The 130,332-nt window shown below is 43.3% G+C and overlaps 1 protein-coding gene and 1 pseudogene across 2 annotated transcripts; one reads left to right on the top strand and one right to left on the bottom strand.

Moving 5' to 3' along the window:
- Window positions 1-36,776: 36,776 nt before the first annotated feature.
- PPP1R14C (protein phosphatase 1 regulatory inhibitor subunit 14C) lies at window positions 36,777-120,417 on the top strand. Its single transcript, XM_075924428.2, is given in 5 exon segments — window positions 36,777-37,132; window positions 37,135-37,319; window positions 107,192-107,275; window positions 108,813-108,845; window positions 118,687-120,417. Coding segments are annotated over 5 exon segments (471 nt in total). The 5' UTR covers window positions 36,777-37,038; the 3' UTR covers window positions 118,762-120,417.
- On the bottom strand, window positions 75,704-82,475 carry LOC149524712 (uncharacterized; annotated as a pseudogene). The gene is made up of 2 exons (XR_016349222.1): window positions 81,791-82,475; window positions 75,704-78,075 (listed from the first exon to the last, which is right to left on the bottom strand). The product of XR_016349222.1 is annotated as an uncharacterized LOC149524712 (transcript).
- Window positions 120,418-130,332: the final 9,915 nt, after the last annotated feature.

Genomic DNA, 130,332 nt, shown 5'->3' on the forward strand with positions numbered 1-130,332 from the left:
CCAAACTGGCTTCCTCCCCTGCAGAGTCATACTCTGCTCCTCCAGTTATGCAAGCTTCCTTCCTAAACAGTTCCAATTTAACTGAAACCCACATGCATCATTTTTGCAACCTTTGACTCCAATCTCAAGCTCTCCCCTACTCCCACCTCCACTTTGCTCTCTGCACACGATCTTTTTTATTTCTTCCTTGAGAAATTAGCAAAATATGATACGACTTTCCCCATCCTCTCATCTTGCCCTCCATTCTCTTTTCTTTTCCTACAACTTTGTCATCAACCTTTTTCCTCCGCTACAGAGACAGAAATTTCTTATCTGCTCTTCCTCTTTAACTCTGTTTCAGCGATCCCATTCCAATCCATCTTCTGAGCTCCCTCATGCCCACTCACATCCTCTTGCCTTGATCTTGTCTTAACCTCTCATTTTCCTGTAGCTCTTTCCCCTAAAAATACAAACATGCTTCAGTTTCTCCCATCCTAAAGAAATGCAGACTTGAGCAGAAGTGTAGTCCTAAATCTCAAGGTATAACAATGCCTGCCCCCGTCCATAAGGAATGTGGGGTATTGGTGCTATCTGCCTAGGCCAGTGCTCCTCAAACTTATTTGATCTGGCCCCTTCTTTGAGCCTGTAGTTGTTTATGCCCCATCCCCCAAAAGTACATATACTGCCACCCCGCTGTGAAGGCATTGTTGTGCCAGTAGCAGCACAAAGATAAGGGAGGCAATATGAAAAGTGACATTTCTCCATAATACTTTTCACAGCAGATTTATCACCCCATTGCCACCCTTACTTCTATGCTACTGCTGCCACCCAGAAGCAGACAGCCAAAGCCCCACCACCTCCAGGTGAGGACTGTGGGAGACTGGGGAGGAAAGCCTGAGCACAGACAGTGGCCTGGTGGGAGAGTGAGGGTTGGGGGAAGGAGAACTTGAGCAGTGGGGCTCTGGCTCCACCACCCCCATCCCTCAGATGTGTCCAGCCCTTCCACATGACCTCCAGCCACCCAGGGATGATTTTGCTCTTTAAAAAAAAGGCACACACATTCACTTGACACATTCATGCACCTCTCTTGCATATTTTTTTTGTGCCCAGTACAAATTTGTGCCGCCTCTCACATACATACCATAATATGTTTCCTGGGCCCAGTAAAGGGCACCCCAATCTGTCCACCCTATACTTTGAGAACTGCTGACCTAGGTCCATCAAAGGGCTCTCTGATGGCCTACAGGGATACCCCAATATAGGACTCTGCTGCTGTGACTGGTCTGCTGGGCCAGGCTAGCCAGGATGTGATTCATTCTGGGAGTATGTGCAATGTTTGGCTGTCTGATGTGAATATTTCAGAGGGGTAGCTGAGTTAGTCTGTAACTGGAAAAACTTAAAAAAACAATGAATAGTCTTGCAGCAGCTTAGACTAACAAAACATGTAGATGGTATCATGAACTTTTGTGAAGAAGTGGGTTGAGCCCTTGAAAGCTCATGATATCATCTACATGGTTTGCTAGTCTCTAAGGTGCTGCAAAACTATTTGTTGTTTTTTAAGTTTTTTGATGTAATTACTGTGGTTTTCAGCAGAGTTGGGAATGGCTACCACTGATTGACTGTTGGATTTGAAGGTAATGGTCACCTTTCTGATTTGGCCCTGGGGATTTATCGGCTATTCTCTTTGAAGTATGGTGGTTTGCTATATAACCTTATTTAACATTGTGAGGTGGTAACTAGCTCTTTAGAGATACTTAAGTCACATGATCAGTGTCCACACTGTTACCTCACTTTGGGGCCACTTTATGAATGGTGATTGATCTGTGAGACCAAGACTGGGCTCATCACTTTCCATTTAGGCTGAGAGCCCGGAGAAGGACTCTGTATAATGGCTTGGTCCTTCCTGGTTGTTGAGCTGGGCTGTGATTGGGTGAATTCAGCCAGGCTCATCTCATAACTGGATGCCCATCCCGCAACATCTTCAGGAGCTCTCAACTCCCTGTAATGGACATACGAATGTAAGAACGGCCATACTGGGTCAGACCACTGGTCCATCTAGCCCAGAATCCTGTCTGACGACAGTGGCCAATACCAGATGCCTCAGAGGGAGGGAACACAACAAGTAATCCTCACGTGATCCTTCCCCTGTCATATTGACACTGCTTCTCTCTGATTTTTCTCTCCTCAAAACTTCCCTCCCATCTCTGTGATTTTAGTTTGTTTATTATGCACATTTTGTCTCAACTACAATGTACAGCTGCAACAGCATTTTGGTTTTGACTGTGCCACTTGCCTCTCCAACTACTGCCTCATCTCCTTTCTCCCTTTCATCTCTAAGCTCACTGAATGCACTGTCTGAAATGGCTCCCTAGAGTTCCTCCCGTCCAATTTCATTTTAGTCTGTCTCCAAGCCAGCTTCCACCTGTTGTGCTCCAATAAGACTACTATAATCGAAGTCTCTAAAGAATTATTTCAAGACAAAGCTTAGAACCATCTTCTTTGATCTGTCAGGTGCCTTAAACAAATTTGATCATGCTCTTCTTCTTGGAATCATATCCTCCCTTGCCTTCTGTGATTCCATTAGCTTCCATGGGACTCTGTCTTTGGTCCTCTTCTCTTCTTCCTCTCATCCTCTCACTGGATAATTCAACTCTTATCTCTGTGCTGATGACTCACAGATCTTGCTATACTAGACCTCTCTCTTTCTGTCCAAACTAAATTCTCAGCTTGTATCTCTGACAAGTTCTCCTAGCTGTCACCTGCAGCTGAACATGGCTAAAACAGACCTCTAAATCTTTCCCTTTTCAGCTTCCTTCTTAATCATGTGAACAGCACCATCATCCCACCTGCCACTTTCAACTTAGAAGTTTTTTCAACTCAGACCTCTCTGTAGGGCAGGGGTGGACAATCATTTTTATGGGGAGGCACTCCAAGAGTTTGGTAAGTGGTCAATGGCCACGCTCTTCCATGATATTACGGGAGAATATGTGGGGTCTGGCATGGATGTTGGGTGCAGAAGAGAGCTTGAGTAAAGGATTAGGGTGTAGGAGGGTATGTCTACACTAGAAAGTTAGTTCGAACTAACGGACGTTAGTTCGAACTAACTTTCCTATGCGCTACACTAGCGCTCCGCTAGTTCGAATTTGAATCGAACTAGCGGAGCGCTTAGTTCGAACTAGGTAAACCTCATTTTACGAGGACTAACGCCTAGTTCGAACTAGCTAGTTCGAACTAAGGGCTGTGTAGCCCTTTAGTTCGAACTAGTGGGAGGCTAGCCCTCCCCAGGTTTCCCTGGTGGCCACTCTGGCCAACACCAGGGAAACTCTATGCCCCCCTCCCGGCCCCGGACCCCTTAAAGGGGCACGGGCTGGCTACGGTGCCCGTGCCAGGTGCAAGCCTGCCAGCACCCAGCTAGCAGACCCTGCACCTGGCACGGCACAGAGCCACCCACCCGATGCCCCCCAGCCCACCCCCTCTTGCCGGGACCAGGCTGGCGGCTCCCGGGAGCTTGCCCTGGACCGCAAGAGGCGGGCACCTTCCTGGGCTAGTGCGGACATCGTGGACCTCGTCCACGATCTCCGCACTAGGCACAGGAAAGTGGCCGTCTAGGGCAGGAGAGCTGCCAGCCTGGCCACCCAGGACCAGGTGTGCATGAAAATCAAGGGGGTCCACTGAGACCCCCGACACTGAGCCCTGAGCTTACAATGGCCGTACTGGGTCAGACCAAAGGTCCATCTAGCCCAGTAGCCTGTCTGCCAACAGCGGCCAACCCTAGGGACCCTGGAGGGGATGGACCGAAGACAATGACCAAGCCATTTGTCTCGTGCCATCCCTCTCCAGCCTTCCACAAACTTTGGGCAGGGACACCACTCCTACCCTCTGGCTAATAGGACTCCATGGACCCAACCTCCATCACTTTATCTCACTTCCCTTTCAACTCTGTTCTAGTTGTAGCCTTCACAGCCTCCTGCAGCAAGGAGTTCCACAGGTTAACTATTTGCTTTGTCAACAACAACAACAACTTTCTCTTACTAGTTTCAAGCCTGCTACCCATTCCTTTCCTTTGGTGTCCTCTAGTCCTTCTTTATGGGAACTCAGGAAGAACTTTTCTGAATGCACCCTCTCCACCCAACCCCTGCTTTTAGAGACCTCTATCCTGTCCCCCCTCCGTCTCCTCTTTTCTAAGCTGAACAGTCCCAGTCTCTGTAGCCTTTCTTCATCTGGGACCTGTTCCCAACCCCTGATCATGTTAGTTGCCCTCCCCTCTCCCAGCCTTTCTCTTCCCCTCTCCCACCTCCTTTTCCCAGTCTCCCCCAGTTTTGTTCAATAAAGACAGAGTCAATGTTGGAAGAAACGTTATCTTTATTTTGTACATCAATAAGAAGGGGGGCTAGGGAAGGGCAAGTGGAAGGAGGTGAGTGAGGAATGGGGTACGAGCCCCCGATGGGGAGGACTGGGCTGGCTCTGCGGGCTTCTGGGGGTGGAAGCTCTCCTGCAGCCCCCCAATTACTCCCTCTCCCCAGATGGCAGCCTGCGGCAAGTGCAGCGGGGCTGATGGCCGAGTGGTGTGATGTGCCCAGTGTGGGCACTCAGGGCAATCCAAGCCAGAACTTCTTTGCAAGCGGGGCACCCCTTAGAACTGTGTGTCCGGGGTGGGGGTCGGGACCCTTTAAGCGCAGCCCTCGGCTAGCCTGAGACAGCATCTCCATGCTCTAAGTCCTCCTTTTATGCCCTGCCGGCACTGCTTCCGGCCATCATTAAGCCCTGTTCAGAGTCCACTCAATGTGGACTTACTAGTTCGAACTAGCAAAACGCTAGTTCGAACTAGTTTTTAGTTCTAGATGCGTTAGTTCGAACTAGCTTAGTTCGAATTAACTAATTCGAACTAAGTTAGTTCGAACTAGCGCTGTAGTGTAGACGTACCCGGAGTGAGTATGAGATCTGTGAAGGAGTCTAAGTGAAGGAGGGGGTTGTAACCTGGGGCAGCAGGCTGGGGTTCAGGGTCTAGGAGGGGGTATGGGTGCTGGAGCAGGTGTGCAGAAAGTTTAAGTTATATATGGGTGCAAGAGGGGGTCAGAGAGTTGGTGGAGAGGGAGAGGCTGGGGTACCAGAAGCAACCTCTTACCAGGAGGTACTTACCTGGGCAACTAAGTGACAGGGGAGGGATCACGTGAGGATTACCTGTTGTGTTCCCTCTGGGGCATCTGGTATTGGCCACTGTCGGCAGACAGAATACTGGGCTAGATGGACCTTTGGTCTGACCCAGTATGGTCATTCTTATGTTCTTATGTACAAACTCCCAGCTAGCAGCCTAGCAGGTTCCTCAGCCAGGCTTTTTGCCTTCCATGCTACTGCAGACCACTCAAACCAGCCAGCTGTTGGGGTCATGCTTCTATAAAGCTGCAGTCCTTAGGGAAGGGGGAAATGGGAGCTTCAAGTTTGTGCTGCAGGTGGGGACAGTGTGCAAAGCCTCTCTCCACAGACTCGCAGCATTCAAAGATGCACATAGCCCTGCAGACAGCTTTTATGAGTGGCATCGAGGGTGTGGGGTAGGCAGAGAGCCTGGCTGAAGTTCCTACTGGAACGCAGTCCAAATCCAGCGGTTTGGTGGGCCAGATGTGGCCCATAGGCCTATTTTGCCCTCCCTTGCTTTAGGACCTCACATCTAGGCTACATCCACAGCTAGCAGATTCTTTTTGCACAGTATTTCTAAGATATGATCTTTCCTATCCCATCCATACAGATAAGACCGTTATCCAAGCTCTCATTACCATCTCACATCTTGATTACTGAAACATCCTTCTCTCTAACAAGATGGTTTATTAGATGATGAGCTTTCGTGGGCCAGACCCACTTCCTCAGATCAAATAGTGGAAGAAAGTAGTCACAACCATATATACCAAAGGATACAATTAAAAAAATGAACAAATATGAAAAGGACAAATCACATTGCAGAACAGGAGGGGGATGCGGGAAGGGGGGGGAAGGAAGGAAGGTAAGTGTCTGTGAATTGATGATTAATTGTATCCTTTGGTATATATGGTTGTGACTACTTTCTTCCACTATTTGATCTGAGGAAGTGGGTCTGGCCCACGAAAGCTCATCATCTAATAAACCATCTTGTTAGTCTTTAAAGTGCTACATTGTCCCGCATTTTGCTTCAACTACCCCAGACTAACACGGCTACATTTCTATCACTATCCTTCTCTCTGGCCTAGATAAATGCATCCCTCCTTCTAAATCACAGCAAACAAAAGCTGCTTGTCTTTACTTTTAAGGCTATGCCCACCATACCTGTCATCTCTGATTCATTCTTGAGATGTTGACTCCCATTTCCTATCACCTACTTGTTAAATTTTCAAACAAACACCTTCATGTTTTTTCCCCAGGTTTCTCCTCTCCCTTGGGAGTTACTCCCCATAAACATCTACAAAGCTGACTCCCTTCCTGAAAATATTTCTTTGCTGTACTGCCTACAAAAAAAGAAATCCCTTGACAATGATTAGGCTGCTATGTGCTCAGACCATCACCTATCATACAAAGCAAAAATTGTCTCATTGTTTCCTCGCACGCGCCTGTGGGACTGACTCTGTTGTCTCCAGACTTCAACTTAGATAGTAAGCTCCTTGGGGCAGGGTCCTTTTTTTTGTTCCATGTTTGTACAGTGTCTAGCACAGTGAACTCCTGGTTCATGACTAGGTCTCCTAGGTGCTATGATAATATAAATTAATCATAAGCATTATCATATTGAATTGATAGCACCTCCGTAATTAACCATCATGAGTCTCCTTATCAATAATATCAGCTGCAGCAGTGAAGGCATGGAGTGAATAGGCCACTAACCCTCATAAGTAGATCGGGGTTGATGGCTTGTCAGCAGGGCAATGTAGGGAAGCTTCTAAGTGCCCCTGCCCAGGCTGTATTTTCTTTTTCCTGTGAATAGATTATCAGTCTCTGGGTCTTTTGACAATAATAAAACAAGCACATGTTCTTTATAAAGTGGTTGGCCCCTAAGGGCCCACTGCAGCTGAATGCTTGCTAGAGCTGCCTCTGAGGCTGCTTGTGTCCTGTCTGGGACTCCGACAAGAAAGAATATGAGGGAGTAAAAAATGACTTAAAACCACTTTTGCCTTTTTCCAGAAGGGAGAATTGTCCCCTTGCCATGAAATCCTGATTCCTCTGATGGTTCCATTTAGGATGAATCTGAGTTTTATTCAGAAGGTGGCAGCAGTTTATTACTTATTAATATAGATTTTTTGGTCAATGCCTGTTTGAGTGTGGATGAACATTTTGTATGTTTCAATTCCCATCCTTTTTACTGCTTCAACATTGTGAGTATGACAGGGTTATTTTTCTAGGTAATAAAATTGTGTATTTTTAAAATGTAGTCAATTTAGTTGAAGATATCCTTTTCACTTCTGTCACTGACATAATTATAAAATTGTGTGTGCATCAAGCCATGATGTTCGAGCTTGATAAAGGTATTTGTATGGATTTCTTCTTTTTTGAATACTACTTGTATGCACCCCAGTTTATTGTTAGTGCAGGTGCTTCATGAGAAATTGGAGCAGTTGGAAAGAATGCTTGTTTATTTCCCATTTGGTCATATTTAAACTTCACAGGACAATATAAATATGGGAGCCATGAGTAGGATCTGAACACCTCTCTTCAGGACTAGCACTTCTATTTTTGTTTGAAAATGTATTCTAAAAATATGCCTTCTTTTTCAAGCTGTGTCCTCAAAATACTCTGTATATACACTGCATAATTCTTATGTGCATAAAATCTTTCATCTGCCTGATTCTGTGCTTAATTTTTCTCTTCTCTAACTTGTTTGTGAGTATCTGTCAACTTACAACGCACATGAAAAATTTAAATCTTTCTGCTTGCTGGAAGTGGCTGGGTGGTTGATGGGTGTGTTTGAGCAATTTGTCCAAGTATAAATTGCAGTGAGAACATTCTCTTTTGTAAAGTGGAGCTTCATTCCTGGTCTGCACTACTAAGTTGAATGCATTTGTTTCAAACATTCCTTTTAACTATATCTTCTCATTACAAAGTATATAACTCATTTTGTAACCAAAGCTACTTCTCTCTCACATACCTCTGCTGTCTAAGGGCAAAAGTCAAATTAACCTACGCAACTTCAGCTATATCAATTGCGTAGCTGAAGTTGCAATAGCTTAACTCAGCGTTTGGCATTGTCTACACAGCAGGAAGTTGAAGGAAGAATACTCTTCCTTTGACTTCCTTTACTCCTTGTGAAATGAGGGTTACAAGAGTTGCAGTAAAAAGTCTTCCAGCTCAACATTATTTTGAAATAATGGCTTACTGTGTAGCTGCACATTTTGTTATTTTGAAATAACATCAGTTATTCAAAAATAACACTGCTGTGTAGACCAGTGTTTCTCAACCTTTTTTTTATAAAGTTCTCCTTTAAAAAATTATAAGTATCCCCATAACCTACAGTTTTTAGACACAATTTTTTTTCTACAATTGCAACACATTTGTTTAAACAACTTAATCGTAGCCTGGTGGGCAATTATATTTTTGGGTGTAAAAAGGACAAATATAATAAAGCGCTGTAAAACCAGTTGCATGTGTGCCACTCATTTAAATGTTTTTATATTCTGATTAATTTATTCACCTTTATTGCAATTGTGATGCAGAGACCTACCGAGTTACAATACAGAGAAGTCTATAATTAATAGATATAACATCTATTTATTTATGCTGAAATTAAATAAGGTGCAAAATGCACGACTCCCAAATATGTTAGATTGGAAATGATGAAGAATGGCTTTTACCTATTCTCTAGGTTGGACTTCCACAGGATTTGTAAGCTCACTCCTATCTCTAAACTCTACATTTAGTCTAAGTGTCTCATGATGTTTCTTGGTGTCTCAGGATATTTCTGGATCCCTAGATCTATTAATGTCATCATATTGCATCATAAAGTTCTTGATGCAACAGCATCATTTTGTCACCTCTTGGTGACATTTTGTGCAACACAATGCAAAACGGTTACTGATGGAGAGCAGGCGACTTCACTTGACAATATGGAGTAGGAACACTAGAGGGCGCTTTGGTGTTAAGTGTACCATGGGAATTTACTTCTATAGGCAGCTTTGACTTTAAAGCTGAAATTTCCCTGTTCACTCATTGAACGGAGTGGAGGGTGTATACTCTTGCGACAAGTTTGCAAAAGACTGAGGAGAAATATATAGATGGAAGAGCAAGGATCCTTCCTTTAGTGGTTATGAAAGAGAGAGCTTTAGCCAAACCAGAGTAAAATCAGTATCCCTGGTGTGAAAATGCATGCTCATTTTCATCCATTTGCAAGGTTGTCTACCAACCTTATGAAGACTGAATCTCCTCATCTTACTCTCTCCTGCAGTTGAAAGTATTATTTACACTAGCATGCATTGCAGAATGTTAAGTAGCTGAGTTACAATGGAGAAGACTTCTTCACCTGATTACAGCAGAAATATGAAATTGAGAATTTGACTCTAAAACAATTGTTATCCCATGAAGACAGTATTTCCTTCTCTAGTCAAGCTGTACAGTTAAATAGGCAGTCTCCTGCTTAGTTTAAGTTAATGTAGAAAAAGTTACACTAGGGCTGAATTTGGACTATTTTATCTATAACAAATCACAGAGACATTTGTAAGCACATGGAGAACATATATATAATATTTACACACCCAACCTAGATGGTTGTTTCTCCAAATATCTGGAAGCACTGTTTTTATCTGAACACATATTGCATCTTCATGTCCCAGTTTTCTCTAACACACTTCTCAGTCAAACACTCACTTCTTCCTTCTATAATCAGCTCATTTATCATCTAAATCTGATTATTTAGATTTGTTATCCGTGAGTGCTCCTGATTAGGAGAGCAGAAATGGTCATTATCAGAGCATGTGTAACCGCAGCCACCAGGTGGATTTGAGCATGGGACTTCTGGGGCTTAATATAGGAGCTACTGCCCTTTGAAGCCAGCTGCCCCTCAGCCCATGCTGTAGAGATCTCTTGTTATTATCTGTTGCTGTGGTCTAGGTGCCACTGCATGGGACAGTGAATCACACTAGGTATGCGGGTTACACATGCACTAGTGTCGGCAAAGCAGAGAAATCTATACCCCTTGACACTACAGAAAATGTCCTTCCAGAGTGTAGCTCTGTCACCTAGCCCGCCATTTTAGTATTTTTATACTTTTATATGTCACTCTATAACTCCAATGTCACATAAGATACATACTTTATGTTAAGGATCAAGATGATATATATTTCATGTTTCCTATATGCTCTATACCAGTTTTTCTCCAAAGTGTGGGACATGCCTCCCACCTGAAGGCATGAGGAACTGAGTGGGGGCACAAAAGATGCATAAATAAAGATGGCTGGGTCTTTAACAACACATGTCAGCGGGCTGAAGGAGAATGGGTGCAAAGAAGTTTTATTTTCCCAAAGGTTGGCTTAGCTTTCTAAAGGCTGGAAAACAACCTAAGGGCACAATCCAAGCAGACAGGATTAATGGGACTGGAACATAACAGGTCAAATTCAGGCTGATGTAAGCAGGTGCAACTCTCATGGACATCTTTAGCCTAATGTCAGCAGTGACATACACAGGGCTGTAAGTTACACACAAATGCATTCAGTTGATATCAGAGTTATCTGATATGCATTCACTTTGTCCAGATTTATACTGCCATAACTAAGAGCAGAATTGAACGGAGAGAAGATGGAGAGGCTGCTTTATTTTGTACCTATCTAGTTAACTTCTTCTGTTACCCTGTCCTTCAACAGTTTTACACACCCACTTAATGCTGAAATGGTCCAAGTTAAATTGCTTACTCCTCCTTTCTGATTCATAGCCTTTCATGCCAGCATATATACCAGGGCTACATTTTCCCCATTAACTTAGACAAATGTTGGGCTTGCTTTTGCTCTCACATCAGTGTAATGCCACAGAGGTTAATAGCAGTGCTCCTGATTTATTCTGAGTTGGTGAGATTCAAATCACGGGGAAGCACCACTAAACTATGTTTTCTTTATTTAGCAGCTATGACAGTTTACAGGTGCTCAAGTTGTCTCATTGATAAAGAATGAAATAAATAATCTCAGTGGCAGGCAGGGGTGCTGGAACAATTTGTATGAGGCGGCGGGTTCTGAGAGCCATTAACCTGAGCTATAACTCCTGTATATAATGGAAACCACTTCAAATCAGGTGTGTTGCCACACCTTTCACAACTGTAGTTCCAGCACTTATGGTGGCAGGGCCATTCAACCCTTGGGTTTTCTGGTGGACTGCAGACAAAGGTTGCAAGTATGATAGTGATTTTGTGCAATTGGCTTCTAGCAGCTAGACTGAGACCAATGAAGAAATTTGTGTGGTTTGCAGGTTTGGTCTCCTAAAAAATAGGAATGGTAGGGTACTTTTACTAATGTGGCTTAGAGTCATTATTTTGATGCTCAGAGGAGGAGGAAAGCATATATCATGGTTGGACAATTGCTACAGTATGATTTTCAAAGAGGAGTTATGAGGAACAGACCTCTCTGGGAGAGGAGAAGGTGGAAATGGATAGACTGTTTATTTGTGCAGAACCTATATATCTTGGGCTAGCTCCTCTGCCCAGATATGTGAATGGATAACTTAGTGGTTAACTAGTGGGGCATTGTGTAGTGAGGACCAGTCAGGGACTGCTGGAGACACCTAAATGTGGATGAAATGGGGAGGGGGGAAAAGATATGCACTGATGCCTCACCTAGGGCATGTGGAAAAAGTTCCCTCATTTAAACCTACCAGGGCAGTGACTCTCCTATAGGACAAAATAGAAAACATGTCATCTTTACTAATATTCAGGTGCAAAATATTGTGTCACAAACACATCCGAGGGGAATTCTGATTCAAACTCAAGCTTGAAGTGCACATACATGCCCTTGTCACTTGACTTAGCAACAAAGTATATACCTGGTTGCTAAGACAAGCAATAGTGGCATCTATGTGTGAGTTTGAACTCCGCTGGGATGTGCTTGGCCACAGTGCAGTAGATAAACATAATTTGCAGTGCTTTGTGGAGCAGGCTTGTTGTTCAGAGTTGATGCCAGGGTGAAAGAGCATCTCTGGCCTGAAGACAGATGTGAGCATTGAAGTGTGAGGTAGGAAGACAACAGTGCAAGTCATTGGCAGCTTTGCAAACCCTAGAGAGAAACAATGACATTAGCCCTGGAGAAAGGGTGATGCAGCAAACTAGAAAGTGAGTGAAACATATCAACATGGAGTCTTGTGCTAGATACTCCAAAAATTAAAACCCACTTGTTACTTTCATATTAGGGACAATCAGAAATGAACAGGGCATGAACCAATCTGTAACTAATGGGGTCAGTAAGAAACTTTCTTTGGAGTTCGTTATAGATTGGTTTATGCACTAAAATATTTGGATTCAGCTTGCACAGATTTGTATTGAAGTGTGAGGTGGATGTTTCTCATGGAGGCTTTGAGTCAGTCTCTCTTGAGTCAAATGCAGTCTGATTTTCACTCCCTGCTGCAGGATGGCTCTGAGCTCTTATTTGTCATTTTTTTGTCTACTCACATTCAAGTATTATTAGTCTTCACTGATGGCTGAAAGGAGTCGAGAAGCAGATTTTCACAGTAGAAATTCAGCTAGCAAAATGGGACATAATCACACAGGAGAACACGGACTGAAAATATGCCTGTTCTGTGGATAAATGAGGGATTATAGAGTCAATTTCTCAGATAAGCCCAATAAGCCCTGGTCCCAGCTAAGGAGGGGAACCATAAATATGCTAAAAAATTTTAAAAAACAACAGTGGTCCTGTAGCACCTTAGGGTAGGTCCAGACTACAGGCTTTTGTTCACAGAGGCTTTGCCAACAGATACTGTCGACAAAGCTTCTGACGACAAAGAGCATCTAGACTACATCCAGTTCTGTCGACAAAGCAAGCCGCTTTGTTGACATGAGAGTGTAGATGCAAAGGACAGTGTAAATGCAATAATGCATTCTGTCGACAGAACTCTGTCAACAAAAGGCGTTATTCCTCATAGAATGAGGTTTACTGCCGTCGACAAAACTGCCGAGTTCTGTCAACGTTATGTTGACAGAACTCAGCAGCAGTGTAGACGCATGTATAGTTTTGTTGACAAAAGTCCACTTTTGTAGACAAAACCCTGTAGTCTAGACACACCCTTAGGGTATGTCTACACTACCACCCTAGTTCGAACTAGGATGGTAATGTAGGCAACCGGAGTTGCAAATGAAGCCCGGGATTTGAATTTCCCGGGCTTCATTCGCATAAAGCCGGGCGCCGCCATTTTTAAATGTCCGCTAGTGCGGACTCCGTGCCGTTCGGACTAGGAAGCCTAGTCCGAACTACCTAATCCGTGCCACATGTCATTCTGTATTAAGAATGGAAATCTTGATTGTGCTATGAATTATACTGATTATAATTCAAAGCCTACCACTGATCTGTGAGATGCCTTGAGGGTTTCTTACTCATTTTGAGAGGTGTACAAGCAGCTGCCATCAGCTCTTTTGCTCTCTTTGCTTGGAGATTGAAACTGCAGATGTGACCTTTTTTGTTATTTGTTTACGGATGACCAAAAATATAGGGCGAAATTCCTATATAACTACACATTATCCCCTTATTTCACAAGAAGTCTCATTGACTGTGATATTGAAGGAACTACTGAGGCAATGCAATTATCATAGAGAAAAGAGAAATATGACAGTCAAGTCTGAATGTTTTCCTAGATAGTGTTGACTGGCACTTGCACTACTGATGTTACAACCTAAAATTGATTTTTCAGCATTAGACAACCAGTATACTAGGGCAAGCCCTTCCGGTTGCAAGGCATAAGCAGATTTCATTTAACCTCAGATTTTGTATCTATTTTTAGTTCCTGTATTTTCAAGAGAAAAAAGAGTGTAAATAACACAGAACTTGCTAACACTAGTAATTGATGGAAATTAAAATTGAGAGCGATTCTTGTCGAAGTAAGGGCAGAGATTGTTGACACCATCTCCTGGTGAGATTATTAAATGATTTTTATTTAACTGTACGTTGTCTGCAATGTTTCTGTAGCCATGTTAATTACAGGATATTGAACAGACTGGATGGGTGACACGTATTTTTTCTAGACCTCAAGAAGAGCTCTGTGTAAGCCCAAGAGATTGTCTCTGTCACCAAGAAACATCGATCCAATAAAAAAAATTACCTCATCCATCTTGTCTCTCTGATTTGTATGTTAACTGAGATAAGCACATTGTAAAAATAACTAGCAGTTGATTTAAAATGTTAATTACCTGTGACAAAAAGCACCCACTGAGTGTCACTCTACAGACTATTGTAGTAATCTTTGGGCAAAATGTGCCTTGTGAGGTATCACTTATAAACTAACAACACTCCAATTGTCAATATTCTTGTGGAATGCATCTCTGAAATATATGTATTAAGAGCTACAGATATAAACTGAATTTATGAGTATACTGTGTTTACCAAACAGTTGTGGGTAAACTGGTTTTTCAGACATAAAGGACAAGATAATGCCTCTAGCCAGGTGTCTCCAAAGCTGATTGGCTATCACCTGTTCTTTGGGTAGAGATGGATTTGCCTTTTTTATGATTAAGAGGAACCCCTAACTATTGAACCTGAGTGTTGTTGCTGCCAACTCTACCTGGCAGAAAGGTCACATAAACAAAAGCTGAAATTCTTACATAATCATGACTCCTGGAGATTGGGTTTAGGCTGGTGAGGAGAGCTCGCCAGCCAGGTGTGAGAGGCTTGCATGGAATGCAAAGACTTTCCCCACTCTCTGATAGTCTGGGGAACTGGGTGAAAAACAAGCCGTATCTCAGCACTCACGGTTGCTGCCTGCCCTACCCTGCCAAAATGGTGCCCTTCAGTTTAGGCCAGAGGTGAAAGTAAGCTGGTGTGCCCTCATTGTGGCACTCCAGCAAGAACCCAGTAGGCTGGGGCACTTAGCTTCAGTGGGAGAAGTGGGGAGCTCCAAGCCCAGCTTCCAGCTTCCTGCAGGCTACCATGTTCAGCAGCAGGCAGCCAGGCAGGTTAGAGGGGCTGGCTGGAGGTGCCCCCCTCTGATACTGCCCCAGCCCTGAGACACCCCCCTACACTCCTGCCATTTTGGGGAGTAGAGGGTGGCAGTCACTCGTATCAGGTCCCCGTTGCTTTTTCTGCTTCCTGTGACTAGGAAGCAAGGGGAAAATGCAAAGCTTCCTGCATTCCTCCTCTGCCTCTCCCCTGGGCAGCCAGGAACAAGAGGCACAGCAGGCTCTGTACTTTCCCTCCTCCCTCGTCACAGGAAGCAGGAAAAGCATCAGGGCCATGAAATGGCATGCTTGCTCCCCCACTGACCCTTAGACACACACAATCCCCTGCCCTGAGCCCCCTGCTCTGAATCCTGCACCTCCATATCCTTCCTGCTTTGAGTCCCCACACGCCAATCCTCTGCCTTGAGCTGCTCAAACATCCCAATCCTGACTCCTGCACCCCCATATTTCCTGCCTCCAACCCTGACTCCTGCACCCCCTACACTAACCCTGTGCCCTGAACTCCCCACATCCCACCCCACACTTAAATATCTTACAAGTACCTTTGTTTGCAAAGCCCCCTCCACCCAAAGGAGGGCTGGTTGTGATAGGACAGTATCTGCAAGAAATTTAAGTTACTTAAACCCCTGGTTTTGGCATATGTTAGTACAGTGGTTTTCAAATTATGGATCACAATCCAGTATTGGGTCATGGAATGTCAGGCATTGGGTCTCATTTCTGCAGGGTGATCAGGTGATCAATGGGGTGCTAAGCCAGGCTACCTGCCTCTCCTGGCACCACAGACTGTGCTGCACCCCAGAAGTAGTCAGCAACAGGCCCAGCTCCTAATGGGAGGCTGGGGATGGGGGGAGCGCACAGGGCTCAGTGTATTACCCCTGCCCTGAGCACTAACTCCACACTCCCATTGTCTGGGAACATGCTTCTGGCTGCTTCTGGGGCACAAGATGGCCTGCAGTGCCAGGAGAGGCAGGAAGCCTGCCTTAGTACCCCTGCTGTGCTGACTGGGGGCCACTTGAGGTAAGCTCCTCCGGCTACTGCCCTGACCCACCCAAAGCCAGAGCTTCCTCCTAACACCCCAAAGCTGTCATCTTCAGCCCCACTCTGGAGTCCACGCTCTAGCCAAGTTATGTTGGGTTGCGGGCATCAACAATTTTCTTTGAAAACTGCTGTGCTACTAGGTCTACAGATGAAGCCCAGGAGTTGGGCCTTAATCCAGTCTTAGCTGGAAGGCTGCCTCTTGGTGCTGAATACCTTGCAAAGATTCCATTAAATCTAGAATTTGAAACCTGGGCTGTTAAACTGATCAAAAGGAAAGAAAGAAGTTTCTGTCTATTAGCTGCTGGTAAGATTTTAAAATTAAGGGTACTACTAAATTACACTGGGTTTTTTTCGGAAAAAGCTACGCAAAATGCGCTCCGCATTTTGCATAGCTTTTTCTGATTCTTTTGTCGGAAGAGACTTTTCCAACATTTGGTCCATCTAGACTGGGCCAAATGTTGGAAAAAGACCCTCTTTCAGAAGCCGCCTTATTCCTTGTGAAACGAGGAATACAGGGGCTTCTGAAAGAGTTCGTTTGCTCTTCCGCAGAAAAAGGGGAAGAGCAAACGCATTCCCTGGGTGCGGAACAGTTCTTCCGGGATACCTCCTGTATCCTGGAAAAACTGGGTAGTCTAGCCGTACCCTAAGTATTCCTATTGTAAATCTAGATTTAGAGGGTTAAAATATGAAGTGGGAAAAACTGCAGAGCTAATTCCATTTTCTACTACTTGCCCAATGTAAAACTACTCAGTGCAGGGAATTTTTCTCTGGGGGATCTAGCTCAAAGCTTGAATGGCTTAATTCCAAGAGGGATCCAGAGGTTTTTTTCCTTAGTTCCCTTAGTTCTTTTCATTGCCAGTTCCCAGGTGGGTTCAATGACAGTCAGAAAGATTGAAAGAGCACTGTAGTATATGCATGAAAAGAGAATGATCTTTACACTTGGACTTGTAAGTGTTCTTCTGAGTTCACTGTTGTTGCCAAACTGCAACCAATTTCCCATGTTACAGCTAGATATCTAACTCTTTGGTGACAAGGGAGTTCATGATGGATCTTACTAAAGCTTATTATACCTTCTTTGTATTTCACTCTCTCACAGATCAAGAATCCTCTCTTCTTTCATCGTAGCTGGATGTATTCCCCTTTGATTCACGTTCAAGTGATTAGATTTTTTCCTCCCCGATGTAGAGGCTTTGACTGCCGTCATGCTACATCTCGTTCTGGTTACTAGCTGGATGACCTCAGGCAAGAGTAAGTTGTATGATAAGTTGGCTTTGTTATTGGATGTCAGACTTGAATTTTCAGCCTGTCCCTAAAACCAGTCCTTTCAATTGCCCCAATAACTGGACAATGATTCGAGCTACTTTGTGTCTCAAGATCACTTTACAAGAGTTTGTGCAGGAATGTTTCTTTTGTGCCATGAAATCTGTGTAAAATAATGCACACACACTGTACAGTGGTCATGAAATGTAATATGTAATAATTTAATTGCTAAGAGTATCTACAGTATGACTAATGGTGTGAGTACAAATGCCATTTTGTTTCCCCCAGATATAAAAACTGACAGACTGCTAGTGTTATGATAATTAGCACAACTGAGCACCACCATGATGCTTCAGGCAAAATAATAAGGTTGCAGACACAGCAAGAACCAGCACAAGTCAGCAGCATCAGTTAATGTGTTCTGTTGCATTATTAGTAATACCTATGTGCAGATTATAGCAATAATCTTCAGGCTGTAATGTTTTCTGAATCCTTGCCATCTCGAGGTCTTACTCCTTCATTGAGGCTAATGTTTCAAAGCAATATCTAGGGACTATAAATTCCATTTCCTTTGAAAAAAAGTAAGGCTATAGGAAACTAGCCAGGCAGCTAGTTTTTCTTAAAGAGACTGCAGACTTTTGCTTCCTGATAGTCATTGAATTTTTGAGTAATTTATATGCCATTACTACTTCAGATGTATAAAATATAGACCCTATTTTTAGCACTGTAGTGTCCTGCTGCCTCCCAAATGCCTTCCCTGGAAAGCCTCTGGCAGCTCCGTCCTTCCAGAATATTTCCCTGATGCCTCCCACCAGTCAGAGCCTTTCACTGCTTCATGTAGTTACACGTCCCAGCCCTGCAGTGGATGCAGGCTGCTTTTCACTGCAGTGAGTAGCTAGATTTGTGTCTCTACATTGCTCCAAGTGTAGGAACAAACTACATTAAATAGGCATGTGTGGACCTGTAAAGTTTCATTTCCTAAAAGGCACTTTCAGCAATGACTCAAAACATGCAGATTTGGTCTTCAATAGGGTCACATAGTTTCTAGAAGTATCTAGAACTTAATTCCATTTCCAATTCAGTTCCAAAATGAAACTGGCCTCTTGCCTAGATCATTTTAACTTCCTCACACACTATGGTTTCTAGCTATCTCTTTTCAGCAAACAGTTATGCACACACTTAAATGTGTTGTTGCATTGGGATAGACTTGAGCATGTGCTTAAATACTCTGGTGAACTGAGGCTTGAATGTCTAGATACTGTAAACCTACTAGGCAGGTGAGTGCATTTAAATCTCTTCTCTTTTGACACTGTTTGTCAAAGGCCCTAGACTGACTCTCAGTACCAACTGGCAAAGAGTTCACTGTCATGTAACAGCAACCCCCACCAGTCCTGACAAACTCACTACACCTAACACATTGCTGAATTGCGTAGTAGTATTTATCTATAAAGAAAGATGGCTGAGGTATCAAGTGAAAGCTTGTATCATCGTAAGCCTTGGAAGATGCATGTGCTGGCATTGTTCAAGAAGTTGTACTTTTGTGCTAAAATATGGTTAATCTAGGCAGCGTTGATAAACAAGCTTTTCCCAGACAAAGGAATGTTAACTGATGTGCATGCCTAGATCTTCGATGTAAATTAAGCTGGACATGCCAAATACAAGTGAAATTCATTTGCATCGGAGGGAAACAGGAAGGACAAGTTAATAGTAGGATGAGAAAGCAAGAACCCCTTAGCACACCTGAGCACAAAGCAGCAGGGAAGAAGGTTCTTACCTGGCGATACACTTCAAAAGGATACATTTTAGAGATTTGCTGAACTCTAGGAAGAAGAGGAAAGAACCACTTTGTTATCTATCACTGTAGAAGCAAAAAGGACAGTGCTCAAGGCTAGGTTGGTTCTTGGCCTTGAGGGTGAGAAATGTACTTTAGATAAGTGTTTTAGTCTGTTGAAAGTTACCATTAGTTTAGAAGCATGTTATATTTTTGTTTTATTCACTGTTTTCATCCTTCTTAGTACCTGTCCTGTGAATCTGTGTTCTTAGTTAAAACATTTATTTTCCTTTTACAATGAAATCAACTCAATGCTGTGATATTAAGTAGAATGTATCTCTTCAGCTGAATCAAGCAAGCTGGTCAGTACACTGTCTGTTTGGAGGCAACAGACTTGGTAACTATTGTGAGTGTCCAGTGATGGGGCTAGAAACTATTGGGGGATGCTTCTGGCAGTTCCAGGAGCTAAAGTACACCAAGTAGTAACCTACAAGCCCAAGTCAGGGCTGGCAGAGTCCTGAGCAGTTGTCTGGGGTGTTTCACAGACTGGGAGCAGGGAGCTGTCACTCAGTTTAGCAACAGCAAGTTTCTCTCACTGAGATGGGAGGAGGGTATAACCGAGTGACCCATGATTCTGAGTGCCCTGAGCAAGTGTCACACTTAGGAACTGCTGAAATGTTGTATTACATAAGCTTACCAATTTTGCCTACTTGACTTTTGTAGGTACATGTAAGAATGCCTTCATTTTCTTTTGTTACCTCCGGACTTTCTTGGCTCATCTAGAACAGGAATGGGGAACATCCGGCCTGTGGGATATAGTTTGTCAGGGTTAGCCCCTGGCAGACCACCAAATGCTTTGTTTACCTGAGCGTCCAAAGGCATGACTGCTTGTAGCTCCCAGTGGCTGCGATTCACTGTTCCTGCCCAGTGGGCAATGTGAGAAGCAGCCATACCTGTGGACACTCATCAGGTAAACAAAGCATTTGGTGGCCTGCCTAGGAGCTAACCCTGGTGAACAATATCTGACCTATGCACTTTAGGTTCCCCACCTCTGAGCTAGACTCTCATGTAAAGGAGCCTGATCACACAACAGATACTGAATTCCAGCCTTGTCTAATTTAAATTAGATTTTTTAAATTAGTAGCCTGTCTTCTGCTTGTGAAGTATTTACAAGCAGTTAGCAACTTTACTTCCATGTATTTGTTGGAAAGTGTTCAACATATTTTTATCATGATTTTGAAGTCTGTGCATTGATAGCGAGCCATCTGTCATCTATCCATGCTGTTTCGAAAAGCTGTGATTATGCAGGTAAGTCACATGGCACTACTTTTCTCTCTGATGAGGGTCCCAATTCTTGAAACCAGCCTTGTTCAAGAAAGCACATAAGCAGGCGTGTCACTGAAGAAAGTCAGTGGGATTTAAGCAAATGCTTAATTGCTTTTCTGAAGCAGAGCCTAGATAAGTACACAAGCACTTCTGGCAAGAATAATTGGAAATGCAAATCTTAAATTAAGTTACCATGAATACAGGTTGAACCTCTCTAATCCAGTACCCTTCGGAGCTGACCGGTGCTGAACCTGAGAATTTTCCAAGCTACAGAGGTCAATATTGTCTAGCAGCATTGCCAACACTTCCACTGCTTACTAGACTCTTAGAAGACATTTAAGGATAAATAAGAGATAAATAACAACACAGAACAGTGAGCGCCAGGACTAGTGGCTGTAAACATACATTATGTGACCATGAGAAATGTGGCCACACCCACAATAAGTGGACATCTGGCTAACTAAAATCATGCTGGGCGATGGATGTTGTTGGACATCCAGAAAGTACTGGACTAGAGAGATTCAACCTGTCCTTCCATATATAGCTTTGCACCATACTTTTGTGAACAATATTGCCAGTAAAAAAGAAATAATTGCACAAAAGTTCATGGAAAGCTAACGCAAAATGGTGTAACCGTGCTGAAGCAAATTCACTGCAAAATATGAATACATAATTGTGAAATTTCTCCAATATTCATCCATCTCTGATATTTGATTTAAAAATGGAATTAGATCATTACTATAAATGCTTTTTCTATCATTGGCCTCCTAATAATAGAAACACTGACTGATGACTGAGCTTCCCACTGAGCTAGAGGAGTGCTATTTTTGTCTCCTGGGATAAAAATAAGTGACTGGTAGTACATAATGAGCTGTGATTCAGCAAGAACTAGCATAGAAACTCCTTTTTTATGATCAAGCTGCAGGATGACATTGGAGAAGTACACTGGTTAAATGAATGGTAGGACACTTTCAAAGCTATTTGGAGAAGCTCTCTCTCAAGCAATTTTATCCTCAGCGAAAAAGCACCCAAAGGAAGCCATCACTACTCAAGTGACAAACTATGGGATAGATCCTCAGCTGGAGCAAATGAGCATAACTTCACTGAAGTCAGTGGAGTATTAATGATTTAATCAAAGCAGAGGATCTGCACCCATAATTCAGACAGAGGAACTAATTGAAATTAAATTATGTTCTGGTCTTGCTAACTATTGGGAAATTAGGTGTATAACTATGTAGTATAAATATATACACATATGCCATTTTCCAACATGGTGAATGATGTACATGATGTTCAGGTGCTTGTTGATGTTGCCAAAGTGACAACAGATTTTCCCTCTTATATCTTAGCGTATGGAAGGACTGCTCTAGGCTTGACTCGTCAGCAGCAGTGACCTTCAAAAATTAGACATGCAAGATGTGTGGGTGAGGCATTGATCTACCTCTCTGAAAAACCACAGTCACCCTAGCCACTCAGAGGGGAGCTCTTGCTGCTTTCTTTCAAATGGTGTAATAGGCTATGTTTACACTACAAGGTTTTTGTGCAAAAACAGTTGTTTTTGCACAAAAACCTGGGGAGCATCCACACCTCAAATGAGCTCTAGTGCTATTAAATGGGCAGTTACACAGCAGAACAGAGGGCTTTTTCCATCCTAGGTAAACCTTCTTTTCTGAGGCATAACTGCATTTAGTGCGACAGCTATTGCACAAGAAGGCAAGTGTGGAGGCTCCAGAGGGGTTTCTTATGCAAGAAACCCCTATGGAAAAAAGCACAGGTGCTCTGATGGCCATTCTGTGAATGGCCATCAGAGCTTTCTTACACAAGAGCAGTGTGGATGTTTTCTTGCACAAAAGAGTCTTGCAAATGCGAGGTGCTTTGATGTGTGGATGTGGTCTTGCATAAGAAGCCTTTGCCCCAAAAAACTAGCGCTACAGACTTCTTGCGCTAGAACACTGCAGTGAAGATGTAGCCATAGTGTCCTCCTGTTTCCCCAGCTCTCCTCTGAAGACATTGTAGGAACTATTACTCCATGTCTATGTCTACACTGGCAGCTTCTTGCGCAAGAACAGCTGTTCTTCCGCAAAAACTTGCCGGCTGTCTACACTGCATGAGCGTTCTTCGAGAAGTAAATTTACAGTACAGCGTTGGAAAACAGGGCTTCTTCCGGAAGAGTTATTCCTCTCCGCACGAGGAAGAAGCCCTCTTGCACAAGAGCTCTTCCAGAAGAGGCCAGGGTAGACAGGCAACATGAATTTCTTGCGCAAGAAGCCCCTATGGTTAAAATGGCCATCCGAGCTTTCTTGTGCAAGAGAGCATCTACAGTGCCATGGATGCTCTTGCGCAAAAGCACATGGCAGTGTGGACGCACTCTTGTGGAAGAGTTCTTGCACAAGAACTCTTCCACAAGAGTTCTTGCGCAAGAAGCTGCCAGTGTAGACGTAGCCCAGGAATTCTTGCTGGGATGTGTACATCCACACTGTCTCCTGAAGGCTGCAGCTCTAAGCCACAGTTTATTCCTCAGTAAGTTAGACTTAATTGTACATGGTGCCCTTAAATAGGCCTGTAAGTAAGGTAACTTTGTTTTCTTTGCGACTTAGCTCTTTTGATCTCACTAAATTTGTAATCCTGGATTATATTTCCAGTAACTGCATGATGTGTTTTTAAATGCTGGACAGTAGTCACATTTTGAAAAAAATATAGATATACAGAGGCAAAAAGCAAGATTTTCAAATGAGAAAGATCAAAATCAGTAGGGAAAGGCTTTTCTATCAGAGCTGCTACACACCCTGGAAAAAATGGAAAGTTTTTTTTTTTTAAATAAATACTTAAGATGACATGGTATAAAAAGCCTTCTAAAATTATACACAAAAGCTTAGTATTCTGTTAATAAGCCTATGTGTAATGACCAAAATAGATATATCTAACTGGTGAGTGTGTGTGTTAATATATAAATATTGAGGCCAACAAGAACATAGAAGCTAAAATATTATTCCTGAGTCTTAATGTCTATACATCAAGCAACTCAGTACATTTCAAACTGATGAAGAACTGATCAATTAAAAATGAAGCAGCTATAGAAAAGAAACACTGAAGGAAAGTCACCGTGCTTAACTCTAATACTTTAGATGGCTATGCCCCATTAAGCAAGAATAGACAAAAGGATAGGCCTTGATGCTCCACTGGATTGAAAGACTTGCCCTTGTGGAGACTAGTGCAGATTAGGACCATAAATATTATGGTGCTGTGTGTTATACAGGTGACTACTATCAAATAAACATACAGAAAACACTGTAGTATCTTTAAAAAGAAATACCTGCCACTGCTTTAATATCTTGCTAATTGTAAATGGTTTGATGTGTCTCATTCAGAGCTGCCATTGTCCTATATTTCCCAGTAGGAAATTTCCCATTCTGGAAACAGGAGGCCTGGCAAGCAGTCCGTGATGTAGGCTGAGATCTCCTTGCCCATTTCTCTTTTTGGGCTAGGGCCATCCATACATCTCCCAAGTACATACAGCACTAGCAGCACAGTTAGTGTCCCTACTGTATTGCTCTTGGCTGGGTGCTTGTGCTCCTGCGCACTGTGTAAAAGCTGTGGGAATTACAGCCTCAGGGTATGTCTACACTACCACCCTAGTTCGAACTAGGGTGGTTAATGTAGTCAATCGAAGTTGCAAATGAAGCCCGGGATTTAAATATCCCGGGCTTCATTTGCATCTTGCCGGGCGCCGCCATTTTAAAATCCCCAGTAGTTCGGACTCCGTGCCCGCGGCTACATGGGCCTAATTTGAACTACCTACTCCATGCCGCGTGTAGCTGCGGGCACGGAGTCCGAACTACCGGGGATTTAAAAATGGTGGCACCCGGCAAGATGCAAATGAAGCCCGGGATATTTAAATCCTGGGTTTCATTTGCAAGTTCGATTGACTACATTAACCACCCTAGTTCGAACTAGGGTGGCAGTGTAGACATACCCACAGTGAGTCTTAGGAACATACCCTTTTTGCAGTGTAAGGTGCTGGAGATGAGAATATTATGTGCAAAGCTGATTCTTTTCCTCGGTAGTCAGTCTACAACCCTTTTTTGCCCCACACTGTGGATATGTCTACACTGTGGGGATATGTCTACACTAGCTGTTATAGTTCGAACTAGGGTGGCTAATGTAGTCATTCGAACTTGCAAATGAAGCCCGGGATTGAAATATCCTGGGCTTTATTTGCATGTTCCCGGGCGCCGCCATTTTTAAATGCCCGGTAATCCTTGCAGGAGTAGTAACGGTAGTTTGAATTAGGAGCTTTAATTCGAACTACCTAGCCTGTGCCGCATGTAGCTGTGGGCAGGGAGTTTGAACTACCAGGCATTTAAACATGGTGGCGCCTGGGAATGTGCAAATAAAGCCCGGGATATTTAAATCCCGGGCTTCATTTGCAAGTTTGAATGACTATATTAGCCACCCTAGTTCGAACTAGGGTGGCAGGGTGGCAGTGTAAACATACCCTGGGCTAAATTCAATTTAAGATACGCAACTTCAGCCTATACGTCTGCTCTTCTACTTTTTTTGCAGAAGAGCAGATGCACTCTTTCGGAAGCCCTGTCTTCCTCCTCCCACGAGGAAGAAGGGCTCTTCCGAAAGAGGGTTTTTTTTCCTGAAATTTGGCAATTTCAGAAAAGCCTCTTCCAAAAAAACTATTGGAAAAAGGTATGCAAATTTTTCCAGGAAAGCCCTGTAGTGTAGACATAGCCTGGAGAAAAATGTAGCAGTTTTTTAAATCTTCATTAGTTACGCAACTCAAAACTGAATTCCTGACTATTCACTGATTTCCTTCTGTTTCCTGATCCCCTCTCCCCATCTTAAATACAACTGGATTCATAGTCAGTGGAGTTGAAATATCGATGCATGTTCAAGATTTCATGTTCCTGCAATCCAGCTCATTTCAGCACCCACCAACTATAAGAAAAGATATTATACATACTTCATTATAAAAAAGGGAAAGCCCCATTTCAGCCAAACTTCCTTGCTTAAGTGCTTTTCTGAACTGGGGTTTGAAGTCTGCAACTCAACCCTGGTATCTACTGGGTATTCTCTACTTGGCTTGCCCATTGCTCCAGTTGCTGGATGCTCAAGCACTTCTGTACAAATGACTATTTCCAAAAATCCTACCCATAGAACACAGGAAGTAATTTGTAACAAGATCTAGACTTCTCTGATTTTTTTCTGTTTGCAAATAGATCACACCAAATGTATTAGTTCTTTACTATTATTTTATAGTTTCTTCACACTTTTTTTTCCCTTTGATGACTAGCTTTGGAAGAATTCATTGTAAATATACGCTTTGAAATTCACATTGTGTGGGTTTGTTATGTAACATGCATGGGATTGTTTCATTTCCCTGATGTGTCGACTTATATAATGAACCAAAACAACATCTACAGTAGACTACTGCATTCAAAATTACAATGTGAAATTCACTCACAGTGAATATCTGTGCATCTAAGCTTAAAGGGATATTCTCTTTTGTGTGCTAGCTCCTGTGTACGTCTGGCAGCTTAAAGAGGCTGAAGAGAGGTCAGAGCTTGCCAGCTAAGAATTACCCCCAACGTATAGGTGTGAGCTCTCATCTGTCTCAGTTCTGGCATATCTTTCCCTCTGCACTATCTCCAATTCAGCCTTTGAGGTTCAGGCAGACACGGAAGTAGGGCCTGGTAGGAGAACAGTCAGAAGAAGCTGTGTTGTGTTTATTTCAGATAGCACATGGCTCCTTGGAGACCATTGACAACTGCCATATATGTGCTTCAACGTATGCAGTGGTTTCATGCACTGGGGGTGTCCCCTATTCTGTTCCTGTGCCTAACAGAAATGTAGCACACTAGAGAGCCTGGGCCAAAATGTGTTTTGAGAGTGCTTGTGCTTGTAAAGCCTGCTCACTCAAATATCTGCAGAAGGAAATCACACCTGGGGTGTAAACACATCCACTTTTTCCAATTTGAAAAATAATTCAAGAGTATTCATGGGATACCTCAGCTTTCCCCATGCCTCCTCACCTCTGTTATATTCTCTATCAGCCTAAATTCCTTCAGGAGAATTTAACATTCTTCTTCAATAACAAAAGAACAGAAAGTGTGTGACACTTTGAGTAATTCCAAGGACAATGCTTGCAGCAGCATTTCCTCTTGTGGCACATCCCCTTACTCTAAAGGTATGTCTACACTACAGAGTTTGGCTTTTTTTTTTGGAAAAACGGCCATTTTTCTGAAAAAACTTCACTTATGTCCACACTGCAGTCATGTTCTTCTGAAAGAAAATCAAAAGGACAGAGGGGTTTTTCCAACACTGGTAATCCTCATTCTATGAGGGAGAAGCCTTTTTGGGAAAGAGCTCTTTCGGAAAAAGGCGAGTGTGGACAGGGAAGAGGGAGTTCTTTCAGAAGAAGAGGAAAAAGCAAAAAGCACAGGTGCCCTGGTGGCCATCCCATACATAGTAATCACAGCTGAAATGTTAGATAGTGTCCATTCAGTGTGGACGCTATCTGTCAAAAAAGCAGATCGCTTTTTTGATGCGCATTTGCTGTGTAGACACGTTCTTTTGGAAGAAGTTTTTCCAGGAGATCTCTTCCAGAAAAGCTTCTTCCGAAAGAAGGCTGCAGTCTAGACCTATAGCCCAAGAGACCAAAAAATAACTTATCAGGACAGAAAATCCCATGGCTTGGAGGAAAGGAGGGATGACACACACTTGAATCAACAGTCCATCATTTTGCCACAGAGTCAACACAGAAACTGCCAGACCTACAGTCATAGAAAACATTCAGTGTAAAAGACAAGTCATAGCAGCCCAGTTTAATTGCCTAATTAAAACCCTGCTGCTGAATAAAACAATGTCTGGTGCTTGAAAGCTTGTGAGTGTGACAGAGACAGAAAAAAATAGCCTGGGAATAATTGGGGGAAACCTACGGAATCATTGCTTTTCCCATTCAGAAGATAAAATGAAAAGGAACCTTCCAGGAACACAGAGTCAGATCCCCACCTTCCCTGGGGGCCCATGCAGGCTGTCATTTCCCCTGGGCCTGTTAAAACAGCAGATGCCAAAATATACAAAGTAAATAGCCTTAAATCAAATTGAAGTATCAAGCAGCATTTTTCTTAGTTTTCATATCTTCACATTTCAGTTATCAATGGAAATATTTTTCCTCACTTTGTGTTTACAGTGTAACGTGTTTATCAAGACAATTCTAATCCTTCCAAGTTTAGTTACAAGTGTGACTGAACTGTGCATTTTTTAAAAGCACATTTATAAGTCAATAATATAACTCTCTCTTTAATGTGAATGTATTTTTTGTTTGTTTCTAAATTAAGTCAAGACAAAATGGATCACCTCAGAGCAGGTCATCATCACAGCAGTGTATCATAGACATAAACTTGGAGGTCTCGAGATGCCAGAGCAGATGCATCACTGTCAAAGGTAATGGAAATTCCTATGGAGAGGTGGAGGGAGCAAAAACACAGCAAAATGTACTTCTAGTCATTCATGATGTGGTGGGGAAATTGCTAGGCATTCAGACCATGTGACAGCAGGCAGAAAGATATGTGTCATTGTTAATAGAGATGCTAATGGAAAAAACATTTAGACTGACATTGCAGATAATGCAGAGGATTCTGCTATCAGGAATGATGTTTAATAATGAAAGCACTGGTAGGAAACCAAAAAAACCCAAAACAGCTTAGCTGTAGTATTAGGAGACAGGCTTATTTGTGACCTCCTATTTTTTTTATGTACTTTGATATTTTTTTAAAAAGTGAAGTCATGTCACATTAATCTATGAACCTAGAAAACTCAAAGTCCATAACAGATTTACAAGGGAGAAAAAGGGATCTGTTGAAAAAATACACAACTAAATAATCAGCTGGTTACTGCTGAGTTACTACTTAGTAGAACAATTGGTGGCGTAATTGATGGTGATATGAATATCCTGTCCGATACAAGCCGTATTTTACAGACAGTCTGATCCACTTGAACAGATGGAGCAAAATGTAGTGCAATACTAATTCAGAACTAATATCTGCATCTCTGAGTCACTGTTGAGAATACTTTGCTTATATTATTTTAAAAAAGAAACTTTCAAATGCAACCTACCTGAACGTTTTCTGCTTTCCTCTGCAGGAATGTGCTTCTCTTAGCAGACATGTCAGGTTAGAGGTGAAGCCATCAGCCAGCACATTTTATTGATTTTTAAAGCATTATTTTCACCACTAAAAAATTGTGGGCCCAATTCCAACAAGCCTAATGGATAGACCCCCTTCTCCCAACTAGAAAAAGTGCACCCAGCAGTGGGAGATGAGGACAGGAGTTGAATGAACCTATTCTGGCTGCTCTTGAATCCTAAGAGGCTGCTTTGTGGTTTTTCCAAAATGAAGCTACATAGAAAGGTTTTTTTTAGAGTCTGATAAAATGGAATATCTATTGAAGAGACATGGTCTTTGTGCTAGAGTATGTATGCTTTAGTGAATAGCTCTGCAAGGCAGTTTATACTTGGTATAATCTACGTGGGTGAAACTATGCATAGCCTCCTTAGTCCCAGAATCTGGTTCATTCTTTTCCATAATTCTATCTCCGTAATCCTAATTCTCAATTCTCTGTTCCCACTTGACCACATTTCTTACTCAGAGAAAATAACAGATGTCAGGTCTCTTGAGCCTCAGAGTGCCACTGCTCTTTAGCAACCAGTTGTATTGCATCCCCTACTACAAGCTGGATAACAGCTTACTATTGTTGCCAATTACTGCTTTAACTCAAGTGGTACAAGGTAGAGTTGTAGGGTTCTAATCTAGGTTCAAACCCTACTGAGACAACTTTGATTTTGGAACATTTTAACTATTTTTGTTGGGAGGAGAGGTTTGGTATGTCAAAACTCATGCTTCACTTTGCTCATGATTGCATCAAAACGTTCATACTTCCATGTAAACATAACAGGGCTCAGGGGCACAACAGAAATCAAATAGGTTATGGCATTTTACTTGTCCATCACAGTAGATTTTCTTTTTTTATACCTTTTAGTTTATTGATTCCTTATCATCCTAACAAGCCCATTCGTAAAAAGGAAGCTCATCCATATCTTTATAAATGAAAAGCAACAGGATGTGTGATAACATGTGTACACATATCCTAAACACTCAGTTATAGGGCTTACTTGTGCCCACTGCAGAAGCAATATGGCCCAGCCGTATTTCAGAGGAAATCTTGAAGGAATTTTGGCCCCAGAATTCCTGCTGCTACAACTTTTCATCTGGCAGCAAACTTTCCCCTCTCCATCATGTTGGGTTAACTCTTTGGTTGGTGCACAGTGACCCCACCTGTTCCTTGCCACATATGAGGTGTCTTGCATTCCTGCGTGTACAAATAAGGATCTGTTCTTGTACTTTGGGGAATGAAGGAATTGCTAGTGTAAGCTTACCCCATTGCACTGTAGAGGTCTCTCTGTGTGTGTTTATTTGAACTCCCTTACCTTTTCACATTGTTATACCAGCTAGGCATAGCCTGGTTCTTATTGTTTGTAAATGTCTAGCCATCTTCTGCTGAGATGCAGTACCCTCTCGTATGTCAGTAAAGTGTCTCTTTAATCATACATATACTACATAAAACTGATAATCCTATATTAATAGTATTAGCATATTAGTTCATTATTAATAGCACTATTACCACAAAACTCCATTAAGCTGACCTGGCAGAGATAAAAATCCAGGGTGCCATGTTCTGTTAATCTCACATAGTCTCTCTCTCTCTCTTGTGACTTTGGAGCGGTCCCTTCCCACATTGCTTGAAGGGAAGGTGTTGAAAGACCTGTGTTAAATCTCTACAAAGGTTCCTGTTGAGCTGAATTACTATGGTACTCCATGAGGGTGCAGCAGTGATGCAGAATGGGATAGAGCAGAGGAAATGGGGAAAAGGGCAGACAATGAAATAGAAGGGACAGGATAATAAAAAGGAAAAATGATCGGAGTAACAAGGAACGAAAGGTAGGAGGTAAATAGAGGAACCGGACAACATGGACTAGGGGGAAGACAATAGTAAAGGTGGAAACGCTGGTCTGGATCTTCAGGTGCCTGGGAGCTTTGCTCAGAACACTTGAAGAGATGCATTGCAGAACTACTGGTATCCTCTGATCCGTGCAGCTGAATTGGTCTCTGGCACAACTTAAAGCAACTAAAAGGCTACATCTGTTTTTCAATGTATTTCTGGGGCAAGCTCCAGCAAATTTTCTTCATCTCTACTCACTCCAACTTATCTTTGGGATTGACAACCTGTGGAAAATTCAGCCCCTCAGTCAGTACAGCTCCATTCAATTTCCCATTTTTCAGTTTTATCGGAATCATCTGGTAGGGAGCTTTCAGATCTTATTGGGAAAGTACATTGGCTCCAACTTAATCTATTTTTTATTTTTTTGACGTTTCCTCCGAGAAGGTCGATATACTGGCATCGCTGATTCTAGACAAGGGTCTGAGCCTGACAGAAAGAGCATAGTATTCTAGGGATATAACATTCTGGCTACTTTTGGGTGCTATTGGATCAATAACCATCTTTAAACACAATTTTTGGGCTTAACATGGCTTCTAGAATACATTGTATATGACGCCTTGCTTCATAGTGACTGAATGTGTTTTTCTAGTCAGGTTTGAAATCTGGACTAGTAGAGGGGAGATGGGGAAGATTTCTTTATCAATTAAAGGTTCCATCATCAGTGGTTTTGAAAAGCCTCTGTAAGAAAACCTCTGTGGTTTCTTTCTCTAAAAAGGGTCATTGCTCATGTCTGACTTCAGGAGTAAACTCTCTAAACTCTGTCTATAGAACCATAGAATCATGGAAGATTAAGGTTGGAAGAGTTCTCGGGAGGTTATTGAGTCCAATCCCCTGCTAAAAGTAAGACTAATCCCAACTAAATCATCCCAGCCAGGACTTTGTAAAACCAGGATTTAAAAACCTGTAGGGATGGAGGTTCCACCACCTCCCTAGGTAACCCATTCCAGTGCTTCACCACCTCCTAGTGAAATAGTTTTTCCTAATACAGTAATTACTCATGTAATGCATGCCCGCTTGACATGTTTTCGAAATAGCACAATTTTTATTTAGGGAATGTTTTTTGAATAACATGACTGTCCCCAAAATAACATGAAAATAATCAAGTGGCGGACTACTTTGTGCAGTGGTATAAGTTGGTGAAAACAGTGGTAATATGCATGAGCAGATGAATACACATGGTCACAGCGTTCCGCCGCTCACTCACGTGTTTCTCTTTGTGTTTTAACAAACTGCGGTAACTTGTGTTGCTAGCTATCTAATGTTGATGTTGACGACCCAGCACCAACAAAAAACTGACTTTGCCACCACCACCTGAAACGCAGCCCCCAACTTTTCCATTATTTTTAATGGGAAAATTGACCTTGCATAGCATGTTTTCGCTTAGCATGGGGCAGCCCTAGACTAGCTGCTAGCAAGTGGCGCCCTAGGAGAACCATGCAATCGGCGCCCCCACCTCCAAACCCCTCATGGATATTGCGCCACCATTTGGCGCCCCATTTAACTTGGTGCCCTAGGCGACCGCCTAGTTCGCTTATATGGACGGGCCACCCTTGGCTTAGCATGAACATTTTCAGAAACACATCTATAGTGTTAAATGAGGAATTACTGTAGTCAACCTAGACCTCCCACACTGCAACTTGAGACCATTGTTCCTCATTCTTTCTTATGTCACCCTGAGAACAGCCTCTCTCTATCCTGTTTGGAATCCCTCTTCAGACAGTTGAAGGATGCTGTATGGTAGTATTGCTCGTTCCGAGGGTGTTAACAGTTGGTCTAAAAGTTTTTCCTTATGTTTGACTTTCAAGCTGATATTTTTCTTAACTGAAACAAAATTGTAATAAAAATTCTTTGCAGTAGTTTTGGTCTTGGCTTCCTGAGAGTGCATTTTCTTTAAAACATAATGAAAAACCAACTGTGCATGGAAACTGCTCTCTGAGAGACACTTACAACTCTACCAATTCCCCATTCACCAATCACTGCACATTATCTTAAAAATGTAATATTTTTATTGTCTTTGAAGCACGCCTCCGAGGAAATGAGTTCTCATCTTCCACTTTTTTTGGAGTGTTTATTTTGAACAGCAGGTGTCTCCTCTTTGGTGCCAGTAGTGATTCTGATGTCTGCTAATACACTGTCTAAAAGGTATTTAAGTTGCATCTCTTTGGAGTATCACGCTTAGACTAGATTATTTGCTATGGGGGGAATAAAAATCCAAGGCTGATTGTCTTGAGCCTTAAGCCCCAGGGGCTCGTCTACATTGGCCCCTTTTCCGGAAGGGGCATGTTAATTTCAGAGATCGTAATAGGGAAATCCGCGGGGGATTTAAATATCCCCCGCGGCATTTAAATAAAAATGTCCGCCGCTTTTTTCCGGTTTTTAGAAAAGCCGGAAAAGAGCGTCTACACTGGCCCCGATCCTCCGGAAAAAGCGCCCTTTTCCGGAGGATCTTATTCCTACTCCTTTGAAGTAGGAATAAGATCCTCCGGAAAAGGGCGCTTTTTCCGGAGGATCGGGGCCAGTGTAGACGCTCTTTTCCGGCTTTTCTAAAAGCCGGAAAAAAGCGGCGGACATTTTTATTTAAATGCCGCGGGGGATATTTAAATCCCCCGCGGATTTCCCTATTACGATCTCTGAAATTAACATGCCCCTTCCGGAAAAGGGGCCAATGTAGACGTAGCCCAGGTGTGGGGATATATGTGGAGTGTCTTAGAGCTCTACTGGTTTTTGAAAAATTCCTATTATGCAATTTGATGTGGGTCTTTGTGCACAACTAAAAGACAGAGGCTCAGATATTCAGAGTGGTTCACAGTAGAAGTTCTGGCCTAAAATACTTTTCCCTCTTCCTGAATAGCCTAGATTTTTCTCAGAAAACTATCAAACTATATCAAATTCTAGTAATCGAGGTCAGAATCTGTCTACAAGGATTTGATAAAGACTTGAAAATCTCCCTGCTCCCAGGAGAGAAGTTTGAAAACATATGATTAAGAAACTCTGGACGAGACTGTCCAAATTACATAGAAAGCTTAAAATCTAAATTACTAAGGCTATGTCTACACTACAGAGCTTAACTGTGCTGAGTCCAGGGAATGCATCTGCTTTTTCAGAACAGTTTCCGAAAAAGCGGGCATGTTATTTTGGAAGCTCTGTGTTCCTCATTTTATGAGGAATAAGGAATCTTCCGAAAGAGGAGGTTTTCTCCACATTTGACCTCATGTAGAGAAGCCAACTGTCAGAAAAGCCTTTCTGGAAAAAAAAAGCGGAAAAAGGTATGCAAATTGTGGTCCACATTTTGCATATCTTTTCCCAGAAAAAGAATGCAGCATAGACATAGCCTAACATCTCAAAACACAAACATTTAAAAGGGAGCCAATCCCCTCCTTCAACCCTCATCAGGTTTCCATAACTGTAAGAAGCAGTTGCTGATAATAACCCTTACTTAGTCTCCAGATCTATATTTCCAAAAGCTAAAAAGCATTATAAAGCTGGAACCTGTTACACTGTTGTCTACATTTGTGGGTGTAGAGGTAGTGAAAACTGCCACTTGGGCAGGAGAGAATAGTGACACTCTTCTCATATGCCTCTCATAAACACAGTATCTGGATGTTTCTGCTAAAATGATCAGAAATGAAACAGTTACCTGGTAAATATTGAAAATGTGTCATTTGGTTTCACTGCATGTGTAAGAGGGGGCAATATTGAAGTGGATACTCTTTCCTGCTCTGCTAATAAGCTTTGTGCACAAGAGGATTATGCATGACAGGTATAAATCATATAGGCTGTGTCTAGACTGGCAAGTTTTTCCGCAAAAGCAGCTGATTTTGCAGAAAAACTTACCAGCTGTCTACACTGACTGCTTGAATTTCCGCAAGAACACTGATGATCTCATGTAAGAAATCAGTGCTTCTTGCGGAAATACTATGCTGCTCCCATTCGGGCAAAAGTCCTTTTGCGCAAAAGGGCCAGTGTAGACAGCTCAGATTTGTTTTGTGCAAAAAAGCCCCAATCGCGAAAATGGGGATTGGGGCTTTTTTGTGCAAAAGCGCGTGTAGATTGGCACGGACACTTTTCCGCAAAAAGTGCTTTTGCAGAAAAGCATCCGTGCCAATCTAGACGCTCGTTTCCGCAAATGCTTTTAACAGAAAACTTTTCCTTTAAAAGCATTTGCGGAAAATCATGCCTGTATAGACGTAGCCATAGTGTTTGATTGTACCAGGCTAGTTGCTCTGGTGTAGCAACACTTGTGGCTGAAAATCCAGGGTAGATAAAACAATTATGAAGTTGCCAGTGTACCACCAGTACCATGTACCCCCAAATATATTAATGGCTTTACCCAGACCCTGGGCTATGGATAAACAAACTCTCCTTTTAAACTAGCATCCTTGCTAACTGTGACTTGGAGGTCCTTGCTAAACAGTTTTTGAATTATGTTGGCTGATTACTTATGGTCATAGCCAGGCTTCTATGTATATGAAATTAAATTTCTGGCTGTCAAACCTGGTTTTTATAATCCAGCAAAAGAACCTCCTGCAGTGGATGTTTCAAGGGGACCTTCCTAGAATGGAACTATCATAAATCAAAACACTAATCCTAAGTGGCTTGCAGTGATGTTGTTCTTTTAGACAAAATGTTTTGCTAATTATCAGAAAAATTGGTGTTAGATTGAAATATTTGCTGTGTATTTGATTTCACTACAATGAAAATATTCAGTCTCCCTCCAAAGATGATTATAATTAACATTTTCATGCTCCAGTATCTGGATATGAAATGATAACAAAAGCAGATTTTGTTTCATGGCAGAAATGCCTTTTAAAAAGCATAAAGGGAAAAACACTACCTTGTGTCTTGATTGCTGACTTCATATTTCACTAGATGAAAATGAAAAGCTAAATGAAATATTCACAGGAGAACAATATGCCTGGGAAAGATTTGGATTTCAGTGGTATGATGATCCAGATTGCAAAATTGCTTCATGCAGTCTCTTGTAAATGTATGTTGCAGATTTGTGATATGTTGCAAATTTGTGCAGATTTATGTTGCATGTACGTGTGAACCAGAATAAAAAAATGTTTGTTTTACTTCCAACTCTGCAAATATTTGTGAGAGATCCAGGTATACTGACCATCCAAGCAACGTTCATGTGTGCCCACTTTGCAGAGGTGAAAGTAGGTTAGTGCGTAAGAAAGTGGCTGGCTGGGGACAGGGCCTTAGCCCTGTCCCTCCCCACCCCACCCCTGCTCAAAGTTGAGGACAACAGCCAGGAAACTCCTGAGCACATGGGGCTGGTGGCACATAGGAAAGCCCTGGCATGTGTGGGACTGGAGGAAAGTAGGCAGCTGGGACTCTGAGGGAAGGCAGGGCTGGTGGAGCAGATAGCTAGGACTCCATGTGATGGGCCAGGACTCCACGTGATGGGCCAGGTTCCTGGAGTGTGCTGCAGCATCCCACCCACCCTTAACTCCCTTCCCATGCCTAATAATACTGACCCCATAGCCCTCATTTCCCTGGGAATGGGAGCAGTGCAGGGCAGGCTCATCAACCTGTACTACCCCAGCCCTGAGCCTTTCACCCGCACTCCACCCTAACCCATCCACTCCAGCCCCCTGCTTTGAGCCTTCCATACACACCTCCAGCCCCCTACCCTGAGCCCATCCCACACCCCGCTCCCTGCCCTGACTCGTGCAACCCCACACACCTCAACCCTCTGCCCTAAGCTCCTCATAAACCCCAACCTTGACTCCTGCATCACCACCCCCTGTCTCCCGCCCTGACTCCTGCACCTCCCCACACTCCAACCCAACTCTGAGCTCCCTGCACGCCACCCCCCACTTACATTTCTGACAGGTTGGGTCATATCACAACTCCCTCGCCTCCTGCCTCCCCCGGGCAGCGTCTGTGTATGAAACGTAAGTTACTTCCACCCCTGATGCTTTTGCTTACACAGTACACCACACTCCAGCCGTCACCCCCCTGCTGGCCATCCCCCCGGGCAGCAAACAGCCCCTCGTGTTCTTCCCAGCTAGGGCTGGCTGCTCGTCCAGAGCCCGCGCCACAGGAAACACGGATCCCAAATCCTGCTGTCCCCACTAAGGCCTCATACACCGCCCTTGAGGGCAATGGGAGATGTAGCTAAGCAGGACCCCGCAGCGTGCCCGAGGGGCTCGGAGCGTGCGGGCCCTTCCCGCCAGCTGGGACCAGCCCGAGCAGCGGGGGTGGGGAAGCCGGGCTCGGCGTGGGGCGGGCACACTCAGCCGGCCTCGGCTTGTATCTTTAAGGCGCCGTCCCCGCCTCCCTCCCCCCGCGCCGGCTCGGGGGCCCGCGCAGCCCTCCGCCCCTCCCCCAGCCGGGTGTGCGCTGCGCGGGCCGCCGTCACGCCGCAGGTGCGGAGCGGAGGCTGTTGCTGCTGCACCGGCCGGGAGGCAGCCCCCTGCTGCGGCCACAGCCCGAGCCCGGCCAGCGGGCAGCAGCAGCAGCAGCAGCAGCAGGAGCGGCGAGCGCCCGGGGCGGCAGCATGTCCGTGGCGACGGGGGGCAGCGAGCCGGGTGCCGCGGGGGGAGGCAGCGGGAGCCGCGTTTTCTTCCAGAGCCCCCGCGGCGGCGGCGGGGGGGAGGCGGCGGCGGCTCCTCCCGGGAGGACTCGGTCTCCGCCCCGGCGGCGGTGCAGGCTCAGCAGCAGCAGCGGCGCCACCAGCAAGGGAAAGTGACGGTGAAGTACGACCGCAAGGAGCTGCGGAAGCGGCTGGTGCTGGAGGAGTGGATCGTGGAGCAGCTGGGGCAGCTGTACGGCTGCGAGGTACCGCACCTGCCCGGGCCCCCGGCTCCTCCCTGGCCGCTGCGGGGCGCGAGCGGGGCCCGCGGAGAGCCCTGGCGACATGCACGCGGAGGCGTGGGGGCAGGCAGACCGGGGCTCTTGCCTTTGCTCCCCGTTCCTCCTCCGCGCGATGTGTGGCTGTTTCCTCTCTGTGCTGCGCCTCCCGTTCCTCCCCCCAAGCCTGCCTGGATACAATGGGGCTGATGAAACTTTTTCCTTTTGCGCGTGTCTGTGCTTTGATTAATTAGAAATTCTGGTTTTTTTTTAAAACCCACCTCTAAATGACATTGTCAGCTCTAGTGTCTTTCCCCCTCCTCCCCGTCCGTAAAGCGACAGGCATGGCCCTCTATTAAGCCCTTTGCTTGATCTCCTATCTAGTATATCTTTCAACGGGATCAGTCACTGCAGAGATGCCCAAGGCTGTTTTGCAAGTGGAGGGTTGCAGGGTGCCTGTGAGAGTGGTTAAAAACACATGGCTAGTGGCCGTGTGTAGTGCAAAGAGGATGAAGTCTGGTTTGCACTGTTCCTGAGCAGCGGCACTGATCTGTGTGAAGGTGATCCTTTATTTTTTGTTCTTTTCCCTATCCCCCACCGCCCTCCAGAAAGTGGGGGGGAGGCCAAGCATTCAGTTGAGACATGATTGATAATCATATACATAGCATGCAATAAACTGGCCTTGATCCTTTTGCCTCTAAACCTGTCTCTTACTGTATAAAGGAGCTATATGTACAAATTGGCTTAAGCGGTTTATAAAGATGTGACTGTGGCTTGCTGCCGGTCTTACATGTGTGCAGTGTTGCTGTAGACATGTTGATCATAGGCAAGGTATTAGAGAGATAAGGTGGGTGAGGTAATAGCTTTTATTGGACCAACTTCTGTTGGTGAGAGAGACAAGCTTTAGAGCTTTCATAGAGCTGGGGGGAGGGGGAGCTTGTTTTGATTGATTCAGTAAATAAATGTTGGATCAATAAAAGTTATTACCGCACACACCTTGCCTTATCTTATGCATGAGTGTGAATGGAATACTGTCATCCTATGAAGTAACATTATATAGAGCAGCAAGTTTGTTTACAGTTTGCCTAATATGTTGCTGAATGACTATAATTGATGCTTAGCTGAACATTTTAATTTTTTTTTAAAAAGTAGGGTAATTTCCAACCCATTTCTTTCTTTAACTACATGAAGGAAAGCTAGCAGAGACACAAGAAATGCTGGTGATAGGGGAATCTGACTTCAGTGACTTTGTGGGCAATGTTCTTTAAAGAGAATACTTTCTATTAAGTCTCTTTGTATGTATGGACCTTTTAAATGAGACTTTGGCTTATTCTGTTTTGTATTCGGTAGAAGAAATAGCAATGGTTGGATATTGACTGCTGCCTTTAACATTGTTCACTTTGCTGGAGACTAATAGGTTGTAGCTTGGGAACAAAAGAGAAGCATTCCAGAGGCTCATCATGTTAGTGAATAACTATTTATACACATTCTTCAGAATGACTGGAGAAACAAATCCTTAATTCCTACTGCATTAAACAAAGATTAAATTTGTGTTTAATTACGTTCTTTACTGTGTGTTTTCCCTCTTTTTTCCGTATTCACAGAGATAGAGTGAATGTATTAAATTGGGGGATGAGTCTTTGAGTTCAATAGAGGCTGTGCTAACTTGGTAAAATATATAGTGTATACCGGAGGATACGTCAGGCTTGTCAGAACATTATAGTTATTCTGAAGACTGCATTTGTGTGCTAATATGCTCAGTTCTAGACAATATTTTAAGAATAAGCCCTCGTTCTAGAGAGCTTGCCACGAAATAAAAGTAGTAAATATTACAGCATTTCTTCTTTCAGTGTGTGATTATAAAGTCACTAGGATTGATGAGTTCATCATATTGATCTTGAGGTGTTACTTCTAAGCGGTTAATAATGAAAGTTTATAGCACAACAAAACTGTAATAGGTCTTGAGTAGGTAAATGTGGGGAAAGTCTCTTCTGAAGACTATGCAGGACAACATATAGTTGTAGCATAGGTGAGTCCTTAGTTAAAAAGTCTTGCTAAAACATAGGTAAAATTAATAATAACCCCCAAAACTAATAATAACAAACTAATCCCCTCCCCCCAAAAGAGGCCCTCTATATCTTCAGGGTCATAGGTCCCCTTATTAAGAAATGTGTGTAACAACTTCAAAGATCTTAATTAATCTGACATATGGACTTGCATCATCAACTGGAGGAAAGGGGCAGGTGGGAATTTTAGTAAAAAACAAACTGTTAGAACTTTAACGCCTCAGACAGGGTGCCCCACTTCTTTCTCTTTCCCAGCACCAAATGGTAAAAAAAGCATTTACCTTTGGTCTAAGAGGAGTGTTACCTGTAAGCGGAGCGCTTGGGCAGCCACTCGAGAGATTCAGATACTGCCAGCTGATCAGTCCAGTGCCCACAGCCTCCCACACTGGCAGTTTGTATTTCTCTTTGTGGTGCACATCTCCACATGCCTTGGTTTACATACCAAAATGTATCCTCACATGGATGGAAAATTAGAGGAAACATTGTCCTCACATGGATGGAAAAATAGAAGGCAATCTCTTATAGAAAAATTTAAGAGTTAAATGGAAAGATGAGTGTAAAGATAAATGCTCTTGAAGTTTCTTGTTCTTTTGCAAACTCTCATGACTGGTTCATAATTTAATTAGATTTTTCTAAGAGAATGGTGTTAAGATTGTATTAGAACTATTAATTTAGATTAATGTCTTGTTTCCTACAGCTCTTGCTAGACTTGTTCCCTTATGGTACTATGTAGTGGCAGGGTACGTATACACCAACTAGACACCCATGGCTGTCCCATGCCATCTGACTCAGGCTCATGGTGCTTGAGCTGCAGGACTGCTTCATTGTTGTGTAGACTTGTGAACTCTAGGACCCTCCCACTTGGAGGGTCATAGGGCTCTGGGCTCCAGCCCAAAACCTGGAAGTCTCCACACAATGTAACAGCCCCCCAAGCTTGATTTGGCTGGGGCATGCGGCAGCTGTGTAATTGCTGTATAGACATAACTTCACAATTGATGTCCATAGTCAAAGTGCTGAATAATTACTAAGTTGTCAAAATATTAAATATCTATAATCTGGGGGCAAGTGTGATGAGTAATGTAATTTTTTTCTTTAAATTATTAAGTTTTGGCTTTCGTTCCCATATTGAAACTTAAACACTTGTACAAACTTATTAACTGTGAGCAAAAGCTGATTGGGAGGAATTGGTCAGTTTAGCTTCTATGAAAGATCTAGCACAGTTTCACAATATGGTGATGCTCAGATTCTAAAAAGATTTTAATCCTTTAGAGTGTCATACTTGCTGTAGAATGGATAATTTCAAATAGCAAATCCCTGGTAATGTTTCATATATAATCTGGTGAGGGACTCCTGCATTTGCAGTTTTCACTGATAGTGAAAGTGAGTAATAAGCATCCATTTTTGGTGAAAAGAAGAAGTAGGACATTGAGGAGTCCTTTGTACCTTAGTGCAGAGAGTGTGTGCGCAAAGAAAATCTTGGCCTCTCTAATATTGTGACCCGGTAAACTTGCTGTCTGCTTGCTGATTTCCATTTGTTTAGAAAGAAATGAGTTACAAAACCAGATGTGTCCCTTTATTTGAAACCTGAAATGTGGTCCTGTATCTGGTTTTCAGTGCTTGAGAGAATGTAGGATACAGAAGGATATAAGAACAGGATTTTTATAAGGAGTTAGACTTTGCAAACCTTTTAGCTTTTCATTATCCCGCTTAATTTCAGGTTTCAGAGTGTTTAAAAATTATCTTTAGAACACCATTTTTTCTTCAGAGGAGTCTTTATAAAAATACTTGCCATGATTTAAAACATACAAAACTTGAATTGCCTTCAGGAAGACTTCTCATATGTAAAAAGTCATTTGGAGTTATGTTAGGGAGGAAGGATGACTTGCATTGTCAAAGGCTGGCTATTTTGAAAGTGAACCTTGCAGAAACAAAGAAGTTGGAATAGGATTGACGTTGAAGCATTTCAGGTAAAGACACTCTGAAACAAGGTCTAAGAAATCCAACGTGATCCAACCAACTCACCAGTTTAGCTGAGCCAGATTCTCAGGATGACTGGCATTAAAAGCTCAAATATGAACACAACTTCAACTCCTGTTTGCATGAACTCAGGCATTTAAGCAAACTCCTCTATATTGAGGTTCTTATTTGTCCTAATGAGCCTCCCTAAGCTTAAAAAAACTCTCAAAACAATTGTGCCTCCTCCTAGTTTACGAAGGCGACACAAAGAATGAAAAATCCTATGCTTTGCAAGAGTAGGGGTATTAAAATAGATGTGCTTTGATCATTGTAGTTATAATAAGCGTATGTGTCAAAGATACTAATTTTATTTCATAAAGCACCTTTCATGTTACCTCACAGATCTGTTGAGAGAGAGTACAAATGACAGCAGCTAAAATAAAACTGTATACGCATTTTAAGAAATCATAATTCCAAACAACCTCTTAGTGCCCTGAGCCGCTTGGCACACAGTTTTAAAGATAGCTTCTTGGTCAAGTATATGCAGAATAAAGCATTAAAAAGAGGCATATAAGATCTCTACTAAGAGCCAGTAACCCATTGCTGGTCATAATCATTGCAAAATGCATCTGAGATATATTTAAGAAGGTACGTATCTGTACTGGCAAGATCCTTGAAGCTAAAGTATGTCCTTTGGAGATGACATGCCTTGGACATGCTCCTTTAAAGGCATAGGGTAATAGCTGCTTATTTTTGACCTGTCATTCTGTGTCTCACAATGTAAGCCTACTTGCATAAAGAGCCATCAGCTAATCTGTTATGAAATTGACAGATTATCACAAAAGCTGAGGAGGTTGGCCAGTTTATGAATAAAAAACAAAAGATTGTTTTTTATATATTTAGGGTTGCAAAGAGAGAGACAACATCTGTGGCTGAGGAGACAAGCTGACAGTATGGCTTGTCTCATAAAAAAGGGGTTGCAGCCTACCTGGCTAGAAAATGCTGGTGAACGATATTTTAAACGTGATGATATCTTTTATTAAAATCTAGGCTCTGGGATGCATGTTGTAAAATAAAAGTAACTGTTTTCAGTATTTCTATTTGTTGTTGTCTCTATCTTTATACAGTTTTAAACACACTTGTTTTTACTGTAAACAAATCTAAGAGCTCAGTTCTCAGAGGTGGAACTAGCAGGTTGGGTGCAGTGAATCTGTAAATGCTGCTCCCCCTCTCCCTCCCTCCCCCAACATAGGCATGCAAGCGATTGGTCATGGTGGGTCCAAGCTTGCCGCAAGCAGAGGCTTCTCCATGGGATGTAGAACAGCCCCTGTCCACTGGGGGTCCTGGAGAAGCCTGTGTTCGCAGCAGCCCCTGTCCATGGGAGGTGGGATCCCTGCTTCGCCCCATGGACAAAGGCTCCTGGACCTGGTGTGAGCTGGGACTGAGCAAGCTAAGCTCAGTCCCGGCATGTGCTGAGTCTGGGAGTTACCCCCGATGTGGTTCTGCATTTTAATGCAGAGCTGCACCAGTCCCTGACCCAGTGTGAGCTGGGCTTGCTCAGTCCTGGATTGCACCGTGTCCGGGACCTTCCCCCCGCGGCTGCTTTGCAGTTTGAATGTAGTAGGAGCCTCGCTGCCTGCTTACCTGGCTTCTACTACATTTAAACTGCAGAGCCTCAGTGGGGGTAGCTCCTGGACCTGGCGTGAGCTGGGACAGAGCACCTTCCCTTGTTGACTAATTGTGTAGTTGATAAAAATTGTATCAACTATATGATTAGCCAGTGACTTGCCTCTTAACATCCTTACCCCATCAGTGTTCCCTGTAAGCTGTGTGCTTGTACGGTCGCTCAGGAGAGAGTCCGTTGCCACTCAACTGATTAGCAGAGCAGCTATGGCTAGGTTTATGTTTCTTCTGGTGGTGCACATTGACACATTCCTTAGTGCACATAAAATGTATTCCACTCATGGATGGAAATTAATCTGTACATGGATGGAGAAGATTAGAGGGACCATTGTGTCCAGTAGATTGGGGCAGAGAGGCTGGACACTCTGGGGGGGTAGCGGCAGAGGCACATGGAGGGCTCGGGTGTTGAAATGAACCTACTGCTAACTTGCAGCTGCATGAAGGTGACGGAGTCCCTGGGCAGGAAGTGAAGAATTTTGGCATCCAAGGTTGCCAACACTTGGTGCTCCACAGAGGTCTGGCACAGCAAACTTCTTGCTTGTGTGATGAGCTAGTAGCTGGTGCGGCCCTCTCCTATAAGTGCTTTTGTTGTCCTGGGGCTGATGTGAAGTTGTAATGTAAGGTATAGTGGTGGCTACCTGCTTGTGTGATGAACACATATTGAGGGAATAATAGCACGTGAAACCTACAGTGGACCGTGAGGGAAAAAATGGTTTGTATTACCACAGGTCTATCAAAAATCTGTATGCATTATTTTGGGCCTTTATTATGGATGTGATTAATTTATTATGTACATGATTAATCCATGAGCCTGGGCTCATCATTTAACTTTCATGGTTACATGCAAGCCCCTCTCCCCTCAGCGAGGGTGAGAGCCGGTATGTGCAGAGCTGCCTGTCCCTATCCCCTTGCTGCTACCGATGATAGAGAGGGAAGGAATGGGAAGGCACACGGGAGCAGATGGTTTTTAAGCCAGCTTCCCATGAGTACCCTCACCCAGGAAGCTACCTCCCCCGAGTGTAGATGTGTAATTGCTAAAATGTCATCGGCTCCATGTTTATCTAAATAAACATATTTTAACATCCCTGGCCTTTGAGATTTGTGGATATTCCAACCAGTATAAGATTCAGGGTAAGTTAACTCCTAAAACGTGCTTTGCTTTGTATGGAATTTGAATAATGGAAAGTAGAGATAAGTAAGAGTACAGAAATATGTGATTGTGTGTGCCTACAATTGGCTTCCGCAAAATCTGTTCCAACACTCCCTTTAGAGATAATGAGTGGGAGGGAACCATAACTGACTGATGCAAATTGAGTTGCTTAATGGATTTCTGGAAGGTGCTTACACTGTGGGGATCAGAGGAATCTGGAAATTTGAGCAGAATAAGGGATTGGTTTTAACCGTACTAATAATTATAATCCTTTCCAAGAACAGTACCAATATACAGCAAGTTAAAGCTACCTCAGACTGTTCAAATTCCACCTATAGACTCTGCCCAAGAGATTGCAGCACACAGGTACAGGGAAGGACTTCTTGCTTTGGGGCAGGGGCTGTTCTTCCTGTGAGAATGCCCAGAAGTACTAGTGATGACAGCTTCATTGGTACGATAACAGCAAGCATCTAATGCAGGGGTGGGTAATAATTTTTGACGGGGGGGCCACTCCAAGATTTTTGGAAAGTGGTAGAGGGGCTGCATTCTTCCATGGTATCAATGGAGGAGATGCAGGGTCTGGGATGAAAGTTAGGTGCAGAAGGGAGCTTGGGGTAAGGGACTGGGGTACAGGAGGGAGAATGAGTCTGGGAGGGAGTTGGGATGAAGCAGGAGGTTGTAATTTAGGGCAGGGGACTAGAGTGCAGGGGTTTGGGATGTGACCTAGGTTAGGAAGGGATTATGATATGGGGCATGAGATTGAGGTGCCAGGGTATGGGTGTAAGGGGGGGATAGAGGGTCTGGGTATGTTGATTGGGAGGAACAGAGAGTTGGGGTAGGAAAGAGCTGGGGTGCCAGAAGCAGGCTGTGGCCAAGTACTTGCCAGCTGCCAAACAAGCTTGCCTGTCTGCAGAGCTTAAACGGTTTCCTACCTGCTTGCCTGGCCATGTGCTTCATGAATAACTGAGCCAAGGAGAGGGGGCGTGGTTATTCTTAGGTGTCTGTTGTTCTAACAAGCAACTCCCATTGACTGGTTTCTCCCAGAAACTGGCCAATGGAAATGTGCTGGGGGCGGGGCAGCTCTTAACCCCCGCCCTTCCAGTTTTAAAAGAAAAATGGAGCTCTGCAGCCGCATGGCATGTGGCTGAGCGCCCCCTCCGTGCTTTATGAAGTTTGGCTTTTGAATAAAAATATGCCTAACTCAAAGATGTTTTAAACAGAATGTCTCATGTAACCTATCAAGTTTAATTTTACAATCTGATGGATCTGTATATCCTATTTTGGTGCATGTATCATTATATTGTATGTAAAGTTAGAAATATGAAGCATGAGACTGCGGATAGTTTTAAATGTGGTAATGAGAGCTATTACTGAGCCCCCCCCTTCCCAGAAGCCTCAATGATATGGTTATTAACGTAATTTGTAAACAGCCTTGTTTATCCTATAAGTTTAAAGGTGATTGTACTAGCAAGACATGATCATACCACCAGTTTAAATCTCTGTAGTCCAGAACACTCTGGTCTGGAAACATTCATCATTGTCTAGAATGATTTTAGTTAGCCAGATGCTCACTTATCAGGAGTGGCCCGTGACTATAGGCTGACTTGGCCGTCGCCTAGGGTGCCACCTTCAACTGGGTGCTCGATGATGACGTCACTCCATTGATGGCCATGCAGGCGGGGGCGCCGATCGCATGTTCCGCCTGGGGTGCCAGCTGCCGCAGCCTGCCTCGGGCCACTCCTGCCACTTACGATAGGTGTGGCCAAGTTTCCCATGGTTCCATAACGTTTGTTTACAGCCACCAGTCCTACCTCTGTGTTCTGTACTGTTATTTAGCTTAATTTATCTCTAAATGTTTTCTAACAGCCCAGAAAGCAGTGGAAGTGTTGGTAATGCTGCTAGACAATATTGACCTCCCCTACCCATGAAAATTCTCTCGTTTGGAACTGGTCAGGTTCCAAGTGTGCTGGATTAGAGAGGCTCAACCTGTAGAGAGCTTCCATTTTGACTGTGGCAGTTTTCCATTAAAGGGGGGATGTAGAACAAAAGGTTTCCACCCTGGGGGAAAGACTATTTAAGCAATGGGAAGCTATCAGCCCTTTGCTCTAAGGATAAAAGAGAGAGTGCAAGAAATAAGAGCCGCTCTTTTAGGGTAAGAATCTACTTGCAATAAGCTTTTTAGTGAATTAGCACTAGCTTAGCATTTTTCTTTTCATTCCAGCTTCCTAACTTACTTAGATCTGTCTGTTTTCACTTTCAGCCACTTAAATCCTGCTGTTTGTACTTAATAAAAACATACTTGTTTACTATCAGGCCCAGTATAAATAATTGTTACCTGAGGGGGAACAACCAGTATGCATATTCTTCTTTTTTTGATATAAAGGCCAAACAGCCTCATGAGCTTTCCTTATGTAAAAGTTTTACACAGAGAAAGATGCATTTATTTGGGGTTTTGATCCCTTTTGGGGGTTGGATTCCTGGGTTCTATGCTGTCTCCCAGAGCTGAAGTGGTTCAGTGTCTGCATTGCTTTCCAGGGGGATAGTAACCCCAACTCTGCCCCTTGTCCGGGAGAGACCAGAAGATCTGTCTCAGCTGGAAAGGATGGTGGGGAAGCCTCAGAGAGCAAGAAGGTGGGTGTCAGTGGCATGATCAGCACATCAGGGGACAATCCCAAGGGGTCTTCTGTGACTGTGCTCCATCGCAGTTGTATCAATTTGTGTGCATTCGCATGCTAATGAGCCAAAGCTGCCTTTACATCTCTGGTTACCTCAGCTATTACAAGGTACCTGTCTGGGATTTCGAGGCTGCATTCCCATTCCCCTCTGATTTTCCACAATAGTACTGTCTGTCTGCTTCAGCCCCTACCATAACCTGACACTATGTCTGTGCTATGCAGACTGTAAATGTCTGAGGTGGTTGCTATGGTTACCAAAAATGTGCTTGTTCTGCATCTGCAGGAATAGTAAATGGAAGTATTTGCAACATCTAGCTAAAATATTAAATTATTGTATTTATCCCAGCCTTGTTATAGTCACTTGTACTGTTTATGTTGACAATTGAAAATTAGTGATACAGTTGTAATAGGCTTATGTGGTTTGGTGAACTCTTCATCCTGTTCTGAAGTAATATTTTGAAATATTCTTCATTTTTCTTGCAGAGGGGTGTGGTGTAGTGTTTTACTCCAAAGAGAATTGAACCCCTGTTGTGTAAAATATTGCTAAAGTCTAAAAATGTCATGCCTGCTACGTGCGTCTTTGAAGAGATTCCCTTTAATTTGGGTGGATCCCCATTTTCCCCAGGGTAATTGGTGTCAGTAATCATTTTTAAAAAGAGTAAAGATGGGTAAGATGTATTGGCAATGATTTGGGAAGTGAGGGAGAATAATTTCTTTACTCAAATATGAATTAGTAGCTAGGGTCTCTGAAAACTTTTCTTGAGGAATTTAGTATGGTAACCTTGTGCTTGAATAACCATAGCTCCACTTAACGGTTTTTTGGGAAACAGCTCTCAAAAAAGCTTAACTCACCACTAGTAATGAAGTAGTCTAAGGCCAGGTCTACGCTGGGGGGAGAAAATCAAACTAAAATATGCAACTCCAGCTACCTGAATAGCGTCGCTGGAGTCAGCATACCTTAGCTCTACTTACTGTGACGCCCCCATTGTGGGAGGTCGACAGGAGAAACTCTCCTGTCAACTTCCTTAGTCCTCATGAGCCCATGGAGTATCTGGGTTGACAGGGGCATTGTCAGTGGTTGATTTAGTGGGTTCTTACTAGACCTACTAAATAGAACCCAGAAGATTAATTTCCGGTAAGTACAGACAGGGCCAAAAATGAACTCCTTTTAGAAAACAACAGATAGTCTGGTAGCACTTTATAGACTGACAAAACATAGATGGTATCATGAGCTTTCATGGGCACAGCCCACTTCTTCAGATTAAGTGGGCTGTGCCCACGAAAGCTCATGATACCATCTATATGTTTTGTTAGTCTATAAAGTGCTACCAGACGATTTGTTGTTGTTGTGTGGTTTTTGTTTTTGTGTGTGTGAAAGTCTGTACACGATAAACTAACTTGGCTACCCCCTGAAGCTTCCTTTTAGAAAACTTGTCCAGAATGGTCTACATTTCATAGAATGTTGCTCCCACTTCCTACAGAACAGATCTGTGCTAGTGAATGGAATACCATGACATGGCTCTTTACAACGGTTAAATTCACAGGTTAACTCTTCTTTCTCTTACGGGATACAATTATTAAGCTCTCGTGAAGTTAAAGGTATGTATCATGGTTGGTCTTAAATGACCTAAGTAATACACATACTGTACAGGCAGTCCCCGAGTTACGCAGATCCGACTTACGTCAGATCCGCAGTTACAAACGGGGCTTTTCTCGCCCCGGAGGACGCGGGCGGCAGGACCGCCCAGACGCGCCGCAGTCCCGCCGTCCGTGTCCTCCGGGGCGAGAAAAGCTGCTCTGCGTCTCCCTGGTCTGCTGGGGGGGAAGGGGCAACTGGTGCGCACCCTCTCTCCCCCCAGCAGACTAGGTTTTTCTCGCCGACACCTGGGGTAGAGCAGCTGGGGCGCTGCCGGGTTGGTCAGTTTCAGCAGCGGCTGAATCAGGACGCCTGGGGCAGAGCAGCTGAGGTGCCGCTGAGTTGGTCCAGTAGCGCCGAGGAGAGGCGCTACTGGACCAATCCGGCAGCACCCCAGCTGCTCTGCCCCAGGCGTCCCCAAGTCAGCCGCTGCTGAAACTGACCAGCGGCTGACTACAGGAAGCCCGAGGCAGAGTTGTTCTGCCCCAGGCTTCCTGGAATCAGCCGCTGATCAGTTTTAGCAGCGGCTGACTTGGGGACACCTGGGATAGATCTGCTGGGGTGCTGCTGGGTTGGTTCCCGCAGCGCTGAGGTCCGGCGCTGTGGGGACCTACCCGGCAGCACCCCAGCTGCTCTGTCCCAAGCGTCCAGATTCAGCCGCTGTTGAAACTGATCAGCGGCTGATTACAGGAAGCCCAGGGCAGAGCAACTCTGCCTCGGGCTTCCTGTAGTCAGCCGCTGATCAGTTTCAGCAGCGGCTGAATCTGGACGCCAGTTCCGACTTACATACAAATTCAACGTAAGAACAAACCTACATTCCCTATCTTGTACGTAACACGGGGACTGCCTGTATTTTCCTTTTAGATGGAGAGGTGCTGAGATCACTCACTTATCATTGGGGGTCTCAGAAAATTTCAGGAATGGTTTCTTCAGTCTTCCTTTTTGATGATGTAAATGTGTTACCTAAACTTCTGTAAAATTTAGACTCGAATGCAACATTTAGCTTTTTCCTTTCTTCTTTCTTAAAAATTTTGTAACATAAGAAATGTTGCCCCTTCAAGGAACACAGGAAAAGGTTGTATTTTAAAACATATAAATATTGTATAAGTGTGTTGCCTTTTAAGTATCCTGATTATTACCATGATTTTTAAAATGTAGTAGTGCCAATGAGTTCTCCAGAGATTTTTAAAGTGAACTTTGAATTTCTTTAATCATCCCGTGCAGATGAAGTCCCTGTTTACTTACTACTGATTGTCCAGAGATGAACTAGTTAACTTGGTGAACTAATTTACTTCATTTTTTTTTTCTTTTCTCTCTCATACTGGAGGGTACAGGTCTTGCTCTTTGTGGTGGGGTGTGGCTGTCTTTTGAGAAAGAAAGGAACAGATGAGTCACTTATTAAAGTATATAATTGTACTTTTTAAAAAAAACAACAGCATCTGTAAGCAGTCATAGTTGAGTCTTTTTTTCTCCCTTTAGGTACATAGCTCGATTATCCAGTTATTTCTGTTATAAGACAGCAAATCAAATTTGTGCTGACATGCTTCCCATTTAAAAGGATGCAAGTCAGGGCAGAATCTGGTCCAGTCTTCTCACCTTGCCATATGAGCAATTCTAATCTCTGCTACTGAAACACATACTTGAAACAAATAACCTTCTTCAAATGACAAAAATGTTTGTTGCATGTCACACTCCAGTTAGGAGGCATGTGAAGTGTCTCTAAATAGACTGATATCTGGGTAAGAAGATGTGCTAATAAAAATAAAATCTCAATCTTCAAATAGGGAATTGTCAGGTTTGTCCTGTGAATAAACTGGTACTGGTACTATAGGGGTGTTAAATTTAGTTGATTTGATTAGTCGCTGTGGCTCTGCCTTTAAAATCTATTAAGAGCTGGGAGGAATCAGCTGTCCTGGCTCGCATCAGGTCCCCCCTGCTGAGCTTCTGCTTTTTAAATGTATTAAAAACCAGCATCTGGGAGCAGGTGCATACTGGGAATCAGATGATTCCCAGCTTGCGCCTAGTCCCCACTACCTCTCTGCCTCCCCTGACCCATATGGAGACGGTGCTGGGGGGAATTGGTTTTTAAGCAGGCTCCCCCCCCCCCCAGCACCTGCTCCTGTTCCCACCCCTTGCAGCAAGGGGGGGAAAGCATCTAGTTGAGGAACTATTCGACTAACCGATAAGCTTATGCTTATAGTTGCTTATATCCCTATTACACTAATTGTTTGTTGATATAGGCTTGAATTTCCTGTTTGTTGTCTGGCAGAGCTCACTGATGTTCCCTCCAACATTTTCAGTCCATGAGTGGAATACATTTTTTTGTGCACCAAGACATGTATAAATGTGCACCATCAATAGAAACAGATGCTGGTGGCTGTGGGTGCTGGGCAGTATCTGAATTTCTTCTGGGTGGCTGCCCATGCACCCAGCTTCAAGGGAATGCACTCACTATATATTCAGTGTGTCTCCTCACTTGAAAAGATGCTGCCCTTGGGCTCTGACCAGCTAATAAATCTCCAAACAATCTCACTATACACAAGGGATAATCTCACTTCCTGTGCTCTCAAAGAATTGCTTTGCATGTAGGTTTAAAAATGTACTCGTAACCTGAATCAAACTGAATAGCAGACTCATCTCTTGTCTGCAAATATGACACAGCAGCAGAAGTATCAATCCATTATTGCAGACTTACCTCTTGTTTAGCTACAGTGACAGTGCTTCTCTGTCTTTTTCTCTTTCTGTCTCCTTTGCCTGCCACCCACCCACTAAACTCCAGAAACTTTGGCTTGACGGCCTAAATTAAGTAGTTTAGTCATTACTATCCATCTGTCAGTTCAAGTGCTAGTTACATGTCTTAAAATGTTGGCTGTTTCTCAACCCCAGGATGACACGCAGAATGGAGTTACATAAGTGAAATTCTAGAGGTTATTGTCACTTGAGAAAAGGAGTAAAATTTTAAAATAGTATGTCTGCTTCATGTACTAGAGAGAATTTTTTTTTGTAAGCAATTATTACAAAGGGTAGCTAAACTACTATTAAAGATAATGGCATTCTTGGAACAAAAGAGTATTTGAGTCTAAGTACATAGTGGGGACAAATCTTCATTAGGTCAATTTGATCTATAATCATCCCCTTAAATTCTGGTAATTGATAAAATCTTTTATTTAAAAACCCATCATGTTATTCTAGGAACATGTTCAATACAGCATCCAAATTATTTCCAGGAAATAGGACAAAATCATTGTGTCTGTGACCTGTCTGTTGTCCATATGGTAGACTAGTTACCAGTAGAATAGTGTACTTAAACCTTGAGGGAAGTGTGTGGACTTCAATTGTTACAAAATTGGTAGCTTTGTTAATCCAGTAACACACAGCTTTCTGTCTCCAGCACAAAACATTTGTTATGCCTCATTAATGTTTCCTTATCTTTTATTCTTATTCAGAAGGCCCTAATTTATAGTTGTTTTTATCAGTCTATTAGAGTGTATTTTTTAATCTGAAATCAAGGCACTTTGCATTTCTGACTACATTGCTAATGTGAGGATTGTAAATTTAAGTTTTATATGCAGGACTTCTATAAATACAGAATTACAGCATGATCAGTGCTTCACAGTGAAAATCCTCTTATCTATCTGTCTTAACAGGATTACACTCTAGTAACTGTAAGGTTTTTGCATTTGATTCAAATGTCAGTAGGGTAATTGTGACATATGATATGCAAATAGGTTCAGCCTCATGATTCCTTTCGTGTTGTTCTGTACATTTCTATGTAGAATATAAATGCACGATTAAACTGTTTTTTGGTGTTGGTATCATCTCTAATGCACTTTCTACATGTACTGTATAATGGCACAAACATGGTACCTGATCTTATCAAGGTATGTAGCTAGGGATGTGAAGGACTAGTTGACTATTCGATAAGCAAATGCTTCTCGACTAGTTGACTGACTAGTTGCTTCCCTCCCCCCTTGCTGCCTCTGTCAGAAAGATGCAGCAAGGAGGGGAAAGAGGAGGGGTACTTCAAAGTAGCAGTGCTGCATGGAGCCAGGGGCAAGATCCTGGGCTCCATGTGGTGCCGCTGCTTTGAAACACTGCGTGGAGCCCAGCTGACCCCGGACGCTGTCGCTTTGGAATGCTGTGTTGATCCTGATGCTGAGCTCCCTGCAACATTTCTAAATGGCAGTGCAGCACAGAGCCCAGGGTCAGCGGGAGAATCTCCAGCTGATCCCTGGCTCCGCAGCATGCTGCCACTTTGAAATGCTTCAGTGAACCTGATGCCGGTCTTCCCGTGGCATTGCAAAGCAGCAGCATGGCATGGAGCCCAGGGTCAGCAGGGGAGTCCCCAGCCGACCATGGGCACCACACAGTGCTTTCACCTTTGAAGCGTAGCAACAGCCCTTGGGCTCAGTTACTCACAATTTAACATCCTTAGATGTAGATGCCTGCACCTTTATAAGGCAGTGAAATCCCACTGGTGTAAAAGGGTTTCCAATGCAAAAGTCTACCTTACACATGCACCTCTTCCTTTGTTTGGGGCCTTTTTGCCCTTAGTCGGAACATCATGGGCATGTTCTGTGGCTGGGGTCACATGATGATGGTCTTGATAGTGCTGTGCAAGTATAATCAAAAACGTAGTGAAAAGTGAGGTACAGTAGTAGATTACTCTTTTCATAGAAAAGTGTTGAGTTCTCTTGAGTGACCAAAGACTCTGGTCTTGATTGGAGCTCCATGGGAAACTTACCACCAAGATATCAGTGAACCATTTTGCCACACTTGAAAATAGACTGATGGCAAATCAAGTTCCTAACTTACTATTTAAAGAGTTGGCTGATAATTTACGTATCTACTGCAAAGACTACTACTTTAGAAGAATGCAAATAACATTATCGACTTAAACTGTCATTTGTATATACTGTATGCATACAGTGTATGGTTGTCGTCATATCCAATGATGTCACTGTATTGTGCATTCTCATGTGGCTGCAAAATCTGATTGAGATACAAGAACATAAAGATAGCACACCACTTGCTCTGAAAACTTGTCATGATGTTTAGCTCCTTTTTTTATCCTTTTTGCATCTGTCTTTCTCAAAGTGTTTATAACCTTATTGATCTGAATGGAGAGCATTTGTGGCATCGAAGCTATCCATGTTCATGCCACAAGAGATGAGAATTTTCTTAAGTGTCTTTGAAGCTTTTTTCGTTGACAACTACTGCACTTTTTTTTTCCAGCTTATTGTAGAAAACTTGTTTTGGAAGTTTTTATAATTACCCATTCTGATGATACAGAATCTTAGAACTGGAGGAACTCTCAAGAGGTCATGATATCTAGTCTCTTGAACTCATGGTAGGAACAAGCATAATCTAGACCATTCCTGACAGGTGTTTGTCTAACCTGCTCTTAAGTATCTCCAATCAGCGGCAGATTTAGGGCAGAGCGAGCAGGGCGGCTGTCCTGGGCCCTGCACTTCCTGAGGCCCCGCGCATGCGCCGTGGCGCCATGGCGCATGCACAGTGTCAAAGAAGGGGCCCTGCGAAATTTTGCTGCCTGGGGCCCCACGGCGCTGCCCTGGGCCCCGCGGCATTTTCATCTGCCCTTGTCTCCAATGATGGAGATTCCACAAACTTCCTTCTAAATGATCACCCCAAGTAGGTCCACCTGACCTTCTTAGTAGGTTTCCTCTTTCACCTGTCTATAGAGCATTCAATGAGGAGTTGGAAAAAAAAGGTTAACCAAAACTATATTTTATTAACTATAGGGTAGGAAAGGTAAAAAGGACAGGGGAAGGATGGAATGATTAGGTCTGGAAACTGAACTCTCACAACAGCGAAACACACACAAAGAGAAAGGGAGAACAGATGTTGAACTCCTACCTTGTCTTCTCTCGCTGCAGGGAAAGCCAGCTTGGGACTCCCATCCAGACAAGGATCAGGGATGAACAAACAGCAGGAGGAGCGCAGGCTGGATCCTAACTAGATTTCCACCCTAACGCCTTTGCGCTGTCATGCATGTAGGTCAGTCCTACCGAACTAGAGCGATCCATGCCTGCGGGTATGTTTCCCAATGAGTAGACACCCTTCTAGGTGTTACCTCCCAAAGGTGGTCAGTTGTCATGCCGAGCCAGTGATAACTCCTGAGGCAGCACTTGCCACACAGCCTCTTACAGAGAGGAGAGAAAGAGCACCCCCTATTTGATTCTCATTGCCTGGCAACATCTTCCTGCTCTTTCTCCTTTTTGTTCTGCCTTTTCCCTGAGTGGAGGCTCACCTGTCATTTTAACATAACCAAAATAGTGTACCCATTCCCTGGTTAACTATTTACAACAAGGAAACAAATATTAACACCCTCTGCAATGTATTCTAGTGGTTAACCACACTGTCAGGAAGATTTTCCTAATTTCCACTGTAAATCTCGCTTGCTTGAATTTAAGTCCATTTCTTCTTATCCTATCATCAGAGGTTAAGTGACATTTTTTTTCTCCCTCTTTGTAACAATCTTTTAAGTGCTAGAGAACTGCTGTGTCCCCTCTGAGTCTTCTTTTTCTGTACTAAACAACCCAGTTCTTTCAGTCTTCTCTCATGGGCCACCTTTTCTAGACATTTAATAATTTTTGTTGCTTTTCTCTGGACCTTCTTCAGTTTGTTCACATCTTTCCTGAAACATGGCACCCAGAACTGGATGCAATACTCCAGCTGAGGCCTAATCAATGTGGAATAGATCAGAAGAATCACTGATTGTGTCTTGCTTATAACACTGCTGTTTATGCATCTCAGAATTTTTTTTGCAGTGTTACACTGCTGACCTGTATTTAGCTGGCGGTCCATTATGACCCCTAGATCTGTTTCTGCAGTACTGCTTCCTAGAAAGTCACTTCTCATTTTGTATATGTGCAACTGATAGTTCCTTCCTAAGAGGAGTTCTTTGCATTTGTCATTGCTGAGTTTCATCCCTTTAACCTCACATCTCTGGTTTGTACAGCACTTATCCTCCAAAACACTTGCAACCTCTCCCAGCTTGGCGTTAGCAAAAAACTTCAAGTGTACTCGCTAAGCCATTATCTAAAACATTGAAGATATTGAACAGAACCAGACCCAGCACTAATTTCTATGGAATCCTACTCGTTATGCCCTTCCAGCAGGACTGTGTACCATTGATAACTACTCTCTGGGAATGGTTATTCAAACAGTTATGCACTGACCTCATAGTAGCTCCATCTACATTGTTTCTCTTAGTTTGTTAATGAGAAGGTCATGCGAGACTGAATCAAAAGCCTTATATAAAAGCCAAATCTACCACGTATCCTGTATGTTGAATCTGAGCTTTGATGATCATTGCCTCAATGCTGGTTGTTGTTGTTCTTTGACAGATGTTAATTTTGAGACTGTGTCTCAACTGTGGACCTTCAGAATATACTTACTGTAAGTGGGCAAACAGTGTCTATATTGTTGTATGAATTAGTTTTCTTTATATTTAAAAAAATAAGTGCAGTTCATAGAATACTTTGTTTTAAAACAGAAAGTGATGCAGAGTTCAGATGGTCTGAAATAGCCATATGCTTTGTTTTTGCAGATGAAGCCATTTTGTGTGTCTTGTTGCATTAGCCACTGCTGTTGTATTCTAAGGAAAATTTAATGCCAAAATGATTAATATCTTTCTTTCTATTAAAATTAACCGGGTTTCTTAAATCTGGAGTATGGCAGAGCTTTTTTTTGTTATTGGAGAAACTGGAAGAATTGTGCAAAGTCCTACTGTTGGTAAAATGTATATACAAACTTAATGACAATGTCATAGACACTTCTGCTCTTATTTCTGTCATTCTGCTATAGTACTACCTAACTTTTAGGTCAAAGATTAATCACTTGATAGCTACCCAGGTGTAGTGGTTCCTGCAGTTGCTGGTAACACATTTGTTTTTCATTCACCAAATGATTCTGTACTAGGATATGCGTCTCATGACCAAGCTCTTACTTGGAAATGCTGTACAAAAAAGTTGCTATCACTGAGATAAACCAGGGGTGTGTTTATGTATGGCAGCATGATTACTACAGAGATTATATTCCTGGCAAAGACATTTCTTGCAGGTTGTGAATTTTAAGAGCACTCCTACAAAAAAGCAAACCTCCTCAGTCTTCCCTTTTTCCTCCTCCTCTCCATTTCTGTTAATCTGAGAGCTAGGAATTGTTTAAAGTCTGATGTACATTTCAAAAACACTATGCCTGAAAGCTTAAACAATATGTATGGATTAAGTTTGATAGAGATGCATCCAGCTCTTGAGCTACCGTATTTTCCGGCGTATAAGACTACTTTTTATGCTAAAAAACATCCCCCAAAAATCGGGGGTCGTCTTATATGCCGGGTATACAGGCAGTCCGACTTGGAGGTACAAACGGGGCTTTTCTCGCCCCGGAGGACACAGACTGCGGGACCTCGCGGTCCTGCCGCCCGTGTACTCCGGGGCGAGAAAAGCTGCTCTGCGTCTCCCTGGTCTGCAGACCAGGAAGACGCGGAGCAAAGCCGCGGAGGGGCCCCGGCAGCAGGGCAGCCCAGGCGCACCTGGGCTGCCCCACTGCCCGAGCCCCTCCACGGCTTTGCGAAGCCTCGGGGGAAGCCGGCAGCTGCCAGCATCCTCAGAGGCTTTGCTCCCGGTGTCCCTGGTCTGCTGGAGACGGTCCCCAGCAGACCAGAGGCACCGGGAGCAAAGCCGAAGCGGCGGCGGGGTGCTGCGCTTCTGAGGCTTTGCTCTGGCAAAGCCTCAGAGGCACGGGACCCCGCCGCTGCTGCGGCTTTGCTCCCGGTGCCTCTGGTCTGCTGGGGACCGTCTCCAGCAGACCAGGGACACCGGGAACAAAGCCGGGGAGGCGGAGGGGTGCTGGGGCGCTGCCGGTTGGCCTCTTAAGGGGGGGTAGTCTTATACGGCGAGTATAAGACGAAAACCTATCTTTTAACTAGAAAATTAGGGGGTCGTCTTATACGCCCAGTCGCCTTATACGCCGGAAAATACGGTAGGTTAATAGTTTTAATAGGTGTCTATTGAAGATGGGAGTGGAGGTGGGAGGAGGAGAAGGAGCACTGTGTTATACACCCTTGAATACAATTTGGGGACTAATTGGTTGCTGCAAGTAAGGATGTAAAATATCAATTAATTGGCTAATTGAATAGTTGATGCAGTTTGCTACAGAGCTGTTGCTGTACTTCAAAGGTAAAAGCACTGTGGGGAGCACGGGGCCAGCAGGGGACTCAAGCAGTCTCCCTCTCGTCCTGTGTTCCGATGACGTTTCAAAGTGGCAGCATTGCACGGAGCCCAGGGTCAGTGGGGAAGTCCCCAGTTGACTCAGGCTCCACACAGCATTGCTGCTTTGAGATGCCATGTGTAGCTCAGGGACCTCCAGCTGCACGTGGCATTTCAAAGCAGCAGTTCTGGCCCTGGACTCCACATGGTGCTGCTGCTTTGAAGCATTCACTCTACTCCCTCATTTGCTGCCTCTTTTTGATAGAGGCAGCAAGGGTCGGGGGGAGCGACTTGTTGGCTAGCATGTCAACTATCCAAATAGGATCAAGGCCAAAGATTTTATTTAGCATCTTTTTTTCTTCTAGGGCTTTCTCTAACTCTGAAAGGGAGAGTGATAGCTGTCATGACACCTCCTCCTAGACATAGAGTGCTTGTAGAAAATACCGGAAAATTCTGTTCTGAGGGTGTTTACTATGCATATTTCCTGGAGGGGCCAGTTGACATTGGTGGACATATAAAACATCTGTCTGACTTTCACCAGAGTTCCCACCCGTATTTTTTGCCATACAAGTGGGCCTGGTAGAAAATTAATCTGCTGACACTAATTGGCTTGCCTTCTCCCAACAAAGTATTCATGAAATTGAAAGGGAAAGGCCATCATTAACAATAAACTAATAGTTTTCAAAGGAGGATTGATTAACCCAAACATTACAATGAGAAAACGTATGCCAAGGAAGATGAGAAGCTGTTATGTTTTCAGTAATTACACCTAATAAAAAAGGGAATGGAAACAAATTGCTTCCAGACTTGTCAGAAGGTAGATAATCTTGAAATAAAATTTGATGGCATAGTATAGATACTTATTCTCTGATTAGAGCCATATTTCTCATCACAAATCTGAAAGCACCTAACGTTTCTCATGCTTTGAGGATTTCTTGCATTTGACAATACACTCAAACTTTCTATTATTCCCTTTAACTAGGGAGCTCAATGATTGAAAAATCTAAAGCACTAATTCTTTTATTAGTCTCACAGACTGGACCTCTGAAAGAATATCCTAAGAACTGTAAATTGCTTACCCTCCTAGTCCTTGAGAGTAGGGTAATCTGGCCTAGTAGTCCCTGATGAGTTGAGGTCTGCCCACCAGCAATGTTAATTGCCAGGCAGAAGTTGGCAGATTGCAAGAGTCAGTATCCGAGTCAGAAACTGGAGATTAGAGGCACTACCGGGCTCAAATCAAGAGGCAGAAATCACTACCAGGCTGGAGTCAGAGTGCAGAGATCAGGAGATGAAGTATAATTTGATCTTGGCTCAAGCCAAAGTCTGCTTAGTTACTCGGACGGCTTTCTGGGGCAACCTATTGTATTAAATTTGACACATGGTCAATTAAAGGGCTGCAGAATTGTTAGGTGGACCGGCCTGTGGTACCTGGTCTCTCATAGTGCTTCCTGGGTGTTACCTTTTAAGGTCTCCTGGTGGCACAGTGGACACACAAGCTGTCCCAGGCTCTGCAGACCTAGGTTCAAGTCTATGGATCCTTACCTCTGTATAAGAACATCCATACTGGGTCAGACCAAAGGTCTGTCTAGCTCCGTATCTTATCTTCCAAAAGTGACCCCAGAGAGAAAGAAGAGAAAAGATCATCAAGTGATCCATTCCCAGCCCTGACTGAAGAGGCTTGGGACACCATTGCTGCCCATCTTAGCTAATATCCATTGAATTTATCTAACTCTCTTTTGAACTTTGTTTAAAGTCTCAGCCTTTTCAGCATCCTTTGGCAGGAAATTCCACAGGTTGACTGTGCATTGTTTGTTTTAAACCTGCTGCCTATTAATTTTATTTGAGGACACCCCCCCCCCCCAATTCTTGTATTATGGAAAGGAGTAAATAGCTTTTCCTTATTTTACTTTCTCCACATCAATCACAGTTTTATAGACCTCTATAATATCCCCTTAGTCATGTCTTTCTCCAAACTGAAAAATCCCAGTCTCTTCAGTGTCTCCTCATATGGCAGCCATACCCCTAATCATTTTTGTTGCCCTTCTTTGAACCTTTTCAGGTTCCAAAATCTCTCTTGCCTTTTTTAAACAACCAAGCAATGTGAAAGGCCAGCTGGTGGGGGCTTTAGCTGTTCCCTGCCTTCTGCAGCCCCTGTTCTGCATGGCCCCCTCACCCACCCTCTTCATTTGTCTAATGTTTAATTGGTTAACTAATTAAATGGGATTTTTACATCCCTAATTTGCACACAATATTCAAGATGTGGGTATACCATTGATTTATAAAGAGGAAATAAGATATATTCTGTCTTCTCTATCCTGTTGTTAATTATTTCCAACGTTGTTTACTTTTTTGACTGCTGCTGAATGTTGAGTGGATGTTTTCAGAGCACTAACCACAATGATTCCAAGGTCTCTCCTGAATAGTAACAACTAATTTAGACCCCATAATTTTACATGTGTAGTTGGGATTACGTTTTCCAATGTGCATTACTTTGCATTTATCTCCTCTGCCATTTTGTTGTCTAGTCACTCAGCTTTGTGAGATCCTTTTGAAGTTCTTCACAATCTGCTTGGGACTTAACTATCTCAAGTAGTTTTGTATCACCTGCAACTTTTGCCGCCTGACCGTTAAATCCTTTATTAGATCATTTATGAGCGTGTTGAATAGGACTGGTAGTATAGACTGCTGGGGGACACCACTGTTTACCTCTCTCCATTCAACTGACCATTTATTCCTACCCTTTTTTCCTATCTTTTAACCAGTTACCAATCCATGGGAGGACCTTTCTTCTTATCCCATGACAGGTTACTATACTTAAGAGCCTTTGGTGAGGGACTTTATCAAAGGCTTTCTGGAAATGTAAGTACATGATATTCACTGGATTGCCCCTTGTCCACATGTTTGTTGACACTCCTCAAAGAATTCTAGTGAAGCATGATTTCTCATTTATAAAAGCCATGTTGATTTTCCCTAACATATGTTCATCTATGTGTCTGATGGTTCTGTTCTTAACTATAGTTTCTACCATTTTGCCAGGTATCTACGTTATACTTACTAGCCTGTAACTGCCAGGATCACCACTAGAGCCCTTACAAAAAAATTCACATTATGGTAGTTATCCTCCAGTCACTAGTACAGAAGCTGATTTAAAGAACAGGTTTCAAACCATGCTAATTCTGCAGTAAGTTTCTTTAGAACTCCTGGATGAATGATATTGTCCTGGTGACTTATTACCGTTTAGTTCACAAGTGGCCATCCTTCATCTCGGTGAGCCTCAAAATGAAGGATGTGGCCCCCTACTGAGACACCTCACTCCCCTGGAGCTCCAGCCCCATGGTGGGAGGACAGGGAGAGCTGAGGGTCAGGCCAGGCTCCCCAAAGACCAGATTAACTCTTCTGGGGTTAGTGGATTTTGTGGGATGAGGGTTTAGGGTATGGACAGGAGGTGAGATGCAGGAGGAGATGAGAGTGCAAGTTCTGAGTGAGAGGTAGGGTGCAAGAACAGGCTGGAAGTAGGGTGTCGGGCTAGGGTGGAAGGTGCAGTAATGGGCTGGAAGTGCAGGGTTTCAGTGTGCATGCACACGCGGGCTGTGGGGAGCAGGGTCTGGGCATGAGGGCAAGGGGGGGCACTTACTTGTCTTTGCACCCCCCTGCTGCTCCCAGTTACCATGTAACATGGCCTCCTGCTGCTCCCATTGGCCAAAATCTGGTCAATGTGAGTAGAGGGGAAAGCCTGCAGGCAGCATGTCTATGCACTGCTGTTCCCCAAGCCTGGGAGGGGAGCAGCAGTGCATGGAGCAGCTTCTCCCCCGCAAACCAGATGGTACAGCAAGGCTCAGGGCTTTCTCTCCTCCCCTTCCCCCCCCCCCTCCCAGCAGGAAGCCAGTGCTGGCACTCTAACCTCATGGGGGTATGAAGTTGGAGAACCAGTGTGAGCTCTCTGCTGCAGGGGCGGGAGGGTGGATGAGATTAAAGGGGGGTTGAGCTCCAGCTGTGGACCACTTGTGGATCCCAGTTTGAGAACCACTGCTTTACTAATACTGGTGAGCAGTGGGTGGGAACTATGCTGACAGAAACCAGTGGAATCTGTCAACCCTCTGCTTAGGCAATATAAACAAAGTGTCTTGTGGGCCAACACAGAACTCTGGCTGCTTTTGGGTTGCAGGTTGCCCATTACTGTTCATCAGTTTGTTCCAGAATCTCCTCTTCGTCTCAATCTGGGACAGTCAGTCAGATTGTTCACCTCAAAGGAATGACTCAGGTTTGGGAGTCTCCCACATATCCTCAGCCATGAAGATGTATGTGAAGAATTCATTTGGTTTGTCTGCAATGACCTTATTGTCCTTGAGTGCTTCTTTATCAGTGGAGCCACTGAACAATCAAGATGCTAGTTTAGTAAGCTTCCTGCTTCTAATGTACTTAAAAATGTTTGCTATTACTTTTTGAATCTTTGGCTAGGAATTCTTCAAATTCTTTCTTGGCCTTATTATATTTTTACACTTTATTTGACAGAGTTTATGCTCCTTTCTTTTTTCCTCAATAGGATTTAACTTTAATGTTTTAAATGATGCCTTCTTTGTTTCTCACTGCTTCTTTTACTTCTTTGTTTAGCCACTGTGGCACTTGTTTGGTTTTCGTACTGTCTCTTCCCCCCCCCTCCCATAAGGGTTTACATTTAAGTTTCACCTCTATCATAGTGTCTTCAAAAAGTTTCCATCCAGCTTGCAGAAATTTCAATTTTGGCACTGTGCCTTTTAATTTCTGTTTCATTAACTTCCTCATTTTTGTGTAGTCCCCTTTTGTGAAATTAAATACTACAGCATTGGACTGCTGTGGTGTTTTCTCCACCGCAGAGATGTTAAATCTAATTATTATGGTTGCTATTATCAAGCTGTCTAGCAGTATTCACCTTTTGGACCAGACCCTGTGCTCCATTTAGGATTAAATCAAGAGTTGCCTTTCCTCTTGTGGGTTCAAAGATTAGTGGCTCCAAAAAGACATTTACAGGCTGAGAAGCAGAGGTAAACTTTCCTCAACCTGAGGTAACATGTAAACCAGTCTGTGGGGATAGTTGAAATCTCCAGTTATTATTGGGTTTGTATTTTAATAATCTTTCTAATCTCCCTGAGCAGTTAGGAAAAATTAGTTGAGAGACTACCAGTATAATCAGACTTCTAGAAATGAACAGAGTAAGGCAGACTGTTTAAAGACTCAAATTTAGCACTGTGCTTTTTTTTTCACATTCTTTCCAGTATCTCTGTTAGACTGTAATATGAAGTTTTCTGCTCCAACACTATGCCTGATTGTTCTGAAATCCACTTGACTGTACTCTGGTTGTTGGCTTTGTCTAATTTCCACAGCACAAATGGTCATTTAATTCTGTTATCTAAAAGCATTTTTTCTTCAATTTTCTGTGTTCCTCTGGAAATGCAGTCTCTCCAGAGTCTAGATTGTGTGTCCAGAATCTGGCAATGTTTGGCATAGCATGGACGGTCTTGATTTCCCTGGATGCTACAAGGCCCCTGGTGAAAAATTATTGCCCACCCATGATATGGAGTGTAGGATGCCCTTAATGAGTTTTGGAATCTAGGCAAATTGTTAGGTGCGCGAGACCCTGCATTTATCTATTTTATTACCTGAAGCATGAGGTTTAAGGACTTTTTGCTACTGTGATATGGAGTTTTTGCTTTTAATGTGCACCAGTGATGACCACACTAAATATGCTGGATTTACTTCTGTGATAACAATAATTGCTCATATCAGATGGCAAATTTTGGCCTTAATCCTCACAGGGCTGGGCTTTGTACTCTTTTTGTAGTTCCTGCTTCACCTACTTGTATGTTCGTGCTTCAGTTTCCATCCTTTGATCACTGCTTGCCCTTCTGCAGTAATATATCCCTCTAGAATTGAATGGGGAAGGACAGCCTCGTGGAACCTCACTCTGGAAAATTGTACTGCTTTAGGATTCAGTTGTTGTGCTTAAGACATTGCAACAAACGAACTGGGAAGTGAGCATTGAGGGTGGGAGTAGGGGGAGAAGCAAAGGGGAGGCAACTTAAGCTGTGTCTACACTACATGCTTCTTTTGGAGGGATAATGTGTGCATACTTGCGTAGCACCTCCTCTTCCCCCAGCATGTGTATAAATAGCAGTATAGATGGTGAGGCAGGGCTTAGGTAAATGAGGGGTGGGAGTGTGTACCATAGTACATACTTCACATAGCTCTCTCTACTTGCTTAAGCTGTGGCTTTCCATCTGCATGGCTGTTTTTAGAAATGTCATATCCTGCTGGAGCCCTTCTCCACCACAAGGAAGGGGTCTGGCATGGGTAAGCAGTGCAGGGGAAAGGTCAGCCATCCCGCTGCTAAATCTTTCCTTGCTGGGAAGAAAAGCTCCAGTGGAGGGGAGTTGCTAAAGCCTTTCCCCACTGTCTCCCCTCTGCCAGAGCCTTTCACTGACCCGTGTAGCTATGCACTGCAGCGTGGATGCAGTGTGCTTGTCTGTGTGGTGAGTAGCTACATTTTCGTAGGCACCACCACCAGTGGTGTGTTTAGTGTCGACGAAGCCCGATGGTATGACTGTAACATGCAAGGCATACCCATGTGAGCAGTCACACCCACTGACAGTGGGGGCAAGGGGAGCAATTGCCTTAGGGCCTGGAGCTCTGGCAACCAGAGCCTTAGGCCCTTTAGACTTGCCGTCAGAGCACCACCCAGCAAGCGCCAGAGCCCTGCATCACGTGCTCTGGCTGGCTCTGAGGACCAGTTGAGGGGAGCCCTGCCTCTTCTGTTGGAGGCCTCGCTCTTTCTGGGAGCAGGGACCCCCACACCCCTACATTGCCGGTGAGCCCAGCAATTTTGTCAGCTCCCACTAGTAACAGTGGTGTAGATCAGGAATGTGAACGTGTAACTGTGTAAATGGGCTCATTGATTAATCCTCACGGTTACATGCAGGCTCCTAGTAGGTATGGGGAGCCAACTGCTTCCTTGTGTGTAACAGCTGAAAGTTTCAATGATTACACGGTTATGTAAGAACATTTAAATATCCCTAGTGTAGATGCAGTGAAATGCGTTTCAGAGTGGGCTAGCAACCCGAACATAAGCCTGACAAGGACCAAAGATATGTATTCAGGGTGCTAGCTCACTCTGAAGCCTTTGGCACCATGTCTACACTGCTATTAATGGTTAACTCAATTAAAGCTAACACAGTTATACCTGAAATTGTTATGATCACCCCTTTACTTAGCAGTATAGATAGAATATTATTTTAATGGGGCTGGGAGGAGCTGAGCCCATATGATGTGTAAGCCTGTTGCATTCATTTTTCTTGCACCTCCATGCCATTCTTTACTGAAACAGAGTAGAGTTTTATCTTTTCAGGACTTTTCAGAAAGCATTACACAGAGTTAAAATTCTGTGCTATGTGAAACTTGATAAATGGACGATAATAGCTCCCATTCGGTTTCAGAGGGAACGCCAAGCATTTTCTGGGTACACCAAATATTAATGCATACAGAAAACATATTGGGAATACTATGAATAATTTTTATACAAAAACTATTAAACAGTAAATCTACTAGTGCTTGTTATACAGATCTCCCAGAAGCCTCAGGCATGTACATGCAGACCCTCCTGCCTTGTAGGTCACATGAATCAGATCATAGTCTTAAAAAAAGGTGATTTTATTAACAAAACAAAGATGATATCTTTGATAAAGCATATTTGGCTGCTACTTATTACAGAGCAACAAAAGAAAAGATTAAAGCACAGAGAATTGCTTCCCTGGGATTCAATTACAGTGTATAGGGAGAGAGTGGGGAAGGGAGGACACGTGAGCTCAGCACAGTGTTCACAAAGCAGAAGTAAAAGAACTGATTGCATTCTCTATCAACTCACATTTCTTGTTCCAAGGTTCCATCCTTTATAGACACGAATAGAATATTTCTGGACATTCCATGTCTGGCTCCCAAGATTTACTTCATCTCTGTGTCCAGCTTTTTCTCTCAAACTACACAAAAGAACACACATCACTGCTTTGAATTCTGATCTCACACTTTTTTTCAGTTGGCTCTCCTTGCTCCCTGCCAACACTTGCTGGATACTCACTGTTATGGATTTGACCTGTTGGTTACTGAATGCTGAGATGTCTAGAAAAGGGTAGCACCCCTCCAATCCATCACAATTTGAAATAAAATAGAGTTAACATTGCTAATGCTGCGTCTCTACTACAATTGCTTAGTTGGTTTCTACCAGAATATTATGTGAGTGAGAAGGATGTTGGCCTTTGCAATTAACAATGGGAGTGAAAGTGGTCTGTATAACATTTTATAACATGTGGTCCACACACCTGAAGAGCAGCTGTTCAAGAGAACCCAGTAAAACTATGTAGATAAGTTTCATTCCAAATATGGCAACATCTCAATGATGAAATGATCTTTGTCTGAATTTTCCCAAAGTTGTCTGTGATGAAAGGGGCTTTTTAAGAGATGTGATTGTTGTAAGGAGTCACGTGGAATAGAAATTATTTGGGTGCTTGAACTGTGGGCTTCTTGAGAAGATGGAATAGTTATAAGCCTCTGCTACTGTTATTGTTTTGGAGGAAAGATGCATGTCTGAGTTGAAGTTTTTTTATTTTGAGAACTTTAGCTTGCTCTGAAATGTTGTGCAAATAGTCAGTATTTGTTAGACAGATGTAGTCTTTCTCCATTAGACATTTAAAGTAAGGAAATTGGTGTATTTAGCTCTCCACATAATGTTGCAAATTCTTTTATCTCAAATTAGCTTATTACTTGGTCCAGCCCTCATTTATCACTATGTAGCTAATATTTAAGGCTTTGAGAGAGGCACAAACTAAGTGACTGAACTTAAGAATTTTTTCCTGGTATAGTGTAGGAAATTTGCTTACACACTGAAGCTGTAGACTTGTGAGTTCATCACTTGTGAAGCTACAACATTAGTAGTCATAAATGAATCCAGCCACTTTGTTTGATTCTACAGTTGCCATCTCCTAATACTCGTACTGTGCAATTGAGAGCTTCATTTTATAGGTTCTGAACTTAATGCTGTCTTAGTTACAGGTTTCTTCCCCTGTGATGGGACAAGGTAAAATGGGAGGATAGATCAGTTTTTTTTTATAGCTGAAAATAAAAAAGGGCATCTCAATCAAATAATTTCTGACTTCTTTTCCTTTGTCAAGCTAAATGTTTGTTAGTTTTGAAATATAACAGGAAATATGGTATAGGTAAGAAATAAAAGAAATCTGATACATCAATAGATGCTTGTTCAGTTGCTTGCTTCCTTTTGGAAAAGCACTTTGCTTACGATTACTTTAATATCACTTCTATAGATGTGCTAGAATTCAAGTTGTTTCCCTCTTGCCTGCTTATTACAGGGTTCAAGGGAATAAAAGACAAACAGATTTGGAAATCAATGAGTTAAGTATTTACGTACCTCTTAAAAATCTGACCCAACGTGATTGCGTTTTCCATTTACCAGAAGTTTGAAAAGGTAGACCTACTCTGCCACCAGGCATCATTAATATTTCAGGAATAAGGGTGGAAGCATAGAGTGGAGAGACAAGTTAAGGGGATTGTTGTGTCTTCGTCACATCTGCCTTCAAAAGAGAAACAATATTTAGGACCAGATCTTACAAACACTTAATAGTGAAGAATAATTCCTCTGAAGCCGATGTCTGATGCTCACAGAGCCTAGCTACGTTGTGCTGACTACATTTTAGCAGTAGCATCTGTGGCTGCTCTGATTTTTCCCAGGCTAGCAGACCAGCTTAGGGCTTCTAAAGAAAATGTGAGTGATAATGGTCTTGTGGTTAGTATTCTCATATTAAATGTGGAATATGCTTACGTCTTGAGGTTAGCTACAGAAGCATCTGCCAGTTACTTCCCAGGCAGAATACTTAACAAACAGCTGGCATCTAACTGTACATTCATATTTTCAGAAACTAATGTATTCTGTGGGTTTCTGGAGCCCAATGTTTAGGCTCATGTGAGCTCTGATCTCAATCTCATTTCATCCATTCCCTTTTTATACTTCAAGGCTTTTAGCATAACTTCTGAACCACAAAGGCTTTTCAGTGGAACTCTGTGAAATCCTATTTCTTTATTGACTTTGTATTTAATCAAATCCACAAAAAAATACAAGGAAACACTACCACAAGCTTAAAAAAAAAAGGCATTTAATTATTTCTTGTATTTGTTCATAATTTAATTTATGGTGCGCACAAGTTGTCAGTTTTCAGCATGCAGATTCATTGTGTTAATGAATGATCAAATTGTAGAGGAGTTGGAGGCTTTTCCAGGGGAATGATGATGCATGCTTGTTACCTGGGAAGGTCTGAGGTGATTTGATTTTCTGGTATGCAGGAAGTGGTTGAGACTTCTGGTGTTAGAGAAGGAATGTAGCCATAGACGACTCATTGTAGCACCCAGGAGGTGTGCTACTCCTGTGCCTCTGCCAAAATTTTGATTGTTAAATGGGGTGCTCTCTCACAGCCCCTCTGTCTCTCTCTCCTTATACCTGCTCTCCTTGGAGGCACCAGTCGCCTATGTTATGCAGTGTCTTTTCCTCATGAGTGGGATCAGGAATTATCTGGCAGAGAAATGGGGCATTCGAAGTACAGGTTGAACGTCTCTATTCCCGGCACCCATGGGACCTGACCAGTGCCAAACTAGAGAATTTGTTGAACCACGGGAGGTCAGTATTGTCTGGCAGCATTACCAACACTTCCACTGTTTACTGGGCTCTTAGAAGACATTTGGGGATAAATTAGAGCTAAATACCAGCACAGAACACTAACAGCCAGGATTGGTGGCTGTAAACAAACTTTCTGGGACTGGGAAACTTGACCACACCCATAATAAGTGGGCATCTGTCTAACTAAAACCATGTCAGACCACGGATGTTGGCAGACTAGAGAGGTTCAACCTGTATTAATTTTCTGTTAATTTCTTCTTTTCCTTATATTTTTCCTTTTCTTTTCTTCCTCTTTTTCCTTGGATTAAGCCAGTGGTTCTCAACCGTGGGTTACACCCTACCTCTAGGGGGCCACCTGGAAAAAATGGAACATTAGGTAAATTATGTACCTTTTTTTCCAACTAACAGCGGCTATGAGGGGGGCCCACAGAGGTAAACAAGGCTCAGACAGAGGCCATGAGCAAAAAAGGTTGAGAAATACTGCATTAAGCCATATCATTGCCCTCATGCCAATATTTACCCTACATTCATCCTTATAACAGCAAGGAGGGGAGAATTGAGGATATACAAATACCCAATTCTGTAACTTTAGGGTGTTCCTGTGGATTTGGTTTCACACTAAATATTATAGAAATACTATTTTGTGTCAGAAAAGATAAGCTTTTTTCTGATAGACAAGCTTTTGTCTTGGATTTGCCATCTGTTTCAATATGCTACTTCGGTGTTAAGATTGCCTTGGAAAAAAATTTCTGCTGTCAAACATCAGCAGTCAAAGTAGAAACTTATACTCTGCATTTCAGTCATGTCAATGAGGTTAGACTTCTAAATTCTAATGGTCCATTTAAATGCCAATATTAAACATGCATCTTTTCTGTCTTTAAAAACCAAAAGTCCATGTGTGAATTTACAAAAATACATAATAGTGCAGTCATTTTCAAACTGGGGGGCTCACCAGAGCTGGCTTAGATTTGTTGGGGCTCAGAGCTGGAACCCAAACCCTACTTCCTAGGGTTGAAGCCAAAGCCAGAGGGTTTCAGGGCCAAAGCTGGACTTCAGGTTGTAAGTCCCCCGCCTGGGGCTGAATTCTTCGAGCTTCAGCTTTGGCCCCCTTGCCCAAAGAAGCTCAGGCTTGACCTCCCCACCTGGGACAGTGGGGCTTGGGCAGGCTCAGGCTTCATTCCCCACTCCTGGGGTTGTGATAAGGGGGTCATGGTGCAATGAAGTGTGAGAACCCTTGTGTGAGTGGAACGTAAGTCTTACACCGTTAAGACCAATCAAGCAGTGTAAAGACAAGGTTCTGAAAACAATGTTAACTCTGCTCTTCTGGACATTGTTCCTATTCCTGTTTCTTAGGTACATGTGTGTTTTGTTACAAAGCATAGTCAATACAACGATTTCAAAATGGAAGCAAATGTTAATTCAGTAAACCTAAATAGCCCCGGGAGCTTCTCCTGTGTTACCTCCATTTTAGAGATGGAAAGACTAAGTGCAGGTCTATACTTAAAAAGCCGAGCTACTGTAGTGGTTTAGTGAAGACATGACTCTGCCAACTGGAAAGCTTCGCCAGTCTGTGTAGTTATTTCACCTCCATAGCAGGTAGTAGTTTGTTGATTGTAGAGATTCTCCCATCAACTTTAGCGCTGTCTGCACTGAGGGCTAGGTGGGGATAGCTGTGTGACTCGAGCATGCGTTTTTCACACCCCTGAGACATGTAGTTATATCCAGGTAAGTTTGCAGTGTGGAGCTAGGTTTAATTATGATGAGGTTGAGAGACTTGCTGAAGGTTGTTCAGATATTTCATGTAGATCCTGGTTACCAGACTCCCAACTCCCATTGCTCTGATTTAATCACCAGGTGGCTTTTCCTCACTACCTACTTCATATTTGAGAGAGTTTCTGTCTGTTCAAGATCTCCTCCTAAATGGCAAGAGCTCGGACCAACAAAGTTCGGCAGACAGCTTCCTCTTACCATAACTGAAAGCAACATAATGGTTTGTGCCTGGAATGGGATTGCTTCTCATAAAACCATACAGAAAAGAGACAGAATCACCAAGCAGGTGAAAGGGGCTGGCTGGGGGCACACTGTCCCAGCCCTGAGCCTCATACCCCTTAAGCATCCTCCTCTCCCTGATTTGTATGGGAATGTTGCTGGCTGTTCCCCTTTGTCAAGAAGCCAGGGGAAAGTGCACAGTTTGTTGCATTCCTCACTCTGACTGGAGAGTACAGGGGGCAGATGAACCTGGACCTGCCCTAGCCTGGGGACATGCATCCCTTCCCCAGCTGTACCTGCTGGAGCTGCAGTGGCCATGAAGAGGCGCTTCTCACCTGGTTCCAAGCTGCTGCGGTGAGAGAGGGTTGGGGTAGTCCACTTTCCCTGGGGTAGCTGGCAAAGTGAACCACTCATCCCCCCAGGTCCATCCCAAAGCAATGAATTAAATGAAGCATGTACATTTTCATTTTATTTTCCAAAAACCAAAAATTGAGGTAAGGGTAAAAACACTGGGTAAATATGTCTCTTGGTATATGTGTGCGTAGTGTCTTGTGGCTATTCTTCCCCTCTCTTCAAAACTATGTAATAATTCAGTGGCAGCTATTGAAAGTGCTTATAAGGAAAAGAGAACTTGGGTGTAATGTGTCTTTTTTACCTTCTCTTAATGCAATCTTGTAGCTAGAAATAAAGAAGCCTGTCATGTTTATATAACAAGCTAGCTCTTCATAGGTCACGAACCGTCAGCAGTCCACAGCTCACAGTATTTGAACTTCGGCATCTTGTATCTTTTGTTATTGGAATGTTCTATTTTAATACCCTAATAGGTTTTTGAATGCAAATGTATAACAATATTGTTCCCCACAACTTAATCATAATATCTGAGATCAATATGCGTTTGATGGGCTTGAAGAAGCTTTCCCAGACAAGTGTATTCTGGAAAATCATTTTAATTCTATAATTAGCTATTGAGAGGAAGTGCTGGTGGAAGCCTTGTGTATCAGTGGTGCTTATTAAGAATACTTGGTGTATTGTGCATATTGCTCTGTACATAAATTAAGGGTCTGTCTTCATTGACAAGTTAACTCCAGTGATGTTTAGATTTGAACGCTCCATTTGCCTTGCTCCTTTGTGAGCAGCCACAGTGCAAAGCCATCCCTCAAGTACTCTGTTCATGCATTGGTGTGGATTTCACCTGTGGTTCTAGGACTTCTGGGACCATAGCCCTTCGTGCTCTGTTTTTCAGTGACTTGTGGGAGAGCTTGTCTTTCTGGGTACATGTGGGGAATTGTGGGAAGACTGTGGAGGGCTGTAACTGATGGCTTATCCTGTGTTCTCATTGCAGCATGGGGTAGGGAGAAATTACCAGCTGGACTGTAAACAGGATTCAGGCTTTAGCCAGTCAGAGGGCAGGCCAGGTATAATACACTCAGCTGAGAAGTATTGTGAATAGATGAGCTAGGTTATACTTCAGTGCCAGAGTTACCACTTTTCTTCAATAAAGCCTAATAGGTGGTGGTCTTCTAACTTTCCTTTGGTGCCCCTCATTAAAGAACAGTCATACAAGAAAATGAACTAGACTTGTATAGCAGAGCAAAATTTCATGAGATGGTTCTGATGTGAGACTTTGGCTCAGTAAGTGAGATTGTACATACTAAGCCACAGTCCCAGACTAAATATACTTGTAACACTTACAGCTTGATAGCTGGTAGGTATACAGACAGCACTTGTTCTATGGAATGTTTTGTAACTCTAACTGGCCTTCCTTAAGTACTTCCTTAAGTAATTTATAGTAAGTGTAAGAGGGGTAGCCGTGTTAGTCTGAATCCGCAAAAGCGGCGAGGAGTCCTGTGGCACCTTATAGCCTAACCGAACTGTTGGAGCATAAGCTTTCGTGGGCAAAGACCCACTTCGTCAGATGTGTGTAGTGGAAATTTCCAGAGGCAGGTATAAATATGTAGGCCAGAATCAGGCTGGAGATGACCAGGTGGATCCAATCAGGGAGGATGAGGCCCACTTCTAGTAGCTGATCTGGAGCTGTGAATTCCAAGAGAGGAGAAGCTGCTTTTGTAGTTAGCTAGCCATTCAGTCTTTGTTTAATCCTGAGTTGGTTGTGTCAAACTTGAAGATGAACTGTAGCTCAGCAGTTTCTATTTGAAGTCTGGTCCTGAAGTTTTTTTTTGCTGCAGGATGGCTACCTTTAGATCCGCAATTGTGTGTCCAGGGAGATTGAAGTGTTCCCTTACACTTCAACAAAAAAGAGCTCTCCAATCTGGAGTCTCTCATAAAAAAACCAACCTTCCCCACAAATGGACTTTACTAAAATAAGACAGGAGATCTACATTGCACACTTCACTTCTCTACAGAGGAAAAAGGACTGTAAGCTATCTAAAATCCTACCTGCCACATGGGGCCACAACAGTGGTACCCCTAACTCACCCAGCAATATCGTCAATATTTTCAACTACACACTCAGCACGGCAGAAGAGTCTGTTCTATCTCAGGGACTCTTTTTGCCCCACCACCCCCACTAACATGATACAGTTCTGCAGTGATCTGGAAGCCTGCTTTCGCCGTCTCCGTCTCAAGGAATACTTCAACACAACACTGAACAGTGCACTGACACACAGATACCTTCCCACCAACAGCACAAGAAGAAGAACTCCACATGGACTCCTCCTGAGGGTTGAAATGACAGTCTAGACCTCTACATAGAATGCTTGCGCCAACTTGCACAGGCAGAAATTGTGGAAAAACAGCATCTCTTGCCTTGTAACCTCAGTCTTGCAGAATGCAATGCCATCCACATCCTCCAGAACAACTCTGACATTATAATCAAAGAGGCTGACAAAGGAGGTGCTGTTGTCATCCTGAACAGGCCTGACTACCTAAAGGAGGCTGCCAGACAACTCTCCAATACCAAATTCTACAGTCCTCTTTCCTCAGATCCCACTAAGGAATACACTAAGAAACTGCACCATCTGCTCAGGACAGTCCCTGCACAAGCACAGGAACAAATCGACACACCCTTCGAGCCACAACCAGGGTTGTTCTATCTATTACCCAAGATCCACAAACCTGGAAATCCCAGACGCCCCATCATCTCGGGCATTTGCACTCTCACTGAAGGACCGTCTGGATATGTGGACTCTCTACTCAGACCCTATGCCACCAGCACTCCCAGTTACCTCCATGACACTACTGATTTCCTGAGAAAACTACAGTGCATTGGTAAACTTCTAGAAAACACCATCCTAGCCACCATGGATGTAGAGGCTCTCTACACTAACATCCCACATGCAGATGGAATACAAGCTGTCAGGAACAGTATCCCTGATGATACCACAGCACAGCTGGTGGCTGAACTCTGCGAATTCATCCTCACACACATCTATTTCAGATTTGGTGACATTATATACCTCCAGACGAGTGGCACTGCTATGGGCACCCACATGGCCCCACAATACGCCAACATTTTTATGACTGACCCGGAACAACGCTTCCTCAGCTCTCGTCCACTCGTGCCCCTTCTCTGCCTATGCTACATTGATGACATCATCATCTGGACCCATGGGAAGGAGACTCTGGAAGAATTTCACCACGATTTCAACAGCTTCCACCCCACCATCAACCTCAGCATGGACCAGTCTACATGGGAGGTCCATTTCCTGGACACCACGGTGCAAATAAGTGATGGTCACATAAACACCACCCTATACCGAAAGCCTACCAACCACTATTCTTACCTGCATGCCTCCAGCTTCCATCCCGGACACACCACACGATCCATTGTTTACAGCCAAGCACTAAGGTACAACTGCATATGCTCCAACCCCTCAGTCAGAGACCTACAAGATCTTCAACAAGCATTCTGTAAACTATGATATCCACACGAGGAAGTGAGGAGACAGATTGACAGAGCCAGGCGTGAACCCAGAAGCTACGGGACAAGCCCAAGAAAGAAACCAACACAACACCACTGGCCATCACCTACAGTCCGCATCTGAAACCTCTCCAGCGCATCATTAGTGATCTACAACCCATCCTGGACAATGATCCCTCACTCTCACAGGCCTTGGGAGGCAGGCAAGTCCTTGCCCACAGACAAACCACCAAACTGAAGCATATTCTCACCAGCGGCTATACACCGCACCATAATAACTCTAACTCAGGAACCAATCCATGCAAGAAAGCTCGGTGCCAACTCTGCCCACATGTCTACACCAGTGACACCATCACAGGACCTAACCAGATCAGCCATACTGTCACTGGTTCATTCTCCTGCACATCTGCTATCGTAATATATGGCATCATGTGCCAACAATGGCCCCATCGGCCAAACTGGACAGTCCCTGCATAAAAGAATCAATGGACACAAATCAGATATTAGCAATGGCAAGATACAAAAACCTGTAGGGGAACACTTCAATCTCCCTGGACACACAATTGCGGATCTAAAGGTAGCCATCCTGCAGCAAAAAAACTTCAGGACCAGACTTCAAAGAGAAACTGCTGAGCTACAGTTCATCTTCAAGTTTGAACACTTCGGTTAGGCTATAAGGTGCTAAAGGACTCCTCGCCACTTTTATAGTAAGTATAGTATAGTAAAAGCTCTGTTACCTGGCATGTTGGGAGAATGGGGGGAGTTGGTTAATGAGATATTCTGGTTAACTGAGAGTTGTACTTTACCAATTGAGCACCAATTTTCAAAGATTTAGAATACAATAAAATAGCTTACTGATATTCACCAATCCAGTAGTAGTACTGCATTGCAGAGAGGTTGGTTTCTTGAAGCATTTAGGTAATGTTTTCTATACAGTATATCATGTTATGGCACTATATATCACTATGGGCAATGCATGACATACATCCAGATCACTAGAACTACACTGAACACATTTAATCTTTGATTCAGACGGCATTGCAGGATCTTGCAGTGCCTCAGGGTAGTCATTATCAGCATCAATTATCATTGTAGGCATAGGAGATTGGGCTGTATCTGTCCTGACCCTATGACGCCTTCTGGAAGCTGCTTTATTATTAATTATTATTATTATTATTATTATTAAGCCTCTATTTCAGCTTGCTTACTAGCCTTCTGCTTCCCCTGCCCCATGAAAGTGGAGTGCAGAATGTACAACGTCATAACGTGTTGGGCACTATGCAAGTCCTGATTACTAGATCAAAGATTTGTATTGGGAGAGACCAGAAATGCCAGTAAATTGAGTGCCGGATAACAGAGCTTTTTTGCTTTGTCAAAGTCAGACAGGACTCACAGATTTGGCAGACTGCTCTGTTTATTTCAGCAAAGCTTTGCTAAAATGCATGGAGAAAATGTGAGTACCCTACAAGGTTCAAACCCCTTGATTTTATACAGTCAAAAGGAAGCCAAAATTAACAGGATTAAAAGGGGGGCAAAACTTCACATAATTAGTGTGAGGCTACTCAAGTACTCTTCATTTCAATATTAAGCACACAGCAATCTCCTGGCTATATCTCCCTGATTATCTGGAATTGTTTCCTAACACTTAATGTTTCTTTTCCTGTTAAACTCAGGCCCAAATTGGCTAGCACCTTGATCTGCATACCTACAATCAACATTAACATACTTTTCTTCTTCCTCTTAAAAAGACAAACAGAATTCCTTCAACTTATTCCATTATTACAGCACAATTCATCTTTTTCTTACAGTATAATTCTTTCTACTTTCACAATCCCTCCTTTTGGTCAAGCCTCGCCTATGACCAACAATTACTGGGTTCCTTGCATTAACTGTTCTTTGTCTCTCTGTTCATCAGTGATATTTAAAACCATCAGATTAGCACTCTGGTGAGGGGTAGCTAGCTGTGTGATATGTTTTGCACAGTTTTGGATACAACAGGAGATTTACTGAAAACCTACAAAAATCATTAAGATCCCAAATAGGATAGCCAGGGTTCCCTGAAACAACCAGTTTCCTATGCCAGAGAAATTGAACAAGTTACTCAGCCATTTCCACAGGGAACTTGGCTCTTCGTGAGGAAGATATGCAATCTTTTCTAAGTAGCTAGCGCGATCTATTACATCATTGGTGTTGTCTGGTATATATATATATACACAACATTCTTTGCCAATGAGAGCACAGGTCCCTCCTTTTGCTGCCAGCACTATATCCAATGCCTGACAGTTTTGGAGGACCACTTGTCTGATCGCTCCCATTTCTTTGGCCAGGGCCCTTAAACTTTCTCCAGTTTCATTTGCCATGATTTCAACTACTGCTTGTAACCTCAGAAGCCTTTTTGCATGATGTATTACTCCCCCAAGTGGGATAAAGGAACCACCAATAGCCTCTTCCCAAGTTAAAGGGCTTATGTGATTCACATACCATTGGGCATCCGACAAGTCCCTTCTTTTTCGCCTAAAATTACGGAGACGTTCTCGTGGGAAGGACTCTAACACTCGGAATTGTGGGAAGAGTTGGGCGGGATAACAGATACCTGACCAGTTAACTGGTAATGTGGTATAGGCCTTTGTCCCACAGACCCAATGATGCCCTATCAAAGCCGGGAAGGGTCGGTTGCACCCCTTTGCCATATAGATGTCTATAAACGAGGAGTAATATCCCCCGAAGGGCACAAGGTGATTCTCCTTACGGGGAGTGGTGTTATTTGCATGGCATTGAAAGATTGTACTGTTCTCACTAGGGTGGCTGTAGCGGGAGCAGGAGAGTGATTTCCCTGTTTGATCCCAGGTTGAGAAAAAATTCATATCCCCATACCCGGTCCTCCATTTTTCAATCTTGTTTGAATAATCCCATACACCATTGGTTACAATATGCTGAAGACAACTGCTCCTCCCCAGATTCAGCCCCGTCCCATTACACACCCAACACCAGTGACCTTTTCCCTCCACCACGCTTATCCATTTAGATACATTTATTCCTACTGCTTCCCAAGTGTCATTACTGTTCCATGTCTTGTTAAATGGATGAGGTCCTCCGGTGAGGCCTGGGGAATTAAGTGGGATTGCCAAGACAGGAACACCAGCTTGTGAGTGGGCTGGGATGTGGCTGCAGACCCAGCAATTAGAGATATTAAGGGTCTGAGCGATCCATACTTGCTGGTGGATAAAAGAATTGTCATTGTCATTGTGGATTCCCCAGACCTTAAGACACCAGTAGCCGAGGAACAGGCCCCACCAGAGGCACATGCTGGAGGCAAGACCCTTTTTGGTTCTGACAACCTCAGCTGAGGGAACCGCAGTCACGGTTTTATGTCCACCGGGCAGCAGGCGCTAGGCTCACTGCTGCTTCTTCTTGGGCCTTGCTTTTGGTCCTCATCTGCTTCAGGCAACCCTTACGTGAACGTAGGTTGTAAGGTATTGCAGGCTGTTCCTCTACGTCTTCTTCTGGAGTCAAAATTGACTCTGCGTGGTCCTGAGGCGATGACTGGTCTGCTGGGGGTGGTGCCTTCTTACACTGAGAAGCATGTATCCATGCTGCTATGCCGGATAGCTTAACAGCCGTCTAGGTAGTGAGCAGCACCTGATGTGGGCCCTTCCACCAGGGTTCCAAGGCGTGTTTTCGTTGGTGGTGTTGTATGTAGACCCAATCACCTGTCTCAAGGGTGTGGCAGGCGTCAGAGGTGGGTTCGGTTGGCCAGGCGGCTCAAACCTGTGAATGGAAGTGACTTACAGCTTGCATTAGTCCCTTGCAGTACTGAAGGAGTATACTGTGAGTCAAGTTCAAGTCTGAGACTGGAGTAATGGTAGTCATTGTTCGCATAGGGCGCCCCATAACAATTTCAAAAGGACTTAATTTATGTCTTTGGGATGGGGTGGATCGAATTTCCATAAGGGCCAATGGTAAGGCCGCTGGCCAGCTTAACCCTGTAGAGTCACAAATTTTTGCAAGCTTATTTTTTTTTGCATGCCATTTCGTCTTTCAACTGCACCTGCGCTCTGTGGGTGGTAGGGACAGTGCAGCAAGTGCGTGACATGTAATACACGATCCAGGTGCTGAACAAGTTGTCCAGTAAAATGTGTACAAAGTGGCAGGAATTCCTTTGTCACTGGACAAAGTGGCAGGAATTCCTTTGGCAGGCATAATATGATTTAACAAACATTTGGCAACAGACAGTGAATCAGCTTTGCGACAAGGAAAGGCTTCAATCCAGCCCGAAAATAAGCATACCATAACCAGAATGAATTCATAGCGTTGACACTTAGGCATTTGTACAAAATCAAGCTGCCAATGCAAGAACGGTGCTTGGGGCAGGCCTCGGAACCCTTGAGCTACCTTTACAGGTTTGCCAACATTGTAGCTTTGGCAAGTGGTACAGGTGGCACAGTGGCGAGCTGGAAAAGAGCTGAAATGGGGGGCCCACCATCCTGCCTTAGTTACAGCAGAGATCATAAAAAGAGCTGAAATGGGGGGCCCACCATCCTGCCTTAGTTACAGCAGAGATCATACCCTCCTTTCCGACATGCGAAACGCCGTGTAGCAGGGCGGCCAGAGCTGGGTAGAGCGAAAAGGGGGCCACAAAGGCACCACTAGGCGAGCGTCAAAGGGAATCAGGGTGTAGAGAGCAACCCTGGGCGACCCAGGAGTCTTTTTCTGTTTCTGAGGCAGAGTCTTGGAGCAGGGTGACTTTAGAAAGGGACTGCGGTGGTACAGAAACAGAAAGGGAACCGAGAAACGCACCTGGGGAAGGTTCTATGGCAGCATTACCCTTAGCAACATCAGTATCTGCTGTGGAGTGACCAGGGCACTTAACAATAGCTAATGCAGATGGGAGTGCATACAGGAGAGCAGCAATGTAGGGGCCATTCTTGATAGGGGTACCAGCAGAGGTAAGGAAACCCCGAGCTTGCCAGAGGGTGCCAAAGTCATGTACAACCCCAAAAGCATATCGAGAATCAGTATAAATGGTGGTGGAGCGTCCCTCAGCCAGAAAGCAAGCGCGGGTTAGGGCAACTAGTTCAGCAACTTGTGCTGAAGTCACAGAAGGTAAAGGCGCAGCTTCTAGGGTTTCAGAGAGTGATACCACAGTGTTTCCTGCAAGGAGACGACCTTGGCTATCTCTAAAGCAGGAACCGTCATGAATAACACAAGGTCGGAGTTAGAGACAGGGACATCAGAAAGGTCGGGGCGCGGGACGGTGACAGCAGAGACAGTTGCAAGGCAGTCGTGGGGTTCACCGTCATTAGACAGAGGAAGGAGAGTGGCAGGGTTCAGTTGAGAACAGCGCTTTATGGTGATATGCGAAGCCGAAAGCAGTAAAAGTGAGGCGGGCGGAGGAAAGGTGAGCTGTATTACCTTGTAGCAGGAGAGTTTCTATAGAGTGAGGGACCATGAGAGAAACAGGAGAGCGGAAGACAAGGGACTCAGACATTTCAATTAGGCGTGCCGCGGCAGCCACAGCCCGCAGACGGGGGTAGACCTTGGGCAACAGGATCCAAGGTGGCAAAGAAATAAGCTACTGGACGATTTTTTTGCCACCATGCTCCTGAGTAAAAACCCCAAGTGCACAACCAGATTGCTCGTGGCAGAAAAGGGTAAAAGGCTTACAGCAGTTAGGTAACCCTAAGGTGGGGGGGGGGGGGGCAGTGAGAAGCGCTAAAGAGTCAGTTTCTGAGGCAGATAATGAAGGGGAACAGAGGAGTAGATCATTTACACATTGGACCAATGTGGACCCAGAGGGGAAGACCAGGTCAACAAGGTCTTTGGCTAATGCTTGGGAAAAGTAAGACGGGCTTTCTGTGTACCCCTTGGGAAGCATACTGCTGCTCCTTGTAAGAAAAGGCAAAAAGATACTGGGACTTAGGGTGAACCGGGACAGAAAAGAAAGCAGAACATAGATCAACATCAGTAAAATGAGTTGCATCTGGCAGGATAGAAGCCAGATTAGTTGCTGGGTTAGGGATTACAGGAAAGGTGGGTACAAAAATGCAGTTGTTAGCTTGAAGATCCTGAACAAACCGCCATGATTTACCATCAGCTTTTCGAACTGGGAGGAGGATAGGGGTGTTACAGGGGCTGGAACAGGGGACAATAATGCCTTGTTCCCACAGGGTGGATATGACCGGAGCTGAAACCTCTAAATCCCAAAAACTGGGTGCCACAACCCCTTCTCTGACCTTATCCCCATTCTTGGTACCCTCCCCATTCCCAGTACTGTCTGCCCTGCCCTGAATAATGCTGTATTTGCAGAGCTATCAACCTTTGTGAGGACTGCTTCTCTTTCCTTTTAGAGTGCAGTGGCAATGCTCTGCCACTGCTTGCAATTTGTCCATGGTCTTGGCCTCCCATCCAACACTTATTTGCTTTAACATACTGCTAATAGCAGATAAGAGGCTATTAACAAACGCATGCGCCAGGGCGCCCTGTCCATTTTTACCTGGTTGCTGTACCCCAAAAAAACCCCAAAAAACCAACCAACCAAACAAAAACCATCAGTCAGTCTGTGTGATAGTTGCCCGGGTTTTTTTTCTTTGTTGCTGTTTACGGGGTTATAAGTAGCTTACACAGTTGCAGCAGGTCTGCTTCAGAGGGTTCATAGGCATTGCACACTAGCAAAATTCCTCTGCAAATTTGGTAGGGTTTTCCTGGGGCTTTGGAAAACCTTTTAAAATCAAGTGGAGCTCCGTGTGGGTCCAGGGTTTATAGCTTCAAGTGGGACCGGTCTGAGTCTTCTTGGAGGACGGGGTAAAGGGAAGCGCTTGGTCTGGTGGTGGGAGAGGAGGTTTCCAATAAAGCTTTTTTTTTCTTATAATTAGAATTTTTAAGGGAGGTGAGCTTCGATTCAGTTCATTTAAGATGTGCCTCATCCCACCACTGCATGAAGCAATCTACCTCTCCTCTAGCCAATTTAGTTTTTGGGAAAGCCAAGTTTGTCTTTTAAGACGTCCACTTGGTCTTTGTTCCAAGATCCTAACAGTGGCCACTGAGTTTTGGGATCCCCCCAGAGTCAATCTAGATCATTTTTCCAGAAATTTACAGGAGTCCGGACCCTTTCTAAAATATATAAACTGAGCCAGGGTCCCTTTAGGGAACTGCCCTTGCTTAGACGTCTGGTTACCCATACAGGAGGACTTCACACACCAATCACACCAGGAGGAAATTCGGGTTCGTCAGAGCGGTGCCCGGTGCAACACACAAAAGAAGCCCACAGGCGACTGCCTCAATCGCCCTTGCGTTCACTCCAAGGATTTTATCCAAGGTGCGGTGCGGCTGCGATTGTGCAGATTCCAGTCACACAGACCGTGGGGACAGGAGCCCCTTGGTCGGCCAGTCCCTGGACAGGGATGGCTCCCAGACTCACTCACACCACAGGGAAGACGGATAGACACAGAGACAAGACAGTCCTCAGTCCGGACAAAATAATTACCTGACCAGAGTCCTGATGTTAGATCCCGGGATCCCTACCAGAACAGAGCAGGAACCAACAGGTTCGATGGCGTAGACTTCGCTGTGGCTGTGCACCTTTCCGTTCTGGCGGAGGACCGCTCGGGCTAAATGCCCAGGTGCCGGCTGCCACGGTAGTCCTGCAAGACAGTCAGGGATCACACAGCTTCAGCGAAGACGGTTGCCATCTCAGTAGAACCTCCAAATTGTCAAAGTCAGACAGGACTCACAGATTTGGCAGACTGCTCTGTTTATTTCAGCAAAGCTTTGCTAAAATGCATGGAGAAAATGTGAGTACCCTACAAGGTTCAAACCCCTTGATTTTATACAGTCAAAAGGAAGCCAAAATTAACAGGATTAAAAGGGGGGCAAAACTTCACATAATTAGTGTGAGGCTACTCAAGTACTCTTCATTTCAATATTAAGCACACAGCAATCTCCTGGCTATATCTCCCTGATTATCTGGAATTGTTTCCTAACACTTAATGTTTCTTTTCCTGTTAAACTCAGGCCCAAATTGGCTAGCACCTTGATCTGCATACCTACAATCAACATTAACATACTTTTCTTCTTCCTCTTAAAAAGACAAACAGAATTCCTTCAACTTATTCCATTATTACAGCACAATTCATCTTTTTCTTACAGTATAATTCTTTCTACTTTCACAGCTTCTATCACTATACTGCCATGATAGCCACTCTTCTGACTACAGTAAAACTCCAATTGTCCGGCATCCAGTGGTCCAGCACTCCTGATAGGCCAGCACCAACTGGAACCCGGAAGTGCTCTGGCCAGCTGGACAATTGGAGCTGTTCTGCGCCGCTTGCCCAATTTCGCTGCTGTTGCTGAAAATGATGAGCAGCGGACTTGGAGAAGAGCTGCGGAGCAGAGCAGCTGGGGTGCTGCGCAGTTGGTCCCGCAGCACCGCCCCTCACCCCCCTGCTTTGCGCCCAGCAGCACCCCAGCCGCTCTGCTCCGCAGCTTCCCCAAGACTGCTGCTGCCGCTGCTGAAACTGACGAGCGGCGGACTTGAGGAAGCTGCGGAGCAGAGCAGCTGGGGTGCTGCTGGGTGTGGAGCAGGGGGGTGAGGAGCAGTGCTGTGGGACCAACCGGGCAGCACCCCAGCTGCTCTGCCTTGCTGCTTCCCCAAGTCCGCCGCTGCCGCTTGCAGCCCCAGCTGGCCTGTTGCCAGTGGCTGCGCGGGGCTTCCCCCACCTGTCTGCAAAATGGCGGAGGGTTCACCCCACCCCACGCTGTGCTGTTCCCTGCCAACCCCTCCCCCCCCGACCCGTGTCAGTCCCCCTGCTGGAGTACCTACTGATACTACGGCATATCTGATAATCTGGCACCCCGTGGGTCCCAAAGGTGCCGGATTATCGGAAGTCTACTGTATATCTAAAAAGCATTTCAGGATGTTCATTGCCAAATCTGTATTTGCTATTAAATGTAGCCTTTTCAAAACTGAGCAAGTGGCTGACAGTGCCAATGTTTGAGGCACAGCACATAAGGTCTTGGTGAGGCAGTTCAGTTGCCTCACTAGCTGTTGTTGAATATTCAGCTATTGAAATCAGTTTCTGCTACTGTCAGAACAAAATGAGTTATTTATCTTTATAGAAATCTCAAGTGAATCTAATGCCTGGGTTTTTCTAATGAAATCTATGATCACTAATCTTAGTATTTTCGAAGCTAACTTCACAAGTTTGGGGTGTGTGTGTGTGTGTGTGTGTGTGTGTGTGTGTGTGTGTATATACACACACACACACACACACACACACACACACATATTAAAATAAAATAAAATATGGGATGTGAAGGTTTAACTTGTGAGGTCTGGGGAGGTGGGGTGGGCTGTTCGCCCCCCCCTTCCCTGCTCTCCTTCGTCATTTAATTGGTTAACCAGTTGAACAAACCAGATTTTACATCCCTAATATATATTAATATCTTGAATATCACTCATTTAGAAAGTCTTGTGTCCTGACTTACCTATCAAACCCATATGCATTTCAAACTCTTTCAAAGGGCAAAACACCCTTAACAGTGTGTCTTGTGTACCGTCTCACTTCCCACTTGCGATTACATCAGAACCCTGTGGCAGCTCCCTAATATTCTTTCAGAGTTGGCAGTTTTAATGCTTTTTAGCTGGCCTTTGAATATGACTTCAGCTGGTGGAAGTGAGGAGATGTAGAGATTATCACTGACGCAATGCCAACATTAGGTTCACCAAGATATAGATTCAAATGATTGTTTAGTTCCAATTGCTGTAAAGCTCCACAGGCATTGTGTTACGCTGCACAGAGATGACCAAATACTGGCAAAAGCTGCCTATAGTCTAGGGTGGTGTTTCGCCACCATCTCTTATAATGTACCCCTTTTTAAAAAAAATAAATAAATAAAATGAGAAGTACTCCGAGAACCTAAAGTTTTCAGACAAACGCAATTTTTTTCTACCATTACAACACATTTGTAGCTGGGCAGGCGATGAAATTTTTGGTATAAAAAGAACAAAAATAATAAAGTGCTGTAAAACTTACAACAAATTCAGTTTTCTCCAAATTTCAGATGTGTTCAAGTATCCCCAACTTCTCTTGAGTACCCTAAGGGTACTCGTACCACTGGTTGAGAAACACTGGTCTAAGGGGTCAAGCCTGTAAAAAACTTACCACTGACTGCAGTGTTTCCTTGAGAGAATGGTCTCACTGAATCCAGTTGGGCTACTTAAAGTAGTAAACACCATCTGTGTACACTTGTTTTCAAGCAATCAGAGTCTAAGTGCAATTATACGTAGCTCACAGGCAGATGCCTCCAGACAAGAGATTTACTCAGATAAAGCTAATGGGCGACTTATCACATAGGGTCATGTTCATTTTGTAATGTAATTGTAATATAATGGGTTCTGGGGGTACTGCTGAGAGGGTCAAATCAGGGCAAATTGCTTAGAAACAGGGCTACTTACAGCCCAAGACTTAGGGTCCTCTGCTATAAGGCACCATACCAGTCACAAAGAGCACTTCAGCTTGCCACGTTGACCAGCAAGAAGTCACATAGAAAAACCTGGAGTGTCTAAGGGGGTTGTTTATGCCACAACCAGCACTAGTCCCTACAAAGATGAGAGATTACGAAAACCAATCTCACCAAATCTCAACAGGTTCTTCCAATCCCAAAGCCCCACCACATTCCCATGTCAGTTTATACCTAAAATCTTATCCCCAAAAAAGCATGTGCTGTGCTGATCCTTTCGAATCTAAAAGTTTTTATTAATGAAAGAAGGAAAGCAAAGTGCAGCAAGTTACAGTGCTGTAAAGTGCCAGTGTGATCCAGGCTACAGTGCTGGGAACAGCACTGTTAGTTACTCCCCTGATGGAGATGGTTTACATAGTGTGCTGGGAGATATCTCTCCCAGTGCTCTTATTGTGGCCACACTTTCAGTTTAAAGCATTGCTGGGGCTACACAGTAAACTTTTAAGGGTAGGCTAGGCCTCAATTGAGTGTGCATTTAAATTCAGGTAGGAGAAAGTGTTCGAGTTGAAGGTGGCCAGGGGAAGTTGTGACTGTATTTTTGTGGAGTCCTTAAAACTGCTAGAATAATTCTTCAGCGTTTCATGTCAATAGTTGATCCAATACAGGTTGAATCTCTCTAGTTCAATACCTTTGGGACCTGACTGCTGCCAAACCAGAGAATTTGCTGGACCATGGGAGGTTATTGTCTAGCAGCATGGCCAACATTTCCACTGCTTACTGGGCTCTTAGAAGACATTTGGGGTAAATTAGAGCTAAACAGCAATACAGAACACTGAGAGCCAGGACTGGTGGCTGTAAACAAACTTTATGGGACTGCGGGAAACTTAGCCACACCTACGATAACTGGACATCTGGCTAACTAAAATCATGTGAGTCCGCGGATGTTGCCAGACCAGTATGCTGAACTGGAGAGGTTCAATCTGTAGTTTAAGCTGCCATTGATACGGTCGTGCATGACCTATAATCCTGAAAACTTCATTTCACCTGTCGGGTAAAGTTTAGACTTTGTTCCTCTAGTCAGTTCCATGACGAAGATGGCGAGCATCAAATGAAACTGATGACAAACAAATGAGTAATAGTCTAGCAAAAAGAACAGATTATGCCACCTTGACATGATATGCATGTTGCTTCAAATACTGTCATCAAACAAAGCACAGAAGTTCTACTAAGCGAGTTAGAAAGAATGCTTTTGTGTTATGTGGTTTTCTTTTTGTACGTTGGAATCTGGTTTCTTTTTGGAGGCTGCATACACGCAAAGCCCTGTGTTAAGGATGTAGAAAGTGTCTGTTGTGGTGGATGATCAGTGAAAGAGGAACTTAGAATCATAGAACTGTAGGGCTGAAAGAAGGCTGGGGAGGTCTATTCCACCCCCTGTACTGAGACTGGACCAGACCAAGCACATGTAGACTACATCCAGGGGAAGATTAAGGTCTCCGAGGGTCCTGGGCTAGAGCAAATGTCTGTGTGAGGGTTCCAGCACCATAACTGTGGCCCTACCTTCTGCTTCCAGACCTTCCTCCATGGTCTCGCCCCTTCTGACCATGGCCCTGCCCCTTTATGTCCCTTTCTCCATGGCTCCACTCACTCCTTTTCATATCCTCACCCAATGCTATGGCCTCAGGCTGGAGAATGTCTGGGATCCCCACCATGGGAACTCCTTCAGCCCTGGTGGCCTGGCTAGGGAAGATTTTTCTGAAGGCCTGAAATGGGTTGGGGTCCTTAGGCATGGGCCTGTGTGGTTATCCATCACTGATCATGTCTGACAGATGTTTAACCAGTTCTTAACATGCCACTTTGTGCTTATATTTTGGCATCTCTCTCTCTCTCTCTCTGGTTAGTATTTTATCAACAATAAGTGTTTCTTTAGTGTTTGAACATGTCAAAACTATTTGCCCTAAGTTTTAATTGGAAGCTGGGTATTCTATTAATATTATTCTAGGCCTGAAGGGTTTTTTTAAAATCCATCTGCCACTTTAATTATGCTGACTCTCTCCCTTCCATAGAAGTTCTCCACTGATAAAAAGAAGGTATTCTAAAAAGGTGGTCCCTTGCAGTTAACTAAAATGACCAGAAAATGAAGTATGTAGGGTAAGAATACTAAATCTGGGAGGGTCAGTGGGGGAGAGAGACTGTAACATTTCCACGACATCACAACTGACTCATTTTGTGGAGAAAAAGCAGTTGTAGAATCCCCTCAGGCACTGGGTCACTCATAACAATGATAAAAGTAAGCTCTGAAATTGTTGAGACCTCTTATACTGGTATTAGGCAATCCTTAAGGCCTCAGCAAGAAGGGATTTAATGTTTGTGGGTAAAAAACATTTTCCAGGTTCAGGCCAACAGATGGGTTTGCGAAACCATTTCAGATCGAAGGCTTGGAGGCTTTTGGTTTATCTGGTGCCAGTTTGTATTGCTATCAAAACATGACATGTGTGTTTTGGGGAAATAAATGACCTTGGATGCCATAATCCCTGATATAGTTAAATCGCTGTAGGAAAGAATATCTTCACAGGAAAGTAGCCTGCTTAGCACTAATGTCAGGGAACTTTATCCATTCCCACTTAAGTCAGAATTAAGCGTTACATTTTCCTAAGTAGGAAACTTCTTAAACTTCTACATTGCATCAGATATCAGTTTCACAGGCCTATCTTTAATTGCTTCCAGAAGCAGAACTAGTGTTGACAATCTTGAACCCAAGCATACAAATGGAGAAACGAGTTTCCTTTCTACTCTAACATAACAGCCTGAAATGCAGCATTGCACTGTAAATGGACACAAGGGTTCCAAACCTATGCACACTATAAAAGCGACAAGGTGTCCTGTGTCACCTTATAGATAAACAGATTTATTGGAGCATAAGCTTTTGTGGGCAGAAACCCCCTTTGTCAGATGCATGTAGTGGAAATTCCAGAGGCAGGTATAAATATACAGGCATAAGAAAAGAGTAACAATTGAGAGTAAGGCTAGAAATAGGGAGGTCAATTCAGTCAGGGAGGATGAGGCCTACTTCTAGCAGCTGATGTGGAGGTGTGAACACCAAGAGGAGAAACTGCTTTTGTAGTTTGCTAGCCATTCACAGTCTTTGTTTAATGCTAAAATGATGGTGTCAAATTTGCAGATGAACGGTAGCTCAGCAGTTTCTCTCTGAAGTCTGTTCTTGAAATTGTTGTTGTAGGATGGCTACATTTAAATCTGCTATTGTGTGTCCTCCTACAGGTTTTTGTATATTGCCTTTCCTGATATCTGATTTGTGTCCATTATTCTTTTACATAGGGACTGTCCAGCTTAGCCGATGTATATAGCAGAGGGGCATTGCTGGCACACAATGGCATATATTACCTTGGTAGATGTGCAGGTGAATGAGCCTGTGATTGTATGGCTGATGTGGTTAAGTTCTGTGATGGTGTCACTGGGGTAGATATGTGGGCAGAGTTGGCACTGAGGTTTCTTGCAGGGATTGGTTCCTGAGTTAGTGTGTATAGTTGCTGGTGAGAATTGGCTTCAGGTTGGTGGGCTGTCTGTGGGCAAGGACTGGCCTGCCTCCTAAGGCCTGTGAAAGTGAGGGATCATTGTTCAGCCAGGATGGGTTGTAGATCACTGATGATGTGTTGGAAAGATTTTTAGTTGAGGACTGTAGGTAATGGCCAGTGGTGTTCTGTTGGCTTCTTTCGTAGGCTTGTACCGTAGCAGGAGGCTTCTGGGTACACATCTGGCTCTGTCAATCTGTTTCCTCACTTCCTCGGGTGGGTATTGTCGTTTCAAGAATGCTTGGTGAAGATCTTGTAGGTGTTTGTCTCTGTCTGAAGGGTTGGAGCAAATGTGGTTGTACCTTAAGTGCTTGGCTGTAGACAGTGGATCGTGTGGTGTGTCCGGGATGGAAGCTGGAGGCATGAAGGTACGCATAGCGGTCAGTAGGCTTTTGATATAGGGTGGTGGTTATGTGACTGTCCCTTATTTGGACCATAGTGTCCAGGAAGTAGATCTCTTGTGTAGACTAGTCTAGGCTGAGGTTGATGGTGGAGTGGAAATTGTTGAAATCGCAGTGGAATTCTTCCAGAGCCTCCTTCCCATGGGTCCAGATGATGAAGATGTCATCAATGTAGCGTAGGTAGAAAGGGGCGCTAGTGGATGAGAGCTGAGGAAGCCTTGTGCCAGGTCAGCCATAAAAATGTTGGTATATTGTGGGGCCATGCGGGTGCCCATAATGTTGCCACTGGTTTGGAGGTATATATTGTCACCAAATCTAAAATAGTTGTGTGTGAGGATAAAATCATAGAGTTCAGCCACCAGTTGTGCTGTGGCATCATCAGGGATACTGTTCCTGACAGCTTGTATTCCATCTGCATGTGGGATGTTAGTGTAGAGAGCCTCTACATCCATGGTGGCTAGGATGGTGTTTTCTGGAAGATCACCAATACGTTGTTTTTTTCTCAGGATGTCTGTGGTGTCTCGGAGATAGCTGGGAGTGCTGGTGGGGTGGGGTCTGAGTAGAGAGTCCACATATTCAGACAGTCCTGCAGTGAGAGTTCCAATGCCTGAGATCATGGGGTGTCCAGGATTCCAAGGTCTGTGGGGAGTAGATGGAGCCCCGACTGAGGTTATTCTAAGGGTGTGTTTTTGTAGATTTGTTCCTGTGCTTGTGTAGGGAGTGTCTTGAGCAGATGGTGCAGTTTCTTAGTGTATTCCTCAGTGGGATCTGTTGAAAGTGGCCTGTAGAATGTATTGGAGAGTTGTTTGGCAGCCTCCTTTTGGTAGTCAGACCTATGCATGATGACAACAGCACCTCCTTCGTCAGCCTCTTTGATTATAATGTCAGAGTTGTTTCTGAGGCCGTGGATCGCATTGCATTCCGCATGACTGAGGTTATGGGGCAAGCGATGCTGTTTTTCCATAATTTCTGCCTGTGCACGTTGGCGGAAGCATTGTATGTATAGTTCCAGACTGTCATTTTGACACTATGTAACTCTCCTGGGTGCATCATCCCCTTTGATTCTGATAGCGATCTCACATGGGGTTGCCAGCTTTACATTTTGGTTACTCTTGTGTAGCTTGCCACAATACAATCTCATTGAATTGAACTGAAATCTTATTACCATTTCCTTCTTGGCTTAAGAGTACAATGTCCATTTTTTTAAAATAAATTTGCCTCCCTGAAATGTCAGTAATAAATCAGAGACTTCAATGTGACATGGGTTTTCAGACTAGATTTGTCATTATCTGCTTGTAAGCTTTTGTTTATTTTGAATGAGTGTGTGAGGCCCCCTGTTGGTCTGTGCAACAGCGTTGTTCCAGGTTAAGACATTTAAGATGATTTAAATGTGTTAAATTGCTGTAACTACATTGCTGTTAAAATGTATTTCAAATAGTGAGCAACAAGTATAAGAGGAAAGATTTAGCTTTCTCCTCTCCTTTTCTCTCTCAGGCATCCCAATTTAGCTCCTGTTCCTCTCTAGTTGTGTAAGTGTGCACGTTTACACTTTTTTTTTTAAACTGTTCTCACTGCACCATGGATCATCAGCTGTGATTGAACCCACAAATTTCAGATCCCGGACACAGACCTTTTCCGCTTTAATCAGATTTCCTGGATTCTCTTCCTGCCTCCCAGCACATTGTAGGATGTAGTGCCTACAGGCAGCATAGTCAAATGTAAGGTTGCCCTGTTCAGGTCACTGAGTCTGTGACCTGTGTGGATATAGTATGGGGGCACTTTCAGACTCATAAACCTCAGTATGTGGTCTCCCTACTGAGAATAATGTGGCCCCACAGGGTCAACTGTGAGAAATCTAGCACATCATTTGGCTTGCTCCATCTGAAAAGTGGGGTAGCAAAATGACAGACTGTTTATATTAGATCTCTGAATCCTAGCTTTTCCTCAAGTGATCTTCTGTAAGCTCTCAGTTGTTTTTCCTGCAAAATGATGAATAATACTAACTTCCCCCGAGAGAGATGCAAAGCATTTTTCACTAATATAGATGTTTTTATTTGCTAGGGAAGGGGAATGGCTCTTCGATCATGATAAAAATTGACAAGTGTTTTATCTTGCAATGTAAAAAGTCTCCTTTGTCTCTTGATGTATGGTTTTAAACTGGCTCTGCAGAGCCATAGGGTTGCACATAGATCATGTGTTACAATCACAATTGGTACTAGGGTTGTCATAACTGTGCTGTGCTCCAAAACTGCATAGTGATGGGCTGTCGCAGCATACTTTTTTTTCCCCCTGTGAAAACACTAACCTAGAAACTTGTAGCCCTGTAAAGGGAAACCTGTTATCATTGAAAGTGACAAGGGAGAGGAAGGAGTATTTGTGAAGATGCTGAAACAGAACAGAGACTGAGGAGTAAAGATGATATACCCGTAACCTGGTAGGCATCTCAAAATGGAGCCCTAATGTTATAGAATGCTTTTAAGTTAGTGGGATGCTTAGGAGGAGATGCTTTGACTGGAGCAGAAGGATCCTGGCATAACAAAACTGTGTAGCAGTATTTACAATTGGATTTTTGTGTTTGCATGAAGACATTTGTACATTCTTAATCAGGCTAAAATTTAATTGTTTTAAAACACTAAGTTCCTGCCTTTCCTTACATTGTGGAATGATGTACAGGATAGGGTTTCTGGATTTAATCATAGTGTTTTTATTTTTATGATGGAGAACAAAATATTTTCAAACTCATTCTTAAACTTTTATTGCAGCTAAGATTTGTGTCCTGGCCAATCCTCTTTGTAATAACAAAACTTTCTGACTTTAATCCTATTTCCAAATTACTTTTATCCAAATACTATGGTTCATTGTGTTTGATACAAAACAATTGACTTAAAGTTAGCTATTCTTTAGAGTGCTGCAGATTCCTGTGCTCCATTCTCGCATGCCTGGGACTTCAAATGAGTTTAAACTCCTGCTGGGATGGATACTGAAGTTGCTCAGTGAAATTTCAGGATTAGAGCTTCAAGAAAGCATTCACTTCAATTTTTTTTATCCTATCATTTCTGGAATGGAGCTTGATAAGATTTTTAAGCTCACAAATATGAGAACGTGTGGATTTATTTGACAATTTAATAGAGCTTATTGGCCATCTGCTCTGTCTAGTTTGCCACATGGCAGAGTATAATTAAGCCAGAATGCTGACTGAACAGTGCATTAGCCAAACAATTTGCTCTTGTACATTATAAAGGTATTAAGTTTGTTGATATTAATAAAATGTTTAGCTGGTCTGAGTTCCATTCATTCCCCAGCTAAGGTGCTTAACTAGGGTGGTGAGGGTACAATATAGGGGGATAGAAAAGGGTTGTCTGAATCCATTCCGGGCTCGTTTTTTTTTCCCTTATACTTGAATTATCTATTTCCTCAACAGATGGGCAACAGAGCCAATTACAATTGACATTCCCTGCTGCTACTGCCTTGCTGTAGTTCTCTGCCTCTTTCAAGGATGGGAGTAGTAGCAAAAGTTTCTTAACTTCTTTTCTTGCTTGAAGGGGAAAACTTTGAAAATAATGTGGGGGAAAGGAGAAACAAGGATTGGAAGCCATACTTGGTATACTTTTCTGCAGTTGACTCGGATGGGGTTGTCTACATACATTGCCAAAAGACTCCTTTTGTTCTGCATGAATAGAGTCTGAAGAATGAGGGATGCATTCACCTCTCTCAGAAGCTTTAGAGTCTCACTCAGAAAATAACTTTCCCTGCTGTATCTCGAAGCAGAAGCCCTAAGGCCCAGTTCCCTTCAATTAGCATAACTAACTTTGCTCAAGCCCCGGGCTTCTGACTGAAAACATTTCTGCCCTACAATTGCTATAGTGGCAGATACACATCATGTTCTCTGAAATGGACATTGAAATGTTTCGGCAACATCCAACAACTGCTTGATTGCTCAAGGTGTATTCTTTAGGCAGTTTCTTTATTCTGAAGCATTTAATTCTAGTCGGACGTACAACACAGAACAGGTGTTTCTGGTAATGTTGCTGTACAATTAACAGTGTTTCTCCATGACCCAACCATCTCACCTCTTCATTTAGTTACATGGAACTTGAAAATTAGCTCATGAATCTTCTGGTGATTTGGGTAATATTTAATTTCTGTTTATAGAAATTAAAAATAGTGTGGTATTAGCACAGACTTTAGACTTATTGAATACCTAGTATTACATGTTAAATGGCTTTTTTAATCCATATTACTCAAATATTAAACTTAACATTTATAGATTCATAAATCATTGCATTATATCATTGTTAGTAGAGAGACTATAGTCGTCTATGTTCTCCAGTTAATCTTGATTCTAGCAACAAGATGCTGTGTGTTCCCAGAGGCATTGTAAAGTCTACATACTATTTTTTGGTCTGGAGACAGAATACTAATTGTAAATTAGTGCAGTTTAGTCTTCTGAACTTTATGTAATTTGAAAGGAATCTTTTGATTACGTCTAAAACAGTGGGGCCAACAGCCTCCCTGGGCCCAAGAACAGGGCGGGAGGGGTTGGGCCTAAGAAGGGTGGGGTTGGACTAGCTTTCCCAGGTAGCCCTCAGCACCAGCTGCAGTGAGCCATGTGTACCTCAGGCAGCCATGAGTGCTGCCTGGAACGTGCTACGCTGTGCTCCAGTGATGATTGAAGGGGTCTGGCACGCCAGCCACTGCCCCTGCTACTGTAGTAGTGGTGGGCGGGAGTCCCAGGTCTTTTTGACTCACTGGTTCCTGGGGAAGTTGCCCTCTATGCCCCCTTGTCAAGGCTTTTCCCCCACTCTGGCGTGATAAATGCAGAAGTGGGGGCCTGCAAAAGTATTCCAAAACCTTATCTTTCCAGGCTTTGGTATAAAACTTCCCCCCAAAATCTTAACCTGGATTTTTAGGGATAAAAATCCACTGCCATCACCCAAGTAACGATGAGGAAATCGGGGAGAGACCACCTGGGAAATTTCAGCCCTAAAGTAAAAACCAGGACACACAAAGTTAACCAATACCAGGTTCATAAAAAGAGAACTTTTTATCACCACAATATTCCTGTTACACACATTATGACTAGATGGAAAAGTCACAATTAATATACTCATAGAGATTCCACTGTGGACCAAAACTTAGTTGCAAAAGGGAGAACCCCATTTTTAAATGCTCTAAAGACATCAGATTCCCATTCCCAAACCATAAAACAATAAAACCTAATGGATTTATCTAAACTTTACCCTACTTACAGTTGGTGAAGAGTCTTTCCTTGGAGGGAGACTTAGGGTGTGTCTAGACTACCTAGTTTTGTCGACAAAAGTGGACTTTTGTCGACAAAACTATACCAGAGTCTACACTACCGCTGAGTTCTGTCGACATAACGTCGACAGAACTCAGCAGTTTTGTCGACGCTGGTATACCTCATTTTACGAGGCATAACGTCTTTGTCGACAGAGTTCTGTCGACAAAAGGGTAGTCTGGACGCAGGGGTTTCTTTTGTCGACAGAAGGAGACCTCCAGGGAAGCCCCCTGCTGGAGAGTCCTTCTTTAGGAAAAACCTCTTCTTGGTCCTGTCTGTAGCCATGTTTTAAAGGCACAGACATCTCTGGCAGGCATTGTGGCAGGAAGCTGGCCACAGAGAGACCCTGTCAGCCCAGAGCTCTCCCAGCATCACCTGCACATAGCCATGTGCGCAGCTCCAGCGCCACGAGGCCCCCAAGGACCTTCGAGGGAGCCAGCCCTGGTGACCACAGGCGACAAAAGGAGAGCCCCAGCCTGGTCAGGGACAGAGGTCCTGACCCTGCTTGAACTGTGGGGGGAGGAAGAAGCGGTGCAGGCCCTGCACACCCGGCGCAGGAACGCCAGCATCTATGGCCGCATGGCTAAGGGGCTGGCCAATAAAGGGCACCACCCACGGACACTCCAGCAAGTCCGTGCAAAAGTTAAGGAACTTCGCCAGGGATATATGAAGGCGCGAGCGCAGAGCTCGGCGTCAGGTGCAGCCCCGGTGCACTGCACCTACTTTCAAGAGCTGGACCCCATCCTGGGAGGCCAGGAACAAATGTCTGCATCGGTGCTTGTGCAAACAGGCTTGCACACAGCGGTGCAGCATAGCCAGCAGGAGGTCCCCATGGAAGACGTGGAGGAGGAGGAGGAGGCACAGGATCAGACAGAGGACACCCTGACCCTGAGTCTGCAGCCTGTCCCAGATTCAGGGGAAGCCTCGCAGGCAGCGTCTGACGCAGAAGAAGGAACATCAGGTGAGTGCAGACACAGAACAGGGGAGGTGGGAGCAGAGAGGATGCAGAGCAGTGTTCACATCTTGGTCCTCCCTCCTGGACAGCTTGCATCTCTCTGTGCATGTACAAGCAGGCAGGCAGGTGGTGGGTATGTGGGTGGGGGCATGGGAGACCCAAGGTGCAGCAGGCCCCTGTCCTACTGTGGCTGCACACTTATCTGGCCTGGACAGCCACAGTGGAGGGCGGGAGTATCCAGGGGGTGGAGGTGGACATTGTCCTAGCCACAACGGGTCCCCTGTGCAGCCAAGGCGGCTGGCAAGGCCAGACGTGGCCTACCAGTAACAACATTCCCATCCCTTGTTGTATGGACTTGTGTGTGAATTGCTAACACTCATCGGTTCTCCCTCTTCTTCTCCACAGCCGGACCTGCTGCTGCTGTCCGCCGCTCAACCCCTGTGCCACCACCCACCCGGTCCCACAGCACCCGCAGGCACTGGAGGATGTACAATGACCTCCTCAAGCGGCATGTGGTGGCCATGGAAAAAATGGAAAGGACCATGGCCAACATCCAGGAAACCATGGCAGAAAGAGCAAGGGAGGAGGCTCGGTGGCATACTTCCCTGCTGCAGGACTTCCTCCCTGAGTGGCGGAGTATGTGTGCCACTGTCCGGGAGTCCTTGGCTGTGCCAGGTCCTCTCCCCCTGGGGACTCCTCCTGGCCATCCAGCTCCAGCCCCCTCTGACCCCTCGTCCTCCCTCCCTGCCCCCTCTGACCCCCCTTCCTCTCCCTCCGCCCCTGCCACCCCTTCCTCTCCCTCCGCCCCTGCCACCCCTCCAGCCCTGCCCCTCCCCCCCACTGCAAGGGAACAGTCATTATCAGCCCCCACTCGAGCCCGAGGACGGCTGGGTCCACGGACCAGGGGTGGCAAAGCCTTGCGACCCAGGCAAGGCCGCCATTAACCTGAAGGTGTCTGCCCTCCCTCCCTCCCTCCCTCACTCCAGGTTGGAAATCCATCCTCCCTCTCTCCCTCCCTCCCTCCCTCCAGGTTGGAAATCCATCCTCCCTCTCTCCCTCCCTCCAGGTTGGAAATCCATCCTCCCTCCCTCCCTCACTCCAGGTTGGAAATCCATCCTCCCTCTCTCCCTCCCTCCCTCACTCCAGGTTGGAAATCCATCCTCCCTCTCTCCCTCCCTCCAGGTTGGAAATCCATCCTCCCTCTCTCCCTCCCCCCCTCACTCCAGGTTGGAAAACCCCCCTACTACCTCAGTAATAAACACATGGTATTAGTTAAACAAAGAACTTTATTTTTCACTGTTGTTGAAGATTTATATTTTGTATTACAGATCTAATTTCTAACGTTACTTGTTTATAAACATATTTTTGAAGTTTAACATGGTGTGTGCGCCTTAACTTTTCAGAGGATGATGCAGGGATGGATTGTGGGAGGGAAGGTTTTGTGATGGGTGGGAAGGCCCACAGACCCCATTGGGGATACCTTGGGGAGTCATACGGCTCCAGGTGAGAAGTGCTCACGCAGAGCCTCCCGGATGCGAACCCCCGCCTGATGGGCTTGGCGAACAGCAGCTGTCCGAGGCTGCGCAAACCGCCTGCCCTCTACTTCAGCCATTGGCCCCCAACCTGGGAGGAAGGCCTCCCCTTTGCTCTCCACCAGGTTGTGGAGGATGCAACATGCTGCCACCACCTCTGGGATATTGTGTTCCCCCATGTCAAGGCGAGTTAGCAGACACCTAAACCTTCCCTTCAACCGGCCAAATGCGCATTCTACCTGTAAACGGGCGCGTGTCAGGTGTGCATTAAACACTTCCTTGCTCGGGGTCAGATGCCCTGTGTATGGCTTCATAAGCCAGGGCATGAGGGGGTACGCCGCATCGGCCACAATGCAGACCGGCATCTCTACGTCCCCAATAGCAGAGGTTCGCTGGGGGAAGAAGGTTCCTGTCTGCAGCCTTTCGTACAGATGTGAATTGCGGAAGATCTGAGCATCATGTGCCCGGCCCGACCACCCCCCACACAGGTCTGTAAATAGTCCACGGTGGTCAACCAGGGCCTGCAGCACAATGGAAAAGTACCCTTTCCTGTTGATAAACCGGGCGGCTTGATGGGGTGGTGCATGGATGGGAATGTGGGTTCCATCGAGCGCTCCTCCGCAGTTTGGGAATCCCAGCCCTGCAAAACCAGTCATGATCGTGTCTAGGTCTCCGAGGCAGACAATCCGATTCAGCAGCTCTGAGTTGATGGCCCTCACCACCTGCAAAAATAGACACATACAAACAAACACAGAGTATGAAGTAAGAGGGGTTGCCTAAGTCCTTTGCCGACCCCCCCCCCCCAGTGATTGCTCCTAGTACTATGATGGTGTAAGGCACAGGAGCCCTCCACCACCTCCCCTCCATTGCCCCCCACCCACCCTTTTTTGGTTACAGTCCCCTTACGGACTGCCCTCCCCCCATCCCCAAGGGACTTACCTCCATCAACACAGCACCAACAGTTGATCTCCCCACACCAAACTGGTGTCCCACTGACCGGTAGCTATCAGGAGTGGCCAGCTTCCAGAGGGCAATAGCTACCCTCTTCTCCAGCGGGATGGCAGGGCGCAGGTGGGTGTCCTCTCGTTGCAGCGTGGGGGCAAGCCAGTTGCAAAGCTCCAGGAAGGTGGACTTCCGCATCCTAAAGTTTTGGAGCCAAGCCTGATCATCCCACTGCTCCATTACGAGCCGGTCCCACCAGTCCGTACTTGTTTCCCTCCTCCAACATCGCCTGTCCGGGAAAAAGTTCGGAGGCAGGAACAGTGCTGCTGCATCCTGAAGGAGCGGCTCCAGTCTGGGCTCAGGTTCCGGACCAGGCATTAACAGCATGATAGTCTCATGCAGTTGCAGCAGCATTTGAAGCACCGTGGAGTGGGGCCAGCACCTGGCCAGGGGAAGCTCTCGCTCCATGGTAAACGAAGCTTAGGAAAAACCTTCCAACAAAAAACACACACTGCTGTGCTGTGCCAGGAAGCAGGGCACTCCACACAGGCACTGCAGAACCTTTGCTATCCCTGCAGGCAGCTGCAGCAGCAGAGCAATGGCTAGTCGGGGGGGGGTGCCCCTTTTAGCATGCGTCTCTGCAAAGTTCAGGCAGCTGCACCAGGAAGTACATGCTGCCCCTGTGACCTGGCAAAGGAGTTCCGGGTACATTCTTCTGTCGACAGAGCGTCCTGCAGTCTGGACGCTCTCTGTCGACAAAGAAAAAACTTTTGTCTATAGTTTTGTCTATAGCTTCCGTAGTCTGGACGCGCTTTGTCGACAGAAGTTTTGTCGACAGTATCTGTCGACAAAACTTCTGTCGACAGAAGCCTGTAGTCTAGACGTACCCATAGTGTCTGTCCCTCTCAGTAGCTGGAGAGAACTGCTCAGGGACAACGGAGGGGAAAAAATCAAAAATTCCTTTGTCCCAGTTTGAAATTTCTACATACATTCCTATTGGCTGACTTTGCCTGGCTTAGGTGTAGTTAACCCCTTAGTCCCCAGCATGTGTGGAGAGCTGGTTTTTTAAAAAAAGTCCAAAATAAAATTTTGTTAAAACCGTTCAAATGCCTGTCTGGTGACATTCTCCTCCTAATACATCGTGGCAAGGAAAGCCTCCATATATTCATGATCAGCCTGTTGAATTTGAGAGAGTTCACCTCCCAATGACTTCATAAATATCTGCTTCAATTACCTTTTGGTAAATGAATTAACCCAACAATAATTCATTTTCTGATGTTGATGTAAAACGAATCTAACCTTCTAAAAATGAAACCTGCGTCTATCTCTGAGTTGTGAAGAATATGTATTAAGGTTATAACAATGAACAAAGAATGCACTTTCATGTAGAAAAACGTCATGAGTCTCTTGACCTAGTGATTTAAACCAAACCCACTCTGCTAAATTCTGAGAAACTGTAGTTGCATTGACAACAACTTGCTACTGCATCTGTTACACAGCATCTTCTAAAATCTGCATGTCCCAGGGCAAACACTCCCTGCTACAGCAGCTCTTGTTGGAAACCCTGGGAATTAGCCTGCTAGCCCGCAGGGCACCTCCCTCTGGCTGGCGTCCTCACTCCATGCTTTCCATTTCGGACCAGTGTCACACTCAGACCAGTGTCCCCTTCAGGATGCTGCCCTCGGGTAGTGCCCACTCCAGTGTGTCTCGGCCCCCTTCTGGGGTGCATTTATCAGTCTCTATTCTGGGGTTCTCCCTCCCAGGGAACCCCCAGTTCTTCTGTACCTACTCCCCTTGCCTCAGTGGCCACTGCCAGTCTTCACTTAGCCCTTGCTTTAAGGGTAAATTGCAGTCTGCAATGACCACTCATCATTGGCAAGGGGATGTGGACCCTGCTGCCTTCTCCTATCCTGGCTGCCTCCCATGCAGCCCTGGTACCCGCAGTTCTTTGCTTCAGGCCCTGCAGTCTGGGAGTGAGGCCAGGCCAGAGCTCCTCATCCCTGCCTGCCTTTTCCCAGCCCTGCCCTGTCTCAGAAAACCCCCAGCCTCCCTGGCAGCCGGGTTCCTCATTCTCCCCAGCTAGAGCAAGAGTCTCTCTTTCTCCTTCCCTCCTGGAGGCCTTATTTATACAGCCTATGGCTGGGCCCTAATTGACAATATCAGCCTCAACTGTGGGCTTTGATCTCAGCCCTCTCCCAGGGATGGGTTTTAGCCTTAAAGGGCCAGTGTGGGGCACCTTTTTTCCCCCCTAAATAACTTCCCCCCACCACGGGGAATCTCTTTATAGCTACACAAATGCTTGTATGAATCTAACTTGTATTTCTGTTGTCCCTTCCAAGTGATCTTTGACAATTTCAACAACAGCTCTCACTTTTGTTGCCCTTCCTACACCACCCAGGATGCTGCAAAATGCTGTACTTGTCAGTTGCATTCGTACGTGCATAGGACTTAAGTATTTGACTTGCTAGAGCATTTGGATAACCTTTAGCCTAGATAATGAGTTTGTCCAGGGGAAATTGATGGTGTGCTTTCTGTAGGATTTCTGGTCTATAGTCTTGTAACTGAAGAAAAAAGGCAAAGATGAAATGGCATCTAAAAAGACAGCAACTGTTTCTCTGTGCTATGTCTATGTAGATTAGTCTTATTTTCCCTGTGGGGATATGTTCAGTGAAGCGGGTTGGGGGAAATCTTTGTTCCCTAGACCTTACATATTGAGGTTTGTTCCCCATCCTCCTTCATAAAGTTTCACCACAAAGGAGCTTTCAGAATAGTTGCCTAAAGGCAAATTGTTCCCATTACTACCCATACACCCTCCTCCTCAACTAAAATAAGAGCAAAACTCTTCAAAAGAAGCGTATTGCTTTCTGACATATCAGCGGAGCACCAGATCTTTGAGGAAGGCTTTTAGAGGGTACTTACAGCCTTTCTCTAAAGCTGCAATATACACAGTGTTCGGCATTTTCAAATGGAATCTAACTTTTAAAACAGAACTCGAGTAGCATTAATGCTACTCTTAATTTATCTCCTTTTAAATCTCAGAAAACCCTATGAGATTACCATAGGAGTGCATCAATGCTAATTCAGAACAAGGAAGAATGGTCTACAAATGTCTGAAAAATGAAGTAGATCTGCTCAGATTAGGGTTGTCAATTTTGGTTGGATGTATTCCTGGAGGTTTCATAATTTTTAATTAAAGATTCGTTTTTAATTCCTGGATACTCTGGGACAAGCCTGGAGGGTTGGCAACCTTAGTTGAGATTATATGAAATGGAGGAACTGGATGTAAAGAAAACTAATACAATATTTGCATCGTCAACCCACACTTACAGAAAGGATTATCACTGGTGATTACTTAGTGAGTTGTCACCAGATATAAACATGGATTTATAATGAATTGTGTGTTGTGCAATCAAGACCATGTTGGTATATTTTCCACTCTAATTCTGAAATGGCGTTTTATGATTTTTGGCTATACAGGCAGTCCCCGGGTTATGTACAAGATAGGGACTGTAGGTTTGTTCTTAAGTTGAATCTGTATGTAAGTCGGAACTGGCATCCAGATTCAGCCGCTGCTGAAACTGATCAGTTGCAACAGTGGCTGAATCTGGACACCAGTAACTCGGGGACTGCCTGTATAAACATTTTGTGCTCCTGTTTGATATGAGTATGGACTATAGATGTCAGGATATTGAGGAGGTCAGAGTTTTAGCTAGTTCTTGGGGTCTTTGCAAAACTGCTGATTATTGACATCTTGTAACTCTTTCCAGCTAAAGAATTCCTTAAGGCTTCAACTGCGTATGGGTGTGCTAAATGCATAAAAAAACATTTAGGACACATTGCCTAATCTGAGGCACTCTTCCAGATCTTTCTTGTTGGCTTCATTTTTCAAGGTTTATGTGTATTATGCAGGTCCTATCTAGTATCACACAAAGTATAACTAACATTCCCGTCTTAAAAGTCAAATTTGCATGCCTTAATTTGCTTTTAATGCTTTATGTGGCAGTACTTACAAACAACAAAGTATAAAAAAGTCTTTTTCCAGAATTTGGAGAGTGGAATTGCGTATTCCCATTTCAGTCTGTTGAGCAACTTCAACTGAAATGTTCTCAGTGGAATAAACCTGGGTTTACCAGTTAATCCTGTCGACTATATGCCATCCCCCTCGCTTTGCTTCCTCCGTATCCGAGACAGCAAGGTGGGGAGGGGGCCAGTACCCATGAGGAACTGGCTTCTAGCACTGGATCCTGTGGAGCTGCCTGCCCTCCTCACCGATGCACTGCTGCCTCTTATGGAGAGACAGCAGCATGGGGAGAGGAAAGGGGAGTCAGGCGGCAATTGGTACTTGCGAGGAGCCAGCTTGTAAACTGGTTCTCCATATGTGCTGGCTCTGTGGATCTGCCTGCCACCCCTTGTTGTCTCCCACAGAGGCAGCCGGAATGGGGGAAGTGGGGGAGAGACAGGCAGTAGCCGGTGCTTAGGGAAAGCCAGCTTAAAAAGCAAATTCTCCTTGACCACGGGCTCTGCCTGCTCCTCCTCTTCCCCTGCGCTGTTGCTAGGGTTGTCAGGTGTCCGGTATTGAACCGGACAGTACGATATTTTCGCCTCCTGTCCTGTAAAAAAAAATTCAGAAAATACCGAACACTTAAAATGTCTGGTACTTTCTATTGTGTTTTTTTTTCTTCCCCCCTTTTATCTCCCTCCCTCCCCCCCCCCCCCCCCCCCCCCCGTGGTCAGGAGACAATCCCGGGCTGTCCAGCTCAATATGGAGGCAGCCTGGCAACTCCAGTCCTTACTGGGTTCTGCAGGGGAGCTATCTGACCCAGCGCAGGGAGGCAAGATGGCGGGTGGGCCAAAAAGCTTCACCACACGGTTTTTAAAGGGGCAATAGTGTTTTTGGCTTAACTCCTGGGGTCCTTCTCGCCCCCCTCCCCTCCCACAACAAACTTTTTCGTGGCATGTGATGATGATGTTCTGTATTTTTTTCTGAAACCATCTGGCAGTCCTAGCTGTTGCCTCTATCGGAGGCAGCAGGCAGGGGAGGCTATGGAGGACCAGCCTCTGTCTGCGATGGGCCCAAGTTTGTGGGGGACAGAGGCTGCTCCGTTGGATGCCGGTTCTGCTTCTGTCCAACAGGGCCTGCTGCTGCCCCATGCTACTGCCTCTGATACTGTGGCAGCAGCACAGGGTGGCAGGGTGCTCCCTAGGAGTGGGACTAGTAGTGCACTGGCTGCCAGCCCCACCCTAGGGACTATCGAATAGTTGTGTAACAGTTAAAATTTGATGGTTACATGATTTCAATTACATTATGGAGTATTTCTTCACAAAATGCACAATCAATCTGTGAAATTCTTTGCAAGAGGATGTTATGAATAGGGATGTTAGCATGTATGAGTCTTCTGATTTCAAAAGGCTTGTGCTTAACAGATATTTAATGTTCTCCCCATTTACTAATGGACTGGAAAATAATTTATCCTCATGTGATGTAAGCACATCACCTTACTTCTTCCCGAATAGAAGTGTTCAGGGAATACTTCTGATTTTTGTGAATCATTAACAATTTTGCTGACACCATCTTGTATGCCTATACCATTGCTAGAATATTTTGTTTCTGAAGTACTTAAAATGTTGTTGTTGTTGTCCTTAGACCTACCAGCCATAGATTGTTACATGATTTCTTTAGAAAATTCTTGCTTATCAATTTTCTACACTTGATAACTTCTAATTTATATTAATTGCTATCTACTTCATTCTTATGTTAATGTCACTTTTTAAACTTCTAGTTATTATTATCTTTAGTTTGCCACTAAGCTTGGATGACTTCTAGCCAAAATAATTCCCATTTTTTCCTGTGGAATTATGACTCTTTTTTAAAACTATATAACCAACTCTTCTGAAAACTTCCTTTTTTTTCCATTCATTTTTCTGTTTTAAACTTTCCCTTCCAAACAGTTTTGCTTCTTATTTCCCTCATCTTTGGAAAATGATTCCTCTGAAAACACTTTATATTACTGGTTGGAAAGTTTCCCCCAAACTGAAGTTAATCAGGTCATGATCTGTAGGCAACCACCAGCTTCCAATTTAGTGATTAATTCATTTTTATCTGTTTTAATGAGATGCCTCATATTGGGCAGAGTACCTCTTGCTAGAAAATTACCTTATTTTTAGAAACTCTTAATAATACTGCCTGCATGAGACCCTCCAACACATCTCCCAAAGTGAAATCTTCAAAACACTACCATTTTTTTTTATGTATTTCAGATAGGTGCCTGGGAGTGACTTACTCTGTTATCTAGATTGATTTGGGAGTCTGTAACAGACCCCCACTATTGCCCCCTCCTAGATTTTGTTAGCACATTGATCCATATGCATTCAACATCCTGTAGGCTTTGCGTTAATAACTATAAAATAAGGAATGTTTATAACGTATAAGGTGTTTGTAACATATATTGCCACACTCTTATTTTTATCCTTCCTAAAAAGGCTTGCTGTTTCAGGGCTCTGAAACATGAAGTGGTCGAGGGCCTGCTGGCACTTCTGCAACAGAAATAATCTATCTCGGTAACAACTTGATTGAACGTCTTTGTCAAACCCTTAGCTCCCATTTGTCCCCTCATCCCCATTAAAATAAATATAGTAAAGGTAATTTTTCCTCTGAGAAGGTAATTGAAATATCTCCTCCCCCAACCCAGATGTCACAACTCGATGATGGGATAGGCCATATACAATTTATGTGGGACTGGGAAATTTGGAAGAGTGAGAGTTTAGGATTTGGGATCAAAATAGGAAAGTGTCTTAGACCCTAATCATAGAATAACTTCCACAGTTTGAATAACTCCCTCCTAATAGGGGTGGGAGTGAGTGCCTCGCCCCACACCTTCTGGAGCCAAACTCTATGCCGCCTTGTTTGCTGCTGCACAATATGAAGAATAGTGTGGGAGAGTGTTGTACCACAGTGGTGGGGGAAATTTTCTTACAGAGATTCCATGGCAAAGTACATCAGGCAAAGAACATCAGACAAAGGTCCGACACCATCTCCTAGCAAGATTTATTATTATCTGTGTGTCTATTGGTGCTCTGGTTGGACAGGACGCAGATCCAGGCAGCGCTTAGCCAGCTCACAGAAATACAGCCTCTGTTCAGCTCCTGCTGCTGACCTTCCTCCCCCAGCTGCAAGAGCAACGTCTAAGCTGCTGCCTGCCTCTCCCTTCCCTTGTTGCAGTACACACTGACTTACTGCCCTGCCCCACCCTTGTCCTCCAGCTGTACAAGAAGAACTTAACTGTCCTGTGCCATACCACCCTCCCTCTCTCTCCCTCCCCCCGGTTCTAATAGAGCAACTTACCAGCTCTCATGGCTGCCAACCAGACTGCTTCCCCACCACCACCTGAACAGTAGCTTACCCTGCCTCTCTTCCCTTGCTTCATGATCCCACATCTTTTCCCTTCCTTCATGCTCCACGTACAGTTGCTGAGACTTGAGAACAATTTCTGGCTGCTTGCCACACTGTCACCAGATTGACCCTAACTTCCACCTCTTCATCAATAACTTTTGTCTATGGGACAAGTGTTTCTGACTTTGTGCTATGGGACGGATCTATATCATCCTTGGGGGTGGATGTGGAAACTAGGAGGAAGCACAGCTTTCTGCCGCCTTATGTAGGGACTTGCCATGAATTAACATGTTACATTTGCAAGTTTTAGAAAAAAAAATGTTGGGTTTCCTGTATAAACTGTCCATGTAGCTTAGTATTTGAAACTGTCTGGATTGATTTTGATTTAATACAAAATATTAGTACAGTGGTTGATTTGGAGTGCAAAAGCTCTTTCTTAGGGGAGACCATGAAAAGTGAACATGAGTCTATGGATGAATGTCATAGAGAAGACTGCACTGTAAGCCTTTCAAGGCAGGAATTCTGTCCTTCTGCAGGCTTACCCATCACTGGAGCTATGTACATTCTTGCCATCCAGCAGAAAAACAGGCAAGATAACTGATTTAAGGGATTAAGACACTGTCACAACAACCCTTCAAGGGATGAAACAGTAATGAATTCAGTATGATTCGCTATGGGAGATTATAGACATGGCTCTGTAGTGGTGATTTTAGATGAATATCTACATGTTAATGAAATAAGGTTGTAGTGTGTGTATATACACAAATGTTAAGACTATTGAACAAATTCTGAATTTCACCTTGATACCCAAATAATCCTTGTTTTGGAATTAACAGTGGTCAAAATACACTGCATATGTAAAATATTTGAGGAGCAGGATCTCCATCATATATTTGGATTTTTACATGGACGATCTGCAAGTTAACATAGGGCTAAGCTATTTAAGCACCTTAAGTAACCACTAATGAATTGTCTAACTTCAGAATTCTGACTTCAACTGAAAGATGGCTTTTTAGTCTTCCCAACATTTTCAAAGTTATTCTTTTTCACACTTACACTTAATTTTTACCTAGTTTTGGGAAAGATGTTGATGAGAGGATTTTGTGTTTACTTTTTCCCCCTAAAATAATGCAACTTCTAGTTGAAAATTTTGGATTTTACTCAATGAATGTCCATGTCTCACTGCTGCTTGAAGTATCCATTTCAAAGCTATGTATTTCCTGGTGAGCAAAGTGATTGGTGTTCCACAGACTGGTATATATTATCTAACAGTCTGCAGTTCTATGTTAGAATGTTTGTGCCATTTCTGCTTCCTTTTAAAAAGAAAAAAGAAAAGTTCATCCACATCTCCCAAGAAATAAGCAAATGAAATCTTAGTTTAAAGGGAAACTTAAATCTCTTTTGTAGTTGGTGTTGTGTTTGCGAGTGGATTCTGTCATCTGGCTAGCTAGTCTGGTATAAATAAAATGAACTTTGAACTGCTAATGATGGGATATTTGTTAAGTACAGAGGAACAACTCTGACCTTTTATATGGTCAGACAAAAAGCCAAATAGGTGTGTGGTTTTTTTTACCATAATTTAAATACAGTAAGCAGGGATATCTAAATTTAGCAAAAGTCTTTCTATTGAAAAGACTGAATAAGCATGTGGTGCTTCAAAATGTGTATATATTGCTGCTCCTGTTTCCTAAAGTGAGTGGGTAGAAAGATCCAATTTCTGAATGGCATTATCTCATATGTAATAGCTATCTGCTTCAGTAGTGGTGCAAAAACTGAGATATCAGTAAAACATAAACATCTTACAGGGAAAGATGGAATGAAATTTCTAATTTCTTCATTGTGGGCTCAGGAATTATGAACTCTTCTGCTGGAGACTGGGCTGTCACTTCGTGCTAACAATGAATGAGCATGACTTTCCATAACTGCAACTGGATAGGAACAGCTGAAGGGCCAATTTGGAACATAATTTTCAAAGCAATTCTCTTCCTTGTGTGTCTGACTTTTCCCACACCTAACACTCCATCTGCTCCACTCTGAGGAGGGCTGTGTGCAGCAAGTCTTGAAATTAGTTAACAGCGCTTTTGACATTTCTGGAGAGTTGCTTAAGAGAAATTTTCCTTTGTGTATTACCAAGGCCTAAGCATTCTGTTTGTGACTTCCCTTGGCCTAAGGATGAAGAACCAAGCTGGTGTCTAAGTTATTTCTTTCTCCTCTGACCCGGCCCTGCAGATGATAATGCATGTGTTATTGCTAGACTGCCAGCTCAGCTTTTGAGCTGAAGGACAACTAAATGCATTAAACCTGACTTTTCCCTTTGCAGGAAGAAGAGATGCCAGATGTAGAAATTGACATAGATGACCTTCTTGATGCAGCTAATGAAGAGGAGAGAGCTATCAAATTACAGGTAAAATATTTTTCCTAAAGTAAACTTGAACATGGCTGATGTAACATGTATCAGGCTTACTATATCTTAATGCTGAATGACTGCCCTGCTGGTGGTAGCCCTAAAATGAGTATTTTGTGCGTTTGCGATAAGGGAACTGAATGTAACCTGTCATGACTACTGTCTGAATGTAAACAGTATTCCCTAGTATTTTGAGGCAACTCCTTAAATGAGGCTAACAATAGTAGTAATACAAGGGACAGTTCAGTGTGAGGGATACTTTTTCTGAGAAGTAGGAGAGCCCTACTTTTCTCCAAGTGTCTTTAGCATTATACAGTATGAAGAATCTCAGAAAACTAGTGCATCTTGTGGGCAGGACTGTTTTGGAGTTGTTTCTATTAATGCATGTGTACTGATCCTGTTGCTCTTCATTTATATTACTAATCTTTTCCTAAGCATGAAAAAATAACAACTACTTCTTTTGAAATAGATGCTAGCTTTTGAGTTGTAAAAGCATAAGTCATTGGTAGCCATTCAGGAGTTTATCTAAAAATGTGAGGAGAAGATCATGATCGTCAACCCCACAGCAGAAAAATACAAACTATGTAAGGTGAATTGGAACAAGAAGCCTAATGTAATTGCCTAATTTTGTAATCTTGTTGGTGGTAAATGTAGTGCAATACAGTTGGGAAGGTAGAGTGTGGAGAGAGGAAGAATAACTGTGTGTCTGGAAAAACATTTAGAGCCAATGTAGGACTTACCTTTCCACATAATGAGTAATAGTTATAAGGGGGAAATGAAATAAGATCTAATATGCAACCTTTCCTCCCAAATCACATGTTAAGAACCCACTTAGTAATGCCCTAGTGTCCCAATAAAAAGTTATTTGAATCTTGGAGTGTGGCAGACTGTTTGTATGAAATTAACTTATACTCCTCTCTCCCATCTCCTTGGCGATGTATAAATTGAGATTTATTTTTTTTAAGGAAGCTGCTACTACTCCCCTCTACCTCCAGTGGCATTAGTTGCTTTCCGCTGTAGATACTTTATCCATGCCACAACACTTTGGATGTACTGGTTGAACCTCTCTAGTCCAGCATCCCTCGTACCTGACCACTGCCATACCGGAGAATTTGCTGAACCACCGGAAGTCAATATTGTCTAGCAGAATTACTAACACTTCCATTGCTTATTGAGCTCTTAAAAGACATGTAGGGATAAGTCGGAGCTAAATAACAGCATAGAACACTAAGAGCCAGCACTGGCAGCTATAAACAAACTTTTTGGGACTGCAGGGAAACTTGGCAACACCCATGCTAAGTGACATCTGGCTAACTGAAATATGCCGGACTAGAAGGGTTCAGCCTGTAGTTGTTGTTGAATGTGAAGATTGCATTTCTGCCCACTGTAAACTATATGAAAGCTAACAGGTCTAGCTTGATATATGGGGGAAAAACTATGAAAATATGATAGTGTCAGACTATAGATTTGCTCTCACTTTTGAAAACTGACATGACTTCATACAGAAACTGACAATTCTTTCGTGTTTTACTTCTAGGAAGCTCTTGTAGATTGCTACAAACCAACAGAGGTAAAAAATCTCTTTACTTGAATACCATTTTTTCCCCTGTTCAAAACCAGTTTTGTTGTACTCCAGCTAAAATAGATCATTAGGTAAAAATATGGGAATGCTTACTTGAAGTCAAGGGGTAGGAAGATTTCAGGTGTGATAGCCTCTCTTGGAATGCTGTAGTCTGTTAGTTGACTTAGCAGGAGCAACATTGAAAGGAAGCTGATTATTCCTAGTTAAATATTAGGGTTTAGATTTCTGATGCAAATAAAACCTGCAAACTGTTAATATAGTGTTACTTGTCCTTTTTAATGTTTTCCTTGCCTTCAATAATACTTAAATCAAGATGCAAAGCTCAGATGTGAAGAAATGAACAAATGAAATTATTTTATCTGAAATGATAAAAATCAAATTGAATAAAGGACTGTATTTGCATGAAATTGTTTCAACCCATTAAATGTATTATTTGGTCTCTTTAAGATCATGAGACTCTCTTCTTTTTTTAGCTTATCTTTGAGGAGAGACTTGGATCTTACTTTACAGACGTACGTTTGAGCTGCATGTGTCCAACTACCTTATAAATGGATATATGTACAATACAGTAGAATGATTAAGCCACCAGACTTTTAAGTGGATATTTGGATGGAAGTTTAATAGAAAATACTCATCTGCACATATACCACTTTTAATATACACAATTGCATGTTTACTAGGAAGAGTAAGGCTGGTCATCTAACAGATATTTTGACCTTATGCAGTAGGTGAACTGCTAAAGTGCATGATCTAAGCTTTTAGGTTACTGAATAGTTTATTTAAATAGTGATCCCTATTATAAAATCCATACTTTCTGAACAAATGCCAAATAGCATCTAAGATACTGTAGATGTGATTGGGGAATACATGGCAGCATGAATTCCATGGTTTGGTAACCGCTGTAGTTAAGCAGAACCGCTGTAGCCTGGTTCTGTTTCAAGGGAGAACAGTGCTGAAATGAGCTGTTTTATTTAACATAGAATACTGATTCAATCTGTCAGGCAAAACTTCTGTTATGGTTGGAGAGACAATTCTTAGTCTATTTCTGCTTCAATTTTTTACTTCATCTCACACTGGAGAAGTCTGTTTACAACCAATTGCAACTGTGGCCATTGAAGACTTTTGTGACTGTAGAAATTTAGCTCAGGCTTGGATACTAATGCTTGTATAGCTTATTCTTCAGTGTGATGGAAATGGTAGATGTGATACATTCCAGGGATTCCTACAGAGATATGAGGCCAAAAGGTCACCTTCCTGTTGTCTCACAATAGTGGTGCTATGTTCGTGATGACCCAGTTAATGTATTCCAGTGAAGGTCATTGAACTTGTTGTTTTTCATGCTCTTGGTATGGGTGACTGATATGGTGTCAGGAGCCTGACACTGCTGCTGTCCCTTGGCCTCTAAGGTGGAGAGAGGAAGGATGCAGAATAAGATGCTAATAGCTAAAATGGACTGATCAAGAGTGGCTCTGAATGTGGCTCTTTTGTTTTAATCTTGCAAGATTACCCCCATTTTCCCAACTAGCTAAATGTGCAAGGATGGGTTTTGGTGGGAGGATGTGTAAGGCAAGAGGGCAAACTAATAATTAAAAATTACTTTCTGCTAAACTTGTTTGGCTTAAATCTGTTCATTATACCAAAATCCTGTCTTGTTTTTTCTTGATAAATACAGATTTTTTATATATATTTCTGTAAATATACACTTGAAACTTGAGACTGAGGTCATGTTTGGTGTTTGGCATGATGTTAGAAAATATTGTCTGAATGAAGGAATGCCCTTACAGTAATAAATACAGGGTTAATTGGTATGGCAGCTGAAATGGAGTAGTACATAGATCTGTGTGTGTGCACTAAAGTTAAACTGAAAGTACAGAGCCTAAATTTGAAGGCACCACCATAGGGGATTAGTTTCTGATATCTTGGTCCTTGCCAATGAAGTGGAGACAATGCTCTTTAAAGAGTTTCCCATCATTCCCTTGGTGGCCATTTGGACTGGCATGGAAGTAGAATTAACTGCAGAGAGCATGGTCTCTTCTTCTGCCAGTGGGATAATCTGCCTGGTTTGAGGTTTAGAAGGGGGGGGGGGGGGGAAATCCTGGCACATGGAAGAAATAATATTGTTTATTTTATATATAAATGTGTGTCTACGGTATATACATATGACCATACATATATGTGTGTGTATGCGTGCATGTTTGCGTATCTGGCCATTTATCACACTAGCATGTGATCTCTTTCTGTAAAAGCAAGAGGGGTGTGTGTGTGTGTGTGTGTGTGTGCGCGGCATTTTTCTCCTTTTAGGGAGCTGTAATTCAATCATGATAAGTTCTATTTCTGGCAAGGAGGTAACATTTCAATATCTATGACTTGAAAAATGTTTGTGATCCTGAGTTCCAACTAGAAAGCCTTAATGTGGTGTGAAATCTGCAATTTTATAAGCACATGAAAAGAAAGCTAATCACAATTCAGTGACTTGCAGCTACCTTATATGTGTGATAAGATGTCAGTTCTGCTTAGTTGCCTTAACTCCTGTTAGGAGGCTGAAGGTTAAACAAAGTTTCAGGAGTTACTTCTGTGTGTTTATACTCAGTAGTTTTTTTCCATCAGAAGAAACAGAATTATTTAGGTCACTCAGCAGGTGACTGGTTTTAAGGTTTTTCTCTTTTAATCTCTACAATAAATTATCTGAAATAGTAACAGGCACTAATTTATGAGGAGTGTTTTTCCTCCTTCAAAGAACAGGTTGAACCTTTAAAATCCAGGACTCTCTAATCTGGCAACTAGACCATAGATATTGCTGGACCAGAGAGCCCTGCTGGCCATGTTCTGAAGCACAGCCTGGGAAGCGCAGTCCCAGTGGGCTTGGTGCACTGGGGAACACAGCCCTGGACAGAGATGAGGGCAAGGAGCACAGCCCCAGCCAGGGCTGGCACAGTAGGAAACAGCCTCAATTGGTGCTGGTGTGATTGGGGGGGGGGGGCACAGCCCCGGTCAATGGTGGCAGTGGAGAGCACAGTGCCAGCTGGGGCTAGAGGCAGCAGGGCCAAGGGCTGAAGGCGGCAGGCCCGCAGCTGGGCATGTAGCCTGGCCAGTGCTGTGGGGGACATGGCACTGGCTGGGGCTAGAAGCTGCCGGGCCAGCCTCTTTCTGGGGCTGGCGCAGTGGGGGACTGAATGCAGCAGGGAGTGCAGCCCCAACCAGAAGCAGAGTCTACAGGTAAGTAGGGAGCCTTGTCTGACAAACTCCATGGTTTGGGATCACTCAGGTCCCGAGGGTGCTGGACAAGGGTGGTTCGCCCTGTGAAATACGGATAGATTCCTGAATGCGCTCAGTTATTCTGAAAGCTTAAGTTGTATAAGACAGCAACTTCTGCTACTTTCACCTGAACTATGTTTAAAGCTAGCATATTGCAGGAAATTATCATTTCATAACTTTATATACTTAAATATTCAAAGACATATCATATCAGTCATTCAGTATCCTTGAATCATTTTGATTAAGTGATGTTATAAATTATAGTCTGGCTTGCATGTAAAATAAGACCTACTGTCTAAAACCTGTTTAAATGTATTCATTGTAACATCTTAAGAGAAATGTGTAATGTGACTGATATGTGTTTGCCAGCAACTAAAAATATCTTCTGGGCACATGATGCCAACTACTGTGTGTTTCTAAAAAGCTTTGGCCAAGAGGCACGCTTTTCAAGCTAGTGTTAGCTCTTAAAGTATGATAAATAAAGGCTTGCTTCCTTAATGTGATAAGGTCACACTTGCTGAAGAGAAACTGAGGTACCTCTAGAAAACCCAAGCTTGGGAAGAGAGTATAAGTGCAAAGAAAAACTACAAAGTATGGCATACAAACTGAATTTCTCAAAACTGGGCATAGCTTTGAATTGTGTTGCTGAAGTCTTTCTACCACCTAAGAGTGGGTGCTTCAAGAAGCATTTCTCTTCCATTTTTCCCCTTCAGAAATGGGGGATCCTTCTGAGACTGAAGAGCAAGTTTTGGGGTGAATTAATATTTTGGAAGACTACGGGATCTCTCTTTTAGGTGGGTGGAGAAACTTAGAGGGCATTTTATGTCTCATCTGCAAAATAAATACGTCATGAAGGAGTGGGGAGTATATATTGGGCCTATATTTTTCTTTATCCATGAGAATCACTTAATAATAATTTTCATTCTAGAGAATTTTTTAATTCTGTATTGTGCAAGAACTTGAGCTTCTGTGCTCAGTACAGTTAGCCATTCTCAGAATAGAATATCAGCCTCATACTCTAGCCCAGCGGTCTTCAAACTTTTTTTTCTCATGACCCAGCTGAAGAAAATTATTGATGCCCCTGACCCAACATAATTAGGCTAGTGTGTAGCTCTGGGGTGGGACTGAGGATGAGAGCTTTGGGGTTTAGGAGGAAGCTCTGGCTTTGGAGAGGAGGCCAGGGCTGGAGTATGAGAGGCTTACCTTGAGCAGTCAGAAGCAGTGTGCCAGCCAATGGGAGTGCTGAGTTAGTGTTTGGGGGACGGGCTGTACACAGAGCCCTGTGCGCTCTCTCCTTACCCTCCACCTCGCCATCTAGAGCTTCTGGGGCTCAGCGCAGTGGTGCTAGGGCAGCATCCCCACTGGTCACCTGATCACCCTGCAGCAATGAGACCCAGTGACTGACATTCCACAGCCCAGTACTGGGTTGTGACTTGTAGTTTGCAAACCATTGCTGTAGCCTGTAGAAGAAGAATGACCTTTATGTACTGTCCTTGGAGTACAAAGATCAAGACCAGGGATTCCCAACCTTTTCCAGATGGAGACCCATTTTGCCAATTCAGGAAGACTTGGTGACCCAGGGCAATTCAAAAAATGTGTGAATGGCTCCTTAAGAGCCACCTGGGAAGACGCCTGGCAACCCATATTTGGGTCCAGACAGTGGGGAAACCCTGATCAAGACAGACTTGGGGCATGTCAATATCTCTTCTTCTGTTCCCTGTTCGTGAAATGAGGGGGTGTTTATACTGAAGGGTGTTTGAGGTGATAATGTCTGTAACACTTGCGTTACAGAGATCAGTACCATTAAAAAGTCTTTGGGTATTGCTACCTGCAAAAAGGATGACCCTGGCAAACAAGTGAAGTTCTAATCCATTGAAGATGATTAAAGAACCGTTGTGGAGCTGAAAAGAATGCGGTTTTTATCAAGGTATCTAGAAGAAGAAATTGAGGACTCGAACTTTTTGGAATCTCTTTCTTTAGTAGCGACAGTGAGAATACCAGTCAAAAGGTGGGCTCAGAGAAAGTCTGAAGAGTCTGTGGTTAGTTGGCATTAGTGCTTGCACTGGTGGGGCTTTCACAGTGACTAGCACAATGATAGAGTTCCTTTGACCAAATATTAGAAAACTTGATTTTCTCTTCCTTTTACCCTTCATTTTTCACTGTTTAAGAAAAAGAAGAAAAGCAGGGAAAACCAAAAGCACCGAATATAAACATTAAAAAAAAAATCTTTTCACTGTAAGCTTGGAGAATTATTGGAATTTTTCAGCCAGTCAAATACTGTCACCAAGAGAGAACACAACCTGCATTTTCTTTAGTACACTGCTGGCAACTAAGGCCTTGTATTTCTCTTCCACTCATCTGTGTGACAGTCTTCTTTTATTGACACAAGATGGGGAAGGTAATATCTTTTATTGGACCAATTTCTCTAATGTCCTAGGCCCAACAAGGCTATAGCTCAGTGTACCTGTATTGCTCCAGCTGATCAGTGTCCCTCTGAAGAGCTGTCCTTAGCCAATGGCCAGTGTTGATCCCTCAGGAGTTTGACTTGGTTGTGGAGGAGCTGAGAGTATGTTTAGACTATCCTTTTCTTTTGAAAGGAGATATGCAAATTAGCATGGAATCTGCATATCTTCCAAATGCTTTTTTGAAAGCGGTTTTTTTGACAGTGAAAGCAGTTTAGATGCAGTTCTTTCAGGAAAAATTCCTTTTTTTGAAAGAACTTGTAAACCTCAATTTTTGAGGAAGAAGGTTCTTTCGAAAAAAGGGTTTTTTCCCGAAAGTACCGTGTGTAAACTGCTTTCACTGTCCGAAAAAGCGATCAGAAGATATGCAAATTTGGGGCTAATTTGCATATCTCCTTTCGAAAGAAAAACGTAGTCTAGACATACCCTGAGCCTGTAGAAGGAAAGGTTACTTTGTGAACTGAATATTGCCCTTTTGGCTTGTCTAGTAAACCAGACTGAAAATGCTTCTGTCTTAGGATTCCAAGCAGGGGTGACTTATGGGGGAAGCATGAGGGGACACATGCCTCAAACACCATAGGTGGGAGGGGCAAAGGCTGGCCAGCAGCTGATGGGGGCCAGAGTCCCTAGATGTCCAAGGGGTCTAGTGGGGTAGTTGGGGGGGAAGAGACTTGGTGTCCACAGCAGAGGCCTGCCTCCTCCCATTTATGTCGCTCAGGGGGAGGGTAGCAGCTGGCTCACCTCCACACTCTCTAGCGGGAAGAGGAGTGACCTAGCCGGGGGATCAGAGCAAGCTGGAGCTGCGTTGCTCCACTTCCATTGCCAGTGGGTACAGGGGGTCAGACCCTGCTGCCTGTGCCAGACCTCCAGCCCCACTAGTGTTCCAGGCTACATTTGTTGTGGGAAAAAGGCAGAGTGGAGGCAGAGGAAGGGTGGAATAGAAGGGGGCCCTTTCCTGAGCTGGGGGGCAGGAGGCCATATGGCCAGTGGCTTTCTGTGTCACCCTTCACCAGTTACCTCTGATTCTAGGTACTTCTAAGATGAGATGAACTTGTATCGCAGGTATCTTGTATGTGAGGAGAAACATCTGTAGGGATGGTACCCAGTTACTCTTGAATTAATTGCAATAACTTAAACAGAAAATCTGGAATTCATTGTGGTCGGTTAATCTCATTAAAGCAATGAATCATGCTTCCAAAAGGAAAAGGTGAAATCATTTTCCTTCTTGCTGAATTAGCATTTCATGGGGTTTTTTAATTCTGTTTTATCTGCTCTGCCTGCCTTTTGATTCTAGGAAAATTGTTGCCGGGGGAGAATGCCTGAAGGACAATATATATATTAATTCAAATGAACTATACATTTAGTTATCTTGTGTCTCATATGCAATTTTTTAAATTGGAAATGCATGTCTTTTAGAATCACCAGTGGTATATTTAATATTAACAGGGATCTCCACAGTTGTAACACATTGTGTTTCCAGGTGACTTGCAAAAGAATTAAACTGGGTTTGTGCTTTTTTTTTTTTTCTCCTGCTTTGACAATAAGGGCCTTACTCGGTGTGGCTGTTTTTTCTTTAAAAATAAGAGGAGTGACAAATTTTGCTTCAGGGACTCTTTGGAGATATCAAGCAGCTAACTGTCTTAGCCCTTTGAATCCTTTACAGAACTACTGTTCCTAACCATTTCTCAGGCATCTGAATTAAATAGATGTTAACAAAATCTGAGTAGGATATGTGGTTTTGGTTTTTTTTAAATTCAGGTTCTGTAAAACAACCAGCTTGCATTTGCATGGTGACTGTCAAACCTACCAGATCTCCATTATCAATAATCAAGCATTTCGAGAACAGGGAAGAGAGAGAGAATATTTAATGTATTAATAAATAGTAATAAATTTGTTTATGAAGTTGTGTATGGGCGGGGAAACAACGCACCCCCCGCCCCACACACACTTACTTAATAACTGCTGCCTTATGCATCCGGTCAAGAATAAAAGGTCCAAACAATCATTTTAAATTCTATATGTGTAGCATTTAAAGAAAGCAAAGGCCTGTTGCGGTGTCAGAAATATTGTTAGCTAATTTGTGAATTATAAAATGAATGCATAAATAACCATTATGAAGCATCTTCCCATCTCCCAATCAGCCAAGGAAAACAAATCTGTCACCTTGTGAGACCCTCCTTCCTTTCTCTTTGCATTCTTTCAAAGCAAAGAGCAGTAAATATGTCAGCAGAAAGGCACAGCTGTGTATTAGCATCTGAGTTTGTCAGACATCAGGTGCAGAATAATGGCCCAGAAGCATTGTGATTATGAGCTTGCTTCACTGCATGCCTGTATTTTGTATTAACTACTGCATGGTGTGAAGGGTCTGCAACCTACAAATGCATTGTAGCTATTTTTAATAGTTATAAGTTTATATTTTAGAATTCCTTCTCACAATTAAAACTGCTCCCAAGAGGAAAATAATTTCTACTCAAAAACTTCATTTATTTCTTTAAATCAATGGTAATTTGTGTGGTTTGTCTCCTTTCCTGATCAACATCCTTCACTTAGCTCAGATCTCAGTGGGGATTTCTTCAACTGCCAGCCAGATCAGATTCTTTAGATGTTCTATGGAGAGTATTAATCGGCAACTAGCTAAAATTTCCAGTGTAAAACGAAAGCCTCTTGCTTTGTGTGAGGTGTAGAAGGGTTGTGGTACTACTTGAAAGGAGGAGGGGGAAGCCCTCTCCGAATTCTAAAGAGTGCTTTTTTCCCCCCTGCTGCTTGCTTATAATCTCCCATGGGTCCATTTGCTTTCATTCTATACAAAGGTTTCATCTGAAGGTAAGCTGCTCATAGTTGAATTTTATATCAAAAGGAGGAAACTATTGAACAGCTCCTTTAGGAAGAGGGATGAGAGAGGATCTCAGTGGAATTCCATGACCACATTTCAAATAGGAAAATATGAGCATGCCAATATGAGTAGTGTAGCTGAGCAGTTCCCTATACATTCACTGTACGTACACACCTTGCTAATCAGCTTGTTTGTGTCCCACTGACATTAGTCAACCAAGTTCTGAGCTGGATGTTGAGCAGCTGCTGCTTCAGGGGGGAAAAGGAGGTGAAGTACCTGCAGCCTTTTATAGGAGCAGATAGGGAAGGTCCAGCATTTAGAAAGGGAATGGGAGTCTCATCAAATAAGACAGAAAGGGGGGAAAATTTTCCTCTCCTGCTAAAACTATCCTAATCCAGTGCTTGAGACATTGATGCATGATTTTTTTTCATTTGGGACAGCTGAGGCAGAAATCTATTCCAGGTTTTAAAGTTTGCTTCCTCCAATCAAGTCTCCTCTCAATGGGCATAGAAAAAGCTTCACTTCCTTCTACTGCAGTAGAATATTGTGTGCTGACTAGAGGGAACTATAGTATGATTGCTTGTTTGGCAAAAGTGAGGCTAACATTAATAGCAATAGTGAACATTTTTGGCAAGCTTTTCCACTGTCGATATGGAGTGTCAGTAGTTTCTCTGTAGCAGCCACTGTAGTAAAGGTTTTCAAAATAACTTCATATTTTTCAAGATCATAGTTTTCTGAAACTGTCCTCCTTGGACTGAAATTTCCAAGTTTGATTTTGCCTGAAGATTAAAAAAAAAAACGTTGAGGGCAGGTTACCAAAAATTGCCTCTTGTGTTTGCGGAAACTACAGGTGAAAACATCTTTTTACTTAGTCTCTCTTTTTAAAACATAATTATGTATGTGATCAAAGGTAAAACGTGTGATTGAAATATAACATTTGATCTGAGATGCCTCTTTCAGTTTTTGAAGAAAGCTGACCAGTGGGTAACTTGCCAATTGACTTGTGTAAGAGGGTGGTAGATGGACAGCAACTGAATTATAAGGCACATGGAGGGAATGAGTTTATTTCCTTTCCACTTCATGATGAGGGTGTGTAACGTAGCCTTAAATATTCCAAGACTTCATATAAATTCCACCTTTATCAGTAAACAATCTCCAGGGTAAGCCTGTATAGTTTGCTGTAGTGTCCGTCCTTTGAAAAAAAAAAAAAATACAAACCCAAACTATGATGTCTTGATTATGCAAAATATTGATTATTTCTAATCCTTTTTTTTCCTAGGAGTTTATCAGAGAACTGCTAACTCGGATAAGAGGGATGAGGAAGCTAAGCCCCCCTCAAAAGAAGAGTATATAGTAGCACTCTCCATGACACCTCGCAAGGGAAATGGGATTTTGACAACAAGACCTTTTATTAAAATAGTTGTCTTTCCGAGCAACTTTTTTTTTTTTTTTTTTTGGTTTGATTCAGTTTTGACGTTTACTCAAGGGAGTCCTATGTCATGTGATTTTAAGGGGTTTTTTAAGTGTCAATTTTTTTATCAAAGATATCAGCATTTTTGGATGCTGCTCAACTACCCTGCTCGAGGATCATTGACCCGGATGAAGAATCCAAGCATTAGTGACCATGCCATAGCAGTGAAGGGCAGCAGTCCCACATGGTGAATCAGAAGACTATGTAAAGTTGCAAAGCTAGAAGAGATGCCTTTTAATTTTCCCCTAGCAATTAGTAGGATGACATTTTAAGTTGGTTGTACATTTAACTCATGGGTGTCAAGATTCTTGTGCTTGTATGTATATAAGTTGTAAAGTGGGGGTGTGAATGCTGTTCATGTGGCCGGAAGGGAACTTGTTACAGTAAACTACTTAAATGGTGACTGCTGCAAACATGTTACCAGAGGGCAACAATTTAGGTTACCAAAATGAGTGTTGCCATTTTCTAAATCCATCTTAAAGCACTGAGGTGAAAGATGTCAGCATACTTCATTGAAAAAGCAACATATGAAAACTGGGGATTTTCTTAAGGGCTTAATTTGTAGACTTCTAATTGTTTTATTGACTTTGATGCTTTGCCAGATCATTTCCTCTTCACCTCATGGTGTGTTAGGGTATGTCTACACTACCACCCTAGTTCAAACTAGGGTAGTTAAAGTAGTCATACGAACTTGCAAATGAAGCCCAGGATTTGAATTTCCCGGGCTTCATTTGTATGTTGCCGGGCGCCGCCATTTTTAAATGTCCGCTAGTGCGGACTCCATGCCCGCGGCTACACGCGGCACAAACTAGATAGTTCGGAATAGGAAGCGTAATCCAAACTATCTAGTTTGTGCCGCGTGTAGCCGCGGGCATGGAGTCTGCACTAGCGGACATTTAAAAATGGTGGCGCCCGGCAACATACAAATGAAGCCCGAGAAATTCAAATCCTGGGCTTCATTTGCAAGTTCGTATGACTACATTAACCACCCTAGTTCGAACTAGGGTGGTAGTGTAGACATATCCTTAGAGTTGTATTAATCTACTGTATAAGAGTCTGACATGATGCCTAGAGAAATGGCAATCCCCATCTAAAAACATTTCACATTGTGGGGGAAAGAAGTGCTACCAAAACAAGCTAAAAGCACTGTTTTGCATTGTAAGTTTTAATGCAGATCTCCCTCTCAGTAAAGAGTGGTATAGCAAGTGTTTAGATCTCTGTCCCCACAACTTGGGGGGGATCTGTTAGCTATGGGTCCTCCTTTCTTCTGAAAGGAAGAATGGAATACTTTCAGTGGATCCCTGACATTTCTCCATTAAAAGATATTTTCCATGTGTTCCATAAGCTACCAAATGCCAATAGATGATTTTAGTCAGGCATTTTATATCAAAGGTGCTCTGAATGTTTTATTTTTAAAAATAAGAAATACATGTTTGTGAATTTTATGTATTCTGGCAAGCTTTTTAAAATGTATTTAATTTTGTAACGTTGATCAATGATTTTATTTACCAGTACTCAAATAAATGGAACAACTTGTGACTCTTGTTACATCTACACTTCACAAAGAGACTAGTGAATATATCCAATGGTCGTTATATGGATATATAGACAGAAGGAATGAATTGGTCTGTATATGTCAGTCTAGCTTAAGCTGTTGGGGGCGGGAAATGTTTCTATGAAGAAATTGTTACCTGAAGAATTCTTTCTTTTAAGTCATCTGAAAAGGAGGTATTTTCTTTTGTTGGTTTCTTTGCTGCTCTATAATGAATAGAACCTGAGTCTGCTTTCTGAAAAGATTTCCCTGCTATCCCTTCCCCTAGAATATTAGGAATATGAAACTTTCCCTGGTGTGCTTTAAATGACCTGGAGAGAACTGGAGTGGAAAACTTCAGTCATCAGCTGGGGAGTGGAGGTATTGAATGTATCACCAAGAGGACCTCTTTATCCCAGCATGCTCAGGAAGCTATGTAGCTCCTGAAAGAAGAGAAAATAATTTTAAGTCATGTCCTTCTTGAGGTGTTGATCCAGCTCTGTCTTCCTAAAGTCTCTTGGGGATCATATTTATGGATAGTGGCACTGCTGTAGCTGCTTCAGTGCTGTAGTGCTTTACTGAAGATGTTACTATGCTAGTGGGAGAGCCTCTTCAGTCAGCATAGTTAATACAGCTTCCCTATGTCAGTGTGAGAAGCTCTCACATTGATTAGCACTATCTACACAAGGGGTTAAGGTTGGTGTGACTACGTCACTCAAGGGTGTGGATTTTTCCCACTCTTGTGGGATGTAGTTGTACCATTTTAGGTCTGTATTGTAGACTTGCCCTCAGCAGAAATATGGATGTTGAGACTTCAAGTGAAATCCTGGACCCACTGAAGTCATTGGGAGTTTTGCCATTGACTTTAATGGAGCTAGTATTTTACCCTTTTCTTTCTATGTTGATACAATAAATATTGGGTACAACCTTTCCAGGTGGTGTTGAATTATAAAGAAGCAAAAGAAAGAAATATTTCTCAGACTTTTGCAGGTTTCTTAAGACTAACTGCAGTGTTCTAATGTGGAGTGTATTCTTGGCATGTGCTCCTTGTACAGGATACTATTCTGCAGACTGACTCATTAGACTATCTTGAACCGCATCACATTTTAAAGAAAGGAGTCTATTGGAGCCTTTCTTAACTTACAACCTAGCCTCAGATGTTTGCATATTAAATGTCAAGTGTGTCTGCAGATTGAAATCAAATTCTGAGTTTGGTACAAAATTAAAATTGTCCTTTCTAGATTCTAGTCATTAGAGAACACATGACATAAGATAATTCTGGGACTTTCATATGCTTTCTTCTAGAAAATATACTGCCATGTGCACACAGACCTTTTCATAATCTCCACTGTAATAATTCAGTGAAGTATTGACATGGAGAGACACTCCAGTTTGAGAGACTCATTACTAGCATGGAAATTTGTGTGTGGTTTTTTGGTTTTTTGTTTACCGGAACAATATCGGCTTACATGAATATTATTCCCCTAGTACCTCCTAACTTCAGATACCTGTTTCTCCTTATGGGTATAATGGAGATGGGCCTAAAACAACTCCCTAGGTCTAAACACCACAGAACTTTGCTCTCTGAACACTGCAGCTGGCTCAGGGGTAGCAACAACTTAGATCTGTACACTCTGAGAGGGTAATATTTAGAATTTGTTTGAATTCTGAGACTCGGTACCATAAATACTTTTAATTATGGCAAACTTTCTAATCTTGGGAAAATGAAGTATAGTACAACTAAAACTACACCAAATCACAAATATATTGATAATTACACTGCTACTCTTTGTTCTTCACAAACAATAAATTGCCACTTTATTAAAATTTGCCTAAAATTATATACAATGCTGCAAAATGGTAATTAACCAGAAAGGGGTAATTGCTCTCTTCATCATTAATTGCATCCTTTGTGCTCTCTTGAATTGCACACAGCAGATAATACTGGAAATAATACTATCCTTTGAGGAATTGTTTGGAACAGATAAATCATGCCCCTAGGACTTATGTCTAAAATCAAGGATAATGTCTGCTATTTTGTTTTTGCCCATTGTGTATCTAGGGAAGGACAAATGCTAGGAAAGGCTTCAACACCTCCAGCTAAAATGCTGAAAATCCTTCACTCTTAAGTGTTTGGTAAGCAGAAATGAGTTCTAAATAGCCTTTCTTTCCAGCTGGTGTAACATGCCTGGGCAACTACATGGTCTGATTCTTCTCTTTGACTTTTAAGGGAGTTACTCTTGGCTCAGTGGTATGAGAGAAGAGATCAGCTTGTTGATTTAAAATCTCATGGTGCTTATCTCTTTATAGTGTGTGGGTGTTCCTAGCACTCTACAGTACTTGAGTGGCATTTCAATAGCACACACTTGTTGTGCAACTAGAAATAGGAGCTTGCAAGCCATTTTCAATGCCCAGCTGGGAATGAAAAGGGCCAAGTTTGGCAGCACTACAAATTTCCTTTGGCTTTAAAAACTGTTAGTGAATTATACTGAATTGGCTCCATAATGAATACACACTGAAACTGAGTTTTTTTTTTTTGCTTTTTTAGCAGAGTTGCCAACAAAAAGGTGGGTTTTCAGGGAACACTTTCTTGCATATGTCCACATTAGTGTTTGCATATTTTATGGTTTGTCACTATCCAGTCTTCCCAATGGCCTAAAAATAGCTGGAGCATGCAAGGATTTTGTTTCCAGTTCACCTGACTTTTAATCACACCAGCTGTGTGAATTAGGAAGCAACAAGGGATAGGTAGTGAATTCCTGTGCTAGAGAAGAAAAGCAGATAACGTGATTGTCCCAAATATTCATCTCCTTTTAACTCTTCTAGTTATGGGGTAAGTTAAGTGAAAAGACTGTCATCTTAACATTCATCTCCTTGTTGGTTTTCAAACTCCAGAGAGGAAAGAGGGAATCTGAAAACCTCCAAATGGTTTATCTGACCTTGTTTAGCTGGTCCCTAGTTCTTATGCAATGGTTATCAATGGCATCTGGTCTGACCCAAAAGGGGGCTTCACTCTACAGTGTGAATTCTGTTTCTAAAGATGTGGAAGGCAACATACTTGTGTGTTTAATGCAGATTTGGAGATTGTTTTTTGGCTTTTTCAAATTTTTATTTTAATTGCTTTTACCACGTTTGTGTTATAGAAATTTCTTACATGTTGAATCACAGGCCCTTTGCAGTGAGAGCATAAGAACAAGGGAGGGCCTGAGGAAGTGAGATTATTAGGACTCAGTCCAAAATGTGATCCGAATACAAGAAAACCTCATTTCATGAGATGGCTAGCACAATTTCTGTAAAACATAAACATTTAATTTCTAGATCCACTTGGGTAAGAACATGTTCTTTTGGCTACTAACCTGGTACCTATAATCTGAAGTGTCATTAACAGGAAATCTAGCAACTGTTGTCAGTGATGTGCAGCTGGATGAGAAGATGGGCCCAAACCAAAAGCTAGGATTAAAAGAATCTTGCACTCCGTGTTCCAAGCATTGCCATCCTCCATGTTTGTTCAAAAAAAAAAAAGAGAATTGCTGCATCCCACTGCTGCGTCATTACCACTGACCCTCCTGAAATCATGGGGCTCTTACAAAAATGGGGTTTTTAATGTGATTGGTGGGTCCTTTGAGAGGAAGTGGATTGCGTTTTCCAGTTTTCTCGGCAATCATAAGGACTTGAAATGTACATTTAAATGAAAGCTGAAAGTCTCATGGGCCTACAGCTACAGGGGTTTGAAGAAAACCCACCGATGACTTGCGATAACATTTTAAATCAGCACCTCTGAAACTGTTCTCTTAAAAATAATGGACCGAATTAAGGCGGTGGGTAGGCACGCAGCCCAGTGAGCCTCTATGTGGAGGTGCATGTCGCAGGGGCTGCTGGTGAGGGACATCACATGTTAGCACCCTGAATTTTGGCGTGCCTAAAACATGAATCTGAATTTTTCAACTTGTCAATTTTTCCGTTTCTCTAATTAAAAAATGGAGACAAGCCTTTTTGTAAAATGAAGGATGCACTTATACTAAGTTGGGACTAGATAATAAAATTATAGTACATAACTGTAGTTTGAACTAGGGATAATGAGTTCTGCTCACTGGAATAATATTGCAGTTGGTTACCTTTCCAAATGATCCTTTTTTAAAAAAAGAAACACGGGTTAGAAAATGACTTCAGGCTGAAAATCTTATACAGTGGGGTTTAGCTAACACCCGAAAACAATTACACTTTCCAGGGTGTGTGCGCAGGGGTAGGGCACAATAAATGTTAGGCCCATTCTGTCCTTTCTGCCCATATAAGCATAGGTCATCACAGCCATACCCTTGAATGCTGTAGCTGGGGTAGATATGGGTAGGTTCACAAGAATGCTGCCATCAACCTACCAACTGTTACTTCGGGAGGCAGAGATCCTTCAGCAGTGGAATAGCTCTTTTTCCTTTTGTTGCAATCTGTGTCCTTTGGTCTTGGGACCAATCTTATTTAACATTTTCATTAATGACTTTGGCACAAAAAGCTGGAATGTGCTAAGAGGAGACAAAGTTGGAAGAATTATCACTCTGGAGGCGGTTTTGAATATCATACTAAAAGAGGTGGATGAGCTTGGAAACTGGATGAATAGAAGCGTTATGAAATATAATGGTGCAAAGTTAGGCACTTAGAGTCTAACAAAAGGAGTTTTCACAAACTGTGGATTTACCAAGTGGATGTGACCGAAGAGGAAAGAGAGCTCAGGGCACTGGTTGATCACAGGATGAGTGTGTCACTACTATGATGCATCTATGAAAAAAGCTAATGTACCAGGTGAGAGATTTCCAGTAGAGACAGGGAAGTGTTATTTCATTATACAAGGCATGGTAACATTGCACCTGGAATAGTGTGTACACTTAGGCTCTCCCCTATCTAAAAATGATAAATTCAAATTGGAACAGGTGTAGAAAAGGGCTGCTTGAATGATCAGGGGAATGGAGAAAATACCTTGCAATAGGAGAATTAAGAAGTATGGCTTGTTTAACACAACAAAGGCTGAGGGCAGATAGGATTGCTCTGTATAAACAGTGCTGGCCCTAGACCACATGGTGTGCCAAGTAAGGAGCATCTTCATTGCCCCCCATTCCGTTTTTAAATTTTTGAATGCCTTATTTGTATTGCATTTGTAGTCCATTATTTCATGATGTTGCTGCACAAATTGCATGCATGACTTATCCCTGTCATACAAGTTGATACATTTGCACACAAGGTTCTGTATGTCTGTATTTATTCATGCCATATGAAAGCAAGTAAAAAAAATGTCCTCTAAGCTAACACACTTTTTTCATTTTAAGAATGACTGAAATGTACCCTGCCCCTGCTTCTTGTGCCAGTTCAATCTCTTGCCCTGACATTTCTGGTTCAGGTCCAAAGCTCATTACGTAGTGAGAAATCATAGAAATATTTTCTGGAGCACCTGATAGAACTGTGTGTCACTAGAGATACAGCAACCCATTGGTACCAAAGGCCTGCATGCTGCATGGTCACCAAGAATGTAGCCATAGAGTAATATTTTTCTAACTAGAAAGGATCACGCTATTATTCCCATGCAGAGTGACCAGAGGACCTGCCTATGGCTGTATGTTAAAGGTCACAGTCACAGTTCTTACAGTCTTTGTCCCATGGTGATCTTTAAAGAATTCATGGCTGACAAGGAATTAATGTGTGCTTTCCCTGGATTATCCCTATAAGGAAAACAGAGGCTACCCAGGAGAGAACTGCTGCCTTAGTCCCTGCTGTTGCCAGGAAAAGGGCAGTAATTCTGCTTCAACCATATGCAGGAGGGTCTTCTTCTGGGAAACCCTACCAGCTATTACTTCACATTAGACAATGCAGTGAGGCTGACAGCCTCATGGGGCCCTTGGGCAAGGCGGGGAGGAGAGTGATTCTGCATCCCATGAAGTGATGGGGCCTCAGGTGGAAGGGGTAGGGCTGTTTTCAGCACTGTCTGGAGTGTGCTGCACAGGGGCTCTGACTGCTGCTGCTAGGAACTCCTCCAGGCCCTTTTGAATCGCTGGGCCCCTGGACAGTTGCCCACTCTGCCCTCTTTACATTTTCTCAGGCCCATCAACATGAATTTGAATTGTACTTCTCGAAGACTTTTCTTTATATCTACATGGCATTGCACCATGTAAAATCCAATTCAGTTCCATTACACGAATGTAAATCTACTGAAATCAGACAGATGTTGTAGGAAGTAGAATTTTGCCCTGTATTCGTTAGCATTAAATATTTTTGTCAAACCCACTGAAATAAATTGCATTGAAACATTATACATGCTTGAATATTATAATTGATCATCTACTATATTAGAATTCAACATTTGACCTATATTATGTCCTACATAGACCTTTGTGGTGGGGGAGGGAGGAAATTAAATTGATCCACACAATAATTAAATTCTTGTCTCTATTTTGAGGGGTTAAATTCCCATAGGATTTAAATAGGAATCATCCCTTAAAGTCCACCATACTTCTGTTAAATACTAGATATTGACAATACCTTGGATTAATGCAAAAGCCATAACCAAATCCAAAACTCTTCTAAGGTTCAAAAATGCAATGCGTGGGTTTTTTTTTTTGTTATGCTTTTCCCACCAGCGTGCCCAGACAACAGGCAACAATGGAATTTAAAAAACCCTTGTTCCATTATATAGGTGCCTTCAACACACACAGGTGACTATTGTGTGGGACGGAGTCCACTGCCCTTAGGAAAATAAAAGAACAAACTATAACTTCTTGGGTGCGTGCTCTCTCCTTCCTCCTTCCCTGGAAAATCAACTTTCATCTTAAATCCCAGTATTCCCTCTCTTTGTCCAAAAAAAGTGTCAGTCCCATCAATTTTCTTAAATGCAATACTTCAGGTATCTAATTGGTACTTAAGGGCCTTTCATTCTTTGTCCTGTATTTATAGTAGCCAGATGGTTTCAACAAAAATACCGGACATACTTGATATTACATCACAATCTACATTACATCTCATTTGGAAGAGACTGGACATTTATATTTTCTCAATTTGTTTCCTGAACAGAAAGCTCAAATACTGGACTGTCCGGTTCAAAACTGGACACCTGGCAAGCCTACCTGTATTTCTAGTTTAACAAAAGGAATGGAGTAGACGTGTCAAAAGCAACCAGGAGGTGACGGGCAAAAAGTTGGCAGTGACTGGTAAAAATGAAGCAAAATCTCAGGGAGTCTTCTGGCTGATTAGCTGCTTTCTAACATCTTCCCCTACAAGCTGTCTTCAGCTGCTGAGCTGGAACCTTCCTCCTGGGAACAAAGCACTTACTCCAAAGTAAATTTATCAGTAGCAGCGATATCATTATTATATGTGCTTAAATGTTTGGGATTAATCCTTTTTTGCCATTTTAAAGGCTAAACAGAAGTAAAGGAATTGCAGCAGCTATCCCTTCCCCCACATTTCAATTGGTCACTAGCAGAAGCCATCAATAATTTAAACTGTTTAAGCTTACGTTAAAATATATGTATGAGCGTGTGTACCAAAAATAATTGATGTGATCTTTACAGATCATCTGCAAAGAGTTGCTATGCCAGCCAGATGCAACAAGTGGAAATCCTGCTGGTGAGCAATTGATGTTGCTTTATTAGATTTCCAAGGCTTAAATGGACTGTAAGGGTATTCATCATTAATTTTAAAAAAAACCCTCCAAGGTAAGAGGCACCATTTTCCAAGATACATAGGTAAATATGCAACTCACATATGGCAAAATACCATTTTCTGAAAACACAATGCTGCCTTTTGTCGAATTATATAGAGGACAATGCTTTCCTTCCTCATTTATTTAAATAATAAGTGGGATAAAAAGAAACTCCTAAGCAACCCCCTATGTTAAATAAGTCTGTATACAGCACAGGAGCTAAGTATGAAGTGTTCCTATGAGGATTTATTTAACTATGTCTACTTTTATGCATTTTATACTTTTATTTAACTATGTTTACTTTTATCTGTCTTTTTATGCATAAACTGCTAACTCTATTTTAACACGAGAAGATGCATTTCAGTGTATTCTCCCTCAATTCAAGGTCTGCATCACCCTCTGCAACAGATCGTGGCTTTGGTTAAATAGCTTGGGGAAAGAACAAGGCCACGAGTGATGGGAATTAATGACATGAGCAAAAATATCTACTGGTAACTGTCTGAGGGAGAAAAAGGTTTGTATATAGAATGCTCTCTCCTCCAGTGAAGGTGGCTTAAAATTCCCCAAGCCAAACTTTCAAAAAGATACTGACTTCCCACCATTGTGATAGAGGTTGCAAAGATGTCGGCTGAAGTTTGAAACAACATTCACTAAAATAAAATGGATTAGGTTTAGCGTATTATCTCTATGGGATGAGCAGCGTATTTGAAGAGATGACTTAGATACAGTAAAAACCTCACGTCCTAACCTTTCATTGAATGATTTCAGAATTTCAAAATGAACTTGTTTTTTAGAACTGGCAAAAGTTGATTCTATTTGCTGATAGTTTTCCCTTTTCTATCCCATTTGCAGTGAGCCTGGATGTGAAGTGATAAAATACTGCAAGACAGGTTGTTTCTAGAACAGCTATACAGGGAGGTGGGATCTCTTGAGTAGTAGATTTTGGGAGGTAGACAGCCTGATTTGCAATCCTAAAAGTTTCAGGTGATTTGAATAAACTTAGAATGCCCACTGGAATTTTCTTGGAGGTCTGGGTGGCTTTGCCTAGTTTTTGATTCTTACATGTATTTTCATCAACTGCATTAAGAATGTAAGAATGGTCATACTGGGTCAGACCAAAAATTCATCTAGCCCAGTATCCTGTCTTCTGACAGTGGCCAATGACAGGTGTACCTGAGGGAACAAACAGAACAGGGAATCTTCAAGCAATTCCTCTTTTGGCACCCATTCCCAGCCTCTCTCAGAGGCTAGGGAAACCATTTCTACTCATCCTGGTTAATAGCCATTGATGGACCTAACTTCCATGAATTTATCTAATTCTTTCTTTACCCTGTTAAAGTCCTGGTCTTCACAACATCCTTTGGCAAAGAGTTCCACCGGTTGATTGTGCACCATGTGAAGAAAACTTCCTTTTGTTTGTTTTAACCCTGCTACCTATTAATTTAATTTGACCTCTAATATTTATGTTATGGGAACAAGTAAATAACTTTCCCTTATTCATTTTTTCCACACCAGTCATGATTGTATAGACCTCTATCATATTGCCCCTTTTCTGAGCTGAAAAGTCCCAGTCTTTTTAATCTCTCTTCCTATGGGATCCATTCCAAACCCCTAATAATTTTTGTCGCCTTTTTCTGAACCTTTTCCAATGCCAATGTATCTATTTTTGAGATGAGGTGACCACATCTGTACGCAGTATTCAAAATGTGGGCGCACTGTGGTTTTATATACAGGCAAAGAGATGTTCTGTCTTATTCTCTATCCCTTTTTAAATTATTTCCTAACATTGTTTTCTTTTTTCACTGCTGTTGCACACTGAGTGGATGTTTTCAGAGACTCCAAGATCTCTCTCTTGAGTAGTTATGGCTACATTAGTTCCCATCATATTGAATGTATAGTTAGGATTATTTTTTCCAATGTGCATTACTTTACATTTATCAACATTAAATTTTATTTGCCATTTGTTGCCCAATCACTTTGTGAAAAGCTTCAAAAAGATCTCACAAAACTGTCTGCCTTGGTCTTAACTATCTTGAGCAGTTTGGTATCATCTGCAAATTTTGCCACCTCAAAATTTGTTTATCCCTATCTCTATATTATTTATAAGTAGGTTGAATAGGATTGGTTCCAGTATGGACCCTTGGGGAACACCATTAGTTACCTCTCACCATTTTCAAAACTTAACATTTATACCAACCCTTTGTTTTCTGTCTTTTAACCAGTTGTCAATCCACAAGAGGGCTTT

The sequence above is a fragment of the Pelodiscus sinensis genome, chromosome 3, assembly GCF_052426305.1.
Source record: "Pelodiscus sinensis isolate ZL-2025 chromosome 3, ASM5242630v1, whole genome shotgun sequence".
In the NCBI taxonomy this organism is placed as follows: Eukaryota; Metazoa; Chordata; order Testudines; family Trionychidae; genus Pelodiscus; species Pelodiscus sinensis.